Here is a 108937-nt window from a genome sequence, read left to right as displayed (position 1 = left end):
AGACCCATAGGAAGCCGATTGAACTCGAACAACCCCTGGGGCGTGCGGAACGCTGTCTTGGGTCTAGAGGCCTCATCCAGTGGCAATTGCCAGAAGCCGGAGAGCAAATCTAAAGTCGAAAAGAACCGCGCGCCCGAGAGGGCATCCAGGGAATCATCCATGCGAGGCAATGGATATGCATCAGCCACCGAGATCTTGTTCAATCTACGGAAATCGACGCAGAACCGGAGACTCCCGTCCCGTTTTTTGACTAGCACAATGGGGGCACCCCAAGGGCTAGTAGATGGGGAGATGATGTCCGCCGCCAACATTTCGTCGATAGCCGAGCAGACATGATCTTTTTCCGCTGGGCTAAAGCGGTTGGAATTAAGTCGAATAGGAGCCGCGTCGCCCGTGTCTATGTGGTGGTCCAAAAGAGTAGTGCGACCCAGATCAAACTTACTTTGGCTGAACACATCGGTGAACCGCTCGATGAGGTCGCGGAGTTGCCGACGTTCCCCGGAGGACAACGAGGCATTCTCGTCGCACAACGTGGCGATCCATTATGCGTCGGGGTCCCCCGTGCACATCACGCCCGCCACGACCCCTCCATCCGGGGCAGCGCTCTCGGGTGGAGGAGCCGGGGTCGCGTGTGCCAGGACGGCGCCGGCCGGGACTACGACCGGCAAGGGTCCAGAATTGAGGACCTGCAAAAAAAGGTACTGGCCCCCCGACACGGCTGTCAAGGCGCCCACCAACCCCTTCGTCCTTGAAAAGTAGCTTGACAGGGACAGGAGGATACCCGTCTCCGTGGAGCCCATTTCGAGCGGTTTGCGCAACCTAAGGGGTATCAGGATTTGTGACGCCGGTGGTACGGTCACCGGCGCTTTATTCAAGGCCCGTACACCGGCGACCAAGGGAGACAGGACGGTAGGCGATTGTAGGAATTGCAGCCGCCTCCCTGACGGCATTTCCACACAGCCCTGGTCAACGAGAATTCGGATGGGCATCCTAGACAAAAAGTCGGTCCCCAAGAGGCATGGCACTGCCAAGGTCCTGGAGACCAAAACAGGCCCGGCCAACTCAATCTCGTCAACCCGAACCGACGCTACAACGTGGCCCAACATGCCCAAACTGCCGCCGTTCGCGGCGACACAAGCCCCGCGAACCGGCATTTAACAGACCCACGCTGCGGGGTAGCAGCCCTAAAAATGGCCTCAGAAATAATGGTGGCCGATGCCCCCGTATCCACCAGGAGGCGAACGTGCACCCCTTGCACATATCCTGCCACCGCTGAGGAGCCGGCAGCTGCCGCCACCATCCTATGCGCAAGCGCATCCCAGTGGCGGGTCTGTCTGGGCCATTGAGGGGGTGATGATGATGGTGCACCCGACCCTTCGAGGACAACCCCATGACGATGGGCCCTAGCCCCGCTAGATGCATGAGGTGAAGGGAGCGGCTGCGCAGATGATGCGTCGCGACTCGCCTTGGGCCCCGGACCTGATGCCAACGAGTGTCTGGGAGAAGGTGGAGTCCCTTTTCCAAAGGCCCCCGGGGCATTCCGGCAGCCCCGCTCAATGTGGCCCCGCTGACCACAGCGGAAGCAGGCCACAGTGTCCGCCTCCTGCGGACGGGAAGGTCCCGGCCGCCCCCGCTGCTCCGGACGGCGACCACCCGCCCCCCTTCCTCGATGATCGGGCATCGCCAGGGCCGCCAGGGTGTCCACCCCCTGAGAGGTGGCCCCCCCGTCCGGCGCCGAGACCCCCGCAGATGCCGCCATCTGAGGCCGTTGGCGGAGGGAGAGATGCGCCTGAATGTTTTCGGCGACCGCCAAGGATGTGATCTGCCGATCATTGTTGATCGACAGAGCAATTCCTAGCTCCCTTGCCAGGTCAAGCAGCTTCCCCAAGGCCATAGAATCAAGTGCCCTGCCGTACAGGTCAGGGTATGCAGCCTGCGCCAGGGCCAGAAGCGAGCAGCGGAAGGCCAGCGGCAGTTCCCCCTCCTCTCGCCGCCGCAATGAGAACTTCAGCTGCGCGCAGGACGGCGGCTCAAAAACGTTGGCCATTTGGATATGGGCCGCCGGGAGTGTAGCCCGATTGGCCGGATGGATGGACTTGAAGGCCTGCAGAGCCCTTTCGTCCAAGCAGGTCAGAAGCGCTGGCAAGGCCTCCTCCATGGACCAGCCGACCGACATGTATGCCGCGTCGAACCGGTCCTGGAAGGCCGACCAGTCGCCCCCTTGCGCGACAAACGGCGCAACGTCGGGTAACCGGCGCTGCCATTGGCCGCGCGGCGCCGCGAGGTGTGGAAGCCAAGCGGCACCTGCAGGCCACCCGGCGGACGCGACGTGGTGCGGCGGTGGCAGCGTTGCGGCTCCCGCGGGCCACGCCGAAGACGCGGAAAGGTGCGGTGGCTTCGTTGGCTTCGCATCGTACTATCGCCGGTTTGTCCGCGATTTTGAGACAATTGCGAAGCCACTGCACGCCCTTTCCGCCAAAGGCCAAAGGTTTCACTGGGGCGCGGAGGAGGAGGCGGCTTTTGCGGCGCTTCGCACGGCCTTGGCGGATACGCCGCCCTTGGGGTACCCGGATTTTTCGAAACCCTTCCTGCTCGATACCGATGCCAGCGACACGGGAATTGGGGCTGTCCTGGCCCAGGTGGTCGACGGGGTTGAGAGGGTGGTAGCCTATGGCAGTCGCGTTCTGTCCCCGACGGAACAGCGATATTGTGTGACCCGGAGGGAGCTTTTGGCCATAGTTTATTTTGTTCAGTTGTATAGACCATATTTGTATGGTAGGCTGTTTACGGTCCGAACCGACCACGCGGCCCTGCAATATTCGCTGAAGATTAATCAGCCCTCGGGTCAGCTGTCTCGCTGGCTCGAAGTGCTCCAGGATTACCCCTTTGATGTAATCCACAGGAAGGGGACACAGCATGGAAATGCGGACGGTTTATCCCGATTGCCGGCAGGCGGCGGGTGTGCTTGCGCCCTGGGCTCTAGCCGTTGCAAGGCCCCAGGGGACGCCGCGGTCCAGTTGGTCGCATCGGCCGAGGCGGACACCCCTCCAGGTGCGGCGGCGCACGCGGATTTCGGCCTTGGACTTCCCCGGGAGGTATGGTCCAGCTTGCAGATGGAGGATTCCTCTCTGCTGAAGCTACGGCGCCGTGTCGGACATAAGGCCCGGAGCTCAGCTTCATCGGCTGCCCCGGTGATCGCCGTGCATGACGGACTCCTCATGCGTTGGGATGCCCAATTGGAACGCTATTGTGTGGTTGTGCCCACTAGCCTGCGTGGTAAATTAACCCGAGCCATTCACGAGAAGCTTATGCACCTTGGCTACCACAAGACCTTATTGACCCTTAAGCGGGACTATTACTGGCCGGGTGTTGAGGGTGACGTGGCACTGATTTTGAAGGGTTGCCACGACTGCGCACGGAGGAAGGCCCCAGTTGTCCGGGACCGGGCCCCGCTGCAGTCCATCCGGGTTTCTTGCGTTAATGAGCTCGTGGCGCTCGACATTTTGGGGCCATTCCCTGCATCCCAACGGGGTCACAAATACCTCTTGGTGGGTGTTGAGTACCTCACACGTTGGCCCATGGCATGGCCTTTGGTCGATCAGTCGGCCTCTTCTATCACCAAGGCCTTCGTCCAGGGGTACGTGTTTGACAAGGGCACGCCGGAACAATTGTTGACTGACCAGGGGCGGAATTTCTCGTCTAGGTTGCTCAAGGAGGTGTGTGACCTCCTTGGCACCAAGAAAATCCGCACCTCGCCCTACCACCCCCAGTCAGACGGGATGGTAGAGCGCTTGAACCGCACCCTTACGTCCATGCTGTGCCACCAGGTGAACACGTCCCAGTCAGACTGGCGTATCGGTTGGCCCCTCATGCCTCCACGGGATTTTCGCCTTTTTATTTGATGTACGGTAGGGAACCGGAGCCCCCGGTGCACGTCCAGAGGGACGATGGCTCCTCCAAGAAGGAGTCGGCGGTGCCGACCCCTTTGAAGGTCGCGCTTGACCGGCTGCGGAGGCGCGACAGGCCGCTGCCGAGAATTCCGCAAGCCGGCAGGCGGCTAATAAGCGGATGCCCAAACACCAGGCAGCTGGCCTCCCGTGGGTAGCGGGTCAAAAAGTGTGGCTGCATTGTCCCCAGGTCCCCGTTGGCACATCGGCCAAATTGCATCGCCCTTGGCAGGGCCCCGTGGAGGTTGTGGAGGTCCGCCGGCCGCAATGCGTCCGGATTCGGTTCGGTCGCCGGCAGTGGATAGTGCACCCGTCCCGGCTCAAACCTGGGGGATCCACCCCCAATTCCGGAACGGCCGGCTGATGATGTATCCGGCGTGCCTGACCGGCCGGGTCTCGTTGACGGAGGTGACGTCCGACCTGTGTGTGTGCCCCCAGGTCCCTCTCGAGTGAGGCCGACAGAGACCCCCCGGTCACCGGAGGTCACGGCGGTGGGCCTGTTGCCCGCTGACGGGCCACCTGCACGGGTGGCGGACACCGCTCGGGGGAGCGGGCCAGCAGCGCATACCCGCTCGAGGGGGATGCGGCTCCGGTGACGGCCCTGATGGCCGTTCAGCGGGCCCAGCCCCTGGCGCCCGTTCGGCGCTATCCGGCGGATGAGGCCTTCATGCTCTATTTGTTTTGTTTTTTTGTTGTTATGGTTGTTGTTGCTGTTCTGCTTGAGGGGCCGTGCTGCCCTAAGGTTGAGTTTTCTAGCAGCCGGTTTTACCTTCAGGCACACGAACTCGAGATTATTCGGTCTTCGGTCCGGTGTGGGGCCCCGCTTGCAGGGTGATTGCAGCCGGGTCGGCTGTTTTTTTTCACGGGGGGTGGTGATGTAGAGGAGTAGAGGAGAGTGGTGGCGTCGTGTGCGCTGTCCGGTGCAGTGACATCACGGGACGTGGGGTCGCACGCGCTGGGCAGTGCACGTGACGTCACGCCTCAGAGGGTATTTAAGGGAGACCCCGTGACGTAAGCGGGGTCACTGGAGGAACGGGGATAGTAGAAGGGGTGAAGAGGGAACCAGGGATAGTGATACGTGTTAATAAACCCTGGCGGAAGCCCCTAACTCACCTCCGTCTCCTACTCAACACCTGTGTAGTGGTGATACGCGCTGGGTGTATATGTCGTGTGCCAGCGCGTATGTACGGGTGTGTGTGTGGTGACGCGCGCTGACGGGGAGGAGCAGGCGTCAGTGCGCGGGTGGGGGTAGTGCTGCTGATTGGCTGTGTGCCGGTGACGCGCCCAGAGGGAGTGATCGGGTAGCAGCGCGGTGTGATTGGTCGGGGAGTGGAAACACGCGCTGAGCGGAACCGGATCGTAGGGATAGCGCGTGGGGATTGGGTAACTGAGGAGCGGTGCCGACGTTGAGGTCCGCATCCGCTCCGTCTCCCGGGAAGAAGGGGTATATAAGGTGATGCACAGAGGAGCAGGGGCAGAAGTGGAACCATCTAAGAAAGGAAGACGAAGGTGCAGAGATAGAGCCCGGAGAGGAGAGTAATGGAGAGTAATGGAGAGTAGAGGAGAGTAAGGTATAAGTGTGTAGCCAGCGAGAGAGAACGGTCTACACGAGCTGAGTAATGTATAGTGTGTAGCCAGCGAGAGAGAACGGTCTACACGAGCTGAGTAATGTATAGTGTGTAGCCAGCGAGAGAGAACGGTCTACACGAGCTGAGTAATGTATAGTGTGTAGCCAGCGAGAGAGAACGGTCTACACGAGCTGAGTAATGTATAGTGTGTAGCCAGCGAGAGAGAACGGTCTACACGAGCCGAGTATGCATACGGTGTAGCCAGAGAGAGAGGAAGGTCTACACGAGCCGAGTATGCATACGGTGTAGCCAGAGAGAGAGATGCAAAGTCTACACGAGGCGAGTGGAGAGTGTAGCAGAGGCGCAGAGTCTACACGAGGCGAGAGAGGAGTGTAGCCGAGGCGCGGAGTCTACACGAGGCACAGAGAGCCGGCAGCACAGAATCCAGAGTCAAGAGAAGCGCATTGTGAAGAAGAGAGGCCACGCGTTGTATTGTTACAAGTCAAGATTTAATAAAAGAAGTGTGTTCCCGTCAAGGAGTTTCCTGCCGTCATTTTCCAATACTTCACCTGTATAAAAGACACCTGGGAGCCAGAAATCTTTATGATTGAGAGGGGGTCAAATACTTATTTCCCTCATTAAAATGCAAATCAATTTATAACATTTTTGACATGCGTTTTTCTGGATCTTTTAAAATTGTTATTCTGTCTCTCACTGTTCAAATAAACCTACCTTTAAAATTATAGACTGATCATTTTTTTGTCAGTGAGCAAACGTACAAAATCAGCAGGGGATCAAATACTTTTTTCCTTCACTGTATATCGTTTATTGTTAGATTTGATTCACAGTTCCTATGATCACTGTTACATTGTTTTTATGGCTTTATTTTGGTGATTTCGAAAACGTTTTGGATTAGCCATATTTGTTTGTTGTAGTACAGAGTTAGACTGATAAATTTAATCTAAATTGTCTTACGGTTGTTATTGTTTGACTTGCATCCCACTGGGACGCTTAGTAACTTGAAGATTGCACCCGATTCAAGAGCGGAATGGCTCACAGGGCTATAACAAATAAATGAACTGAAATGAACCGAACTGAATTGGCTTGTTGTGTTTACGTGACAACCCTTACTAATTGGCTGTGTCAGGTGGTGGCGGGTTTAACGACACATTTATATTTTTACACGATCTAACCCAACAAACCTCTGTTATCGCTCTGTCGTCTCTGCATCTAACATCAGCAGCCGTACGACAGAAAAACAGCCTTAGTCCGCGCAAAACTATTCAACTGAAACGACGAGTAACATTTGTTTTATTAAATCCTTTATATTAAGTTCACTTGCTTGCTTGCATGCTTACGACCGTGCAAATCTTTCGGTCGTTTTTTAACCCACTTCCCGTGATCCAATCGAGCTGACATTATGCACACAGACTCGTTGTGCCTGACAATTAATTTTCGTGAATTTTCTTTCTCCAAATTTTTACACTTTTAGGATTCTTTTTAATTTTTAATTACCAATTGCTTAATGACCCATAGGTGGCAGCCATCTCAAGCCAGAGGACGAGAAGACTCTAGCCGCCACGCATATAAAGGATTTATAGTGAAAAACTTTGTTTTTACGGGTTATTTTTTTTTACCACTTTAAAAGGCCCCACTGAGCTATGTATCTCTTGTTCAGAAGCGACCTGGCCACCACAAATGATAGCAGCTCAACCAAAGCATCATCATCATCACATGAAATTTACAGTAGCCGCCAAATCACTCTAAAGACGCGTGGTGATGTTGATTCTAAATATGGAGGGAAAAAACGGAGGACCCGAAGGAAAATCCACGCGACCACGGAGAAGAGAGACGCAGACTCCAAATATACAGCACCCCCCACGTGCTACCCCCCCCCCACGACATGCTCAACCACCCCCACGTGCTCCCCCCCCCCCCCACGTGCTCCCCCCCCCCCCCCACGTGCTCCCCCCCCCACGTGCTCCACCCCTCCATGTGCTCCTACCCCCCGTCATCCCGCCCCATGTGCTCGACCCCTTCCACGTGTCCCCTCTCCCCCGTACTCCCCCGCCCCCCGTGCCCCCCCCCCCAGGCGGCACTCCGTGACGTCACTTCCGCCAGACCCCCACGTGTTTTTCTCGGAGCCGAAAACTTCGCGAGGCTCCGCATCGCGAAGTGGTGAGGAGTCAATCAGTCAGTGTCGACCTCGTGTGTGTCAGTGTCCACCTCGTGTGTGTCAGTGTCCACCTCGTGTGTGTCAGTGTCCACCTCGTGTGTGTGAGTGTCCACCTCGTGTGTGTCAGTGTCCACTTCGTGTGTGTCCACCTCATGTGTGTCCACCTCGTGTATGTGTGTCCACCTCGTGTGTGTCCACCTCGTGTGTGTCCACCTCGTGTATGTGTGTCCACCTCGTGTGTGTCATTGTCCACCTCGTGTGTGAGTGTCCACCTCGTGTGTGTGTGTGTGTCCACCTCGTGTGTGTCAGTGTCCACCTCCCGTGTGTCTGTGTCAGTGTCCCTGCATGGCATCTCCGCGAGTGGAGGCGCTGCGGTGGGGGGAGCTGCGTGTCTCTGGCGCCAGCTGCGTCTACAAGGACTGCAAAGTTTGGCCTGGCGGCAGCCGAGCCTGGGACTGGCGGGAGACCGGCACAGACGTCAGTCCCTCATCCTCCTCCTTGCCCCTGCAGCAGTAGCAGCAGTCGCAGCAGTCGCAGTGCTAGTACCAGTCGCAGGAGGAGTAGCAGCAGTAGTAGCAGCATTAGAAGTAGTATCAGTAGTATTATCAGTAGTAGTAGCAGACTAGTAGCAGTAGTAGTAGTAGCAGTCGCAAGAGGAGTAGCTGTCACAGTAGTAGTAGCAGTCGCAAGAGTAGCAGCAGGAGTAGCAGCAGTAGTAGTAACAGGCATAGTAGTAGTAGCAGTCGCAGGAGGAGTAGTAACAGGAGTAGCAGTAGTAGTATCAGTAGCAGCAGTAGTACCAGGAGTAGCAGTAGTATTATCAGTAGTGGTAGCAGGAGTAATAGTAGTAGTAGTAGCAGTAGTGGTAGCAGGAGTAGTAGCAGTAGTAGTAGCAGTCGCAGCAGTAGTACTAGGAGTAGCAGTAGTATTATCAGTAGTGGTATCAGGAGTAATAGCAGTAGTAGTAATAGCAGTAGTGGTAGCATGAGTAGTAGCAGTAGTAGTAGCAGTAGTGGTAGCAGTAGTAGTAGCAGTCGCAGGAGGAGTAGCAGTAGCAGCAGTAGCAGAAGTAGTACCAGGAGTAGCAGTAGCAGGAGTTGCAGTAGTAGTAGCGGAAGTAGTAGAAGTAGTAGTAGTCGCAGGAGTAGTAGTAGTAGCAGCAGTAATAGTAGCAGGCATAGTAGTAGTAGCAGTCGCAGGAGGAGTAGTAGCAGGAGTAGTAGCATTAGCAGGAGTAGTAGTGGTAGTAGCAGTATCAGGAGTAGTAGTAGCAGTAGTAGTAGCAGGAGCAGTAACAGGAGTAGTAGCAAGGGAAGTAGCAGTCGCAGGAGTAGTTGTAGCAAGATTAGTAGCAGGAGTAATAGCAGCAGTTGTAGCAGTAGAAGTAACAGTCGTATCAGTAGTATTAGCGGTAGTAGTAGCAGCAGTAGTTGTAGCATTAATAGTAGGAGAAGTAAGAGCAGCAGTAGTACCAGTAGTATTAGCAGCAGTATTAGTAGCAGCAGTAGTTGTAGCAGTACTAGTAGCAGCAATATTCGTAGCAGCAGTAGTAGCAGTATTATTAGCAGTACTAGTAGCAGAAGCAGTAGTGCCATATTTTCCTGCATATAGCCCGCAGACACAAACACCCCGCAAAAATAGCGTTTTGTGTAAAACTAATTTCAGATAGCCCACACCTCCATATACCCCGCATGCATTCATATCTTTAACGTTGTTAACGCAGCTTAATTCCATATTAATACAAAGTTTACATTTGTAATACATTCCACTATCAATTGTTAACATAAAAATCATAACGTGCACAAAGAAAACAAACTAATTGGAAACGAGTGAACTTAAAACAGTAAATAAGTAGCAAAAGTAAATATCCAATAAATAAGTAAAACAAAACTGGTAGATACGTAAGTAAGCGTACTGTTAGGCTTACCAGCATTCGACCTCATCATTACAGCTACTGGACTGGTAGTTACCCCTGTACAGTTTTAGCACTAGTAGATTGCGCACTGCGCAGACAATAGCGGCACTACGGTAACGCCATTGCCTCCTGGCAACAAAGCCATTGGAAGTTTGAAACAAATCTCATGGTCGCGACTGTATAGTGCTCAGACAATAGCAGTGGCCTAAGGGACTCAGCAATTACCGGTATGATTCCGTGTCTAGTAGACGCTTGTTAAGGCCCTTCCCCATTGTGCAATCCATAGCCTCAGCTGAAACTTTTGCACCCCTCTACAGCCACTGAAAGTGTTACGGTAAACAAAGTGCGCCCACTTCAAACATTGTCGTTTCATTGTACAAACAACTCGAATAATTTAAAACGTGATAACATGCAATTTTAGTGTGGGTGGTTTATCCAGCAGTGCTTTAGTCAAAGGTAAGTGTTATCATGAAAAAAATAAACGAGTTATGACATGTCACACGTGTAGAATATTTTTGGGATAGCCCGCACCTCTATATACCCCGCAGGGTCTTGTTTTGTTTCTAAAAAGTGGTCTACCCCGCGGGTTATATGCGGGAAAATACGGTAGTAGTGGTAGTAGCAGCAGTAGTAGCGGTAGTAGTAGTAATATTAGCAGCAGTCGTAGTCATAGCAGTAGCATTAGTAGTAGCAGAAGTAGTTCTAGCAGCTACCAAGTCTGGGGAATCCATAGACTTGCACATATACCCATAGATTCACACAGAGACCTATAGAGTCACACAGAGACCTATAGAGTCACACAGAGACCTATAGAGTCACACAGAGACCTATAGAGTCACACAGAGCCATAGACTCACACAGAGACCTGTAGACTCACACAGAGACCCATCGACTCGAAAAGTGACGTCCCACCTTGTAAGTAAGTCGATGTCTCCTCTGCAACCAATTGCAGAGGAGACATCCACATCTTAAGCTACTCAGCTGCATGCAATCGAAGGGGCGTCCACTCCCCACTATGCTATATTGCAGCACCGGCCCGGCGTGCAGCCAGCCGACTTGCAGGAGGTGCTGGATGCCGGCATTGAGACCCTTGTGATCGGATGCGGTATGAACCAAGCCCTGCAGGTGAGCGCAACAACAACAAACTCAACAATAATTCCAACAACAGCCATTCACCACTGAGTGACGGTGACGTCACCACGGTGCCTGTGCCAGGCCAGGTGCACATCGAGGCCATGTGAAGTGTCGAAGGCTCTCTGCTTGCAGGAGGTCACGGGACATACCCAGGTGCCATGGGTCGACTGACTGAGATGACTGGCCGATGCACCACCTGTGCCCCCTACTGTGCCAACTTTCTGTGTTTTAGCCACCAGGCGCTCCGGTCGTTGTTGTGAGCATTGTTTCTCTGCCCTTCATTGTTGCTGGAGGGTGACTGCCTCCAACTGCCAAGTAGTAGTGTCCTTCACGAGCATCCTCCTCTATAGAGGCCGATCTTGACACCGCTGGTACCAGTCATCGGTAGGTCCACTCTGTTTTACATCTTCCTGTACCGCATCAGCTCCATCTCTTCTTCAGCCCATGAGCGCAACACACACACATAGACAAATGTGCCCCGGGTAGTCCACCCAGCTTGCTGGGGGCAAGTGCTGTTAGCTGGTAGCAGTGCCTGTGAATGCCGGCACGGCGCATGAGGTGTGTGTGTGGTTAGCACTACGCTGTGCTCTGAACCCGGCAGAGACCCGAGTTATATTCCCGCTCACAGCCAACACCAGTGATTTATGTCTGACCTGGTATTGGGCCCCCCTAGTTCAACCCAGCCTCACATGAGTACTTGGTGCGGTGTGTAAATATGTCGCCACTAGGGAGACAAAGGTGGTTGGGCGGGGTGCCGGCCACCCACCCCGTCATGAATTTCAACAGGATCTACATCTCTGCTTTATTGACCTGGTCAATGCCTATGATACCATTAGTATTCCTAGGCTCTGCGTTGTTCTCCATGCTTTGGGGGTCCCTGACTGCTCATATTCATTGAGGACCTTCAGGATGGTGGGCAGGCCCGGGTAAAACCACGTGGCTGGGATTTGGAGCCATTCCCTGTTCATCTTAGTGTGCGGCAGAGATGTCCTCTGACTCCCACATTATTAAGCATCATCTTTGACCACGTAGTTCGAGAAGCCTTCCATGGCTGTGCTGGAGGAATCTCCATCTGGTAAAGATGGAGATTCCTCCCTATTGATCAATAATGTTATATATGTATGCTAACGATTTGCTTATTGCTGCTTACTCTGAGTAGTTGGAGGTGCTGCTGCTTAACCTGGAGCTTGCCACTAAGAGGTGGGGCCTTCCATCATCCCCACCAAAACTAAGCACCTGCCTGGGTATTTTGTGTTATCAAACACTTCAATCCCGCAACTCCCAATCGGTGATCGGGCAGTTGTGGAGAGAGTGGAGAGGTTTACGTACCTGGGCAGTGTGCTTTTGACCAGCTCCGGTTTGACAGCACAGGTCTTACTCAGAATCAGTCGGGCAGAATTATCGTTTAATAGGCTGCGTAATGCTGTGTGTAAGTTACCTGACCTGTCATTCCACATGAAGCTTCGGGTCTTCTCAGGCATGGGTCATGCCCTCCATTCTCTATGCTTGTGAAACGTGGACCCCCCTAAAGGAACATTTTCGACGATTATAAAGTCAGGCTGGCCTGCCTACGATTTATCCTGGGTTTAACCAGGCCAGATTGTGTGAGGAACTCGCAGATCTTGGAAGTATCTGGAGAAAGTCCCATCGGTGAGTTCCAGTAAGCGACGCTGTGTTGGTTGGGTCATGTAGCCTGCATGCCCAACCACCGCATGCCCAAGCAGCTTTTGTTTGGCTGGATAGATGGGGCTAAATGGGCATGACACGGGCTAGAGAAGAGATTGACTGATGCGGTACGGGAGGTTGTGGAGCTGAGTGGATTTTCCGATGACTGGTACCAGCGGTGTTAAGATCGGTCTTTGTCGAGGAGGCTCGTGAAGGTCGCTATTGGGCAGTTGGAGGCAGTCGTCCTCCAGCAACAACGGAGGGCAGACGAGCGATGCTCACAACAATGAGCGGAGTGCCGGGTGGATAAAACACAAGTTGGCACAGTAGGGGGCACAGGTGGTGGTTCATCTACCAGTCATCTCAGTCAGATAACCCATGGCACCTGGGTCTGTCCTGTGACCTGTCAGAGTGTCTTCCACACTTCACGTGGGCTCAAAGTGCACCTGGCTTGGCACAGGTGCCATGGTGACGTCACCGCCACTCAGTGGCGAACGTCGATGGCTGTTGTTTCTGTTGTAGTTGTTGTTTCTGTTGTAGTTGTAGTCGTAGTAGCAGTTAAGAGTAGTAGTTAGCAGTAGCTGTAGTAGTAGTCGTAGTCAGTAGTATCTGTAGTAGTAGTTGTAGTAGTTAACAAAAGAAGCAGTAGCTGTAGTAGTGGTTAGTAGGAGTCGTTGCCGTAGCTGTAGTAGTCGTAGTGGTTGTAGTAGCTGTTGTACTTTGTAGTAGTAAGTAATAGTAGCTGTACTAGTAGTTAGTAGTAGTTATGAATATTTGTAGCGTGCTCAACTTGGGTTCATGCAGGTGCCGCGCGCCACCCAGGACTTTGTCCATGCCCACGGGGTTTCGCTGCTCATGCTAGTTAAAATAAGTAGTTAGCAGTAGTAGTTATTAGTAGTAGTTAGTAGTAGTAGTAGTCAGGAGTAGTAGTTGTAGCGTGCTCACCGTGGGTCCGTGCAGGTGCCCCGCGCCACCCAGGACTTTGTCCGTGCCCGCGGGGTTACGCTGCTTGTGCTGCCCACGGAGCGAGCCGTGGACGAGTACAACCGCCTCATCGTCGGCGGTGCCACCGCCGCCGCGACGGGGGGGCACGGGAGGGGCTCCCCCCGGGTGGGGGGGGTCTTCCACTCCACCTGCTAGAGCCCCCCCTCGCCCTTCCCCTCTCAACACAGTGCCATGTGTTTTTCAAGCGAGGCTTGGTGGCGCTACGATTTTTACGCTGCATGATCCGCATGTCGCTTGCGTGTGGTTAGCACGTATCTTTCCGGCGTGTAGTTTGGCATGATGTCCGACATTTCGCTCCGCTCGCTGGGGAGCTAATTCAGGTGCAAGGTCATTGGGTGCCTCAGAGGTTGTTCTTCCAGACCCATAGACGCTCTCAGAGACATGTAGACTCATTAAGAGACCCATAGACTCACACAGACCCACAGACTCGCATATAGACCTACGAGTGACTCACAGATATTCCACGTGTCACGGTCACCCTGCATCACCGGAGGCGCAATTTGTGTAAAAAATAATAACATGACTTAAACGTTAATTAATCAGCTCGCAACCCCTCCGTGTCTCCGTGGCGCGTCGCGAAGGGTTCCGCTGCACTGCGACCGCCCATCAACCGGTCAACCCGGGGTCGGTGGACGGCTCTCGTGACGTTCTTCGCCAATTTATAGAGTAAAGATCGAGGTGGCGGTTTCTCACTTGACGGAGGTAACGGCGTTCTCCCGGCCTGCCCTCTGAGTTTTTATCAACCTGGGGCCCGATGCAAAAAAACACTCTAGACCCTGGCACTGTTGACGTCGGTGGCAGGAGTCGGGGCGTCGATGTTCATCGCCACGGCTGCCAAATGAAGACGCCGCAACTCGACTGCATTCGCGCTGTCCATCCTGCGCTGCCGATTGTCCACGCGGCAAAATCTTTAGTTGAACGAGGGGTTTGCTTCCCCCAGACCGGTGTCGAAATAGAGCAGGTAGCACCTCTCCCAAAAAAAGTTGCCCTGAGTCAATCTATATATAAAAATAAAAGTAAAAAATTGTGGCGGGGTTTGTGCGTTTGTGTGTGGATTTGTATGTGGGTTTGTGTGTGGTCGCGCGCCTGGCTCTCCAACGGTGGGGTTTATGTAAAGAAAAAATAGCCAGGTACCACGCCGTAAGCCCCGCGGTGTCCAAGCGCTATTCCTTTTTCACATCCGTCAACTTTTAATTAGTTTAATTAGCGAGTTTGTGAGATTTTGTGCGCTTTTATTTTATTTATTTATAACGCCTGCACGACCGTACCAACTCACGCACCTTTGGTGAAGGGAACGGCCCATGCCAAGTCGTACGCCTTCGGTGGGAGTGAGGGGGACATTTTCTTTTGCGTTAAAAATGCTATAAAAATACACTAAACGCTGACATAAATTCTTCACTGTGTAATGTCCCCCCCACCCCGATGCGTGCAGTTACTCATATATACAGTCGCTAGATGCTATCACTATAGGCCGTACATATTACTGCAGAGCGGCCGGGGAGATCGTGGCTGCAGGGGGGGCAGGGGTAGCAGCCCAGCCCCAGCCTGCCAAGGTGCCACCTCGGCCGGCTGGACAATCTAGGTGAGGCCGGAGGCTCTGCACGGCACTAGGCCTCACCAAGCCACACTGTCAGGTGAGTACTTTGTGCTATACAGTCGATAAATACTGCTATAGAGTCAGCATGTACTACTGTAGTGATAGCAGGTACTACCATAGTATGTACTGCTGTAATCAGAGCAGGTACCACCACAGTCGGTATGCACTGCTGTAATTGGAGCAGGTACCACCACAGTCGGTATGCACTGCTGTAATCATAGGTACCACTACAGTACGCACTGCTGTTAGATTTTTAAGAGTAGTTTTGAAATATTTTTAGGACCCGGGCAACGCCGGGTACTTTCCGCTAGCATAAATATATATAGAGAGACCCCGCAAACTGTCGTCCCCAATCTCAAATCTGAGTACGACATCAGAGGTCACGGAGTGCCTTCGTCTCAAGCGGTCGCTCCGTCCCCACATCGCTGTGACGGGCAGATTCAACCCCATTGCAGTCAGCGTACCAGAGGTGCCACAGCACCAATAACCTCTACAAGATCACTGATTACCTCTACAAGATCACCGATGACCTCTACAAGATCACCGATGACCTCTACAAGATCACCGATGACCTCTACAAGATCACTGATGACCTCTACAACATTACGGATGACTAGCATGCCGCAGCGTTGGTTGGCCTTAATCTCTCAGCCGCCTTCTACACCATCGACCATGAGATACTCATCGGGCGGCTAAGGTTCAGTGTATCGGGTACGGCACTGGGGTGGATTGAGTTGTAGCTACTCAATACGGTCGATCGCAGTTCGTCAAGCCGGGTGATGAATAGTCATCGCCTGTGCCATACCTAGCCGGTGTACCATAATGGTCCATCCTCGGGCCCTTCCTATTTTGAACAAACGTCTCTCTCCGATCGCCGACGTCGTCTCATCACATGACATCACGTTCCACGGACGTGGTGATAACGCACGACTGTACACCACAGTCAAGTCAAAGTTGGTTATGGAGAGCCTCGGTAGCCGCGGTGCACGTGTGTGGTTTGCACGAAACGAGACGCCGCTGAATCCAGGAAAGTAAGGAGGTTTCCGCTGGTCGGCACTCGGGCTTAGGCGAAAACATTAGTGGGAGGATCAGGTGTGGTGCTCACAGACTCCAGGACTCCGTTTCCTCCACATCTAAAGAGCCTCAGCACCATACTCAATCAAAATATATAATTTGATCACCGCATGCAAAATTTCGTCAGGTCCTCAAATGTTTATATCAGGGCTCCACGACACATTCCACCACTATTGAGTCGTGACAGCCAACGCGGTGGCGTGTAGCGTCGTATTGTAGACAAGGCTCTATTATTGCAAATCGCTACTCTACGGGACGTCTGGCAAGCTGCAGCGTGTACAACATTGCCTGGCACGTGTCATGACGGCAGGGGCTGTTTCTTCATTAGGGCGATTGGGCGACGCACCACCAATGTCATTCAACCACAGAGTCACGCTAGCCGTCACCGTCAGCCTCTGGATATAGTCCAATCAGCGTCATGTCACGTTCTGTGGAGTACTGCCTCTTTTTGGGCGATTTCACTACGGCTGAGAATCGCCCCGAGTGGCCCCATAGACTTACATTCAAAGATGTTTTTTTTCGAACGGGGGCGCTGCAATGCATTCTCTATGGCTTCCGGGAGGGCATGCACTAACGTGCTTACGTCATCATACGTGCTAACGTCATCATACGTAAGCACGTTTCATCCAACAATATAATTTATCGCCACTTAGTGGAATCTTTAATAAAATAAACTTGAGTGGTTTGTTTTAATAGTGAGTATATAAACAAACAAGATGTATTGTAAGAGTCACTTTATTTTTCATTAATATTAAAGAAGTGAAGTTGCCTTTACATGCTTAAGCTGTTAATTTATTCATTGCATGGGTGGACCTTATCAATCATCCAGACATTTGCCCCCCCTGAGAGATTTTGCAGGAGCCGCCACTGCATGACGGGGTACTGCTACAACATCTGACCGTGTCCGTCCAGTGCTCAACGAGCTGCATTGGCACCGGTTGCACTCTCTACACACAAAGTGATTGTAACAAACTAACCACAACACGTCGCTAATCTCAAGGAGTGTAAACCATCACACGAAGTCTGGCTTATGGCGAACCGTTGAACAAAGACGGTCACCGCGTTGCCCGGTGCTTCCAGATGTGCCTTTGCGGCCGTCTGGAACGCTCTTCCAATATCAGGAAACCACTGGAGCTATGCACTTTTAAATTTCATGAGAACTGCTTTTTGTATACAGTTTGATGTCCTTCCCCGAGCCTCCGATCAGCACGTTGCGAAGTTTAACATACATAACTGTTTCACGTTGAACCCTACAACCACGAGAGGCCACTATATTCACCAGATGTTTGAAAAAAAAAATGTATTGCATTGTGCGGGTGCTCGAATGAGGTTGGGAGGCGATGATGCAAGGAACGTGTGAACTATTATCCGTGCTCACTTTGATAGTGCTGTTTGTTGCTGGCCGTTTGACGTTTTGGGCCATCTTTAAAGCCTGTGCCCATTAACAGCAGTGCCCCACAGTGGGTGGGTGAATGAGTGGCTAAGGCCCAGCCCACCGTATGCCCAAACCAGCTTCTGTTTGTCCGGATCGAGGGCGATAAATGGGTACGGCATGGGCTGGAGAACAGATGTAGCTGATGGGTGAGTGGGTGAGTGACTGGGTGAGAGGGTGAGTGAGTGACATGGGCTAAAGAAGAGATGGACTGATGGGTGAGTGGGTGAGAGAATGAGTGACACGGGCTGGAGAAGAGATGGAGCTGATGTGGTACAGGAGGATATGGAGCTGAGTGGAATTGCCACTGACTGGTTCGATTGGTTTCAAGATCAGCCTCTGGAGGAGGAGGTTCGTGAAGGACGCTGCTACTGGGCAGGTGGAGGCAGTCGCCCTCCAGCAACAGCGGAGGGCAGAGGAGCGAGGCTCATAACAACGAGCAGAGCACCAGGTGACTAAAATGCAGCAATTTGGCACAGTAGGGGGCACGGGTGGTGGTGCATCCTATTGTTGTGTATCTGGTGTTGTGTATCTGTTGTTGTGTGTTGTGGTGGTGGTGCATCTGTTATTGTGTATTTGGTGGAAATAATTATATTCCGATGAGACAGACAATCAAGAGGAGGAGTTGTGGCAGTGTATGTAAACAATTACATTACTTACCATCCATTCAAATTACTGCTGTATCCGACCCGGGCACTTTTGAATGTATCACACTCATAATTTCTTCTCAAGGTAACAAAAATTTTACTCCTGATGTGTTACTGTAGACCAACAAGTAGCACACATATAAAATGGATCATTGGATAAAATTACATCACCCCTTCCGAAAGGTGAATGATTGATCATACGGTACCAAAATTGGAATTGGATAAACCTACCACATGATGCATTAATTTGACTTTACAAACCAGTGCAATCTATATCAAGTGATTACCGTATTTTCCCGCATATAGCCCGCAGACACATATACCCCTAAAAAATAGCGTTTTGTGTAAAAAAATTCAGATAGCCCGCACCTCCATATACCCCGCATGCATTAATATATTTAACGTCGTTACCGCAGCTTGATTCCATCATATTAATTACATTTGTAATACATTCCACTATCAATTGCTAACATTAAAAGCATAACGTGCACAAAGAAAACAAACTAACCGGAAACGAGTGAACTTAAAACAGTAAATAGGTAAAAAAAACAGTAAATAGGTAAATATCCAATAAATAAGTAACACATAACTGGTACAGGTAGGTTCCACACTGCCCACCAGGGATTATTTGTCTGTCGTGCATAGCCCCTCCCAAACAAGTGCGTCACGTGACCGCGAGCTTTCTGTCGAGCACAAATGCGCTGTCCAACCAAGTTCCTACCTGCCCACTCCGAAGGAACGTGTTAGATACGTAAGTACAGTTTTAGCACTGGTAGATTGCGCACTGCGCAGATAATAGCGGCACTACGGTAGCGCCGTCGCCTCGCCACCAACCCCCTACCTCTCTCTCCCCCCAGCTGCCCCAACCCCCCACCTCTCTCTCCCCCCAGCTCTCCCGTCGCCGGTAAACAGTGCGCGCACTTCAAACATTGTCGTTTAACTGTATAAACAATTCATTTAAAACTTGATAACATGTGCAATTTTAGTGCGAGTGGTTTATTCAGTAGTGCTTTAGTCAAAGGTAAGTGTTGCATAGTGGATAGTCTTACCAAGAAAACATTTAATGAGTTATGACATGTCACACATGTAAAATATTTTTGGGATAGCCCGCAGCTCCATATACCCCGCAGGGTCTTGTTTTGTTTGTAAAAAGTGGTATACCCTGCGGGTTATATGCGGGAGAATACGGTACTTCAACCACTAGACCCACATTCGAGATTTGAAGCTTTCGTGACTGCAAGGATTCATACTCTTAGGTTTTTTCGGTAAAGTCACGTAGGTATAAAATAATAATAAATGAAAATAACTCAATTAAATCACGACGTTTCGGAGGCAACACAAGTCTCCGTCTTCAGGTGGGACCGTCACAGCTAAATTTACTGTATCAAGTGAGGAGAAATCCAAGAGACAAGAGCGTTTAACAGTACTGTTATTTTGGATTTGGCAGCCAACATCGGCCGTAATCCAGATTGAGGTTCTCCAATTGTACCCTCCCTTCTAGCCCCCCCCCCCCACCGTTTCAGTCCCTGACTACCACATTTAAATAAGCCCCTCCCCTTAACTTATATTTAAGATCTTGTCTCTTGGATTTCTCCTCACTTGATACAGTAAATTTAGCTGTGACGGTCCCATCTGAAGACGGAGACTTGTGTTGCCTCCGAAACGTCGTGATTTAATTGATGTATTTTCATTTGAACTCAACTTTTAAACCATTGCGAAGCCCTTGCACGTGTTGACGGCGAAGAACCAGAGGTTTTATTGGGGACCCCTGGAGGAGGAGGCATTTTAGCAGCTGCGCTCGCGTCTGACAGACGCACCACCATTGGCCTTTCTGTATTTCGGCCTCCCCTCTATCCTGGACACGGACGCCAGCGATGTAGGCATCAGCAGCGTCTTGTCACACATCCAGCAGGGTCGGGAGGTGGTTATCACCTACGGCAGTCGCGTGCTGTCATCAGCGGAGCAGCGGTACTGCATCACACATAGGGAGCTCTTGAAGGTCGTCCACTTCATGCAGCAATTTCGACCCTACCTGTATGGTCGCAAATTTACGGTCCGCACTGACCACGCGGCCTTGCAGTATTCGCTCCACATCGACTAGTCTTCGGGCCAGCTGGCCAGGTGAATAGAGCGCCTGCAAGAGTACATGTACCAGGTGGTGCATCGCAAGGGGACAAGACACGCCAACACGGACGCATTGTCAAGGCTGGCGCCCCAGGGCCCTTGTGTGCATGCACCACAGGCGCGGCACGCTGCAAGGAGGCAATGCCGGAGGGAACGGTCATCGCTCCCGTACACACGGCAGAGGGCGCACAGGATGAGGTCCAGCTGACCGACCACGACTACAGTAGGAGGAGGCCCCACTGCGAGCGCTACACGCCTCAGCGGAGGTAGGGGGGGGAAGGAGTATGTCATATGGGAGGACCCCCTCATGCGATTGGACTCGCAGGACGCCAGCGATGCCTGGTGGTCCCGGAGTCGCTGCATCGACAATTGGTCATGGACGTGTAGTGAGTCCAACTGAGTCGCAGACGTTGTCTTGGGAGCAACACGTTTTCTTAAACTCTTAGCACAACATACTCCAGGCTATTAACACAACACACTCTCGGGTGGTGACCACCCAACTAACCACGCTACGGCGGAACTAGACACGGTTCCACTATCCCGTTCCGGACCACAAGCTGGGTCCCGGTCCGCGTGGCTGGAGGCTTCTTGAAGCTTGATGTGGACCTCCTGCCTCTCCAACAATAAGAACCCCAAGCCCCTCACAGGGCCCCCTTCATATCGGGCCGGGCTGGGGCTGGCTCCACCTCTCGCCCCGCCCACCTTCTCCAGCTCTCTCGCCCATGCCCGAAGGCTCTCAAGAGTTCTTCTCGGACCATGTGACCACCCATTGGCTCCCTCCACCGGTGGCCCCCCTCCAGTATCATCCGGTCACGTGTCCCCAGGTCAGCCAGAGTATCATGCCCCCAACGTAACCCCAGCTGGCTGACACTCTCTCCGCACTGCACGCTGTGCCTGGCCACCGCGCTTAACCAGCGCTCACCAAAGCCCCCACTAGGGCTGGTACTACACCCCGTGTCCGGGGTGTACACACAACAAAATACATCCCGCCGTGGCCTCGCAAGCCTGGCACCACACAGTGACATTCCCAGTCACTACAGATGTGCACTGCCGTCAGCTGATACACCTGGCTGGGCGGAAGACACTATCCACATTATGGGGTCAGTACTTCTCGCCAGGCATGACTGCTGATGTGCACCGATGGGTCGCAACCTGCGTCGAATGCGCGTGGCGTAAGCCACCACCCCGGGTAACCTGGGTGCCCCTGAGCCTATTACAGTGACCAGGGTCAACGAATTGGTCATGTTGGACATCCTGGGACCACTGCCGGTCATGCCACGGGGAAATAAATACTTGTTGGTTGGAGTCGAGTATTGCACAAAGTGGCCGATGGCGTGGGCCCTCCCGGACCAAACGGCACAACCCATTGCCGATGCCTTCGTGCAGGGGTATATTTTTGATAAGGGGGCTGTTGTGTATATGCCCCCTTTTTATTTTTTTAAATATTTTTTATTTTTTTAAGAATTATTCTGCCAACATATATAATATCGTTTTTTTAATAGACACGCGGCAACGTGGGAATGAACACGCCCCCACACTTCCACATATGCGCATACCTCATATCAAAAGACTAGAGGGCATGAAAGAGGGCAATAAAGGTAATAAAAACTCCCCTAATTTCACACAAGAGGAACAAGGGAGGGGGGAATTGCAGGCGGGGGGGGGTCAGGAGGACATCCTTTCGTTAAAAAAAACCCTTTGATAAATACAAAACCAGGCCACGAAATATATAATTATATTCTTAACAAAGGAAACAACATTGACGATAAAAAGCACAGACGGGTTTTTAACCATGTTAGATAAACAAGTTACCAACTTAGCCATGAAGAGTAAGCAAACAGTATCTATCCTTACTCCAATTGGAAACCAGACTACAGTCTGCACCAGAGTCGCGATTCATCAATTGTTAATTAAATACGGACATTATTTACCTTAAATAATTTCTACGCGGCCGGGCCGAAGCATCAAAGAATAATTATGGCTTGGGTCGCTCCAAAACAAAATTCCTAGCCGGGATATCAGATTAAATAATCACAAGAAGTCAAATAATAAGTACGGAATTAAAGTAGAAGAGGAGCTAAGGGCGGAGAAGTCTCCCATAATTAACCGAACGCAACACGGCCGTCTTTGTTTTCCCGAAGAGGATCTCCACACCCACACACCAGGGGCCAGGAGATTGCCCCAATAAAGGTTGGAACACATGCCTCCGAAGATAAATAAATAAGCGCATGCGCCGGGTGCTTCCACCGTGGAAACAACCGTCTTTGTCTCCCCGCAACACGGACAGCAAAAATTGCACACGCGAGCAAATAACATTTCCATGGGAGATCGGGTCACGATGAAACATCGTGAACACGGTTTCGGCATAACTTGGGCATAATGGAAATAAGTCGCATTTCAACTTCCAAACCAAAACAACTTAAGCTGTGTGAGACAAAAGATATGATCCCCGAGCAAGGGGGGGAATAATTAAGCTCGCTTAACGCGTAGGTTTTCGCGACAAATATTATTCAGTAACAAAAACATGGATTCGAATATTTTTTTTTATATATAACTCGATGCGAACGCGAATCATCGGTCTGGTTAATGGATAACTTAGGTGGCGCCGTCACGAGGCCCCCCCCCCACCCCTTCTTCCAGAACGACACACAGCTGTGTCTTCAAAGCTAATAAACACACGGACAAACACGCACGCGAAACACACGGACGGACACGCACACGACACACACACGGACGCAGATGGTTCACCCCCACAGGAATGTTTTATGACACAGCCTTTTGGACAACTCGGGAAACTGAGTGGAATTTCCCAATATAAGCCAAGGAAAAATCCATCCAAAGCAGATCGTCAGGGGCTCTGGACCCCATCTCGTCACGGGGCGTCGGCCCCATCTCATCTCAACGCCGACAACGAAGAAGTTTTCGTCATCCAGAATGACGAGGTTTGCGGGGTAGCGACGTGCAGCTACAAGCCGAGGTCTGCACCACCTGAGAAGAATCGCTACCCTGAGTCGCCAAGCTGCGAGTGAAGCCAACAAAGACGCCAACGTCCACCCTGCCACGAACGAAGCATCGCTCCTCGTCAGAGTGACGACCAGCGAACCACCCGCAGGAAAGGCGGAGATCGCCAAGCGAGCAAAGCAGAGAGCGCGAAGCAGTGGAGAAAGCCTGGTCAAACGGCTGTGAGGAGGAGGACAGCGCTGTCGAATGCGCCGCGTGTTTAAAACACACACCGACCAACGGCCAGTGAGAATAGACTATACGTCCAGAGCGACGGCGAGCATCGTGCCGACTCAACAATCGTCCAGCAGTGGAGAAGCCGGGGGCTGCCACCAAGAGAGAGCAAGAGCTATCGAATGCGCAGTGTGTTTGATGCACACCAACACCCAGTGAGCACCACAAGACGTCCCGCAGCGAGGACGGGATCATCGCGCAACACGACGGCGAGCGTCGTGCAAAATCAATCGAGCAGTGGAGAAAGAGAGTCAAAACCTTCAGAACGAGCGCCGCCAAGCGCCGCCGCTCACCTCGCAGCGGAGAAAGTCTCGGCTGCAACTCGCACGGACAGAGGAATCTCCTAATCGGTCGTATCGCTCCCCACACACAGACTCAAGGAAGCACACAGGAATCTATCTTGTCAAACCGGTTTCTTTGTCCTAGAGTTTCGCCGAAGAATTAATTAAAACAGAGCTAGATTCGCCCTCACACCACTACACACGCCCTCACCCACCATTATATCAAACATTCCGTTAAAAGGATTTTATACTTGCCGATGAATCTATTGACATATACCTTCGCCTCTGGGATACAATAAGTGCTTTTATTACCGCAAAATGAAGTGTGTCATGCTTGTTTTCAAACTCGGCCAGTCGCCGATTGTGATCGATACAAAAACGAACTAATGAGATGCCTGGTGGAAAGGTAGAGGTTACGATTGTTAGAAGTGTTTTAGTCATCCATTTTCGTTAATTGCATAATCTTGCCCATGAATTATTGACGCATGTTTGACCTGCATGATAGAATGTCACATGCTTGTTAGAATAAAATTGTTATCACAGAAGCATATCGAGTGTTCCTTCCAAGTCCATGCAAAACTATCTTATTCTTGATAACTGTATCCTGTGATGAGATATGAAAATGGAGACCTAAAATATCATAACACACACTAGGATAATCGGTAAACGTTTAATCGATGATAATCGTGTTATCCTGATTGATATAACACTGGATAAACGAAGCTAAGCTTAAATATCACAACTGCACACATTAACATAATCGCAAGCATCCGCATAAATTACTACGATTATCTCTGTGATTATCATAATGTATGCATATAGTTACACGCATTATCATAATTTATGCATATTAATACACACATTAACATAATAAATGCGATTTGCGCATTTTTCGGAAAATTATTAATTTTTATTATTTTTATCAAAATTTCACAATCCAACATATACAACAGGGCACTGGAGCGGTTGCTCACAGATCAAGGCAGGAATTTCTCCAAGTGGCTACTAAAGGACGTCTGGTCTAGCCTGGGCACTAAAAAGGTCTGAACATCTCCATATCATCCCCAGACCGATGGGATGGTGGAGCGGCTTAACCGCACCATAGGTCGTTGAAGCACTCCAACCTCAGTGCGTCCAGGTCCAACTAGGCAAGCGACGATGGTTTGTGCACCTCACCCGCCTTAAGCCAAACAACTCTCCACCTCCATCACCACCATCGTCATCGCCATCGTCACCGCCATCATCACCGCCATCATGATCACCCCTACCCAGGCCAAGGTCGCCGGCCACCACTCGCCGACCTGCAGGGGGTTCAGTGCCCTGTTGTTCCCTTGTCACCTACAGCGCCCCATGTGAGGCCCCGATGGAGAGGTGGCACGACCAGGGGTCGCAGGGGCTGGAGAGATGGCAGCACTGGACAAGGCGACACCGAACCAGGGAATGCAACGAGAGGGCCTCCGACAGAGGGAGCTGCCGCGGTTAAAGGGGGCAGAGAAGGCTGGGGACGAGTGTGGACTGGGGGAAGAATAAAAGACGAACCCCCTGCAACCTTGTGTCGGCTCTCCTTTACACTTGTGTAGTGACATCTCTGGATGTCACTGTGTGAAGCCGGCCTGGGAGAGGCACGGCGTGCAATGTATTGACTTTGCGGACACCACTGAATGTGGATGCAGTACCGGCCCTAGTAGGGCTCAGGGAGCACTGACTGGCAGTGATGGAGGGCATCACGCTCTGCATTGCAGTGCCAGCCCCTACAGGAAAGGGTGCGAGAGTGCCGGCCATGGAACGGGGTTGCAAGGGGCCATGGCACTCTGGTTGACCCCAGAGGACACGTGACCGGAGGTGTCTACCATGGGACCCCAAAAGTGGGGCTGGGGTGATCACGTGTCCAGGTGGAGATCCTCCTCGAGGATTCCAGAAGGGGGTCGTAGCCAGGGGCAGAGCGAGCCCCGCAACAGGGATATAAGCGGGTCCCCCAGTGGAACCGGCATTGTTATCCAAAAGAAACTTTCATCGGCGTTCTACATTCTGCAAAAGTCTACAACACGTGGACCTGGACCCAAGCTGAGGTCCGGTCCGTTGTGGCCAGTGACAGTGTAATTAGTGCAGTTAGCCTGGTGGTCCACCACCATAGCTTGTTATATGGCTAAGGGGCAGTTACCCCTTTGTGTTGGTAATAATACATGTGTAGTGGGTTCACAGGCGACAGAGACGGTGTAGTCGAGGCACACTATTTATTTTAACTTTACACTTGGCACAGGGCAACGTATACAACACTTGAAGGGGTAACGGCCCCTTCACCCGTACTGGACTGGGATACACCCCTATGCTATCTGCCTAACTGGTCTGCTCCCAGGTCCTCCGCTAAGGGTGCTAGGGGAGGCTATCTGACCCAGCCCTGGTCAAGGCACAGGTCACGACACCCAACCAGACAGACCCGGCTCTTAGAAGAACATCGGCTCTGAGGCTCTGGGGCCACGCCACTGGCTTGCCCTGCTCGGTCCTGAGAAGGACGGCGAGTCAGAGGAGTTCCAGGGCCTATCTGCCCGGTCTTTAGTCTTCACTGGTTCTTCACTCGTTAGTTTTCCAACACTGAACCACGAGCCCTCTCGCTCCCCGCCTTTTATACCAATTTGCCACCGAGGGGTGGGGCTGTGTGGGATCCCAGCATCCCCCCTCAGCCCCCCAGGGTGGTAACTGTTTGCGGACGTGGATGTGGACACCCCTGTGTGCTTGTCCGTTTCCCTCCCGTAACACCCCTACACATGTGTTGCCTCCAAGAATACGTCTGAATCTCTGTTTGAGCCCACTACACTAGTATCAGGTAAATCTTTTCACGGAGTCAAACAGAATCTCCAACACAATAAAACAATGTATTCACCATCAACTGTCACCACTAAAATTGCTCCTAAATCCTTTAAAAAACGAAGATCATGGTCGTTTCCTCAAACAAAAATCCGGTTTCATTTTCTTCACCTATTACTGATATCAGAAACACCATAATTGAACAGAATGCTTCCAATACTTGGGTTTACTAATATATTAAAAACGTACATTCCAACCCCATATTGATTACATCTTAAAGAACATAAAATAAAACTTTAGATTTTTATACCGAAACTAAAACTTTGCATTCCCCATTCTATTACACCTGCAAATTATTGAAGCTATCTTTCTACTACTGTTTGACTACGGTTATGCTGCTTACAGATAAGCTCCTAATGAATTACGAAACAGACCTCTACTTGTGACCTCTACTTAAAATCCAATCTCTCATCACTTGAAGGCATCTACATTGGGCACTGTTCATCCATAAAGTGCTTATTGTCAAATCTGCGCTATACTTAGCTGATTCATTAACCCCATTATCAAATCTAAGAAACCTAAGGCGTGTCCAGGTGGAGATCCTCCTCCTCCTATCCCAAGAACAAGAATTGGAATAGGTGACACAAAGCCTTTGCCATTGCAGCACCAACGTTTTGGAAAAACTTTGTTTCCTTCCCTTAACATTATAAATGTTCCTTAAAAAATATTTTGAAGCAGAAGATTAGTGCTGGCCACACCGAAGGATCGTAACCTTATCGTGGTGGTGAGGTTTGTGAGTTCCAATGACATTCAGAGCTACGTCGCCTGGCGTCTTGTACTCCTGGTAGGCTCTCCTGTTGGCAAACAGGTCTGGGGAGAGGTTCCAGACAAATAACGGTCCAAACAAAAACACCTTATGAATTGTTCTTAAATATAAAGAGACCCCCTGGAGCCAGGCCTGGGGGTGGTGTTCGCCGGTAAGCACCTGGTGGCCGGGTGACCCACGTAACCCGGTCGAGCCCAGCCCGAAATGGCTATGTAGCGCCGTCCTGTTGGCCCACCATCCTTTGGGTGAATGGTGAGGGGCGGGTGCAATGCCAGTATGACAGGGGGAGGGATGGTCTCGGACGGACTGGACCTGGGCAATGGACACTAGCTATTGGGACGTGGAATGTCACGTCACTGGGCGGGGAAGGAGCCGGAGCTGGTGGAAAGGTATCGACTAGATATCGTGGGCCTCACCTACACACACAGCATTGGCACTGGTACCAACCTTCTCTATTGGGAGTGGTCTCTCTCCTATTCCAGAATAACCCTGACAAGGTGTGGGGATACTCATAAGCACCTGGCTTGGCGCTGTTCAGTTGGAGTTTGTGCCAGTGGATGAGAGGGTTGCCTCAATGAGACATCGGGTCTTCACCAAACAGCAGTTCAGAGTATTTGGCCTTCTTGGGGACGGGTGCGGTTCTCGAAAGATTGCTGCCTACCGACTCCATAGTTTTACTGGGCGACTTCAATGCTCACGTGGGAAATGATGGAGATACATGGAGATGCGTGATTGGGAGGAATGCCCCCCCCCCCGTTCTGAACCCGAATGATGAGATATTATTGGAATTATGCGCGAGTCTTGGAATGTCAATAACAAACACCATGTTCGAACACAAGGATGCTCATAAGTGTACTTGGTACCAGAGAACCTTGGGCCAAAGGTCAATAATTGACTTGATAGTTGTATCATCGGACCCAAGGCCGCATGTTCTGGACACTCAGGTGAAGAGAGGGGAAGAGCTGTCAACTGATCACCACCTGGTGGTCAGTTGGATCTGACGATTGGGGCACAGACAGGATAGATCTGTTAGTGTGTGTCGTTGTTGTGTATTTGTTGTTGTGTGTCGTGTGTCGTTGTTGTGTATGTGTTGGTGTGTTGTTGTTGTGTATGTGTTGGTGTGTGTCGTTGTTGTGTATTTGTTGTTGTGTTGTGTATGTGTTGGTGTATGTTGTTGTTGTTGTGTATATGTTGGTGTGTGTTGTTGTTGTGTATCTGTTGGTGTGTTGTTGTGATTGATTAATTTTATTTTATACCTATGTGACTTTACCGAAAGAACCAAAGAGTATGTGTTGTTGTTGTGTATCTGTTGGTATGTGTTGTTGCTGTGTATGTGTTGGTGTGTGTTGTTGTGTATGTGTTGTGTTGTTGTGTATCTGTTGGTGTTGTGTATGTGTTGTTGTTCACGGCCAATTGGTGACGATTATTTGAACCAGTCCTGGGCCTCCCCTAGGTCGACTCAGCTTCAAATGAGTACCTGGTGCGGTGTGTAGTAAACATCGCAACTAGGGAGACAAAGGCGGCCGGGCGTGGTGCTGGCCACCCACACCCTCGTGTGCCGTGCCGACCTTCATAGGGGCTCGCTACACAGGGGATCTTTGTCTTTGTGTATGTGTATGTATATGTGTGTACCAGTGTAGATGTAGTAGGTTCAAGAGAGACTTGGACGACGTAGTCGGAGGCACACTTATTTATTAACCGTTCCACTCTATACAGGCCAAGGTATACAACACTTGAAGGGGTATCGGCCCCTTCACCCGTCTAACAGGGAGATCCCACGATCTCTATCTCGGCTAGCCTACTCCCAGGTCCTCCACTACAGAGCTAGGGGAGGCTAGCTGATCCCGCTCTGGTCAAGCTGGGATCACAGCACCCTGACACACCAGACCGGCTCTTACAAGAGCATCGGCTCTGGGCTCTCGGGCCCACGCCACTGGCTTGCCCTGGTCGGTCCTTAGAAGGACAGCGATCCAGGGGAGTCCCAGGGCCTCTCTAGCCGGTCTTCTTGCTTCACTGGTTAAAGCTAACACTCAACCCCGAGCCCACCGGCTCAACGCCTTATATAGCAACTCCCCCCCCGAGGGGTGGGGCCGTGGGGGATCACAGCGCCGTTTCAGCCCCCCCGGCTAAACGATGCGGACGTGGATGTAAGCATCCTTCCGCATGCGGGCATAACCACCCCTGGTGTGTTTGTTCGCCCTCCCGTAACACCTCTACATCACCCCCCCTTGTACAGCCCGCAGCCGTCCCGGCTGCAACAAAATTCACAATAAAGATGCATCTCCCCCCCTTTACCCGTGTGTGCCTCGCGTAAAAACAACAACAACAAGAACAACAACCGAGAGAGAGAAAAATATCCCGACGCACCCCCCCAATAAATACCCCATCCCGTAAAAAAAACAACATATGTACAATTTCAAGGACCCCTCACCCCCGCGATCCCAGCAAAGGCTGCACGAGCGGCCGACCTCACAAAAGCCTGCGCGTTTTAGCGCGCGTTCTTGCAGCGGGACCGTCACAATGGGCAGCCCCGGGTGCGAGAGTGTCTGGCTTTGCCGACGAACGACCCCCGACCCCCCCCTGGGAGGGGTTGACGGTCGCGAGCACGTCAATCCTGGTGCACCTGGAGGCGGAACAGTCGGTGACAAGTCAGGCGAATGCAGCGAAGTCGGACTCCGGGAGTCGGTGGACCCCTCACATGTTTGGCCATGTGTGAGTGTAGTAGGAACATGGGGCGCAACGAACGGTTTCAACCGCGAGGGGTGCACGAACCACCGACGCTTCCCCCACCGGATGCGTACACATTGTGGCCGCAAGACCTGCACCACTTCCACAGGCCCCCGCCATGGCCGCAACAGCTTGGAGGAGGTCGCCAGCGGAACTTGGGGACAGTGCAACCACGCCTTGTCACCCGGTTTCCACTGGAGTACATGTACCCGGCTTAGCCTGAGCCTTTAATTCGCCCTCTGGCGGAGGTCTGAATTTTGGATGGCCGCCTCCCGTGCCTCTGTCAATTTAGAGATGTTGAATTTGACATGGTCGACCAATTTGGATTTCGCATGCGGCGCCGAGATCCGCAGCTGAGTCGCGACAGGCGGGTTAGCCTCGCGACCGTACATTAGGAAGAAGGTCGAAAATCCGGTCGCCGCATGAGGAGCCATTCTGTAGGCCACCAAAACGCCCGGAATGTGAAGGTCCCAGTCGGTCTGGGATTCAGACACCTGTTGGAACAGCATGGACGTGATAGTCCGATGCAGACACTCCACCATCCCGTCAGTTTGAGGATGATATGGGGAGGTACGGATTTTGTTCATACCCAGGAGCTCGCACACTTCGTAGAGAAGTTTACCCAAGAAATTTTTCCCCTAGTCGGTCAGCAGCCGCTCCGGAGTACCTTTGTCGAGGACGTAGCCCTGGACAAAGGCCTCCACGATGGCTGCTGCTGACTGGTTGGCGAGGGGCCAGGCCATAGGCCATCACGTAAAATATTCCACCCTGGTCAATAGGTATTTATTTCCCCTAGGTGTAGCGGGGAATGGGCCCAAAATATCAAGTGCGACGAGTTTGTTAACCCGGGAAACCTTGATAGACTGCAATGGTGGGTTGGACCCCCTTGCTGGTGGCTTCCATTGCGCGCACTGAGTACAAGACCCTACAAGATCATCCACGTCCCTTGCCATGCCCGGCCAAGAAAAATCCAGCTGGAGCATGGCAAGGGTTTTGTGAGTCCCCAGGTGTAGGAGTCGCTCGTGAGCAGCCCACACCACTCTAACCCTCAGTGTGGAAGGCACCACCAGCCGGTGTCGGCGGGACCTCCCATCCCAATGCATCAGGAGACCCTGGACCAACCACCACGAGTCGACATTTTGCACCCCCCGATGCGACGGCGCAACGCGAGGAGGGAGGTGTCCTCCATTTGGAGGCGCCCCCACTCCGCAACAGATAATCCCAACAAAGAATCCCTCCCTTCTTGCTCAATAAGACCCACAATTAAAGGTGCATCAGCGGCGGCCCCAAGGACCGAATCCGAGATTACATTCGGAGGTCTGCAACGCCCCGAACCCAGGAGGCAAGCGCACTCGGAGGTGGGCGGCAAACGCGACAGAGCATCTGCGTATGTGTGGCGAACGCCCTTACGATATGTAGTCTCAAAGTCGAAGTCTTGGAGAATCTCCAACCATCGGGACAATTGTCCCGATGGCTGTTGAACCCGCAAGGCGTACTGCAGCGCCGCATGAGCTGTGCGGACGGTGAAATGGCGACCGTACAGATATGGGCGATATTGCTGAACAAAGTAAACGATTGCCAACAGTTCCCGACGGGTAACACAGTACCTCTGTTCCGCCAGAGACAAAACCCGACTGCCATATGCTACTACATGCTCTACACCCCCAACAACCTGGGAAAGCATGCCCCCAATTCCCGTGTTGCTTGCGTCCGTATCGAGCAAGAAGGGTTTAGAAAAGTCGGGATAACTTAATGGCAGGGCCACCACTAGGGCGTCCCGAAGGGAGCGAAAAGCAGCCTCCTCCTGTCCCCAGTGAAACTTGACCCCTTTTGATGTCAAGGCATGTAAGGGTTTAGCGATCGTCGCGAAATCGGCAACAAACCGTCGGTAATACGACACGAAACCAATTAAACTCCTGACCTCCCCCACCGAGGTGGGAGTCGGCCAGGAGCTGACACACTGCGTTTTGGCGGGATCTGTGGCAATACCTGACCGTCCGACAATGTGGCCAAAATACCGCACCGGTTCGCGGAGCAAATTACATTTCTGCGGCTTGAATTTCAAATTAGCAGCCTGCATTTTGAGGAAAACAGCCCGCAACCTCTGGAAGTGTCCGTCGAATGTTTTACTAAAGACGATGATATTGTCTAAGTAAATCAAACACGAATCCCATTGCAACCCAGCCAGGACCAATTCCATTAATTGCTGGAAAGTTGCCGGTGCTGAGTGGAGCCCCATCGGCAAGCGGTTAAATTGGAATAGGCCGTGCGGCATACGGAAAGCTGTTTTAGGTTTAGATTCATCATCCAGAGGGAGCTGCCAGAACCCTGACAGTAAATCCAATGTGGAGAAGAACCGCGCCCCCGCCAGGGCGTCAAGCGATTCATCCATCCGAGGGAGCGGATATGCATCGGCTACGGAGATCTTGTTTAGCCAACGAAAATCAACACAAAACCACAAGGAGCCATCGTGTTTTTTCACTAACACGATGGGTGCACCCCAAGGGCTGGTAGAAGGGGATATTATATCCGCAGCTAGCATGTCGTCTACAGCCGATTTGACATGATCCTTTTCGGCGGGACGCAACAAAAAAGGATTTTGGCAGATTGGTGCGCTGCCACCCGTGTCAATATGGTGTCTCAGCAGTTTAGTACAGCCAATATCATATTTGTGTCGACTAAAACCGTCGGAAAACTCGCGCAGAAGGGTTCGTAGCTTCTCACGCTGTGAGTCGGACAGGTCCGTTGATCCCGCGCAAAACGCATCCAGCCATCCCTCATCACGGTCCGAATGCGGTTGCGACGATGGAGTGGTGCTCACATTTCCAATGACCGGTTCCTCACAGGGTACCAGCATTGCGTACGCAAGCACGGTCCCTTGAGGAACCACAGCTGTTCGCAACCCAACATTGAGGACCGCGATGAAGGGTTCCCCGTCCCCTTTCACAATGGTCTGGGTCGCTATTAAATCAGGTCCGTTGACTCCGGCCCTAGACGGTCCCAACAGAACACCCCGATCCCCAATCCCCTTAGCGAATGGTCGCCGCAGCTTAAGAGGCATGAGCATCTGAGCCCCCGGCGGTACGCGTACCGTCCTTGTAACGAGCGCTTGTACCGTCGCAAATGCCGTACGGACAGTAGCGGGGGAAGACAAGAACATCATACGTCGGCTCGATGGGAGTTCGATGCAACCCTGGTCGATCAAGATTCGAATTGGCATTTTGGCCAAGAAATTCGTCCCCAACAGGCACAGAACTGCCAGTGAGGAGGAGACCAATACCGGCCCAGATAATTTGATGTCCCCAATACAAATTTGCGCGCGGATCTGACCGATAATGCCCAGCGAGCCCCCGTTGGCAGCATAGCATGGAACATCAATGGGGAGCAAAGGACGGCTTTGAACGGGAAGAATGTTATAAATTAAATCGGACACAATGGTCGCCGATGCCCCCGTATCAACTAAGACCCGCACCTCAACCCCATCAATATGCCCCACAACGACCGACGACCCCGCCGACACGGCAACAACGCGGTGCGCCAACTCAGACCACGGGTCCGGTTGGAACGCCCTCCCCATCGCGGCACATTTAGACGCAACAACAGGCGATTTCTGAACCCTGTTCGTTGCAGTGCATGAGTGTGTCACAGGTGTGTGAATAGGCCAAACATGTGGGGTGCCACGACTTGCCGGAGTTTGCTGCGAAGCCTTGGGTAGAGACGCGTCGTCCGGCCGAGGCGTCGCACCGCGCTGTCGAGGAGCCCGGCATCCCGAAGCCACATGGCCCCGGAGCCAACAGTTGTAGCACCGCGTGAGCGCCCCAGACGGCTTGGGCTGATCTTGGTGGCTCGGCCCGTCCCGAGCTGGCCGGCCCCCGGATCTCCACTCCGTCGGGCGACCCACAGCGCAGACCTCTTCCGATGGGAGGCTGGTTGCAGCCATGGCATGCCTGGCCGCCGCCTTGCTGGCCTTGCGACGCTGGGATAGCAAGTTTGCGTGGATGTGCCATGCGGCCCGCAGGGAACACATCTCTTTGTCGTCTTGCGCCAAGATTACGATGTCCAAATCGTCCGCCAACAGCATAGCGTCCACCCCTTCCTCGTCCATCCGCGGGAAAGCCGTCTTCGCCAGGGCCAGGAGAGCTGTGCGGTATGCCAGGGGCGATTCCTTGGCGCCCCGCTGACGATCGTAAAACAGCTGTCTGCAGTCAGAAGGTGGTCCGTAGACTGCAGACAGGAGTCGAAGCGCCGCATGCAGCATGGTGCACGCCGATCTCGGCGCCGTAGTAAGAGTGGCGAAGGCGTCACTGTCCAGCATCGCCGGCAGCGCGCGTAGCGCCTCGTCGTCCGTCCATCGCGACATTTCTTGGTGGGTGAGAAAGCGTCTTTGGAAGGCTCCCCAGTCGCCATCTTCCGCCACAAACTCTTTGAGGACCGGCAATCGCTGCTGGAACGTGGCCTCCGTAGCCGTAGATCGCCAACCGTTGTTCCCGCCAATCAGTACAGTATCGGCGGGAATGGCGGACGCCATTGGCGGTCGCACCGCTGGTGACGTGCTGGCCGCTGATTGGTGTTTGCCGTCGCCGGCCACTGGTGATGACGTGGCGGCTTCTGGTCGGCGACTGTCGGTCACATGATGTAGCCCGGCCCCGCCCTCAGCACCCACTGTAGTGATGGCGGCAAATCCAACCTCCAGCCCCGTTGAAATGGCGGGAACTGGCTTTGCGAGTCGTCCGACGTCACCCCGTGCTGCTCCTCCAACCCCCAGGCGAGTGATTTCCTCCAACGTGGCGGCTGCCGCGTAGAGTAGCTCCGCCAGGCGGGAGTGGGCCACCCGCAGTCCGTCAGCCGACGGTCCCCACCCGTCCGGCCGCTGCGGTGTGGGTGGACTCGGCCCCGGTTGCTCGGATTCGCCCTCGGCGATTTCAGGCTCTGAGTCGGCCGAGGTGTCCTCCTCCCCAGGTTCCTTGGTACGAGCCGTCCATCTTGTGTCCATCTTTAGAAGACCACTTCTGACTCCAGTTGTAGTAGGTTGAAGAGAGACTTGGACGACGTAGTCGGAGGCACACTTATTTATTAACCGTTCCACTCTATACAGGTATACAACACTCGAAGGGGTATCGGCCCCTTCACCTGTCTAACAGGGAGATCCCACGATCTCTATCTCGGCTAGCCTACTCCCAGGTCCTCCACTACAGAGCTAGGGGAGGCTAGCTGATCCCGCACTGGTCAAGCTGGGATCACAGCACCCTGAGTCACCAGACCGGCTCTTACAAGAGCATCGGCTCTGGGCTCTCGGGCCCACGCCACTGGCTTGCCCTGGTCGGTCCTTGGAAGGACAGCGATCCAGGGGAGTCCCAGGGCCTATCTAGCCGGTCTTCTTGCTTCACTGGTTAAAGCTAACACTCGTCCCCGAGCCCACCAGCTCAATGCCTTATATAGCAACTCACCCCCGAGGGGTGGGGCCGTGGGGGATCACAGCGCTGTTTCAGCTTCCCATGCTAAACGATGCGGACGTGGATGTAAGTACCCTTCCGCGTGCGGGCATAACCACCCCTGGTGTGTTTGTTCGCCCTCCTGTAACACCTCTACATAGATATAATGGGAGGCTGATCGATGCCCGGGTGCGATCAAGGGATGGCTCCCTATTGGTCAACCACGTTATGTATGCCGATGATTTGGTAATAGCTGCTCATTCAAAGGAGGAGTTGGAGATGCTGCTGCTGAGACTGGAGCGTGCCACTAAGAGGTGGGGCCTTACCATCAGCCCCACCAAAACTAAGCACCTGCCTGGGTATTTTGTACCATCGGACACTCCACCCCCACAACTCCCAATCGGTGATGGGGCAGTAGTGGAGAGAGTGGAGAGTTTCCCATACCTGGGCAGTGTGCTTATGACCGGCTCCAGTTTAACAGCAGAGGTCTCACTCCGAATCAGTCGAGCGGCAATATCTTTTTATCGGTTGCGTAACGCTGTGTGGAAGCTACCTGGTCTGTCTCTCCGCACGAAGCTTCAAGTCTTCTCGGCCACGGTCATTCCCTCCCTTCTCTACACTTGCGAAACGTGGACACCCCTAATGGAACATCTTCGCCGGTTGGAAACATTTAGGCTGGCCTGCCTACGATCCATCCTGGGTTTAACCAGGTTGTATTGTGTGAGGAGCTCACAAATCCTTGAAAGATCTGGACAAAGTCCCATCAGTGAGCTCCTCCAGCAGGCAAGTCTGCGTTGGCTGGGTCATGTAGCCCGCATGCCCAGCCACCGCATGCCTAAACAGCTTTTGTTCGGACGGATCGAGGGGGCAAAACGGGCGCGGCACGGGATAGAGACGAGATGGAGTGATGTGGTGCAGGAGGATGTGGAGCTGAGTGGACTTGCCGATGACTGGTACCAGCGGTGTCAAGATCGAGCTCTGTGGAGGAGGATCGTGAAGGACGCTACTGGGCAGTTGGAGGCAGTCGCCCTCCAACAACGGAGGGCGGAGGAGCGACGCTCACAACAACGAGCGGAGCGCCGGGTAGCTAAAGCACAGCAAGTTGGCACAGTAGGGGGCACAGGTGGTGCATCAGCCAGTCATCTCGGTCATCTCAGTCAGTCGACCCGTGGCACCTGGGTCTGCCCCGTGACCTCCTGCGAGCGGGTGTTCGACACTTCACGTGGCAGCCTCAAAGCGCACTTAGCCTGGTACAAGCGTCGTGGTGACGTCACCGCCAGTGGCGAATGGCGGTTGTTGTTGATGTGCGGGTCACGTGCTCGCGCTCTATTTCTGGCTCGACCCCGTGACGTCACGACCCGGAAGCGGTGGCCGCACGGCACTGACGTGTCCCTAGCGCTGCCTCATTCACTCGCCTCGTCTCCCTCCTTCTTCACTCATTCACTCGCCTCGTCTCCCTCCTTCACTCATTCACTCACTCGCCTCGTCACTCATTCACTCGCCGTCTCCCTCCTTCACCCGCCGTCTCCCTCCTTCACCCATTCACTCGCTCGCCTCCTTCACCCATTCACTCGCCGTCTCCCTCCTTCACTCATTCACTCGCTCGCCTCCTTCACCCATTTACTCGCCGTCTCCCTCCTTCACTCATTCACTCGCTCGCCTCCACCCATTCACTCGCCGTCTCCCTCCTTCACTCATTCACTCGCTCGCCTCCTTCACCCATTCACTCGCCCTCTGCTCCTCGTCACCCTCTGGACTGGCCGCGTCCGCGCGACGCGGCCCCAGCCATGGAGTCGTTCTTAGCCCCCAACCACCTGGGTGTGGACGACTGGGGTAACCACACACACACAGGGTAACCACACACACACAGGGTAACCACACACACACGGATAACCACACACACACACGGGTAACCACACACACACGGGTAACCACACACACGGGTAACCACACACAGGGTAACCACACACAGGGGTAACCACACCCACACGGGTAACCACACACACGGGTAACCACACACACGGGTAACCACACACAAGGGTAACCACACACACGGGTAACCACACACACACGGGTAACCACACACAGGGTAACCACACACACACAGGGTAACCACACACAGGTTAACCACACACAGGGGTAACCACACACACAGGGGTAACCACACACACAGGGTAAACACACACAGGGTAACCACACACACGGGTAACCACACACACAGGGTAACCACACACACGGGTATCCCCACACACGGGTATCCCCACACAGGGTAGCCACACACACAGGGCAACCACACACACAGGGTAACCACACACACCCACAGGGGTAACCACACACCCACAGGGGTAACCACACACCCACAGGGTAACCACACACACACAGGGTAACCACACACACAGGGGTAACCACACACAGGGGTAACCACACACACACACAGGGTAACCACACACGGGTAACCACACACACACGGGTAACCCCACACACAGGCGTAACCCCACACACACACAGGGTAACCACACACACAGGGTAACCACACACACAGGGTAACCACACACAGGGGTAACCACACACACGGGTAACTACACACACACAGGGGTAACCACACACACAGGGTAGCCACACACACAGGGGTAACCACACACACAGGGTAACCACACACACAGGGGTAACCACACACACACAGGGGTAACCACACACAGAGTAGCCACACACACACAGGGTAGCCACACACACACATGGTAACCACACACACCCACAGGGGTAACCACACACACAGGGTAACTACACACACAAGGTAACCACACACCCCACAGGGGTAACCACACACACAGAGTAACCACACACACACAGGGTAACCACACACCCCACACCCCACAGGGGTAACCACAAACAGGGTAACTACACACACACAGGGTAACCACACACCCCACAGGGGTAACCACACACACACAGGGTAACCACACACGGGTAACCACACACACAGGGTAGCCACACACCCCACAGGGGTAACCACACACAGGGTAACCACACACCCCACAGGGGTAACCACACACACAGGGTAACTACACACACAGGGTAACCACACACCCCACAGGGGTTACCACACACACAGGATAACCACACACAGGGTAACCACACATACAGGGGTAACCACACACCCCACGGGGTAACCACTCACCCCACAGGGGTAACCACACACAAACACAGGGGTAACCACACACAAACACAGGGGTAACCACAAACACAGGGGTAACCACAGACACAAGGTAACCACACACACAGGGGTAACTACTGTACAGTGTTACCTGAGATGAGCTGTTCGGGGTAGTGGTGGCTGTGATGGTTGTGGTAGTGGTAGTAGTGGTGATGGTTGTGGTAGTGGTGGTGGCTGTGATGGTTGCGGTAGTGACGTTAGGGGGGATGGTTGTGGTAGTGGTGATGGTTGTGGTAGTGGTGATGGTTGTGGTAGTGGTGGTTGTGGTAGTGGTGGTGGCTGTGATGGTTCTGGTAGTGGCGTTAGGGGGGAAGGTTGTGGTAGTGGTGGTAGTGGTGATGGTTGTGGTGATGGTTGTGGTAGTGGCGTTAGGGGGTGATTGTTGTGGTAGTGGCGTTAGGGGTGATTGTTGTGGTAGTGGTGGTGTAGTGTGGGGAGCGGTAGTGTAGCGATGAGCACTGTACTACGAACCTGGCGACCCGGGTTCGATTCCCGCTCACGGCCAACACCAGTAATAGTGATTATCTGAACCGGCCCTGGGCCTCCCCTAGGTAGACTCAGCCTCAAATGAGTACTTGGTGCGATGTGTAAACATCGCCGCTGGGGAGACAAAGGCGGTCGGGAGTGGGAGTGGTGTTGGCCACCCACCCCCTCGTGTGCCGTGTCGGCCTTCATAGGTGCTCGCTAACAGCACTTGCCCCAACAATCTGTAAATATTACACGGGAGATCTTTGTCTTTGTTGTAGCGGTGGTGGTGGTGCTGTGTTGTCCGTGGGGTCACGTGCTACACCCCGACATCCCCTCGTCCCCCCCTCTCCCCCATGTGACCACTACAGCTGCCTCCACATAAAACTTCCTCTGGGGATTCCGAGACCCCGGTGATTTGCTTCTCGAGCTTGACGGTGGTGATGGGCCTCAGGACAGACACGTGGCCTGGCTGTCGATTCACACAGAGACCCAGATACTAACACAGACACGCATAGACCCACACAGAGACCCATAGACTCACGCAGAGACCCATAGACTCACACGGAGACCCATAGACTCACGCAGAGACCCAGATACCCACACAGACACGCATAGACCTACACAGAGACCCATAGACTCACGCAGAGACCCAGATACCCACACAGACACGCATAGACCTACACAGAGACCCATAAACTCACACGGAGACCCAGATACTCACACAGAGACCCAGATACCCACACAGACACGCATAGACCTACACAGAGACCCATAGACTCACGCAGAGACCCAGAGACTCACGAAGACCAATAGACTCATGCAGAGACCAATAGACTCGCACAGAGATCCATAGAATCACACAGAGACCCATAGACTCAAGCAGAGACCCATAGACTCACACAGAGACCCATAGACTCACACAGAGACCCATAGACTCACACAGAGACCCATAGACTCACACAGAGACCCATAGACTCAAGCAGAGACCCTAGCATCACACAGAGACCCATAGACTCACACAGATGTGGTGCCAGGATTTCACTGAGTGAGTGTCCAGATGGGGAGCGGTGGCGCAGCTGTTAGCATGCTGCTCTACGAACCAAGCTACCCAAGTTCCATTCCCGCTCACAGCCACCAACACCAGTAACGATTATCTGAACCGATCCTGGGCCTCCCGTAGGTTGACTCAGCCTCAAATGAGAATCTGGTGCAATGTATAAACAGGAAACTACTGCGGGTGGCCACGTGGAATGTTTGAATGCTCGCTCACAGGATGAGAGGCTGCCACTCCGCTGTGAGGAGCTGGAGCGGTACCATCTGAACCTCTGTCACTGCCACTTGGTGATAGGTGGTTGCTGCTGTTGTGTGTGTGTGCACGTAAACAGCACTGCCCCAACAGTCTGTGTTAAAGGCTACCCGGGTGCATCTGTGTCTCTCTATGTAGAGATGGGGAACTTCGATCTGGAGGAGGAGATGGATCTCAACGAACTCAACGACATTTTCCGCGCGCTCAAGAGGGACATGGAGGTGCGTGGACCTCGATCGCTCGCTCATGCACTCGATCGCTCACTCGTTCGCTCATTCGCTCGCACGCAGGGGCGCGACTCTGGCGGGGGTGGGTGTGTTTGCCCCATAGGTATGTCTCGTCGGCCACAAGGGGGGTGTGGAGCCCCCCATATGAAGCAGATATAATAGACAAGTAACAACCAATGTGAAGACAAAAATAAATTCCAACATTTTTGATTTAAAGCTTTCGTGACTGCAGGGATTCATATTCTTGGTTCTTTCGGTAAAGTAACGTAGAAGGGATGATTGCTTGTGTTGCAGTCGAAACGTCGTGAGAATTGTATTGTTTTATATTTTTATTATTTTATTATTTGCCTTCTACGTGACTTTACCGAAAGAACCAAGAATATAAATTCCAACAGTTATCTGTAAACGCATTGAAAAATGAGAACACGGTGTGAAAATGCAGCAGCCGCTACTGCCGCTGCTGCCGCCACCACTGCTTGTTCCTGAACAGCAGCACCAGGATGTTGTTGCCGGCTGACGTGCGCATGACAGCAAGACGCAGGACTTCGTGTATTATTATGAATACCGTCGTCCGCGGTCAGAGCCATCTCCCTCTGAACTCCAATACACGGCGCAACTGAACTAAAATCTGAGTAGTTAGAGCCTGCGTATATCACTGTGCATGCGGAGTTAAACATCCCTCCGCCGTAACCACTTCAGTCACAGTGAGTTGGGAGAAAGGAGGGCGGCCCACAGTCGCATCTTGCATAGCCCCCCTTCCGCTTCTCGCACAGAAAAAGGTCCCCCAGGTAGGCCGTTGGGGCAAGGGCTGTGAGCGAGTAGCAGCAGCGCCTACGAAGGCCGGCACTGTGGCGCACACGAGGGGCGTGGTGCGGCCAGGACTGCTCCCAGCCTCCTTTGTATCCCCATTAGCGATTCTCACCACACCAATTTATAACTTGAGGATGAGTCAACCTCGGTGTCGGTAGACGTGAGCGAAAATTTTACTTTGGGTCGCCGGGTTTAGTGGCGCGGCGCGCTAACTGCTGCGCCGCCGCTCCCCATAGACACAACACAAAGACGAAGATTTCCCCCCCACTTTGTAGCCTTAATAGACCGTAGGGGCAAGTGCTGTTAGCAAGGCCGTAGCCATGGAGTCAACATTGGGGGGGACCAAATCTTCCAGGGTGTCTGGCGGTCCCAACCCAGAAAAATATCTAAATTTGAAAACGAAATTTCCTGCCTAAAATATTTAAAAATTCACTAACACATGGGAAGGACTTTTCATTTTTTTTTATAATAATGTATAATAGTGTATTGTATTACATTGCTCTGTTTTTACAGAGATTAGGGATTAATAAAGTACAACCATAACCACAATCATATTAAAACGAAGACAAGTCCAGATATTGTGGCCAAGGTTTAGCAAATTGTTGTTTTTATTTACATAGCATAGCAATTATTTTTCTAGTAATATATTGGGGGGGGGGACATTTTGAGCATATTTGAATATTGGGGAGGATGTGTCCCCCCCAATATATATTATAATTACGGCCTTGGCTGTTAGCAAGTAGCAGCAGTGCCTTTCAAGGCTGGAACGGCACATGACGGGGTGGGTGGCCAGCACCACTCCCGACCGCCTTTTGTCTCCTGATACTCATTTCAGGCTGAGTCCACCTAGGGGAGGACCAGGGCCGTTTGCGTTTGTTCAGATAATTATCGCTATCATCGGTGTTGACACGAAGGACAATGAGACACCAACATTCACGCACCTCGGGGCTTGTGTGTCACGGGCCGTCCCGTGGTGTCACGTGTCGTCCCCTCGCGCCCCCCCTCGGCAACCCCCCCACACACCGACCTCACCACCCCCCCCCACACCCCCCCCCCCCCCGCCAGCTGGAGGAGGACGTGGAGCTGGACATGGAGGCGCTGGCTGCTGCTGCTGTCGACGTAGCGGAACCGTGGAGCGACATCTACAAGCAGATCTTCACTGGTGGGGGCACGCGGGGGGCGGGGGGGAGAGGGAGGTGCCTCTTGTAGCAGGGTGGGGGGTGACGCGGTGGGAGGGAGAGTGATGGGGGGGGGGGGTGACGCGGGGTGGGGGGGGTGACGCGGGATGGGGGGGTGATGTGGTGGGGGGATGACGCGGGGTGGAGGCATGCGAGAGTGGAGGGGGGATGCTCCAGAGGGGATCCCAAGGCCTGACTCTAGGGGAGTCTCTTGTAGGGGAGTCTCTTGTAGGGGAGCCTCTTGTAGGGGAGCCTCTTGTAGGGGAGTCTCTTGTAGGGGAGCCTCTTGTAGGGGAGCCTCTTGTAGGGGAGCCTCTTGTAGGGGAGTCTCTTGTAGGGGAGCCTCTTGTAGGGGAGCCTCTTGTAGGGGAGTCTCTTGTAGGGGAGCCTCTTGTAGGGGAGCCTCTTGTAGGGGAGCCTCTTGTAGGGGAGTCTCTTGTAGGGGAGCCTCTTGTAGGGGAGTCTCTTGTAGGGGAGCCTCTTGTAGGGGAGCCTCTTGTAGGGGAGCCTCTTGTAGGGGAGCCTCTTGTAGGGGAGCCTCTTGTAGGGGAGCCTCTTGTAGGGGAGCCTCTTGTAGGGGAGCCTCTTGTAGGGGAGCCTCTTGTCGGGGAGTCTCTTGTAGGGGAGCTGTTGTATCCTAACCCTTCTTCCAAACTTGATATTTTTATATATTATCATCATTGATATATAATGAATGAAAACACACCAAAGCGCAGTAAACTGCAAAACACCAGGTGTTGTAGTAATGAACGGGAGGAGGGCTAAGATGGCAGAATTGCAACCTTGCTTCAGGGATAGATAAGGCCTGATAAACGGACACCTGTCACCCGTGCAGGCGGCAGAGACAGTGGGAAAGTCAGCCAGACATAGCTAAGGCAAAAAGCCCAACCATCTATGACCTCAGCACATGGGCGAATAATGGAACAGTGTCGACTCGAATGCAATGAAAGGAAGCAGAGGCGCCTTTGTCTGGATCACGGCCACAGAAGGCCGGGGGGGGTCATCACTGATTGTGTGTTAGGGATTTCGAGCTAATTGGAACACGTGCACACAGAGAGGAGAAACACGCCTTGTTCTCTGCAGCTGAAAAAGCCAAGATAAACTCAGCTCAAGGTTGTGTATACAGGAGAGGGGGCTGATTAACAACCACTGCACGTCTGAACGTGAGGGGGCCTTGTCCTGAAATTAATCACACTCCCAGAGCAGAAGGTTGGATGACCACAGTGAGGCGAAAATAAGGGTGTTGCTCTCTCTCTCTCAAGGCTGCAGGCTCAGCTGAACAGCGAGGCTGCGGGGGGGGGGGGGTTACCAAAAGTTCGTGTTTGCCTAGTTAAGTCGAAAAGCTCAATTATTCTGTATTGCTATTAAAATAACGTTAAAGTCGGAGTTTAACAACAGGGTAGGCTAAAGTTATTGATACAACTCGACCCGAAGCATAACGGGATAAATCACCACCAGGTCGAATAAATACATAATAAAAGAGCGATGTTAAATCCAGGGTCGGAGAGAAAGGGAGATCCCGGCCGTCTTTGTATACCCGCAGCGCGGGATGGGAGTGTGTATGTGCTCGGGGAGGCACCGCCACTTGAGTCAAGCACCACGATGGGAAACGACACACCTTAGGCTACATACAGAATCATAACTGGGAAATGGTAAGGGACAAATGTTAATTTAAAACTTTTAACCATGTCTTTGTGTGCTGTGAGGATCGGAGGGAGTGTGCCCCTCCCTCCAGGTCGTGCAACACGGACAGAGGTGCCTATGAGACGATTTGTACGTCTGTGTTTTGGTTCATGAAGAAGGCCAAACAAGGGATAAATCGCACCCAGACAGAGAGACGACCTCGAGGCAATTTGTAACACCTGATTGTTTGCTCGTGGATTTTATGGAGGGAATATGACCACGGGATATATCGTGGGTGATGCACACAAGGACACACGGACGTACGGACACACACATGAACACACCTACACACGGACAGATCCTGACACAGTAAATCAAAAGAAAACCCCGCCTTGTGGGCAGGACCCAAAGGGATTTTTCGGCATAAAAGAAAGGACTCTGAGCATTGGAAACCAGTTGGACCAGAGGAGTCAACTCATCACGAGTGCGACCAACGGGTCGACTCATGAGCGAGCTCGACCGGAAGGGTCGGCTCGACTCATCAGCCGAGTTGGACCAGAGGAGTCAACTCATCACGAGTGCGACCAACGGGTCGACTCATGAGCGAGCTCGACCGGAAGGGTCGGCTCGACTCATCAGCCGAGTTCGACCAGGAGTCAACTCATCACGAGGGCGACCAACGGGTCGACTCATGAGCGAGCTCGACCGGAAGGGTCGGCTCGACTCATCAGCCGAGTTCGACCAAGAGGGTCGAACTCACCAGCCGAGCTGCGACTAACGGGTCGGCTCGACTCTTCAGCTTCTGGGACTCAGCCGAGTTCAGCTGGCTCTCGGGGCTCGACTCAAGCAGCTCCCCGTCTCCTCTGCAGGCGGGCAAGACCCGCTTGACAGCTCAACCTGCCGCGTCAGAGGCCCCTGCTGGCAGCCAGGGTCGCGGTCTGGTGACGAGAGGACGACGGTGCGCTGCGAGCGAGCTGCGGGCGCCACCTACCGACCGGGTTCCGAACTACGACAGCGTATCAACAGGCATCCAACCAATTCCCCACGGCGACAGAGGAGCGACTAATACGTATGACGCGCACCGCCCCCTCACCACACGACCACCAGGCGTTTGTTTGACATAAAGAACCGACTCCGAACACTGACTATTGAAGACAACTCTTACCACTCAAACCCACTCGAACCCATAAGCCATCCGTGGCTGTGAAGAAAAACTCGAGACCGAGTGATGGCCATCCGTCATTTGTAAGAGTATTATCTTTAATATTTAGTGGACTGTACTCTTAATCGCATAAATTCCCAACAGATCCATCAATACGAATTGATTCTTGGCACCTCCTTCCGCCGAGCCACTCTGTTGTCAGATAACCTGCGATGTATCTGTTGAGATTGGTGCCTTTAAGAATAATAACTGTTTTGATTGTGTTTTATCGCCGTATAATCTTTCAAGTATCTTTCATTCATTAACGTTAAGGTTTTCTTAGCATAGTATTTGCATGTTTTAACGACTCTCTCCCACTAACAACCATCGCGTTACGCGGGATCCATGTGCCGTTGTCAAGTGAAATCAGACAATCATTGATGATACTGTATTGATGCCGTGTTGACGTTCCGGGATTGAGAGTTCGCATACTATATCATAGTCGAAGTTGAATTAGTAATAAATTGATTAATACAGAAGTGGTTGTGTGATTCTTTCCTGAAGTCTATGCATAAGATCTGCTTCTGCGTTGAGATCTGAACTTGGTGACCTTAATAAACACACTAACACATACTCAGTAAATGTTAAAGCGATAACGGGGCGAACCGGGGACCTAAATAAGCGAGAATGAGACGAACCTAGACAACGAGGCCGAGTTAATCTAAGTTAATCTTGTATACTTACACCACACCTGCATAACTGCATACGATTAATTGCCTTATTCCGATCGATAACCCACCCTCGTCACCGAGGCGGGGTCTGGTTATCATAACGACTTGCATTATCATAATTACACCCACTCGCATAATTACTACAATTACCTCTCGAATTGGCATAATTAAATGTGCGTAATTACATGGATTAAAGTATTTCCGGATAATTACACCTTTGGCCAAATTTCGATTGATTATTATTATTTTCACTGAATATTCATAACCCACATATACAACATAATAATTTCACCCACGCACGCATACAACACATCAAAATTTTCACACCCCACATATACAACATAATGGGGGCTCTTGTCCGGGATTTCTCGCAGACAGTTTGTGCATGAATTCAGGAACGAATCACTGTTGTGTTAATCAAAGTGGTGTGAACTAACGTTGCCTTGTGATTGTAAACGGGCGTAAAACAAAACAAAACGCGCTCTGAAGGGAAATACCAGAGTAGCAGAGTATAACAAAGACAGCTGGGCTGAAATTATTTGCTCGAGTTGAACTGACGCATCCTGTGATACAATTGTTTATAAGTGCTCTGAAGGGGAATTCTAGAGTAACTCCTGCCACTTGAGATGATAGGATTAAGAATAATTTTTGAATTGGTGACGGGGTACGGGGAGCTCGTATTAAAACGTACCGACCAATCTGTTACAAAGCAGTACAGTCAGAGAGACATATGGGGAGGGAGCTGTATCGATAACACGAACACACCTCGGAGGAAACTAATTGACTGGATAAAATGTAACAGAGGCGAACACGATGCAAAAGCTGCAGAGAAGGCAGGACAGGACTCATACCTCCTCACACAGGCATACAGACAGGGATGGTGGAATAAAGGGAAATTTGGAAAGGAAACGGGAGATAAATCGTCTCTAATAAACGAGGAAAAATGTCCTCACACCATCGTAAGGGAGGAGAAATCAGGGCTCGCGACACCAGCGGAACTCACAGACGTGGATCCACAGAATAAATATGGAAGTAACGTTAAATCACACTCATTCGAGAGAAGGGATGGAGAGATACATATGCAGACAGGGACATGTGAGATTGACGGCTTCACAGATAGAGGGAAGCAAAATGTTAAAGTAAAGTCGACAGGACGTGCTCCGCTAAGGGCAGAGGCAAAACTGAAGGGAAATGGCAACACGAGCGACACGGCACTGGGCACGCACACAGAAAATGCACACTGCTTAATCACGCCCCACGCAGAACAGTTAAAAGTGACAGATTGCCTGATGATAACTTGTTTGATGATGACGCTGACGGCGACCAACTTTCGGAATACTTTTTCAACAGTAAAACCCTTAAATTGATGGACAAGGCTCTAGTCAGAATTCCCGATTTTGACCCCCACAATAAGTCCATGGATATCCACACACATCGCGACAGTGGAAGAGGAGGCAATGATTAGAGGGTTGATGAGACGGGATGAAAAAGCGAGTTTGTTGAAACGAAGCTTAAATAAAGATTCTATTACATGGGTAAAGTCACTACCACACAAGGTTGGAAATGATTTTAAACAACTGAGCCTGGCAGTGATTCGGAAGTTTGGAGAATATTCGACACTCACTGAGGGGTTTTATGCTGTAAAATCGATGACCCAGGGCATGGACCAAGATCCACGTGACTACCTCGTGCAATTTAAAAGAGCGTATTACGCAGGCGATGTGAATCAATACCACGAAGGAGATAAAATGTTCAAAATTATGTTTTTTGAATCCTTGAGCCCAGAGATTACAGAAAGGGTGAGAATGGTTGTGAATCCAGAAACCGCATCCTTACGCCGCATAGAGAGCAAGGCGTACATGGCATGGTTATACAGAGCTAAGAATCATAATTCGGATCCAGAACACAGGGAGAGGGATAAAGAACCCAGCCTCTCAGAGAGGAATAAAAATCACCGAGCAGTCCCACAATGCAGGGCGGAGCAAACAAACACGCACACATGGCAAAATAACCCAGAGAGAGGTTGGCACGAGAATGAGAGCGGCATAAAGCCGGACATTCAGAGGAATCGTAGGGGGGGGAGGTTCAGAACAGAACCATATCAACACCATCCAGCGGGAAGGGGTTACACAGACCGCGGAGGTATGGATGCGAACATTCAGAGTAATCGCGGGATGGGAGGTCAAACACAATCGATCCAATTCCGACCAATTCCTCCACCGGCTATACCAGGAGGGAATAGAGGAATAACACAGAATGCGGTCCAAAGACTTGATGAACTACCCATAGTGAGCGCGAGCGAGCGGCCAACACGCGCCCCACCCGCCGAGGTATTAAACCCTGAGCTCAAAGGGGAATACAGGCAGAGTACAAGTGACAGGGCGGGCAGAAACGTGGACAGTACTCCCGTAAGTGACGCGCGGATCGAATACAAGGACCGGGTTGCATTGAAGCGGGATCGGACAGTACAAAAACCGACAGCAGGGACACGCCCTGAGGAGCGCAGGCATGAGCCTTTGAATGGAAAATATCCAAGGGAAACCAAAATTTATGTGGATCGGAGTGCTAAAATGGAGACGAATGTCCATGACGTATCGGGAATGGTGTTGAAATCCAACACACTCGTAAAAGCAAAGAGGGCAACATTACGAGGGACAGAATTAAATCGACACACTGACTCGGCAAATGTGCATGTAATCGCAGAGAGAGCGAATGCCAGTGAGGACGGAGTACAGAAGTTGGTTGTGTGCGCGAATTCTGATTATGTGCAGCACAATTTTACACCCCACACTCCCACGACGCGAGAGAGTGAGAGGGGAAATTACAAAAACGAACCGGAAAACCGTGATCGAATGATCAAAGTGATAAGTGGTAAACCAGACACTTGGAACTTGGTAAAAAGATTGCCAGGATGTAACAGGAGGGAATTAACGCAAAAATGCGTTCGAAACCGCTACCTAGCGTTTCCCAGGATTTAACAAAAACAAGAAAATTAATATCCATCGGAGTTATGAGGGATGAGAACCATGTAACTGGTGATACCGATGTTAACGTTGTGTTTTATTTTTTTTTGCTTATTTCAAAAGTAACCATGTTACGATTGTGATACATAGGCGCGCGTCGTAAGAAATAACCGCCGAGAGTGAGGGCGGCTTATAGATTCATAACACAAGAAAAGGGGCATTTACGTGGTTTGAAAATTCGCCAGTGGCCAAATCGACCCCTGATAATTTTCAAACGGCCGGATTGTTGTGTCTATTTTTTTTAATTAAGAACAATTCAAAAAAAATATAATAATTTTTTTAAATTTATATATATACCTTTTTTTAATTAATTAATGAAAACAACTCACTTCTCCTCACAAGAACACCAGGAATCCATGAAACATGGAGGGCGGTTAAAGTGTTGAGAGTTCGGTCACAAAGAGGTCATGGACATCCAAATGGACAAAAGATGTATGGACTAGCCTCCCAAGACATCTAGAGATACAGATAAGGGCAGAATAAATAACGGTTGAAACTTCGCGTTTTCTTAACGTTTTCCGTACCGAAAAGTAGAAACTTAACAAAGATAATTAACCAACAAACAATACTTTTTTATTATTATATGTTTCCTACCTATACGACCTTCCAAAAAAAAAATAAAAATAAAAACTAAAGGGTACGAATTCCAGAAAGCTTAAGTGGAAACATAATAACGCTTAACCTTAGGACATAAAAAAAATTAACTCAGAATAAAACACCAATCTCTGGGGAACTAAACTAATGGGCATATCACACTACGATAATATGTAACATGTTTTCCAGGAAATGGCAGCCCTCCTGCTCACGCTCCTGCTAACGTACCTTGCCAAGCTAGAAGGGAGCCAAGGCCTGATGATGCCACCCAAGAATAACCGTAGAAACTATATTTTTAACGATATCTCCTATAACACGTAGTCAATAGAATAATTTCTCCCTCCCTTATCGTGTTACCTTCCTTTAGAATTTTTTTTTTCCTCCTCTCTCTTGTCACATATAACCATGTTAAGTTGTGACACGTACGCGCGCGTTGTAAGGAAATAGCAGCAAAACTTGAGGACAATCGATGGTTCATGATGGAAGAAGGGTATACATTTTTTTAAAAATAACCCGTGGCCATTTGACCACTGGCCATTTTTAAAAGGGCGGAATGTTGTATCCTAACCCTTCTTCCAAACTTGATATTTTTATATATTATCATCATTGATATATAATGAATGAAAACACACCAAAGCGCAGTAAACTGCAAAACACCAGGTGTTGTAGTAATGAACGGGAGGAGGGCTAAGATGGCAGAATTGCAACCTTGCTTCAGGGATAGATAAGGCCTGATAAACGGACACCTGTCACCCGTGCAGGCGGCAGAGACAGTGGGAAAGTCAGCCAGACATAGCTAAGGCAAAAAGCCCAACCATCTATGACCTCAGCACATGGGCGAATAATGGAACAGTGTCGACTCGAATGCAATGAAAGGAAGCAGAGGCGCCTTTGTCTGGATCACGGCCACAGAAGGCCGGGGGGGTCATCACTGATTGTGTGTTAGGGATTTCGAGCTAATTGGAACACGTGTACACAGAGAGGAGAAACACGCCTTGTTCTCTGCAGCTGAAAAAGCCAAGATAAACTCAGCTCAAGGTTGTGTATACAGGAGAGGGGGCTGATTAACAACCACTGCACGTCTGAACGTGAGGGGGCCTTGTCCTGAAATTAATCACACTCCCAGAGCAGAAGGTTGGATGACCACAGTGAGGCGAAAATAAGGGTGTTGCTCTCTCTCTCTCAAGGCTGCAGGCTCAGCTGAACAGCGAGGCTGCGGGGGGGGGGTTACCAAAAGTTTGTGTTTGCCTAGTTAAGTCGAAAAGCTCAATTATTCTGTATTGCTATTAAAATAACGTTAAAGTCGGAGTTTAACAACAGGGTAGGCTAAAGTTATTGATACAACTCGACCCGAAGCATAACGGGATAAATCACCACCAGGTCGAATAAATACATAATAAAAGAGCGATGTTAAATCCAGGGTCGGAGAGAAAGGGAGATCCCGGCCGTCTTTGTATCCCCGCAGCGCGGGATGGGAGTGTGTATGTGCTCGGGGAGGCACCGCCACTTGAGTCAAGCACCACGATGGGAAACGACACACCTTAGGCTACATACAGAATCATAACTGGGAAATGGTAAGGGACAAATGTTAATTTAAAACTTTTAACCATGTCTTTGTGTGCTGTGAGGATCGGAGGGAGTGTGCCCCTCCCTCCAGGTCGTGCAACACGGACAGAGGTGCCTATGAGACGATTTGTACGTCTGTGTTTTGGTTCATGAAGAAGGCCAAACAAGGGATAAATCGCACCCAGACAGAGAGACGACCTCGAGGCAATTTGTAACACCTGATTGTTTGCTCGTGGATTTTATGGAGGGAATATGACCACGGGATATATCGTGGGTGATGCACACAAGGACACACGGACGTACGGACACACACATGAACACACCTACACACGGACAGATCCTGACACAGTAAATCAAAAGAAAACCCCGCCTTGTGGGCAGGACCCAAAGGGATTTTTCGGCATAAAAGAAAGGACTCTGAGCATTGGAAACCAGTTGGACCAGAGGAGTCAACTCATCACGAGTGCGACCAACGGGTCGACTCATGAGCGAGCTCGACCGGAAGGGTCGGCTCGACTCATCAGCCGAGTTGGACCAGAGGAGTCAACTCATCACGAGTGCGACCAACGGGTCGACTCATGAGCGAGCTCGACCGGAAGGGTCGGCTCGACTCATCAGCCGAGTTCGACCAGGAGTCAACTCATCACGAGGGCGACCAACGGGTCGACTCATGAGCGAGCTCGACCGGAAGGGTCGGCTCGACTCATCAGCCGAGTTCGACCAAGAGGGTCGAACTCACCAGCCGAGCTGCGACTAACGGGTCGGCTCGACTCTTCAGCTTCTGGGACTCAGCCGAGTTCAGCTGGCTCTCGGGGCTCGACTCAAGCAGCTCCCCGTCTCCTCTGCAGGCGGGCAAGACCCGCTTGACAGCTCAACCTGCCGCGTCAGAGGCCCCTGCTGGCAGCCAGGGTCGCGGTCTGGTGACGAGAGGACGACGGTGCGCTGCGAGCGAGCTGCGGGCGCCACCTACCGACCGGGTTCCGAACTACGACAGCGTATCAACAGGCATCCAACCAATTCCCCACGGCGACAGAGGAGCGACTAATACGTATGACGCGCACCGCCCCCTCACCACACGACCACCAGGCGTTTGTTTGACATAAAGAACCGACTCCGAACACTGACTATTGAAGACAACTCTTACCACTCAAACCCACTCGAACCCATAAGCCATCCGTGGCTGTGAAGAAAAACTCGAGACCGAGTGATGGCCATCCGTCATTTGTAAGAGTATTATCTTTAATATTTAGTGGACTGTACTCTTAATCGCATAAATTCCCAACAGATCCATCAATACGAATTGATTCTTGGCACCTCCTTCCGCCGAGCCACTCTGTTGTCAGATAACCTGCGATGTATCTGTTGAGATTGGTGCCTTTAAGAATAATAACTGTTTTGATTGTGTTTTATCGCCGTATAATCTTTCAAGTATCTTTCATTCATTAACGTTAAGGTTTTCTTAGCATAGTATTTGCATGTTTTAACGACTCTCTCCCACTAACAACCATCGCGTTACGCGGGATCCATGTGCCGTTGTCAAGTGAAATCAGACAATCATTGATGATACTGTATTGATGCCGTGTTGACGTTCCGGGATTGAGAGTTCGCATACTATATCATAGTCGAAGTTGAATTAGTAATAAATTGATTAATACAGAAGTGGTTGTGTGATTCTTTCCTGAAGTCTATGCATAAGATCTGCTTCTGCGTTGAGATCTGAACTTGGTGACCTTAATAAACACACTAACACATACTCAGTAAATGTTAAAGCGATAACGGGGCGAACCGGGGACCTAAATAAGCGAGAATGAGACGAACCTAGACAACGAGGCCGAGTTAATCTAAGTTAATCTTGTATACTTACACCACACCTGCATAACTGCATACGATTAATTGCCTTATTCCGATCGATAACCCACCCTCGTCACCGAGGCGGGGTCTGGTTATCATAACGACTTGCATTATCATAATTACACCCACTCGCATAATTACTACAATTACCTCTCGAATTGGCATAATTAAATGTGCGTAATTACATGGATTAAAGTATTTCCGGATAATTACACCTTTGGCCAAATTTCGATTGATTATTATTATTTTCACTGAATATTCATAACCCACATATACAACATAATAATTTCACCCACGCACGCATACAACACATCAAAATTTTCACACCCCACATATACAACAGAGCCTCTTGTAGGGGAGCCTCTTGTAGGGGAGCCTCTTGTAGGGGAGCCTCTTGTAGGGGAGCCTCTTGTAGGGGAGCCTCTTGTAGGGGAGCCTCTTGTAGGGGAGCCTCTTGTCGGGGAGTCTCTTGTAGGGGAGCCTCTTGTAGGGGAGCCTCTTGTAGGAGAGTCTCTTGTAAGGGGGCCTCTTGTAAGGGAGCCTCTTGTAGGGGAGTCTCTTGTAGGGGGGCCTCTTGTAGGGGAGCCTCTTGTAGAGGAGCCTCTTCTGCCTGCCAGTAGTTGCAGGAGCTGTGAGCGAGCAGTTGCAGGGGCTGCGCCTTTACCGCTCACAGACACGGAGGTGAAGGAGGAGAAGGAGGAACCGGTGGCATCCTCGCCGGACTCGCGCTGCCTGGGCTCCCCGGCCTCCATTGGCCCTCTGGGGCCCGAGGTGAGAGCTTGCACAAAGACAAACGTCCCCCGTGTAGTCTCAACAAATCGTCGGGGAAAGCGCTGTTAGCGAGTAGCAGCGCCTATGAAGGCCGGAAACTGTGGCACACAAGGGGGTGGGTTGTCAGCACCACGCCCGGCTGCCTTTGTCTCCCCACTGGCGACGTTTACACATCGCACCAGGTACTAATCTGAGGCTGAGTCGACCTAGGGGAGGCCCAGGACCGGTCCAGATAATCGTCACCGGTTTTGGCCGTGACCAGGAATCGAACTCGAACCCGAGTCGCCGGGTTCATAGCGAAGCGCGCTAATCGCTGCACCACCGCTCCCCACTCACACACACACTCAACGCACACACACGCACCCCCGCTCACACGCACACACGCACTCACACACACTCACACACGCACTCACACACACAGGCGCACACACACGTGCGTGCTTCACCGTTCCGTGGCTGTATGTACATACGATATGTTGAACTTCTTTCGCACCGGAGCCAACCGCCTGATGACGATTGCTTGCAGTGCGATCGAAATGTCGTGATCTATTATTTTTTCTACCTTCGTGACTTTACGGAAAGAACCAAAGAGTATGGATTCCTGCAGTCACGAACGCTTCAAATCAAGATTGAGGGACAACAAACTAAACACAACAACAACAAGCAGCAGCAGCGGTTCTAAATAAACGAGTTTGTCAATCTAAATGATGTAAAAGTGCAGCATAGCTCCAGTGGCTTCCTAATATCAGAATGCAAGATCATTCCAGACGGCCGCAGAAGCAGAGCATCTGGAAGTGCGCGATGTGGTGGCCGTCTTTGTTTAATGGCTAGCCAGAAGGAGTGTATGGTGTATTGTATATTGTATAGTGTAGTGTATAGCAGTGTAAAGCGTAGTTTATAGCAGTGTATAGCATAGTGTATAGCATAGAGGATAGTGTAATGTATAGTCGTGTATAATGTAGTGTATAGTAGCATATAGTGTAGTTATAGTAGCGTAGTGTATAGTAGTGTAGTGTATAGTAGTGTAGAGTATTGTGTAGTGATAGTAGCATAGTTATAGTAGCGTAGTGTAGTGTATAGTAGTATATAGTGTAGTGTATAGTAGTGTATATAGCACGTGAACGCGCCGCGCGGTGCTGTGACCGTCAGGACGTGAAGGGGGAGAGCGGTCCGCCCACCCCGCCCACCTTGCCGGGTGACGTGCCGTGTCCGTCCCCGCTCCCCACCGTTGCCGGCAGCTCGGCAACCGCCGCAATCGCCGCACTCCGGCCAGAGGAGCCGCGTGGTTCGGCCGCGCGCACCGGTGGTGAGCGGCACGGCACTGCACCACACGGACACTACGAGTTGTGTGGTGTGGTTGTGTGGTATAGAAGTGGTGTGGTTGTGTGGTATAGAAGTGGTGTGGTTGTGTGGTATAGAAGTTTGTGGTGTGGCTGTGTGGTATAGAAGTGGTGTGGTTGTGTGGTATATAAATGTGTGGTTGTGTGGTATAGAAGTGGTGTGGTAGTGTGGTATAGAAGTGGTGTTGTGTGTGGTATAGAAGTGGTGTGGTTGAGTGGTATAGAAGTGGTGTGGTTGTGTGGTATAGAAGTGTGTGGTTGTGTGGCATAGAAGTGGTGTGGTTTGGTATAGAAGTGTGTGGTGTGGTTGTGTGGTATAGAAGTGGTGTGGTTGTGTGGTATAGAAGTGGTGTGGTTGTGTGGTATAGAAGTGGTGTGGTTGTGTGGTATAGAAGTGGTGTGATTGTGTGGTATAGAAGTGTGTGGTGTGGTATAGAAGTGGTGTGGTTGTGTGGTATAGAAGTGTGTGGTGTGGTTGTGTGGTATAGAAGTGGTGTGGTTGTGTGGTACAGAAGTGGTGTGGTTGTGTGGTACAAAAGTGGTGTGGTTGTGTGGTACAAAAGTGGTGTGGTTGTGTGGTACAAAAGTGGTGTGGTTGTGTGGTATAGAAGTGGTGTGGTTGTGTGGTATAGAAGTGTGTGGTGTGGTTGTGTGGTATAGAAGTGTGTGGTTGTGTGGTATAGAAGTGTGTGGTTGTGTGGTATAGAAGTGGTGTGGTTGTGTGGTATAGAAGTGGTGTGGTTGTGTGGTATAGAAGTGTGTGGTTGTGTGGTATAGAAGTGTGTGGTTGTGTGGTATAGAAGTGTGTGGTTGTGTGATATAGAAGTGTGTGGTTGTGTGGTACAGAAGTGGTGTGGTTGTGTGGTACAGAAGTGGTGTGGTTGTGTGGTACAGAAGTGGTGTGGTTGTGTGGTACAGAAATGTGTGAGTGTGTGGTTGTGTGGTATAGAAGTGGTGTGGTTGTGTGGTATAGAAGTTTGTGGTTGTGTGGTATAGAAGTGGTGTGGTTGTGTGGTATAGAAGTGTGTGAGTGTGTGGTTGTGTGGTATAGAAGTTTGTGGTTGTGTTGTATACCAGCGGAGTGGTTGTCCGCCGTACCCTCCACCAGGCCCCCTGCTTCTCCCACGGTGCCCGGGGCTGTCTGGCGCTGGCCCGGCTGGCCCGGCTGGCACCGTGCCACCTCTGCCCGTGCTGCTCACGCCGGTTCCCCTCCTCACTCCGGCGACAGCCGGCCCACGCTGCACCGCCACCCACAGCATCGCCGCTACTGCGATGGGACCAGCAGGTGACTCCTGCAGCCACAAAGAGACTCACTCAAACATCCATAGACTCACACAGAGACCCATAGACTCACACAGAGACCCATAGACTCATCACACAGAGCGTGTGTGCGCGCGTGTGTTTGTGCGTGTGTGCGCGCGTGTGCGCGCGGGCGCGTGTGCGTGCGCGTGCATGTGTGTGCGTGCGTGTGTGTGTGCGCGTGCGTGTGTGTGCGTGCGTGCGTGTGTGTGTGCGTGCGTGTGCGTGTGTGTGCGTGCGTGCGTGTGTGTGCGCGCGTGCGTGTATGTGCGCGTGTGTGTGTGCGTGCGTGTGCGTGTCACAGCCCGCACCGTGGTGTTGCGGTGCCCCAGCCAGCTGCTGGCTCCTGCTGGCTCCAGCGTGGTGGCCGTGCCGCTCCCAATCACCACCAGGAACGTCGTGGTGCCGGCATCAGCATCGGCAGCCAAGCCCATAGTGCCAGCACCGGCGGCTTCTATACCCTCCGCCCCCGCTGGCGCTGACGTACGTTACCCCCTCTCGCCACGGTGGCCGTGTACACAAAGTGTTTAAATGCGATCGCACCTTAAGTCTGTGGGTCTCTGTGTGATGAGTCTATAGGTCTCTATGGCTCTCTGAGGGAGTTTATGGGTCTCTGTGTAAGTCTGTGTCTCTGTATCAGTAATTTCTGTGTGTGTATGGGTCTCTATGAATAGTGCATGAGTCTATGAGTGAGTAAACCCATTCACCCACGGGACCCGTAACTCGGACAGGCAGTATGAGAGAGGTGACTGACCGTGTGGGACCGGTGACCCCCGACTAGTGACTCCTGACCAGTGACCCCTGACCGGTGACTCGTGACCCCTCACCCCCCCCCCCCCCCCCCCCCCGTGGCCAGGAGCGAGTGTGGAGGCGGCAGCAGCGCATGATGAAGAACCGGGAGTCTGCGTGCCAGTCGCGAGCGCGCAAGCGGCAGCAGCTGCAGCAGCTGCAGGGGCAGCTGCAGGCAGCGCTGGTGGAGAACGCGGCGCTGAGGCGCGAGAACGTGGCGCTGCGGAACCAGCTTGCTCAGCTGCTGGCGCTCGCACAGGTACACGCACAGACACAACAACCGCCATTCGCCACTGGCGGTGACGTCACCACGACGCTTGTGCCAGGCTATGTGCACCTTGAGGCCACGTGAAGTGTCGAACGCCCGCTCGCAGGAGGTCACGGGGCAGACCCAGCAGGTGCCACAGGTCGACTGACTGAAATGACTGAGTTGACTGGCTGATGCACCACCTGTGCCCCCTACTGTACCAACTTGCTGTGCTTTAGCCACCCGGCGCTCCGCTCGTTGTTGTGAGCGTCGCTCCTCCGCCCTCTGTTGTTGTTGGAGGGCGACTGCCTCCAACTGCCCAGTAGCGTCCTTCACGAGCCTCCTCCATAGAGGCCGATCTTGACACCGCTGGTACCAGTCATCGGCAAGTCCACTCAGCTCCACATCCTCCTGTACCACGTCACTGCATCTCTTCTCTAGCCCGTGCCGCGCCCGTTTAGCCCCCTCGATCCGGCCGAACAAAAGCTGTTTAGGCATGCGATAATTATGCATGCGGGCTACATGGCCCAGCCAACGCAGCCTTGCCTGTGTGTGCATGTGTGTGCACACACAGGTGTGTGCACACACAGGTACACGCACACACAGGTACATGCACACACAGGTACACGCACACACAGGTACACGCACACATGCACAGACACACAGGTACACACGCGCACATACAGATGCATGCACGCGCACACGCACACATGCACACACACACAGGTACACACACACACACACAAATGCAAAGCTCCCACGTAGAGCCTGTAGCAAACTGTTGGGGTAAGTACTGTTGGCGAGCAGCACCTATGAAGGCCGGGACAGCACACAAGGGGGTGGGTGGCCTGCACCACACCCGGCCGCCTTTGTCTCCCCAGTGGCGATGCTTATACATCGCGCCATCTACTCATTTGAGGCTGAGTCGACCTAGGGGAGGCCCAGGACCGGTTCAGATAGTAGTCACCGGTGTTGGGCGGGAATCAAACCCGGGTTGCACACACAGCTACCCACACACCACGAGGGATCTTCGTCTGGTGTGTGTCTGAGTATCGGTAGACCCATACATGTGTAGTAAGTTCAATGAGACGTGGACGACGTAGTCGGAGGCACACTTATTTATTATAACGTTTCACTCAGCACAGGCCAATGTATACAACACTCAAAGGGGTAACGGCCCCTTCATCCATCTAACAGGGAGACCCCACTATCTCTATCCCGGCTAGCCTACTCCCAGGTCCTCCACTCGAGAGCTAGGGGAGGCTAGCTGATCCAGCTCTGGCCAAGCTAGGATCACGGCACCCTTAGTCACCAGACCGGCTCTTACAAGAGCATCGGCTCTGGGCTCTCGGGGCCACGCCACTGGCTTGCCCTGGTCGGTCCTTAGAAGGACAGCGATCCAGGGGAGTCCCAGGGCCTATCTAGCCGGTCTTCACTTTTCACTGGTTTAAGCTGAACACTGAACCCCGAGCCCACCGGCTCACCGCCTCATAGAGCAACTCCCCCCCGAGGGGTGGGGCCGTGGGGGATCACAGCGCCGTTTCAGCCCCCCAGGGCTAACCGATGCGTACGTGGATGTAAGCATCCTTCCGCGTGCGGGCATAACCACCCCTGGTGTGTTTGTTCGCCCTCCCGTAACACCCCTACACATGAAATGAAACTTAATTTTACCAAGTAAGAAGGCCCCACTAAGCTCCGTAGCTTTTTTTACAGAAGCATCTTGGCTATCACAAACGATAGCTCAACCAAGTGACTGATCATCATGATCATAACGTGGAAATTTATAGCAGGGATCAAACAATCTTAACGGGTGGTGACGTTGATTTTAAATGTGGAGGGAAAAACCGGAGGACCCAGAGAAAAATCCACGCGACCACAGGGAGAGAGACGCATACTCCAAATATACAGCAGCAGGCATCGTCAGGGTCGGGATCGAACCCACGAACTCCTGTAGGCCAGGCGAGGGAGTTCACATCTCCTAGCCACCACGGGTGTGTAAGCTAACACGGGGGACCTTTAACTGGTGTGTGTGTGTGGGTATCGGTACACCCATACACACTTGCCCCACGAGTGTGTGAGGCTACACGGGGGATCTTTGTCTGGTGTGTGTGTGGCTGTGGCAGGGTGGAGGGGGTGGTGCTGCCCGCACCACGAAGGCTGTCTGTGCCATGGCGCTGCTGGCGTTCATCGTCCTGGGATACGGCCCCCTCGGGTGAGTGGTGGTGGTTGGTGATGGTGGTTGTGGTGGTGATGCTAGTGGGTGATGGTGGTGATAGGGGTAGTAATGGTGGTAGTAATGGTGGTGGTGATGAGACCGGCAAAAACAACCCCCTAGCTCCTCGTGGTGCCAGACCCTGTGGTGGGCAGTGCCATGGGGGGAGAGCTAATTTAATTTGCACTTTCCTCTCATGGCGTTTGTAACCACCGCAGCGGCCAAATGGGGCTTTGGATGCATGCGAGGGGCTGGTAACCCCTCCAACTTCAATTAATTACCACTAAAACACGACTGAAAATTGTGATTAATAAGTTTGTGCCAGAGGCCCTGGGGGGACAGGTGTCTATGACGTCTCTTGGCCAAACCCCATTTGGCGCACCCAGGAGACTGAATCCTTACCCTCGGGGCTCCTCCAGAAACAACAAAAAACTACTACGTGTGGCTACGTGGAAAGTTGGAATACTCACTGCGGAGGATAGGCTGCCACTCCTCTGTCAGGAACTGGACCGGAACCACCTGGATCTCTGTGGTATTCAGGAGGTCCGGTGGACCGGCTCTGGCTCCTGCCACCATGAGGGGTGGACAGTCCTCTTCTCGGGGCAGGAGATTGCCAAACAATGGGGAGTGCTCTTCTTCTGAACAAAAGAATGAAGGTGAAATGGGAACATGGCTGTGAGGTGTGGGAAGCTGTAAGCCCCAGGCTACTTCGGGCTCGCCTTCTCATCAACCAGAGGCGAGGAGTGGTGGTCGTGGTTACTTATGCCCCCACTGAAGACGAACATCCGTGGAGGGATGCAGGCAAGGCCGATGAGTCAGATGCCTTCTATGACCTCCTGTCACAGGTGCTAGCTAAAGTGGCCCCTCGGAATAGAGTCATCCTGTTGGGTGACTTCAATGCCCACGAGTTGGTCATGATGCTGGCACCTGGTCTGGAGTGATTGGAAAGGAATGGGCCAGATCAGCTCAATAACAACGGCAGGAGGCTGCTAGATTTTTGTGCAGCCCATGGGCTTGTAATTACCAACACGCTGTTCCGGCATCGGCGCATCCCCACAAACATCATGGATGCATGCCGGGTCCAAGCAAGAACATCTGCTGGATTACATAGTGATGGAACAGCGGATGGGGGCCCATGTCCTTGACACCAGAACCTACCGTGGAGCTGATCTGCCCACTGACCATCGACTTGTCATCCGTAAGATGTGCCTGCCATTCTTCCACTCCGGTGGTGGGTGTACACCCAGGACCTCATTCAAACCCTTAGTGGCAAGGTCTCGGCTAGCTGATGAAAGTTGCAAGCAAGAATTTAATCATCGCTTGCGGCTATGGTTTGCATCGTCCCCCACTCCTGATGTCGAGGGGAAATGGGCTAGGTTTAGGACTGTGGCTCATGCAGACCTCAGAGACCCTGGCTGACAGAGGAGGTGTTCAGGGTGGCTGAGAAAAACCAAAAGGCCCACTCTCATCGGCTACAGCATCCCAAGTCGGAGAATGAGGAGGCTTACCGCAGCCTTTTAGGGAATTCCAACAAGACCTACATCTCTGCTTTATTGAGCTGGTCAAGGCATATGATGCCATCAGTAGGCCTGGGCTCTGGGTTCTTCATGCTTTCGGAGTCCCTGACCCGCTGCTCACGATCATTAGGGACCTTCATGATGGTGAGCGGGCCGTAGTAAAACTACGTGGCTGGGAGTCGGAGCCATTCCCTGTTCACTTTGGGGTTGCGACAGGGATGTCCTCTGGCTCCCACATTATTTAACATCTATTTCGACCACGTAGTTCGTGACGCCTTCAATAGCTGTACCGGAGGAATTTCCATCTGGTACAGATACAATGGATGCCCGGGTGCAGTCAAGAGATGGCTCCCTATTGCTCAACCATGTTATGTATGCCGATGATCTCGTAATTGCTGCTCACTGCTGAAGCTGGAGCTTGCCACTATGAGGTGGGGCCTTATCATCAGCCCCACCAAAACTAAGCACCTGCCTGCGTATTTTGTACCATACTCCACCCCCAGAACTCCCAATTGGTGAGAGGGCAGTTGTGGAGAGAGTGGAGAGTTTCCCATACCTGGGCAGTGTGCTCATGACCAGCTCCGGTAGAACAGCAGAGGTCTCACTCCGAATTAGTCGAGCAGCATTATCTTTTCATCGGTTGCGTAACGCTGTGTGGAAGCGACCTGGTCTGTTGCTCCGCACGAAGCTTCAGGTCTTCTCGGCCACAGTCATTCCCTCCCTTCTCTACGCTTGCAAAACATGACCCCCCTAATGGAGCATCTTCGCCAATGACTGCTACCAGCAGTGTCAAGATCGGCCTCTGTGGAGGAGGCTCGTGAAGGACGCTACTGGGCAGTTGGAGGCAGTCGCCCTCCAATAACAACGGAGGGGGAGTAGCGACGCTCATAACAACGAGCAGAGCACCGGGTGGGTAAAGCACAGCAAGTTGGCACAGTAGAGGGCACAGGTGGTGCATCAGTCAGTCATCTCAGTCAGTCGACCCGTGGCATCTGGGTCTGCCCCGTGACCTCCTGCCAGCATGCGTTCGACACTTCACGTGGCCTCAACGTCCACATAGCCTGGCACAAGCGTCGTGGTGACGTCACCGCCACTTAGTGGTGAATGCACTGCGCTACGAACCTGGCGACCCGGGTTCGATTTCCGCTCACAGCCAACACCAGTGGCGATTAACTGAACCGTTCTTGTTCCTCCCCTAGGTAGACTCGGCCTCAAATGAGTACCTGGTGTGGTGTGTAAACACTGCCACTGGGGAGACAAAGGTGGCCGGGCGTGGTGCTGGCCACCCACCCCCTCGCGTGCCACAGTGCTGGCTTTCATAGGTGCTCGCTCACAGCACTTGCCCCAACAGTCTGTTAAGGCTATATAGGGGATATTTGTCTTTGGTGATGGTGGTCATGGTTAACGATATTGACAATGATGAGGTTGACAATGATGATGTCGATGTTGACGATGTTCATGTTGACGATGTTCATGTTGACGTCGACGATGATGACGATGTCGATGTTGATGTTGACGATGTCGATATTGAAAATGTTCATGTTAACGATGTTTACAATGATAATGTCGATGTTTACGGTGGTGACGATGTTGACGATGACAATGTTGACGATAGTGACGATGACGATGTTGACGATGTCGATGATGATGATGTTTACAGTGGTGACGATGTTGACGATGAAGATTTCCATGGCGATGATGACGATGTTGACGATGTTGACGATGATGATGTCGATGTTGGCGATGTTCATTTTGACGATATCGACGATGTTGATGATGACGACGATTTTGACGATGATGACGACGATGTTGACGACGATGATGACGACGATGTTGACGACGATGACGATGACGACGTTGTTGATGTAGTTGTTGCTGCTGTTGCAGGCTGGGCCCGCTGGGGGAGGCCCCCCACTCCCCTGCCCCCCACCCCCGCCTGCTGCCCCCCCTGCCCGGGCGGAAGCTGCTGGGGTACGAGGAGCGGGCACAGCCACCCCCCTCGACCCCCCCCACGGAGGCGCAGCGCCCACACAGCCGGTGAGGGGTCACGCGGAGGGGTCAACAGCAAGCTCACAGCTCCCTTCATGCCAACTCGCCCACCCACTCACTCACCCACTCATTCACCCACTCACCCCTCACTCACCCACCCACTCATTCACCCACCCACTCACTCGCCTACCCACTCACTCACCCACCCACTCACCCACTCACCCACCCACCCACTCACCCACCCACTCACCCATCCACCCACTCACACACCCACCCACTCACCCACCCACTCACCCACCCACCCACCCACTCACCCACCCACCCACTCACCCACCCATCCACTCGCCCACCCACTCACTCACCCACTCATTCACCCACTCACCCCTCACTCACCCACCCACTCATTCACCCACCCACTCACTCGCCTACCCACTCACTCACCCACCCACTCACCCACTCACCCACCCACCCACTCACCCACCCACTCACCCATCCACCCACTCACACACCCACCCACTCACCCACCCACTCACCCACCCACCCACCCACTCACCCATCCACTCATCCACCCACCGACCTTCACTCTTTACTTACTGTGTGTGTCTCTGTGTGAGTCTCTGGGTCTCTGTGTTAGTCTATCGGTATCTGTGTGAGTCTATGGGTTTCTGTGTGAGGCTCTAGGTCTTTGTGAGTCTATGGATATCTTTGTGAACCTGCAAGTCTATGTGAGAGTCTGTGAGTTTGTGAGTCTCTGTGTGAGTCTGTGAGTCTCAATGGCTTGCGGATTCCTTTATCCAGCATGTTAGCGCTGCCCTGCGCTACGAACCCAGAAGAGACCCGAGTTTGATTCCCACTCACGGCCAACAATGCCAGTGACAGCAATGATCTGAACCAGTCCTGAGCCTCCGCTAGGCTGAGCCCTGTCCTTCAAATGAGTACCTGGTGCAATGTGTCGTAAATATCAGCACTGGGGAGACAAAGACGGCCGGGCGTGGTGCTGGCCACCCTCGTGTGCCACAGTGCCGGCCTTCGTAGGTGCTTACTAACAGCACTTGCCCCTACAGTCTGTGTGAGGCTACCCGGGGGATCTTTGTCTTTGTTGTAGTGCGCGCTGGGCTGACTCGGAACTGGTCCTGAGGAGGGACGACCAAGTTGTGATCCTACCCCAGTCCTGCATCCAGCTCAACAGCAGCGAGATCCTGCGGTAGCTCGCTCACCACTCGCTCACCACCCGCTCACCACTCACTCACCACTCACTCACCACCCACCAACCGCTCACTCACCACTCGATCACCACTCTCTCACCACTCACTCACCACACACTCACCACTCGCTCACCACTCACTCACCACCCACCAACCGCTCACTCACCACTCGATCACCACTCTCTCACCACTCACTCACCACACACGCACCACTCGCTCACCACCCACCAACCGCTCACCACACACTCACCACTCGCTCACCACTTGCTCACCACTCGCTCACCACTCGCTCACCACTCACTCACCACTCGCTCACCACTCACTCACTACTCGCTCACCACTCACCACTTGCTCACCACCCACCAACCGCTCACCACTCGCTCACCACTCGCTCACCACTCGCTCACCACTCGCTCACCACTCTCTCACCACGCGCCCACCACTCACCACACACTGACCACTCGCTCACCACTCACTCATCACTCACCACTCACTCACCACTCGCTCACCACCCACCAACCGCTCACCACTCACTCACCACTCGCTCACCACGCGCCCACCGCTCACCACTCGCTCACCACGCACCCACCGCTCGCCACACACTCACCACTCGCTCACCACTCGCTCACCACGCGCCCACCGCTCACCACTCACTCCCCACTCGCTCACCACGTGCCCACCGCTCACCACGCTCACCACTCACTCACCACTCGCTCACCACCCACCAACCGCTCACCACTCACCACTCGCTCACCACACGCCCACCGCTCACCACTCGGTCACCACGCGCCCACCGCTCGCCACACACCACTCGCTCACCACTCGCTCACCACGTGCCCACCGCTCACCACGCTCACCACTCGCTCACCACTCGCTCACCACTCGCTCACCACTCACTCACCACTCGCTCACCACTCGCTCACCACCCACCAACCGCTCACCACTCACTCACCACTCGCTCACCACACGCCCACCGCTCACCACTCGGTCACCACGCGCCCACCGCTCGCCACACACCACTCGCTCACCACTCGCTCACCACGTGCCCACCGCTCACCACGCTCACCACTCGCTCACCACTCGCTCACCACCCACTCACCACTCACCACACACTCACCACTCGCTCACCACCCACCAACCGCTCACCACTCATTCACCACACACTCACCACTCACTCACCACTCGCTCACCACTCGCTCACCACTCGCTCACCACTCACTCACCACTTGCTCACCACTCACTCACTACTCGCTTACCACTCACTCATCACTCACCACTCACTCACCACTCGCTCACCACCCACCAACCGCTCACCATTCACTCACCACTCGCTCACAACACGCTCACCACGTGCCCACCGCTCACCACTCGCTCACCACGTGCCCACCGCTCGCCACACACTCACCACTCGCTCAGCACTCGCTCATCACGCGCCCACCGCTCACCACTCACTCACCACTCGCTCACCACCCACCAACCGCTCACCACTCACTCACCACTCGCTCACCACTCGCTAACCACACACCCACCGCTCACCACTCGCTCACCACTCGCTCACCACGTGCCCACCGCTCATCACACACTCACCACTCGCTCACCACACGTTCACCACTCGCCCACCGCTCACCACTCGCTCACCACTCGCTCACCATGCGTCCACCGCTCACCACTCGCTCACCACTCGCTCACCACTCGCTCACCACTCGCTCACCACTCGCTCACCACTCGCTCACCACTCGCTCACCACTCACTCACCACTCGCTCGTGTGCGTATTTACGTGTGTGTGTGCGCGTATTGACGTATGTGTGTGCGTATTTACATGTTTGCGTATTTACGTGTGTGTGTGTGTGCATGCGTATTTACGTGTGTGTGCATGTATGTGTGCTCGTATGCGTGTGCGCGCGCATCTGCGTGTGAGTGTGTGTGCGCGCGCGTGTGTGTGCGTGCGTGTGCGCGCGCGTGTGTGTGCGTGCGTGCGTGCGCGCACGCGCGCGCGCATGTGCACGTGTGTGTACGTGTGTGTGTGTTATGGGGAGCGGTAGCGTAGTGGCGAGCACGCGCTGCACTACGAACCCGGCAACCCGGGTACGGTTCCCGCTCACGGCCAACACCGGTTACAGCGATTATCCGAACCAGTCCTCGGCCTCCCCGAGGTCGACTCGGCCTCAAATGAGTACCTGGTACGTTGTGTAGTAAACATCGCCACTGGGGAGACAAAGGCGGCCGGGCGTGGTGCTGGCCACCCACCCCCTTCGTGTGCTGTGCCGGCCTTCATAGATGCTGCTCTATAATAGCACTTGCCCCTACAGTCTGGAAGGCTACATGAGGGATCTTTATATTTTTTGCATGTGTCTGTCAGGCTGTCTGGGGAGCTGCATGGATGGATTCTGCGGCACGAGCGGCAGCGCAATCGCACCGTGCTCACTCCAGCGGCACGCTCAACCCCCCCGGTGATCACTCACAGGGATCACTCACTGACTCTCACAACAACAACAACAACCGCCATTCGCCACTAAGTGGCGGTGACGCCACCACGATGCTTGTGCCAGGCCATGTGCATCTTGAGGCCATGTGCATCTTGAGGCCACGTGAAGTGTCGAACGCCCGCTGGCAGGAGGTCACGGGGCAGACCCAGGTGCCACGGATCGACTGACTGAGATGACTGAGATGACTGGCTGATGCACCACCTGTGCCCCCTACTGTACCAACTTGCTGTGCTTTAGCCACCCGGCGCTCTGCTCGTTGTTGTGAGCGTCGCTCCTCCGCCCTTCGTTGTCAGAATCAGAATATGTATTATTCTGGAGGAAGCCGATGAGCTATACAGCTCTTTTTCAAACAGGGCGACTGCCTCCAACTGCCCAGTAGTGTCCTTCACGAGCCTCCTCCATTGAGGCCGATCTTAACACCGCTGGTACCAGTCATCGGCAAGTCCACTCAGCTCTACGTCCTCCTGTACCACATCACTCCATCTCTTTTCTAGTCCGTGCTGCAGCCGTTTAGCCCCCTCGATCCGTCCGAACAAAAGCTGTTGAGGCATGCGCTGGCTGGGCATGCGGGCTACATGACCCAGCCAACGCAGCCTTGCCTGCCGGAGGAGCTCACCGATGGGACTTTGCCCAGATCTTTCAAGGATTTGTGAGCTCCTCACACAATCCAGCCTGGTTAAACCCAGGATGGATCGTAGGCAGGCCAGCCTAAATGTTTCCAACCGGCGAAGATGCTCCATTAGAGGGGTCCACATTTCGCAAGCGTAGAGAAGGGAGGGAATGACCGTGGCCGAGAAGACCTGAAGCTTCGTGCGGAGCGACAGACCAGGTAGCTTCCACACAGCGTTACGCAACCGATGAAAAGATATTGCCGCTCGACTGATTCGGAGTGAGACCTCTGCTGTTAAACTGGAGCCGGTCATAAGCACACTGCCCAGGTATGGGAAACTCTCCACTCTCTCCACTACTGCCCCATCACCGATTGGGAGTTGTGGGGGTGAAGTGTCCGATGGTACAAAATACCCAGGCAGGTGCTTAGTTTTGGTGGGGCTGATGGTAAGGCCCCACCTCTTAGTGGCATGCTCCAGTCTCAGCGGCAGCATCTCCAACTCTTCTTCTGAATGAGCAGCTATTACCAAATCATCGGCATGCATAACGTGGTTGACCAATAGGGAGCCATCCCTTGATCGCACCCGGGCGTCGATCAGCCTCCCATTATATCTGTACCAAATGGAAATTCCCCCGGTACAGCTATTGAAGGCTTCACGAACTACGAGGTCAAAATAGATGTTAAATAATGTGGGAGCCAGAGGACATCCCTGTCGCACCCCAAGGTGTACAGGGAAAGGCTCTGACTCCCGGCCACGTAGTTTTACCCGGGCCCGCTCACCATCATGAAGGTCCTTAATGATCGTTAGCAGAGGGTCAGGGACTCCGAAAGCACGAAGAACAACCCAGAGCCCAGGCCTACTGATGGTATTATAGGCATTGACCAGGTCAATAAAGCAGAGATGTAAGTCTTGTTGGAATTCCCTACACCTCTGCTGTAGCAGATGGACAGAAAATATGGCATCTGTGCAGTACCGCCCTTTCCTGAAACCGCATTGGGGCTCCGCAAGCCTCTCCTCAGCGTGCCTAGCAAGGCAATGTTGAATAATCCTTGCCAGGACCTTTCCCGGCACACTGAGGAGTGAGATGCCCCTGTAGTTATTAAAGTCTGTGCGGTCCCGCTTCTTAAAGAGGGGGACCACCAGGGTATCCTTCCAATCCTGCGGAACCCGTTCAGTGGTCGTGACTGTTGTTATGATGTCATATAGGGCAGTCTGTGCACAAACGCCACCCTCCCTCAGCATTTCGCCTGGGAGATCATCTCTGCCCGGTGCCTTTCCTGGTCTCAGACTCTGGATCGCCTTCAGTACTTCCTCAACAGATGGCACCTCAGCCAGCCACTCACAGGGGGTGACCTCTTCCAATATTTGAGGCACCACAGCCTCAGCAGGGTTATCCCCACTTTGTGCCATGATGTTTTCCTGGCTGAGGAATTTCCCCTCCCCCAGGACCTCACAGAAATGCTCAGCAAATCTGCAAACCTGTTCCTGGGGGTCGGAGATTGGATCACCGTTTTTTCCCCTAATGATGGTAATAGGTGTGGCGCTGCAGGTTACTTTTTTGATGGAGTTAAATAATGATTGGTGATCGCTGGCCACTGAGGCAGACTCTATCTCCTCAGCAACCCGCGACCACCACCCATCCTTGCAGCGCCTCACGGCTCTCCGAACCTCCGAGCGAAGGCTGCGGTAAACCTCCTCATTCTCTGACGTGGGATGCTGTAGCCGATGAGAGTGGGCCTGTCGCTTTTTCTCAACTAACCTGAACACCTCCTCTGTCAGCCAGGCTTTCTGGGGAGGTCTGGACCGCGTACCCGAAGCAGCCATTGCAGCTACATGAGTCACAGTCCTAAACCTCGCCCATTTACCCTCGACATCAGTAGGAGTAGGGGACGATGCCAACCCCAGCTGCAAGCGATGATGAAATTCTCGCTTGCAACTTTCATCAGCTAACTGAGACCAGGCCACTTTTGGTTGGAATGGGGTCCTGGGTGTACACCCACCACCGGAGTGGAAGAATGGCAGGCGCATCTTACAGATATCTCGTCGATGGTCAGAGGGCAGATCAGCTCCACGGTAGGTCCTGGTGTCAAGGACATGGGCTCGCATCTGCTGTTCCATCACTATGTAGTCCAACAGATGTTCTTGCTTGGACCCGGCATGTATCCATGATGTGGTGTGGATGCGCTGATGCCGGAAGAGCGTGTTGGTAATTACAGGCCCATGGGCTGCACAAAAATCTAGCAGCCTCCTACAGTTGTTATTGAGCTGATCTGGCCCATGCCTTCCAATCACTCCAGACCAGGTGCCAGCATCATGACCAACTCGGGCATTGAAGTCACCCAACAAGATGACTCTGTCTCGAGTGGCCACTTTAGCCAGCACCTGTGACAGGAGGTCATAGAAGGCATCTGACTCATCGGCTTTGCCTGCATCCCTCCATGGATGTTCGTCTTCGGTGGGGGCATAAGTAACCACGACCACCACTCCTCGCCTCCGGTTGATGGGAAGGCGAGCCCAAAGTATCCTGGGGATTACAGCTTCCCACACCTCACCGCCACGCTCCCTCGCCCCCTTCATTCTTTTGTTCCGAAGAAGAGCCACACCCTGTTGTTTGGCAGTCTCCTGCCCCGAGTGGAGGACTGTCCACCCCTCATGGTGGTAGGAACCAGAACCGGTCCACCGGACCTCCTGAATGCCACAGAGATCCAGGCGGTACCGGTCCAGCTCCCGACAAAGGAGTGGCAGCCTCTCCTCTGCAGTGAGCGTTCGAACATTCCACGTGGCCATCCGTAGTGGTTTTTCGTTGTTTCTGGAGGAGCCCCGAGGGTGAATATTCAATCTCCTGGCTCCGCCAATTGGGTTTTGGCCAGGAGACCTCATAGAAGCCTGTCCCCCCGGGGCCTCCGGCACAAGCTTATTTGTTACAAATTTATGTTTAATTCGTAGTTTAGTGGTAATGAATTGAGGGTGGAGGGGTTACCAGCCCCTCGCACCCGTCCAGAGCCCCCGTTTAGCCACTATGGTGGTCGCAGACGCCATAAGGGGAGAGGCCAATGGGCATTGGCCCCCCCCCCACAGCGCTGTCCATGACTCACTCACACGCACTCACTCACACGCACTCACACGCACTCACACGCACTCACTCACACGCACTCACTCACACGCACTCACTCACACGCACTGACTCACATGCACTCACTCACACACACTCACACTCACTCACACGCACTGACTCAAACGCAACTCACACACACTCTCACTCACAAACTCACTCACTCACTCGCACTCACTCACACGCACTCACTCACACGCACTCACTCACACGCACTCACTCACTCACACGCACTCACTCACACGCACTCACTTGCACTCACTCGCACACACGTACTCACTCACTCACTCTCAGTCACACGCACTCACGCACACACTCGCACGCACTCACTCACATGCACTCACTCGCACGCACTCACTTGCACGCACTCACACGCACTCACTCACACGCACTCACTCACACGCACTCACTCACACGCGCTGACTTACACGCACTCACTCTCACTCACTCACACGCTCACACACACACTCACACACACTCACACACTCACACACACAATCACTCTCACTCACTCACGCGCACTCTGACAGGGGGGTCACTCGTTGTGTGTGCGCGCCACTGTCCGTGTCCCCGCAGAGGAGGTCTCAGCGCCGCTCCCCCCCACTCATCCCCCCCACGGCCCCCACCGACAACAGCGCAGAGAGGTACCCCTGCATACATACGACATACTATCTACATACTACTTGCATACATACTACATACTACCTACATACTACCTACATACTACTTACATATGTAATGGGTTCCGGAGACACTTGTAGAGGTAACTTCTTTATTACGATACAACACTCCAAAAGTCCTGATACTCTGTTACAGCCTAGGGACACAGCCTAGGGACACAGCCTAGGGACACGGCCAGCGGCCTAGGGACACAGCCTTCTCCTAGCGTGCCTGACACTGGCTACGCTATGGGGTCCTCCGGCTACAATTACCCTAGGGGAGGCTACCTGACCCGACCCAGCCAAGGTGCGGGTCTAGACTCTGGCTTCCTCGGAACTCGCCCTTACAAGGACGTAGAGCCGGGAGTCCCACCACTGGCCCGCACAGCGTCCCGGCCCTTACAAGGACAAGCGGGGTGAGGGGGTCCAGGGTCCTCAGCTGGCTTGTCTTGGGTCTTGAGCTGCGACTGGCCCCCAATCGGCTGGGGAGCAGCCCTTTTATCCCTCTTGCCCATCGAGGGGTGGGGTTGCGTGGGATCCAGATCCCCCGCAGCCCCCCGCTGGTGGCCCCAAGGGGCTCAGCTGTCTGGGTTGTCTGGGATCCTGAGGCCCGGCGCTGAGGGCTTAGCTGCCTAGGATCCTAGAGCCCCCAGCAGCCCCCCCCCCTCTTGGGCTGGCACAGTGGCCCCTCCCCTAGGGGTCCGAGGTACCTGCAGATGGGCCCTATCCACCACTGCCGGTAAGTGTGGCCCATCTACGGCACTACACATACATACTACATACATACTACTTAAATACTACCTACATACTACATACTACTTACATACTACATACTACCTACATACCTACTTACTCTCCTTACCAATATACCAGCCTACCCCCTACCAGCCTACCTCTACCCTGTTACCCCTCTACCCCTCTACCAACCTCCTCCCACACTCCCTACCAACCGAGAGCAGTGAGGACATGTTACCTCCCTCGCCTGGTATGCAGAAGGTTTTGGGATCGATCCCGACCCTGACGATGCCTGCTGCTGCTGTTGTATATTTGGAGTGTGCGTGTCTCTGTCATCATCACGGTGGCTAGGAGATGTTAACTACCTCGCCTGGTCTCCAGGAGGGCGTGGGTTCAATCCCGACCCTGACGATGCCTACTGCTGCTGCTGTATCTTTGGAGTCTGCGTCTCTCTCTCATCATCACGGTGGCTAGGAGATGTTAACTACCTCGCCTGGTCTACAGGAGGTCGTGGGTTCGAACCCCGACCCTGACGATGCCTGCTGCTGCTGGCTGTATCTTTGGAGTCTGCGTCTCTCTCTCATCATCACGGTGGCTCGGAGATGTTAACTATCTCGCCTAGTCTGCAGGAGGTCGTGGGTTCGAACCCCAACCCTGACGATGCCTGCTGCTGGCTGTATCTTTGGAGTCTGCGTCTCTCTCTCATCATCACGGTGGCTAGGAGATGTTAACTACCTCGCCTGGTCTGCAGGAGGTTGTGGGTTCGATCCCGGCCCCGACGATGCCTGCTGATGTATATTTGGAGTCTGCGTCTCTCTCTCCCTGTGGTCGCATGGATTTTTCTCCAGGTCCTTCGGTTTTAGAGTATTTGGTTGCTGCTATAAATGTCCACATGATGACAAGCCACTTGGTTGAGCTCATCTCCCTTCCGATATTAGGAAGCCACTGGAGCTGTGCACTTTTAAATAATCAACGAGATCGAAAACTCATTTCTTTAGAACTGCTTTTTTGTTTAGTTTGTTATCCTTCCCCTGCACCTCCAGTTAGCACAGTTGGCTACTTACGGTGCGAAAGAAGTTCAACATGGAGAAAAACACATGCAGACTCACATACTCACTGACCCACCCTCCGATGAGCACGGTTGGCTACACATGGTGCGAAAGTTCAACCAATATTACCAATAACTGCCATTCGCCACTAAGTGGCGGTGACGTCACCAATGCGCCTGTGCCGGGCCAGGTGCACTTTGAGGTCACGTGAAGTGTCGAAGGTTCTCTGGAATGAGCTCATGGAACAGACCCTGCAGGTGCCATGGGTTGACTGACTGAGATGACTGGTAGATGCACACCAGCTGTACCCCCTACTGTGGCAGCTTGCTGCTTTTTATCTGCCCAGCGCTCCGCTCGTTGTGAGCGTCGCTCTTCTGCCCTCCGCTGTTGCTGGAGGCTGACTTTCTCCAACTGCCCAGTAGCCGCGTCATGAGCCTCCTCCTGCAGAAGTTCAACACAAAGACAAAGATCCCCCATACAGCCTTACAGACTGTTGGGCAAGTGCTGTTAGCGAGTAGCACCTATGAAGGCCGGCACGGCACACCGAGGGGGTGGGTGGCCACCTTTGTCTCCCTAGTGGCGATGTTTGCACATCACACCAGGTACTTATTTGAGACCGAGTAGACCAAGGAGAGGCCCAGGACCAGTTCAAATGATCATCACTGGTGTTGGTCGTGAGTGGGAATCGAACTCGGGTCTCTGCCGCTACACCACCACTCCCCCCACACACACACATTCACGCACACTAACACGTACACACAGTCACACACACACTAACACTTACGTACATTCACACACACACACTAATACGTACACACATTCACACACACACTAACACGTACACACACACAAATACATCATTTGTGATAGCTCAGTGGAGGGAGGGCCCTTGCACACAGAGGCCACCAGCGTGGCCTTGGTATCTCGTGGCTTGCCCAGGGCGCTGTCCAGCCAGCTGCAGGTGCCGGGCGAGTGGCGCTGGCGCCAATCCTGGGACTTCCTGGAGCTGATTGGACGCCGGGACGACACCTTCTACGTGGTCTCCTTCCGACGGGTGAACCTCCCGACCAGCGGCACGGGGACCACGCTGATGCTGCTGTGGCTACAGTCACACTAGACGTTCGGTTGTACGGTCGTGCTTCTTTACTGGTGGACAGTGATACAGTCACTCCATCCTACTGGCGTACAGTCGTACAGTCATGTCGTTCGACTGGCGTACAGTCGTACAGTCACGATAGCACAGTCGCATTGTCGTACACTCACCCATCCATACAGTGTCATTGTGTTTCTTTACATCACGTTCTATTGCATTGTTGTCGTGTTGCAATGTTGTGTTATTGTGTTGTCGTCTTGCAGTTGTTGTGTTGTGCTTGTTGTGTTGTTGTCGTGTTGTAATGTTGTATTGTGCTTGTGTTGTTGTCGAGTTGTTGTGTTGTGCTCACAATCGTGTTGTTGTTGTCATGTTGTGTCCAGGACCACCTGCTTCTCCCGGCCCGCGCTCACAACCACACACGGAGGCCACGCATGTCGCTCCTCATGCCCGCCATGGCCCAGCACAACGGTGATGCTCGCACGGTCACACGCACGATCACATGCACGGTCACACAACAACAACCATCATGAAGGTCCCTAATGATCGTGAGCAGAGGGTCAGGGACTCCGAAAGCACGAAGAACAACCCAGAGCCCAGGCCTACTGATGGTATCATAGGCCTTGACCAGGTCAATAAAGCTGAGATGTAGGTCTTGTTGGAATTTCCTACACCTCTGCTGTAGCAGACTGACAGAAAATATGGCATCTGTGCAGGACCGCTCTTTCCTGAAACCGCATTGGGGCTCCGCAAGCCTTTCCTCAACGTGCGTAGCAAGGCGATGTTGAATAATCCTTGCCAGGACCTTTCCCGGCACACTGAGGAGTGAGATGCCCCTGTAGTTGTTACAGTCTGTGCGGTCCCCCTTCTTAAATAGGGGGACCACTAGGGCATCTTTCCAATCCTGCGGAACCCGTCCAGTGGTCCAGACTTTTGTTATTATGTCATGTAGGGCAGTCTGTGCACAAACGCCACCCTCCCTCAGCATTTCACTTGGGAGATCATCTCTGCCCGGTGCCTTTCCTGGTCTCAGATTCCGGATCGCCTTCAGTACTTCCTCAACAGATGGCACCTCAGCCAGCCACTCACAGGGGGTGACTTCTTCCTCCAATATTTGAGGAACCGCAGCCTCAGCAGGGTCGTCCCCACTTTGTTCCACGTTGTTTTCCTGGCTGAGGGATTTCCCCTCCGCCAGGACCTCACAGAAATGCTCAGCAAATCTGAAAACCTGTTTCTGGAGTAGTTCAATCTTAATTTTAGAACTTTCGTGACTGCAGGAATTATTATTTGGTTCTTTCGGTTAAGTCACGTCTAAAGATAAAATAATAAATTAAATTAAATAATAGAATACGACGTTTCGATTGCAACACAAGCAATCATCATCAGGTATAATGAAATAGTGACATAATATCTAACCATAAAACTATAGACAGACATATTAGCAGACAGATATCACCAAGATACATACATAGCGAGAGCAACACAGGTAACAGAGAGGGGTGATCGTCTCTGTGGGGTGGCCTTAAATAGACAGAGGGGGGGCAGAGGCAGAGAGAGGGAGGGGGGTTAGAGAAAAAGTTAGCATATCAATGAGTGGTCAACAAAACGTGGTGCTGCAAGTACGATGACACGGCAAGCAAGCCTGAAAATCAGGAGAAAGACACACTAAAATTAAATAACCTAGTATAACCTAGTAAAAAATTTCGATATTTTACTAGGTTATTTAATTTTAGTGTGTCTTTCTCCTGATTTTCAGGCTTGCTTGCCGTGTCATCGTACTTGCAGCACCACGTTTTGTTGACCACTCATTGATATGCTAATTTTTTCTCTAACCCCCCTCCCTCTCTCTGCCTCCGCCCCCCCTCTGTCTATTTAAGGCCACCCCACAGAGACGATCACCCCTCTCTGTTACCTGTGTTGCTCTCGCTATGTATGTATCTTAGTGATATCTGTCTGCTAATATGTCTGTCTATAGTTTTCTGGTTAGATATTATGTCGCTATTTCATTATACCTGATGATGATTGCTTGTGTTGCAATCGAAACGTCGTATTCTATTATTTAATTTATTATTTTATCTTTAGACGTGACTTAACCGAAAGAACCAAATAATAACTGTTTCTGGAGGTCGGAGATTGGATCACGGTTTTTTCCCCTAATGATGGAAATAGGTGTGGCGCTGCAGGTTACTTTTTTGATGGAGTTAAATAGTGATTTGTGATCGCGAGCCACTGAGGCAGACTCCATCTCCTCAGCAACCCGCGAACACCACCCATCCTTGCAGCGCCTCATGGCTCTCCGAACCTCCGAGCGAAGTCTGCGGTAAGCCTCCTCATTCTCTGACGTGGGATGCTGTAGACGATTAGAGTGGGCCTGTCGCTTTTTCTCAACCATCCTGAACACTTCCTCTGTCAGCCAGGGTCTCTGGGGAGGTCTGGACCGCGTACCCAAAGCAGCCATTGCAGCTGCATGAGTTACAGTCCTAAACCTCGCCCATTTACCCTCGACATCAGGAGGAGTTGGGGGATGCCAACCCCAGCTGCAAGCGATGATGAAATTCTCAATTGCAACTTTCATCAGCTAACTGAGACCAGAACACCTTAGGTTGGAATGGGGTCCTGGGTGTACACCCACCACCGGAGTGGAAGAATGGCAGGCGCATCTTACAGATATCTCGTCGATGGTCAGAGGGCAGATCAGCTCCACGGTAGGTCCTGGTGTCAAGGACATGGGCTCGCATCCGCTGGTCCGTCACTATGTAGTCCAGCAGATGTTCTTGCTTGGACCCAGCATGCATCCATGATGTTGTGTGGATGCGCCGATGCCGGAACAGCATGTTGGTAATTACAAGCCAATGGGCTGCACAAATATCTAGCAGCCTCCTACCGTTGTTATTGTTTAAAGTCACGGCAATTAAGAAACATTTCCCGAAGGCAAAAGTATACGTCAATTAATTCATTGGCAAGATTATGCAATTAACGAAAACGAATGCCTAAAATACTTCTAAACGACCGTATCCATGTAACTCAATGGGCAGTAATGCTTTTTATGATCAGTTTATATTTAACGCACCACCTTGGAATGGCAACCCTTCTTGAAACACAAAGATAACTTTTTGGAACAATCTTATTAGTCCCGATATGCGTGTTATGTGCGTGTGTCTTCTTTGATCAATTCTTTGCGTAAAGCAGACGCCGAGGTTGGGCATTCCTTGTACCAAAAATGTAGTTTGTTCCCTGCAGAGCAGTGAGCGTGTGAGGGTGGGCGTGTCATACAAACGGCTTCGTTCGTCCCTGTCTCGCTTGGGGCGTCGTCTGCAGCTGTTTGTTCGCTGCTGGATGACGAGTCGGCATGACGCTCGCCGTCGTGGTGCGCGATGATTCCGTCGTCAGATAGCGTGCGCAGCTCGTCTGCTGGTCACCGCTCCTCACTCTTGCCTTGGTTCCCAGCTGGTGCTTGTCGGTGTGTGTGGGTCGAACCCACGGCACTCTCGCTGGCGCGGACACTCTTGCTCATGGGCGGCTGGTCAGGCTCTTTCCACTGCTCCGTGCTCTCTCCTTGATCGTGCAGCTGCCAGCTTCACATGGACACCTGCCCTTACTTCAGGGCTGCGCTGGCTCAGGCTCTTTCTCCTGCTGGATGAGCTGAGTCGGCACGACGCTTGTAGCTTGTCCGCTGCCAGCTGACTTTGCTCAGTGGTGCTCAGTGGCGCTGCTGCGTGCTGGCTTAGTCGATGCTTGGTGCTTTCCGCTCTTTCTCGAGGTTGATTGCTTGACGTTGCTTGTCAGATCAACTCGAGCTGCAGCTGCCCGTGGGAGCTGGCACTCAGTGTAGAATAACTTTGAGCGATACTTCTTCTGTCAGCGCTGAACTCGTACTCGTTGACCCATCGCTACTCGGCAAGCCTCGCCATCCTTGTCTGTCGCTTGCAGTGCTAAACTCTTTGCGTTGACTTCGTAGACTCGTGGCTTCTGCTGTTGCAGCTCGTTGACGATGTGCCAGTCACGGGGGCAGGTTCCCGGAGCCTGCCAATCGCAGCTGCTCGTGGGAGCTGGCACTCGCTCTCAAAATTTGTGAATTGTATTCGCACACCTCTTAAACAACTGTGAAAGCTTAGTACAATACAACTTGTCGCAATCCTTGACTTTGCAAGCGACTCAAAACATCAGGATAAATGTAGAATTAAACTTTCAGCGATACTCTGTCGGTCCATGCCGAACTCGGCACCGAGCATCACCTCGCCCCTCTTCTCTGTGAGACACCACACCCAATGCTAATATCGAGGCCAAGCCCCACAGCCTGCTCCTTTGCAAGACTCCCCGCAGCCTGCTACTTTACAAGACTCTATGTTGCTTGTCGTAGAACTGGTTGCATGATCTGCGTCGTTGGTTATATCCGAAATTCTCTCCCCTCTCTGCGCGTCTCTTGCGAGAGAGGAAAAAAAACAGATGCCCTCTATCACTGTCCTCTCTCCGTGGCCACGCCTGATTGCCCCCCCCTCATCCCTTCATTGACCCCGGGCAGGCTGTTTTCCGTCGAAGTTTATGCTTGTTTGCATCCCCCCCCCCTTCATAGTGTTTGTTATCTTGAGGCCAGACACCCTTCTTACGTATTTGTACCATGTGTTTGTGTCAAATTGTTGTTAGACAAAAGTGGCCGGGGAGGATTTGATTCCATGGAATACATATTATCTGGTCTTGTGTGTGTTGAACCTATTTCTTGTATCTCTTATGAGTTACCCCTGGTCTAATATCTCGTGGTTATTATTGGGTTCATGTTTAACCAAGATTCGTAATGCCCCTCGTTACCACCATTATTCCGAGGGTTTTGCCAAGCTTTGTTATATGTCTTTGTCGCCAGGGATCGGTGTTTTATTTTGGAGTTATATTTGATATCCCGAGGCTGGAGATATAACCAAGCCCTCACTTTCTTGACTGCCAGAATTCACATGGATAGAAAGATACAATACAAAATAATATATGAATTTAATAAGGGTGAAATAAAATAAGTAATAATAAAGCCACTAATATAGACTGCAGTCTATAACGTCGATTTGTTCTTTTTGCTGAGTTTCAAACTTTTACCGTTAACGAAAACCCGAGTTGTAACGTCCGTTTGTCTCTACTATGTGCGTGTTTTTTTATGGCTCTGTTTGTGTGGCGAGGTCATGGCATGCGGTCCTTTGACAATCTGGAGATTTTGCAGATAGTCGTTAGCCTTCCTTTGCCCCGGAGTTTATTATTTAATGGCCTTTTACGACCTCCTGATGCTTGGTGCGGCTTGTGAGGGGTAGCAGAGTGTTGGTTTCATTTATTTAATATAACAAAAAATATTGGCCGAATTATTCTTAATATGAAATAATGGAAAAAGGCCTATATATACAACATGATGACGACGAAGGCGGTTGTTGTTGTTGTGACGTAGACTCGGTGGTCCAGGAGGATGTGGGAGAGTCGATGATGCAGATCGACTGCGAGGTGACCAACACGCGGCTGCTCCACGCGAAGACGCGGACCACACCCTCCTCCTCACCACCCTCCTCAGCATCCTCCTCACCACCACCCTCCTCACCGCCACCCTCGTCGTCATCGTCGTCGCTGCACACGGCACGCGGACGAGGATGAGCCAATCGGAGACGAGCGGGGTCCGACACACACAGCCAATCATATTCGAGACATGCAGCCAATCGGAGACAAGACACGCAGCCAATCAGATACAAGACATGCAGCCAATCAGATACAAGACATGCAGCCAATCATTTTCCAGACATGCAGCCAATCGGAGACAATACACGCAACCAATCAGATTTGAGACATGCAGCCAATCAGAGATAGTGGTGCTCCGTGAGGCGACTGCAGGGGGTCTGTTGACCCCTGGTGCTCCGCGCGGCTACTGCAGGGCGAGTCCACGGAAAAGAAAAATGAGAACATCCTCACCAAGGAAACGTACAAACATTTCCTTGGAAAATCATGCGGCAAATCACCCGACCATGGATCACACACAGCAGCCATCGTCGCACCCGTTCCCCCGCCTTCCCCCTTCCCCTCTCCTTCCTACGCGCTGTAGACTCATACCCTGGTCTCCGGAGCTCCCTCAACCTGTGTGACACAACAATGAAGTTGAAGCTTGAGATTATCATACTCTTAGTTCATTCGGTAAAGTCACGTAGGTAAAAATGAAATTAAAATTAATAAAAATAAAACAATAAATATCACGACGTTTCGGAGGCAACACAAGCTTCCGTCTTCAGGTGAAACCGTCACAGCAAAATATATTTACCTTATATAGTGGTTAAGGGGGGAGGAGCCAGGAAGGGCAGCGGGGGAGGAGGAGTCGGGAAGGGCAGCGGGGGAGGAGGAGTCACAACTCCTCCTCCCCCGCTGCCCTTCCTGGCTCCTCCCCCCTTAACCACTATATAAGGTAAATATATTTTGCTGTGACGGTTTCACCTGAAGACGGAAGCTTGTGTTGCCTCCGAAACGTCGTGATTTTTATTGTTTTATTTTTATTAGTTTTAATTTCATTTTTACCTACGTGACTTTACCGAAAGAACTAAGAGTATGAATCCTTGCAGTCACGAAAGCTTCAAATCTAGAACTTGAGATTATCCACATCTGCCAAATGTGAAATAGAGACTCATATATTTACGAACGAGTTGGGTTCCAGAGGTCTGTTTGTAAGTCGATTTGTTTGTGAGTCCAACTTTAATCATGTCTATTCCAAACATGGTGTACGACATGTACACTAAACACGGGGAATGGCTTTAATAGTTGTATAATCTCCTGTAGATGCCACTGGTTCTTCATGTTCTGCAGATGTAGATACCACTGGTTCTTCATGTTCTATAGATATAGATACCAATGGTTCGTCATGTTCTGCAGATGTAGATACCACTGGTTATTCATGTACTGCAGATGTAGATACCACTGGTTCTTCATGTTCTGCAGATGTAGAAACCAATGGTTCTTCATGTTTTGCAGATGTAGATACCACTGGTTCTTCATGTTCTGTAGATATAGATACCAATGGTTCGTCATGTTCTGCAGATGTAGATACCACTGGTTATTCATGTTCTGCAGATGTAGATACCACTGGTTCTTCATGTTCTGCAGATGTAGAAACCAATGGTTCTTCATGTTTTGCAGATGTAGATACCACTGGTTCTTTAAGTTCTGCAGATGTAAATGCCACCACCACCATTTATTGCGCGGTGGTGGAACTTACGACTCTCGGTCCGAACGGGCAACTGGACATATGGACAGGTTTGTTCGTATCTCTGAAAGTTCGTAAGTAGCGGAGTCTCTTGTACATTTTTTTACGATATTACAATTTACGATCACATCATTGGGACAGCCTGACAGATGCCTCCCTACTGGCTGCGAATTCTCGCTCTCAAATCCTCAGGGAAACAGAGTTGCCTCTGTGCCGCACAGAAGCAGCTGCCACTGGGGGTGCCCCCTAGGCTAAAAAATAAACACCCAGTACAGTCAGTTCTGCTATTGCGCGTTGCTTCCTTCAAGTGAATTGGATGATACAACGCGATGAATGTATTCAGGGAAAGCATTTTTTTTATATAACGCGGATGCCAATTGAATACGTAATACGATCGAGTGAATGGAACTACGTCGCAGTGCGAGTAAGAATAAAGCGGTGGTATGTACGGCTGCTGCCTCGGCATAGCATCGTCATCGCAAGAGGATGCTGCTGGATGCAGCTTATGGACGCTACCTGCCACCACACGCCTCGGTCTTTGTTCGGGCCCTGCGTTACACCATCGTCTCCCGCGTTATCGTGGACTCTGCTTTACCCGCCTATATCGATTATTATTATTAATTATAACGCGGTGTTCTTCAGGAACGCAACTACCTGAGTGTGGAGAGGTAGTGTCGTGGTTAGCGCTACCCTGTTCTACAAACCCGGCGACCCGAGTTCGATTTCCGCTCACGGCCAACACCAGTGACGATTATCTGAACTGATCCTGGGCCTCCCCTAGGTCGACTCAGCCTCAAATGAGTACCTGGTGTGGTGTGTAAACATCGCTACTGGGGAGACAAAGGTGGTCCGGCGTGGTGCTGGCCACCTACCCCCTTGTGTATCAGAGTACCGGCCTTCATAGGTGCTACTCGCTAACAGCACTTGCCCAACAGTCTGTAAGGCTGTATGGGGGATCTTTGTCGTTGCAAATCTTCTGTTTTGTACTCTCCGTCATGGAGATCCTTTTTTCCCACGCCACAACCGAGCCGTAGCCAAGCCGGCCACCCAGCATGGCCAGGGGGGCAGGGGGGCGCTAGCCGTAGTTTTTCCACTGCGGAGGCCAGTCGATGTCGTGACTCGGTGCGCCGAGTCGTTAGCCCAGCCACCCCTCCCCCCCCTTCCTGACCCTGCTTTGCCCCCAGCCAAACTCGGACTTCTTCTAAGGGTGGTAGCAGCTACAGTAGCAGCGGCGTAATTGTCGCGGTTCAGTTCTGGCATGGCTCGGATGCACCAGTGGGCAAACCAACACTTGTACCGTGCTGGCCCTGCACTGGCTCGGGTGTGACCAAGGGGAAAACCACCATCTGTACTGTGCTGGTGTAATGTAGTAACTCGGCGGGAGACGACTTCACGGGGAGCACACTCTTTTATTTTACCAAACTCGTTCACAGGTGACTAACACCCACTTAGTATCTCGGGTGACAAACACCCACTTAGCTACCCTGGCGACTAACGCCCTCTTAGCTACCCTGGCGACTAACGCCCACTGAGCTATTCGGGTGACTAACACCCTCTTAGCTACCCTGGCGACTAACGCCCTCTTAGCTACCCTGGCGACTAACGCCCACTGAGCTATTCTGGCGACTAACGCCCACTGAGCTATTCGGGTGACAACCACCCTCTTAGCTACCCTGGCGACTAACGCCCTCTTAGCTACCCTGGCGACTAACGCCCACTGAGCTATTCTGGCGACTAACGCCCACTGAGCTAATCGGGTGACAAACACCCACTTAGCTACCCTGGCGACTAACGCCCTCTTAGCTACCCTGGCGACTAACGCCCACTGAGCTATTCTGGCGACTAACGCCCACTGAGCTATTCGGGTGACAAACACCCTCTTAGCTACCCTGGCGACTAACGTCCTCTTAGCTACCCTGGCGACTAACGCCCACTGAGCTATTCTGGCGACTAACGCCCACTGAGCTATTCGGGTGACAAACACCCACTTAGCTACCCTGGCGACTAACGCCCTCTTAGCTACCCTGGCGACTAACGCCCACTGAGCTATTCGGGACACTCCCTGCCCGGGGTGTCCGTCTTGACTGTGGGTCCCCAGCCCGACCCACGTGGGCGTCGGACCCCGGGTCCCACAGTCTCGCCTCCGAGCCACACAGGGCCCCGGTCCCCACAAGGACGGCGGGACTAGGGGTCTCGGGGCACCTGGTCTTCAGCTCCGTCTTCTGGTCTTCAACTGGGTAACTCTCCCCGAGTGCTCTCGCGCGTCCCCCTTTATACCCCACCTGCGGACGTCGCTGCGAGCACCCATCCTATTCGACCAATCACTGGGCGCTGGCTACGATCCTGTTTTCCCACATCTCAGCGTGCCTCAGCACCCACGCCGCGCCGCCCCGTCATCTGTCACTCCCGGCGCGCGCGTCCACACCACGCCTACAACGCGTGCCCAACCCCGCACCCCGCGCCGCCCCGTGATCCATCACTGTCACAGTCGGCGCACGTCAACACCACCACTACACTGGCACCACTCTGGCTCAGGTGTGCCATTGGAAAAGGGGCACGTGAGATGCATCCGCGCGGTTGTGTTTGTACGAGGCGGGGGGGGGGAGGTCTGGACCGATTCCCTGGCGCTGTGCTCATCACGGTTGTTGGTATTTAACAAGTGAGCAAGCTTGTCATTATTTATGCCGGTCGGGTGGCCCCTTGCCGCGGCGACCTGACTCTGCGACCGGGAGAGGGGCGCGCCCATCGCCGGGCTCTATGCCGCAAAGACACGGCTCTCTCTCATGATGCTCGAGAAATAAAACCGCATGCGTGGACGCTCGGACACCCTCGTTTGTCGCTCGTGGAAATATTCAGCCCACACCGTCGCCATGTTCAGTAAAGGTGTATTCATTAGATGACCCACGGGTAACGTCCCCGGTCATACGGCCAGGTAACTCACCGCGGCTGCAGCCCTCCACAACAAGAACTCCCCTCGCCTTGCTCTCTCCCCCTTTTAATAATAACTAGCTTTTACACCTTGCGTTGCTCTGGCCAATTTTTTTTCTAAAATATTAAAAATCTAAAATGTCCCCCTCACTCCCACCGAAGGCGTGTGACTTTGCATGGGCCGTCCCCCATCAAAGGCATGTGACTTGGTCTGGCCGTGCACGCGTAATAAATAAATAAAAAGACAGTGCAAAAAAATTGCACTAAATCACTAATTTAACTTATTACATGTTTAAGGATGTGAAAAAGGAATAGCGCTTGCTCACGGGCGGGGCTTACGGCATGGTACCTGGCTATTTTTATTTAACATAAACCCCACCGTTGGAGACCCAAATCCTTTGCAAGCGCGCGAACACACAAAGCCACAAACCGACAAACATTTTTTTACTTTTATACATATAGATAGAAGATTAACATTGATCTGTAAGGCGCCTTGTAAGAATAAGGATAAAGGAAAGGTGAAGAGAGACAGAGAAGCTAAATAGAATAAACGGACTTCAGGAGACATAGTTTTAAGATAAGACTTAAATATATCCACATTTGTCGGATTAACGAATTTCCAGCAGCAGGGAATTCCACGGCCATGGCACAGATGCAGGAAGTTGCCGCGCACCCCAGGAACGCGACCGAGATCGAGATTTGCGCAGTAGGGTGGAGTCTGCAGATCTCAACGACCTTGAGGGGGTGTACGGATGAATTAACTCATGAATATATGGTGATGCCAGCCCATGCAAAGCTTTAAAAACTAGTAGAAGGCCATACTCTTTGGTTATTTCGGTAAAGTCACATAGGTATAAAATAAATTAAATCACGACGTTTCGATTGCAACAAGCAATCATCAGGTAAGAAAATGATTGCTTGTTTTGCAATAGAAACGTAATTTATTTTATTTTATACCTATGTGACTTTACCGAAAGAACCAAAGAGTATGATCCCTGCAGTTAACTTCAAATCTAGATAGTAGCAGGCTCTTAAACTCCACTACTGGTTTCAAGAAGGGGAAGAAATTTGGTCATGTAATGGGGTTTGGGCGAGCACGTTCTTTACCAGTTAACCATTTCCCAGAGCTTTGTGTCCCTGAAGATGACTCGCTGACCAAGCGTGTCCGAGTCTTAATACAGAACTCAGGGCTTTGTGTCCCTGAAGATGAAGTTGGGGGGGGCTCTTCTTACCCCCCCCCAACTCAGCGTCTATATAAGCTCCCAGCTTGACAGGTTCTCATTCTTTACCTGAAGACGGCTGCTTGCGTTGTGGCCGAAACGTCGTGAGAATTGTTTTATTATGTTTTATTTTTATTATTTTATTACTTCCCTTCTACGTGACATTACTGAAAAAAACCAGGAAGATGACTCGCTTACTAAGCGTGTCCGAGTCTTAATACAGAACTCATATCTGCCCAGGGGCTTTTGTCTCAGGTGCCTGCCGAGAGTCTCCCCCCGACACTTGCAGCGCTTGCCGAGCGCCGGCCCAGCGACGCAGAGCGGCCAGCGCAAACTCCAGACAGCAGCGGGCATCGGTGTCGGGGTTGAACCCACGACCTCTTGCATACCAGAGAAGGGAATGAACACAGTGGTGTGACTGTACAACAACACAGCGGTGATGTGCTGCTGCTGAAGCTGCTGAAGCAGCACATCACCGTTTGTTCGCGACGTCACAACACAATCACATTCACTGTGCCGGGTGGAGAAGAGGTGCACGACACAACGTTGTGCTCGGGCGGCGATCCAAACCCCAAAAATTTCCACGGAGAAGAACGACTGCGAGTCGGGAGTAGAGCGAGGGTGGTGTTATACCGGAGACGAGAGGGAGGCCACAGAGACCAATAAGTAGCACACCTATTACTAAACTATTGTAAGGGTGTCAGGGGAAGGATTCCCACTAATAGGAGGGTTAGTGGGAGGGGTAATCGAGGAGATATAAGGGGAGAATGGGCAGGAAGAAGGGGCCTTTGGCGGGAACGAGATTGGGACGGCTGGGGTCAGGTGTGGATGGGAGAAAATGATTAAAAGACGAACCCCCTGCAATCTTGTGTCGGCTCTCCTTTACATCTGGTGGCAGCGGTGGGATTTACAATGGCTACGAAGAAGAATCCCCGCGGAAAAGAGCCAAGGGAAGAGGAAGCATGGGCCGGGGATCCTTCCCATCCTGGGCAACAAGGGGGCCTTCTACCAGAATCAGCAGCAAGGGGCCCGGATCGCCTGGAGGACCCTATGGAGGACCGCATGGCCCGCGTGGAGAGGGCACTCCAGGAGCTACTGCAGAGGCTCCCTATGGGGGGCCCGCCGGCACCGGGACCCCCACGCGTACCACGGGAGGAGAGGTCACGGGACCCGGAGGCCGACCAGCCAGCCGGGCAGGAGCCGCAACCAACCTCGTCACGCTAGCCTCCGTCGCTCCCGCCAAAACCCCCAGGGCTAAACACCCAACACGGAGAGCAGGTGGCAGGATGGGTGCGTCGACTGGGGCCCGTCGACAAGTTCGTGGCCGAGGGAGGAGATTGGGAGGCGTTTGTCTGCCGATTGGAGGCTGCCTTCCACGCTCTCGAGTGGTCAGATGAAGAGGCATTATGAGCGTTTAATCTGTTCTGGACGACGATGCGCTCTCCTCTTACACCTCCCTTCCCTCGCACAGCAAGACCACGCTACAGGCGGCCTACGAGGCTTTGGGGGAGATCTGCCCAGCTGAAGGAGCCTTTAAACGATTCCAGGACCGCCAGCGAGGGGCTAGAGAATCCCCTTTAGCCTACAGGGGTGCACTGCTCGTGTTGGCGAGGAGGGCTTTCCCTCGCCTGACTTAAAAAGTGCTCGAGGACCTCGTGGTCGAGCACCTCATCGCCTACGCTTGCCGCGCTGGCGTTGTAATGCCCGTGGTGACGCCGGGGGAACACACCTCGCTGTGGGCTGAACAGGTCATGGGCCGGGCGCCACCCGTGGGCCAGGTGGCGGGCGTGGCGGGGGGGAACAGCTGAGCCGTTGCCGTGGCGCTACTGGGTCCAGCGACACCAACCGCCGAACCTGCACCATCGCCGCAGGCTGCCTGTGGGGCAGCTGGGAACGGACTCCCGACATCCGAGCCAAAGCCATCACTGCGGGAGGTGTACGCGGCGATCTGGGAGCTGGCGGGAGCAGAGAGACCAGGGGCGCGACCAGCCGCCGCGTCACTGGAAGCCGCCTCTACAACACCGCGCCGAGCCACCCCGACGGAACGCCCTGTGGGTCTGCCACCGTTGTGGTCGAGAGGGGCATGTGGCGAGGGGGTGCCGCACGGAGCCGGAGGCTGCCAACCCCACCTGGAACCCGCCGGGGCCGAACACTGACAGGATCCAGGCGAGTGACGCCTCTTGGTCGGGCCGACCAGGACAGTGGGGCCCCGGGCCCCACTGTCCTGGTCAGAAGGGGATCGCGCCGGGGCCGGGGACCGCGCCGGGGCTGGGGATCGCGTCGCGGACTGCGATCGCGTCGCGGACTGCGATCGCGTCACGACCGGAAGCAAACGGACGTGACGTCGTGGCCCGAAGTGACGATGCAGCCGGAAGTGGTGTCGTGGACCGCGCCGGGAATCACATCGGGGCCAGGAACCGCGCCGGGAATCGCACCGGGGCCGGGAACCGCGCCGGGGATCATGCCGAGGCCGGAAGTGACGTCGCGGCCAGACGTGCCGTCGCGGGCGGGCGTGGTTTCGCGGGTGGACGTGACGTCGCAACCGGAAGTGACGTCACTAGTTACCTGCGACGCCGGCGAGTTGCCAGGGGCAACGGCCCCTGGGCTGAGGCAGCACACACAATTGCCGTTGCGCCCTGGAGCAGTTCCACGCCCCGCCTCACCATCGCTTTGCGCCGGAGCGAGACAGGACCAGGGGGACCACACCATGAAGGGGGCCCACGCCCCCGTGACAAAGGAAGGGGAGAAGGGATGGGCTCACGGGAAGGCCCACCCCCCAATCCCCACCACCCACTACAATGGGGGGGCCCCTCCACACCACAAGGGGGGCCCATCCTACGTCACCAAGGGGGGGGCAATTTGCACCACATAGAGAGCCCAGCCCGCACCCCAGGGGGAAGCCCACACTATGTAACAAGGGCGCATTCACCGTGCTGCGACACACTCCAAAGGGGGGGGGGCCCATCCTACGTCACCAAAGGGGGGCAATTTGCACCACATGGGGAGCCCAGCCCACACCCTAGGGGGGAGCCCACACCATGTAACAAGGGCGCATTCACCCGGCTGCGACGCACTCCAAAGGGGGGAACCCCATCTTCGGTCCATTCACATCCATCCCCCATCATTTCACCATGCACCGCAGGATAACTAGACGCCGCCTGGTCAGTGGCCGGACTCAGCCACACAATGGAGGAAGCTGGCAAGGCGGGCGGTAGCGACCATGTCAGGAACCTCGGTCCTGGTTGGTGAAATCGCGGGAGTGTCAGCACGTATCTTGGTTGACATGGGGACATCAGCCACGATCATCTCGAGCACCATGCACGAGATGCTGCCAGATAAAAACTGACCTTTATCCCCCATCAAGACGACATTCATTGCAGAAAATGGAGGCAGCATGGGCTTCCTGGGCCAGGTTGAAGCCCCGATACAGATTGGGCAGCTTTCGGTAGCAGGACCCATCCTTGTCTCCGCAATGTTGCCCGTACAATGCCTGTTGGGGACGGACTTTCTGAGTCGGATGCCAATGAAAATCGATCTGGCCAATGGGCGGGTGGAAGTCCAGGGAACGCATCTCCATTTCCTGAAGGCGGAGGGGGCCGGCCGGGGTGTACCCTACGTGCAGGCTCTGGTCAGTAAGTCTGTCTCCATTTCCCCGGCAGCCCAGATGCTGATTCCGCTGCGATATCGGTCCTCCCTCGTGACAGCCCGGCCGGACTCACCCATGCTGGTGTCTCCGGCATCAGCTGCCACGGATCGCCATGCACTGGTGGGAGCCGAAACTATTGTCCAGAGGAACCAGCATCTGTTCATTCAGGTGCTGAACACCTCCAATAGGCAGCATCAGCCAGTCCGAGGACAGAGGGGACGAATCGTGGATGGACCAGCTGGCGGGGCCTGAGCCGGGATTGCCGCCCGACCAGAAACACCAGCTGCACTCGTTATTGCATGAGTTCTCGGACGTGTTCAGCCGGGGACCGTTCGACCTAGGACACACAAATCTGTCGCAGCACCACATCAACACGGGTGACGCCGCACCCCTGCGCCAAAAAATATATAGAATGAGCCCGATGGAAAAAGGGCACATTCAACAAGCGGTGCAGGAGATGCTGCGGGCCGACATAATTTCTCCGTCCTCGAGTCTCTGGGGGGCACCGGTGGTCCTATTCAAGAAGTCAGACGGGTCATTGAGATTCTGTGTGGACTTCCTACACCTCAATGCCGTCATGCTGGCCGACGCATATCCCCTACCACATATCGACGACTCATTGGATGCACTGGTGGGAGCAACATTTTTCAGTACGCTGGATTTATTGTCCGGGTTCTGGCAGGTTCCACTAGACGCGGACTCCCGGCCTAAAACAGCGTCCCGGACACCACAGAGCCTGTTCGAGTTCAACTGCCTGCCTATGGGCCTCCAGACTGCGCCGGCGACGTTCCAACGCTTAATGGAGTTGGCCTTAGCAGGCATCCAATGGGAAACGTGCTTCATCTACCTGGATGACATCATTGTCTTCAGCCGATAATTCGAGGAACACATTGACCGATTACGTCAGGTATTCCTGCGGTTCCGGAACGCAAACTTGAAGCTCAAGCCGTCGAAGTGCCACCTTATGCAGTCGTCGGTACGCTACTTGGGCCACGTCATCAGTGAGTCTGGAGTGGCTACAGACCCAGAAAAGATGGCCTGCGTGAGGGCCTGGGCTGTTCCCACAATGGTTCCAGAGGTACGCCAGTTTGTGGGTTTCGTTTCTTACTACCGCCGATTTGTACCCAACTTCGCAACCATTGCCAAGCCCTTGCACGTGTTGACGGCGAAGAACCAGAGGTTTTATTGGGGCCCTCTGGAGGAAGAGGCATTCCAGCAGCTGCGCTCGCGTCTGACAGATGCACCACCATTGACCTTTCCGGATTTTGGCCTCCCATTTATCCTGGACACGGACGCCAGGGATGTGAGCATCGGCAGTGTCTTGTCGCAAGTCCAGCAGGGTCGGGAGGTGGTTATCGCCTACGGTAGTCGCGTGCTTTCATCATCGGAGCAGCGCTACTGCGTCACACGTAGGGAACTCCTGACAGTCGTTCACTTCGTGCAGCAATTTCGACCCTACCTGTATGGTCGCAAATTTACGGTCCGCACTGACCACGCGGCCTTGCAGTATTCGCTCCGCATCGACCAGCCTTAGGGCCAGCTGGCCAGGTGGATAGAGCACCTGCAGGAGTACAGGTACCAAGTGGTGCATCGCAAAAGGACCAGACACGCCAACGCAGACGCATTGTCCCGACTGGCACCCCAGGGCCCTTGTGCATGCACCACAGGCGGGGCACACTGCAAGGAGGTGAGGCCGGAGGGGACGGTCATCACTCCCGTATGCACGGCGGAGGGCACACAGGGTGAGGTCCAGCTGACCAATCACAACCTGGGGCTGACCTTGGACGATTGGAGACGTCTACAGCTGGAGGACGCCCCACTGCGAACGCTACGTGCCTCAGCAGAGGCAGGGGGGAGGAGTACATCGTATGGGAGGAGCTCCTCATGCGATGGGACCTGGCAGGGCGCCGGCGATGCCTGGTAGTTCCGGAGTCACTGCGTCAACAATTGCTGCACCTGGCAGGGCGGAAGACACTGTACACATTACAGGGTCGGTACTTTTGGCCAGGCATGACCGCTGACGTGCACCGATGGGTCGCTACCTGCGTCGAATGTGCGCGGCGAAAGCCGCCACCCCGGGTAAGCCGGGCGCCCCTACAGCCCATTATGGTGACCAGGGTCAACGAATTGGTTGCGCTGGGACCACTGCCGGTAACGTCACGGGGAAATAAATACCTGTTGGTCGGGGTCGAGTACTGCACGAGGTGGCACAGACCATCACCGATGCCTTCGTGGGAAGCTATGTTCTTGATAAGGGGGCACCGGAGCGGTTGCTCACGGATCAGGGCAGGAATTTCTCCTCACGGCTATTGAAGGACGTCTGCTCTATCCTGGGCACTAAAAAGGTCCGAACATCTCCATATCATCCCCAGACCGATAGGATGGTGGAGCGGCTTAACCGCACCATAGCGGCCATGCTGTCCCAAGTGGTGGACGAAAACCACTCCGACTGGGACCTCCACATTCCATCGGTCTTAGCGGCGTATAGGGTGGCCCCGCACGCGGCAACGGGGTTCTCGCCATTTTTCCTGATGTACGGACGGGATCCCGTTCCACCTATTGAGGTGCAGCTGACGGACATTCCCGCAAGAGCTGACGCATGGCCAAAGGCACTAAAGACCTCCATCATTTATTTGAGAGAGGCCCGCCAAGCAGCCGAGGCCGCATCGGCCACGAGCCAAGAGAGTAATGTACGGATACGGGAGAGGACAGTGACAGCCAAGCCCTTTAAAGTCGGGGACCAGGCATGGCTGCACTGAACTCAGGTGCCGGTTGGCCTCTCACCAAAGCTGCACCGACCCTGGAAAGGGCCGGTCGAGGTCATTAAAGCACTCTGACCGCAGTGCGTCTAGGTCCAACTGGGTAAGCGACGATGGTTTGTACACCCCACCTACCTTAAGCCATACATCTCTCCACCACCATCTCCACCATCATCACCGCCAACATCATCATCATCATCATCATCCCTACCCGGGCCAAGGTCGCCGACCACCACGCGCCGACCGGCAGGGGGTTCGGTGCCCTGTGTACCCTTGTCACCGACAGCGCCCCATGTGAGGCCTGATGGGGCGGCGGCACTACCGGGGGCCGCGGGGGCCGGAGAGACAGCGGCACCAGGCAAGGCGACACCGGCGCCACCGAACCAGAGACCGCGACGAGAGGGCCTTCGAAGGAGGGGGTCGCCACGGTCATCTGCTGCCTGTGGATGTCCGGGCTGTTACGGGACGCTGGCTGGAGACCCAGGCAGGCCACGCTATTGATTTTGTTGTGTTATATTGCATTGTATGGTTATGGGGGGGTTAAGGGCTGTTGTCACTGTCAGTGGGGGGAGGCATAGGGAGACTTAAATGGTCCATGAGGGAGGCAGAACCGAGGACGTTTTTTTTTTCTCCGGGGGGGGGGGGGGGGGGTGGGGGTGATGTAGGGGTGTCGGGAGTAGAGCGAGGGTGGTGTTATACCGGAGACGAGAGGGAGGCCACAGAGACCAATAAGTAGCACACCTATTACTAAACTATTGTAGGGGTGTCAGGGGAAGGATTCCCACCAATAGGAGGGTTAGTGGGAGGGGTAATCGAGGAGATATAAGGGGAGAACGGGCGGGAAGAAGGGGCCTTTGGCAGGAATGAGATTGGGACGGCTGGGGACAGGTGTGGATGGGAGAAAAGGATTAAAAGACGAACCCCTTGCAATCTTGTGTCGGCTCTCCTTTACACTATTTTGTACTCGCCCGATCATTGTGCTGCCGGACAGTGGTTGACTGTCCTGGTCGACGCCGTCGGTGCAATGCGGACAGGGTCGTGTCTGGGACGGGTCGTGCGGCAGCCTGGTCGTGAGGGAGAGAGAGAGAGGGGGCCCGAGTGGTGGCATGAGCTGTTACAACTCTGTGGGTTCTCATGAAATTGTCTTTTCCGAGACCAAGGTGCTCTGCAAACCTACTAGCTACCATCAAAGGTTTGTACACGAAGCCATACAAATATACAAACACAGACATAATTTCAACCGTGATGAGGGTTACAAACTGAGTAATCATTGGAAAGATGTGATTAACCATGCAAAAAAGATGTAACTACACTTATTTGGACCATCTTATTTGACAGACAACTATTACAGGTCATTGATAGACAGCCAGTTTGTTGTTTTACCAGTTTTAGTTTTTTACTTGCTTTTCTTTTTTCACACTTTTGTCATGTTTGCCATGTGTTAGTTACAAACCGCACCTCTCCATAACAAAGGCTCAGTCCTATGTTATGCAGTCTACTCTTGGTCTTAAGCCTCACCTTACCATATTAATAAAAGAGTGTGCCATTCCTGGCCCTTCCCCCCTCAACCATTATATATACAGGTATTTCTTGTGATCTCTCATTTACTTGATACAGCTGTCGTGGCTGTGACAGTTCCACCTGAAGACGGAGGCTTGTGTTGCTTCCGAAACGTCGTGAATTTTTAATTTGTCTTATTTTACTTTTATTAATTAAATTTTTTTACCTACATGACTTTACCGAAAAAAACCTAAGTATTATAAGCCAGGTGATCACGAGAAGCGCACAGGAAGATGGGAAATCGGTTCTGATGTTTGCTGTTGCCATTCTTAACCGTGAGATTGACTCGAACTCGGCTCGCCAGGTCCGGAACGTGGTGCGCTATCCGCTATGTGAGCGCCAATGCCTCATCAGTTTTTTCTGTTGCAGTTGTTGCCCCTGCTGCTCGCACCCGTCGCCCTCATCATCGTCCTCCCCGTCGTCGTTGTTGCCCGCGCAGCGACCTGGCATCCCGTCTGGCGGCCGCCTGCAGCGGACATCCCCATACTTCCAGACCCTCACCGTGGCCGACTTGCAGTGCCAGCGCCCCGAGCCGGCCTCCCTGAGCTCGCGGGAGGATCTCGACCACTGGTAAAATGGTCACGGCCGGCCCAAGTTCGAGTGCGCGTCCTCCCTTCTTACAGTTGGCCCAACTCGGAATTGGAGCTGGAGCAAACATCCCCAAGTCAGCAGCCTCTCACAACCGGTGTGACAGTTCAGAACTGGTTTCTACTGCATTGCACATAATACCTGCTTGACGACTCAATGTGCGATCACGGCCACGATGCACCACTCCGCTACTCCTTACGCAATCAACTGGCTCGATCACCTCTATCCAATCAGAGCGGTCTACATCGGCCGCTTGTACTGCCATCCACGCGCCCACCACTCGCTCTGCCTGTCGATTACCTTCAACCCAATGGCTTTGAATACACCACACAATCTCATTGGCTCTGGGAGAGTAAGCAGGCCTGGGCTTAGTGCTTAGATGGGAGACTCCCTGGGAATACTGGGTGTTGTGGGCTTAGGCTACAAGATGACTAGTCGAAGGCGTGCATCAATGGATTCTTGATTCCATCTATCCGTATCATTGAGGTGCATCCTTGTCATATGCATGGCGTTCTACTTGGTACCGTTTCCTCCCACACGCACCACTCCATTCAATTGGCCAAACATTCCAATGTAGCGGGAGGCTCCTGATAATGTCTTAAGAATCAGTAAGGCTATCCTGGGTAAACAGAAGGCAGCTTTCACATTTTGTTATTATCAGTCACCCTTTAACCCTTGTAGAGACACACCAACCTGCAACATGTTCAGAACTCATCCAGCTGACCGTTCATCAACCCACCCTGGCCACCTGCTTCCCATCAGCTGTTCCCTCACTTGGCCATTCATCCGAATGGAGGCAAGGGTTGGTCACTGGGGAGACAGAGTGAGCCGGGCCTAGTTCTGGCCACCCACTCCGTGCTGGCCACTTCACCCCCTCATGTGCCGTCCTGGCCTTAGCAGATGTTCGCTCGCAACATTTGCCCCGGCGGTCTCTTGAGGCGATGGGAGGGATCTCTGTCCTCTTGAGTTGGTGACCAAGCAATTGTTTGAGTGACACGGCTCTCTGCCCACATGTCGCCACTACAAGGCGCGGGTCGCATGGTCCAGGACTCGGGCGAGCTCAGCCTCACGGTCGCGCACGAGGAGCCAGAATGAAACCCCAATGAGGAAGTGGAACGTTGCGGCGACGTCCTCTTTGGTAACAAATGCCCTCCACCTCCACTTCACTCCCATCACTTCTCAGTTTCCTCATTCCGAGTGTGGCAATATCTGACAACCCCTGTGTTTTCACTGTCCCCAATTAGACTGTCAAGAAACTCTCGGCATCCTCTTGAGCGAGTGGAAGCAGCCCATGAGATGTGGTCTTGGTCGTGAAGTCTGTTGCGCTGACGCTACCGACGGCAGTATCGCGCTTTTATTCTGCCCTCGGCTTCTTGTGGTGTTCACAAGGGGCCGGCATTCCACCCCACTCCCTCCCAAGCAACTCAACTACTCTCATTGCGAGGCCACTATTCGATTCCTGATCAGATAATTTGTATGGTCTTGTTATCATTCGTATTGTTTCTCAATTATTCTCCGTTTAACGATGAAATGTAATAACTTATTACGTTTTGTGTGCTCTGTTAGCCGCGGTCTCGCGTGGTAGGGGTGGCTCGCAAACCAACCTGCCACACCGGTGTCACATTGACCATCACCACCATGGGCCTAAATATCAAATATATTGAACGATTGGAAATAATAACTTCTCACGCATGCAACTCGGCGCTTTTATCAGGTGCGTATGGCGTGGCGTGATTAAAAATCGTGCAGTTAGGGTCAAAGCTAGTTTTGTTTTGTTTATTAAAGTCGGGGCCCAAGTGCATGTCGAGTCCGGGCTCTGCTCGGTTCGGGGTACTGCTGGTGCCACCACGCTTGTGACGCCGGCACTGGTGTCTCTCCGCAGCTTGAGCGAGCGCTTCGAGGAGGAGATGGCAGTGCGAGCCGAAGCTCTAGTCAACTCCGGCAGGCGGCTGGTACAGAGCTGGAGAAGAGCCATCTCGCCGACGGGCTACTCCACCCATGCTTGCACGGATGGCCAGATGACGTCGCGGCAACCGAACGGCCAAACCACCAACCCGACGGATGACCCCCACCCGACCGCCAGCCCACGGGTACCCCCACCGAGTAAATGACCCAACACGCATCATCCTGACACACTGACCAAATAACTTACAGACCGATAACTCGCCACCCCATCCTATGACCCAATAAAATACTTTCGCAACAATATATATGAACCCGACACCCGACTTGCCCACCCTCTGACTCTATAAGACACCGAGGCCAATACAATACACCGACTTGGTGAAACTCTGACCCATCAATCGACCCATTTGACTTCGAGCCTATCCACCAGATCACTGATCCAATAAACACTCTAACCTGGTAACTTACTGCCAAAATACTGATCCACCAAATGACCCTATAACCTTGCCAGCTAGGCTCAGACTCACGACCAGCTGATCTAATAATCCAAAAACCCACTGTCCCACCAGGCTATCCCCGCTATGAAAGAGGGACCGGTATTATAAATTGCGTCTGGCAACGCAAAACTAGTTTAGCACCAATGGATTTGACTAAAACCACTCGTGCACAAGACCAGTTGAAAAATTATCCTGACATTTTTATAAATTAATACACACCGTGAGGAGGGTAGTTCCTTAAACAGCATGCTCAAAGTGGTCGAGTGACACGGACGTATGTTCTCCTGTACGTGCATTACACGTAGTTATGTTCTCCTGTAAACGAGGGCTACTCCTAGGAAAATGTGCACAATGCACGCTGCGCTGCCACGGTTTCATCTTTACAATGAACTGCGCTTTCCATGTCACAGCGATCTGCAGGTTCTGCGCTTGTTTAGCTTGAGGCTGTAGTCATCGCCGGGATGCCGCGAGGGAGTCTGCTGAGTGAGCTCCTGCGCCCCGTTATCAATCGAAGGCTCGCGTTGCGGAGCCACGTGTCGCCAGGCTCGATCGGAACACGACGGTGGCTGGGAGGGCTCGGCGGGTTGTTTAAAGTTCTTGGGAGACGCCACAATGGGGGGATCAACGTAGGCTCGGAATGAACTTAGCAAAATTATATCACTTGAGAGAGAAGGCTGCAGTTGTCTCGTTACCAGCTTTTGTTGAACACTTGGGTGTCATGTGGTGCATTTTATAATTCTCGTGACAGACTGCAAAGGCTGAAGTGGAATTTCTCACACATCCGACAGGACACAATATACGCACAGACACACGTAAACTTTACCCCCTGTATTTCCAATATTCCTATAACCGTGCTCGATTCAAGACACTTATTATCTCTTTATCGGTGACACAATTAATAGTCATGTTTTTTGCTGTCTGTTTTGTGTGTGTGGGTCTTTGGGTCTGTCTGATGAACAAAAATAAAATTAGTTCCTTGAGTGTTAGCCCCTCCATATATGTAGGCTTTGTTCGGGCATTCCAGTTTCCTGCCACACACGACGACCAATTCAGCTCCTGCCCTCAGGACCCTCTTGGAAATGCAGCTTGAGACCACCAATCACTGCACCGCCACTCCCCAAATGCAGGATATTGCAGCATGCGTCAAAAATAAAATCCATTCCAGTCATTCTCAGCACAACAACGGATGAAGGGCCCCTCCCGTACGTCGCGTTAACAATGGGAGTCATTTGATCATATTTCACCACGCTGGTGAGTGCGAGTGAAAAATTATTCCCGGTGTAAGCGATCCGGAGCGTTCCGGCTGAAAGTAAACATTGAGCGTCGCGATGGAGAGAAAGAGCAGTCTAATCACGAGAGAAGAAGGCGCGATGAAGGGACCACTCCTACCCCTTGTAGCAAGCCACCCTCCCTTATCACGCCTCTTGATACTTCTCCACTGTCTATCAATGCTCACAACACGCTCGATTTTTTTCCCTGTTTTTTTTTATTCTCGTCGATTCTTTTGCATGAAAGCCCCCGTTTCAGCGAGGCCGGTGCTCTCCTCCATCCCGTAGGCATTCAGACGTGACTCTCCTCCTCTCGTGCAACGTCTGACCTCCATCCCCCTCCCTGCGCTCCTCTCCTACAATGCTCCGTCTCCTCACAAGTGGCCAAGTTCTCCATTCGGTGGCCACACTTCCCCTACAAGGTGACCCTGGCAGCGCGGACCTGGGAAGCTGCGATCCTCCGTGAACGCACCAGCGCTTTCCTTCAGCATCTTCCTCGGGAGGCTTGCTGGGGTCCGGAACTCCGAGAAGGTGGGAGGGGGGTTCCAGGCGGCGTGGGCCGGGTCTTCACGAACCGGCTACCCTTATGCCGCCCCCTGCTGGCGTGGGGTGGCGACGCCTGTTCATCACCCAAATTCGGAGGCCTCATTCCCCGCCGTTCTGGCCTTAGTGACGGAATATGGAGGTGCTTTGGGATACAAATTAAATGTAACTAAATCGGACTTGATGCCCCAAATAAGTTCTCAAGAAATTAGTTTTCAATCTAGATGATTTAAAAGTGTATAGCTCCAGTGGCTTCCTAATATCGGAAGCGCATCTGAAAGCGTGTGATGTGCTGAGGCCAGAGCACAAATAATCATCCCCATGCAACATGGCCACCATGATGCAGTCCCCCATGCAACATGGCTACCATTAAGTCCCCCATACAACACTGCCAACATGAAGTCCCCCATTCAACTTGGCCACCTGGATATCACTCATGCATCATGGCCGCTATGAAATCTTCAATGCATCATGGCCACTGTGACATCCACCATGCAACATGGCCATCGTGATGTTCCACCATTCACCACGGCCCTCTGTGACATCCCTCATTCCTGTTCTTACCTTGCGGTGATTTAATGCAAATGGAGGCGGTGCCCTCTGAGGACAGCGCCCTCCACGTGGTACAAAATTCGCCCTTATTCCTCGCCTCTCCAGATTGGCTCATCTACACACACACAAAGACAAAGGTCCACCACATAGGCTTTAGCAAGATGTGGGGGATAGTGCAAGCGGCGAGCACTGAGCCAGGATCTCTGAGATCCTGGGCTCCACATTCAGGAGGGTCCTGCTGAGATGTCAGTTCTCAGCGTTCGGATATTTGGCCAATGTCAGATGTCACACTTGGATTAACAATGAGACACGTGTGCATTTAAAGGAAACACGCAGATTAATGGCATCCTTCAAACTGTTAAGAGAAGTAGGGCTGGGCCAGGACATGCCACGGCCACGAGGAACAACGATGGTTGAGGGTCTAGAACAATAACGGAGGTGCAGCCAAGTATCGGAACACGTCTGAGAGGACGGCTGCTAGAAAGATGGAGTGACAAAATCGGTGCTTGGTGGATTATTCCATCGCAGGATTGTGAGGGGGAGCAGGGTCTCAAGGGAGGAGGCCTTCATCCAGTAGTGGATAGATAAAAGTACAGTAGATTATTAAAACGTAGAAAGGCAGGTACACAGAGAGGATCTTGGGGAGATACTCTGATAGATGCACACACACTCAGGCAGCCAAGCGGATGCACACTTAGGTGTATGGATAGGTGACAGGTAGCCACACGCGGAGTGGAGAGCACACGTCCATTAATACTTCACCACACGAGTCGAAGAGCCACACGTACCTCCATGGTGGCCAATTGCAGAGCAGGGTGCACACAACTAACAGCGTCTCTCACGCAGTCCAGGTCTCTGCGTGCAAAGCAGGAGACGAAGCCGAGGATCACATAGAGTCGAGGGGGTGTGACGGCACCCACATCTCAACACGAGTCAAGTCACAATGCGGACTCACACCATGAACCCACATCATCAACACAGACTCACATCGTCACCAATCACTCACAACACGAAACACAAAAACAACAACCGACATTCGCCACTTAGTAGCGATGATGTCACCACGGCGCCTGTGCCAGGCCAGGTGCACTTTCCAGTCCCTCCAGAAAAACGCGATTATGCGATCGCAAGATTTCACGCAAAATCAGCCAAAGTCCGCATATTTATGTGGGGGACGCGTTTTTTCAAATACGCCGCACTTTCGCCGCATAAATTGCAGATTTCCGCGCGCAAAATATGCGGGCTTGCATGATTTCATAATCCCCGCATTTTCGTTGCAAAAAGTCACATATATCTTAGCAGAAAGTTGAAAAATGTTGCGTTTACTTCACACAAGCGCAGCCATTTCCCCTGTTGCCATGGGAACGTTATGAAGTGACGTCACTCATTACGCGACATCATTGAAAAGCTGCAAACCCCGCGATGCCAATGAAACCATGATGAAGCCCGCAAATCTTTCTCATTTGCCAACAAACATAAGCGCAAAAGACCGCGCAAAGCAGTTCCCCAGTGTGTTACATGACAGTGGGGGCAAATTATTTTGCATAGCTACCTCTGTAAAATAGGAAGCGCACATTTTATTTTTTAATATTTTATTTATTCATTTTTACAGAAGTTGTAGCATATTCATTTTGTAAAGCTACAGAACTTGTTCGACTCAATGTTTTGTAAGTTTGAGCCATCTGTTTGTTAAGGTCTGAAATAAAACAAGATGAGAACTTAAATATTCCCAGCACTTTCTGTGATGTAGTATGCTTGCTTATCATAGGAAGTAATAAGAAATTACTCTTTACATTAAAGTAGTAGCCTAGTGAATAGGGTGTTTGGGGGAATCACTTTTTTTTCTTTTTTTCATCAAACCGCAGTTTTTGCAAGTTCCCGCAATTTTTGCAAGTTCCCGCAATTTTTGCAAGTTCCCGCAATTTAATCGCATAAAATTGCATAAATATCCCGCATATTCCATCGCATTTTTTAAGAAAACGTGCCGCATAATCAACGATTTTTGCCCGCAACAATCACCAAAAAACTCCGCGTTTTTCTGGAGGGACTGACTTTCAGGCCACACGAAGTGTCGAAGGCTCGCTGACAAGACGTCACGGGACAGACCCAGGTTCCAAAGGTTGGCTGAGATGATTGGTAGATACACCAGCTGTATGCCCAACTGTGCCAACTTGCCGAATTTTATCCGCCACTCGTTGTGAGCGTCACTCCTCTGCCCTCAGTTGTTGTTGGAGGCAGTCTGCCTCCAACTGTCTAGTAGCCTCCTTCACGAGCTTCCTCGTGAAGGATGCTATTTACACCGCTGGTACCAGTCTTTCACAAGTCCACTCACCTCAACATCCTCCCATACAGCATCAGTCCATATTTTCGACAGCCCATGTCGTGGCCGTTTAGCCCCATTTATGCGGCCAAAAAGAAACTGCTTGGGTATGCGGGCTACAAGACCCAGCAAACGCAGCCTTGCCTGCCGGAGGAGCTTAATGGTGGGAATGTGTCCAGATCCTTCAAGGATTTGTGAGCTCCTCACACAATCCAGCTAGGTTAAACCCAGGATGGCTGGTTGGAACCACCACCGACACCACCACCAACACCACTAACACCATCAACATCACCACCAACAACACCAGTACCACCACCAACAAGAATATCACCATCATCAACACCGTCACCAGCACCACCAACAACACCAACAGCACCACCACCAACACCACCATCAACACCAACAACACCACCATCAACACCACCACCATCAACACCACCAACAACACCACCACGAACAACAAAGATAAATATCCCCCTTATAGCTGAAATAAACTGTTGGGGCAAGTTCTGTTAGCCAGCATCACCTATGAAGGCCGGAAAAGCACACGAGGGCGTGGGAGGCCAACACCACGCCTTTGTCTCCGAGTGGCGATATTTACACACCACACCAGGTACTCATTTGAGGCTGAATCGACCTAGGGGAGACCCAGGACCGGTTCATATAATCGTCACTGGTGTTGACAGCGCGTTAACCACTCCACACACACACAGACTCACACACGGATACAAACACACACGGACTCACACAAACACAGACTCACACCACACACACAGACTCACCCCACCGAATCACCCACCCACAGCTAGGATCCACTCCTCACCTTCGCGAGAATTTCTCCCCGCCTCTCTACCGGACAAACTGCCAGGGGGAAGCGCGTGACTCGAGACGAGGGTGCGGTACCAGGTGACCACGCCCACCAAGACGTCGATCCCTGAGCCCCTCACCCGAGCCCCCCCCCATGCCCACCCCTTGGCCCCACCTCTTCACCCCGCTCGGCCCGCCCCCTCTTCCCCTCTGAGGACGGGGCGAGTGGAGGCAGCGCTGTGCATTGTGGGTGGCGGGCGGCTGATTTGGATTCCCGCTCGCGGCCACCGTCGCTGCTGAAGCGGCGGCTCGCTGGCTGGTCCTCCTCTACATCGACTCAGCCCGAAGAAGGTGAGAACCTTGCACGGTGTGGACACATCAGCAGTGGCGGTGGTGGAGAGGGGAGGCAGAGGAGGCACCTGGCTCACAGCCGTTACGTTCTGGGCGCCAGCTGAGTTCACGGCGCTGCTCCAAGCAGAGCGCGGCCCGGCTGATGATGAGGAGAGGCACTGCCAGATTGTGGCTGATGGGATGAGTTAAATTTAGTTTTTTTGTATCTGGAGGGACGGATTTGTTGTCGTGGCAGAAATGGCCTCCACTAGAGGCCGCGATGTGGAGTATTTGGTCTACCCTTCCACGCTGGTCCAGACCCGTTGGAGCGAGGTGGGTGTACCCACAACTTTACCCCTCCACACGCGGGGGGCGTCAGCTCACTGCACTTGCAATGCAGAGATGCAGGTTCGAGTACATTTCACACTCAGCCATTCGCCCACCCACTCACTCACCCACAGAGGGATAAAGACCCTTTATGCAGTGGTTGTGTAGTATCTGCGTCAATGTTTTTGTTGTTTAGTTATGGTTGTTGTGGTTGCGGTTATAATCTTGGCTTTAGTTTTGGTTGTATAGGTGGTTGTAGTGTTGGTTGTAATTGTGGTGGCTCTGGTTGTGGTGCCTTTGGTGGTTTTGGTTGTGGTTATAATTGTGGTTGAGTAGGTTGTGGTTATATGTGCGGTTGTGGTGTTTGTGGTTATAACTTGATTTGAAGCTTTGGTGACTGCAGGAATTACTCTCTGGTTCTTTCTGTAAAGTCACGCAGAAAGAAAATAAATTAAATAATAGAGTACGACGTTGCGATTTCAACACAAGCAACCGTCATCAGGTAGAACTAAATTTGAGAGAGACAAAACACAGACACTGAGACACACAGACAGACACACAAGCAGAGAGAGACAACACAGAGAGGGGGGGGGGCAGAGAGAGAGGTGGGTCTGCTGAAGCAGCTGCTGGAGCAGAGAAATTAGCATGTCAATGAATCCACCCCGAAGTGATCGAGGGAAAGAAGATCGAATGGCCCTATGAGAGCCTGGTAAATTTTAGAAAGAGAAATAGTTTGAGAAAACAATGTAGCAAATCTTTTGGAAATGTAATTTAATGCAACATAGAGTCGGCTAACACACAGTTAACGTATAGCCTGGTTGATTACGATCTCCAAAGATTGCTATAATTGGAAGTTAAGTGTGAAATTTGACGAACAGAAACACACAGAGAGATGTGTGGAAATCCACCCAGAAGCGGCCGGGGGAGAGAAAGAGCAAAGGGACCTATGAGAGACTGGTACATTTTAGAGAGATAAATAGGCCATTTTCTCTGTCTCTCTCTCTGTGTGTCTCTGTGTTGCATTACATTACGTTTTCAAAAGATTTGCTAAATTTTGTTTTCTCAAACTATTTCTCTAAAATTTGCCAGGCTCTAATAGGGCCATTCGATCTTCTTTCCCTCGGTCGCTTCGGGGTGGATTCATTGACATTTGTGGTTATATTTGTTGTTGTTATAATTGTAATGGTAATAGTTGTGGTGTAGGTTGTTATGATGGCTTTTATGGTGTTTATGGTAGTTGTATGTATTTTGAACTTCTATCGCACTGTACCCAGCCAACCGTGCTAATTTGAGGTGTGGTTATAGTTGTTATTTTATGGTTGTTTTGGTTATTGTTGTGGTGGTGATTGTAGTTTGGGCAGGTGCTGGGATGAAGGATGCGTTTCATGTCCCCTGCCCATGCGGCTCCAACAGCGATGGCTCCAGCCAGCACTTCCACCCCTGTGCCACATGGGTCACATGACCTCGCCTCCCAGCATACCTTGCAGTCGTCATTGATTCTGGGGCATTTTTACCTGAAGCATCTCTATCGAAGCTCTCATTTTCTCCACACACTCTCCTCCTACCTCTCCTCTCTCTCCCTTTGTCTCCCTCCACTCTCTCCCTGTGTCTCCACCACCCCCCCTCCTCTTTCTGGGTGGTCCAGATTCAGGGGTCAGGAGTTTACTGGCTGCACTCCGACCTTTGCCCTTGGCTGTCACATAACAGTCAACCCATAGAATCAGGATCTGTACCGTGACCTCCTCCTCCTGCACCAAGCTTGGAACAGCAGTCAACTTGTGGCACCCGGATCTGTGCCATGACCTCGACCTACACCTAGCCTGGCACAGCAGTTAACCCATGGCACCTGGGTCTGTCCCGTGACCTCCTCCTCCTGCATTTAGCCTGGTACAGCAGTCAACCCATGGCACCTGGGTTGTTGTAATGACATCACTGCCACATCGTGGCGAATGGCGGCCATTGTCGTGAGTTTGTGGGCTTGTGTGTGACTAGCATTTAGTGTGTGTTGGATGGTACGGGTGTGTTTATATGGGCGAATGTGTGTGGGTGTGTGAGTATCGTGTTGAGTATGTGAGTGATGGTATGTGACAATGTGAATGTGATGGTGAGTGTATCGTGGTGAGTGCAAGCAATACTGACTTTTTCTCCCTTCCTCCCTTTACCCACTCTTCCCCCCTCTCCCTCTCTCCCTCACTCTCCCCACTCCCTCTACCTCCCTCTCCTTTCTCCCGTAACTACCTCGCCTGTTATACAGAAGGTGGTGGGTTCGATCCCTACCCTCACACCTGCTGTATATTTTGAGTTTGCGTGTATCTCTCTCTACCTGTGGTGGCGTTCAGAGTTTTTGGTTTCTATAAATGTCGATGTGATGATAAGCCACTTGGTTGATTTGATTGAGTGATTGAGTGATTGATTGCGTGGGTGGGTGAGTGGGTGGGTGAGTGAGTGGGTGGGTGATTGGGTGGGTGGGTGAGTGGGTGGGTGGGTGAGTGGGTGAGTGAGTGAGTGAGTGGGTGGGTGAGGTGAGTGAGTGAGTGGGTGGGTGGGTGAGTGGGTGGGTGGTGGGTAAGTGGGTGAGTGATTGATTGAGTGGGTGGGTGGGTGGGTGAGTGAGTGAGTGGGTGGGTGAGTGGGTGGGTGGGTGGGTGGGTGGGTGAGTGGGTGGGTGAGTCGGTGGGTGAGTCGGTGGGTTGGTGGGTGAGTGAGTGGGTGAGTGAGTGGGTAGGTAAGTGGGTGGGAGGGTGAGTGGGTGGGTGGGTGAGTGGGTGGGTGGGTGAGTGGGTGGGTGGGTGAGTGGGTGGGTGGGTGAGTGACTGGGTGAGTGGGTGAGTGAGTGGGTAGGTAAGTGGGTGGGTGAGTGGGTGGGTGGGTGAGTGACTGGGTGGGTGGGTGGGTGAGTGAGTGGGTGGGTGGGTGAGTGGGTGGGTGGGTGAGTGACTGGGTGGGTGAGTGAGTGGGTGAGTGGGTGGGTGAGTGAGTGAGTGGGTGGGTGGCTGAGTGGGTGGGTGAGTGGGTGGGTGGGTGCGTGGGTGGGTGAGAGAGTGGGTGGGTGGGTGGGTGCGTGGGTGGGTGGGTGCGTGGGTGGGTGCGTGGGTGGGTGGCTGGGTGGGTGGGTGAGTGGGTGAGTGGGTGGGTGGGTGGGTGAGTGGGTGAGTGGGTGGGTGGGTGAGTGAGTGGGTGGGTGGGTGGTTGAGTGGGTGGGTGAGTGGGTGAGTGGGTGGGTGAGTGGGTGAGTGGGTGAGTAAGTGAGTGGGTGAGTAAGTGAGTGGGTGAGTAAGTAAGTGGGTGAGTAAGTGAGTGGGTGAGTAAGTGAGTGGGTGAGTAAGTGAGTGGGTGAGTAAGTGAGTGGGTGAGTACGTGAGTGGGTGGGTGAGTGAGTGGGTGGGTGAGTGGGTGGGTGGGTGGTTGGGTGGGTGAGTGGGTGGGTGGGTGAGTGGGTGAGATTTATTAAGTGGGTGAGTGAGTGGGTGAGTGAGTAAGTGAGTGAGTGGGTGGGTGAGTGGTTGAGTGGGTGGGTGAGTGAGTGAGTGGGTGAGTGAGTGGGTGGGTGGGTGAGTGAGTGAGTGGGTGAGTGGGTGGGTGAGTGGGTGGGTGAGTGAGTGGGTGAGTGGGTAGGTGGGTGAGTGAGTGGGTGGGTGAGTGGGTGGGTGGGTGTTTGGGTGGGTGAGTGGGTGGGTGGGTGAGTGGGTGAGATTTATTGAGTGGGTGAGTGAGTGGGTGAGTGAGTAAGTGAGTGAGTTAGTGGGTGGGTGAGTGGTTGAGTGGGTGGGTGAGTGAGTGGGTGAGTGGGTGAGTGGGTGAGTGGGTGGGTGAGTAAGTGAGTGGATGGGTGAGTGGGTGAGTGAGTGAGTGAGTGAGTAAGTGGGTGAGTGAGTGGGTGAGTGAGTGGGTGAGTGAGTGGCTGAGTGAGTGGGTGAGTGAGTGAGTGGGTGAGTGAGTGAGTGAGTGGGTGGGTGGGTTGGTGAGTGGGTGAGTGAGTGGGTGAGTGATTGATTGAGTGAGTGAGTGGGTGAGTGAGTGGGTGGGTGAGTGGGTGGGTGAGTGGGTGAGTGGGTGGGTGAGTGAGTGAGTGGGTGGGTGAGTGGGTGAGTGAGTGAGTGGGTGAGTGAATGAGTGGGTGAGTGGGTGGGTGAGTGGGTGGGTGAGTGGGTGGGTGAGTGAGTGGGTGAGTGGGTGATTGAGTGGGTGAGTGAGTGGGTGAGTGGGGTGAGTGGGTGGCTGGGTGGGTGAGTGAGTGGGTGAGTGGCTGGGTGAGTGGGTGGGTGAGTGAGTGGGTGGGTGGGTGAGTGGGTGGGTGGGTGGGTGAGTGGGTGGGTGAGTGGGTGGGTGGGTGAGTGAGTGAGTGAGTGGGTTAGTGAGTGAGTGGGTTAGTGAGTGATTGATTGAGTGGGTGAGTGGGTGAGTGAGTGGGTGCGTGGGTGGGTGAGTGGGTGGGTGGGTGAGTGGGTGGGTGAGTGAGTGAGTAAGTGGGTGAGTGAGTGAGTGAGTGAGTGGGTGAGTGGGTGGGTGCGTGGGTGCGTGGGTGGGTGAGTGGATGGGTGGGTGAGTGGGTGGGTGGGTGGGTGAGTGAGTGGGTGGGTGGGTGGGTGAGTGAGTGGGTGGTTGGGTGGGTGAGTGAGTGGGTGGTTGGTTGGGTGGGTGAGTGAGTGGGTGAGTGAGTGGGTGAGTGGGTGGGTGGGTGAGTGGGTGGGTGGGTGAGTGGGTGGGTGGGTGAGTGGGTGAGTGAGTGGATGTGAGTGAGTGGGTGAGTGGGTGAGTGGGTGAGTGAATGGGTGGGTGGGTGAGTGGGTGGGTGAGTGAGTGGGCAGGTGGGTGGGTGAGTGGGTGAGTGATTGATTGAGTGAGTGAGTGTGGGTGAGAGTGAGTGAGTGGGTGGATGAGTGGGTGAGTGGGTGGGTGAGTGAGTAAGTGGGTGGGTGAGTGGGTGGGTGAGTGAGTGGGTGGGTGAGAAGGTGGGTGGGTGAGTGGGTGGGTGGGTGAGTGGGTGGGTGGGTGGTTGAGTGAGTGATTGGTTGGGTGGGTGAGTGGGTGGGTGAGTGGGTGAGTGAGTGGGTGGGTGAGTGAGTGAGTGGGTGGGTGGGTGAGTGAGTGAGTGGGTGAGTCGGTGAGTGAGTGAGTGGGTGAGTGGGTGGGTGGGTGGGTGAGTGAGTGGGGTGGTTGGGTGGGTGAGTGAGTGGGTGGTTGGGTGGGTGAGTGAGTGGGTGAGTGAGTGGTGGTGAGTGGGTGGGTGGGTGAGTGGGTGGGTGGGGTGAGTGGGTGAGTGGGTGGATGTGAGTAAGTGGGTGAGTGAGTGGGTGGGTGGGTGAGTGGGTGGGTGAGTGAGTGGGCAGGTGGGTGGGTGAGTGGGTGAGTGATTGATTGAGTGAGTGAGTGAGTGTGGGTGAGAGTGAGTGAGTGGGTGGATGGGTGGGTGAGTGAGTGAGTAAGTGGGTGGGTGAGTGGGTGAGTGAGTGGGTGGGTGAGTGAGTGGGTGGGTGAGAAGGTGGGTGGGTGAGTGGGTGAGTGGGTGAGTGAGTGAGTGGGTGAGTGGGTGAGTGAGTGAGTGGGTGAGTGGTGTGAGTGAGTGAGTGGGTGAGTGGGTGAGTGAGTGGGTGAGTGGGTGAGTGAGTGAGTGAGTGGGTGAGTGGGTGAGTGAGTGGGTGAGTGGGTGAGTGAGTGAGTGGGTGAGTGGGTGAGTGAGTGGGTGAGTGAGTGGGTGGGTGAAGTGAGTGAGTGAGTGGGTGAGTCGGTGAGTGAGTGAGTGGGTGAGTGGGTGAGTGAGTGGGTGAGTGAGTGGGTGGGTGAGTGAGTGGGTGGGTGAGTGGGTGAGTGAGTGGGTGGGGTGAGTGATTGATTGAGTGGGTGAGTGGGTGGGTGAGTGGGTGAGTGAGTGGGTGGGTGAGTGGGTGAGTGATTGATTGAGTGGGTGAGTGAGTGGGTGAGTGGGTGAGTGAGTGAGTGAGTGGGGTGAGTGGGTGAGTGGGTGAGTGGGTGGGTGAGTGGGGTGAGTGGGTGGGTGAGTGTGTGGGTGGGTGAGTGGGTGGGTGGGTGGGTGAGTGTGTGGG

The 108937-nt window shown here is 52.9% G+C and overlaps 2 protein-coding genes across 6 annotated transcripts; both read left to right on the top strand.

The window, feature by feature from the left end:
* The first annotated feature begins 7622 nt into the window (after window positions 1-7622).
* AAMDC (adipogenesis associated Mth938 domain containing) lies at window positions 7623-25336 on the top strand. 3 transcript variants are annotated; one of them, XM_078882732.1, is made up of 4 exons: window positions 7623-7693; window positions 8028-8168; window positions 10636-10731; window positions 25144-25336. In XM_078882732.1, exons 2-4 carry the CDS (start codon window positions 8037-8039, stop codon window positions 25153-25155), a joined length of 240 nt encoding a protein of 79 aa, XP_078738858.1. In that variant the 5' UTR covers window positions 7623-7693; window positions 8028-8036; the 3' UTR covers window positions 25156-25336. The 3 variants fall into 3 exon arrangements, with proteins under 3 accessions (XP_078738858.1, XP_078738856.1, XP_078738857.1); XM_078882730.1 differs by lacking the exon at window positions 25144-25336 and adding an exon at window positions 13366-14380; XM_078882731.1 differs by lacking the exon at window positions 25144-25336 and adding an exon at window positions 13366-14380 and having other exon boundaries at window positions 7633-7693; window positions 8001-8168.
* An 11604-nt stretch (window positions 25337-36940) lies between these two features.
* Window positions 36941-94229, top strand: LOC144952352 (cyclic AMP-dependent transcription factor ATF-6 beta-like). 3 transcript variants are annotated; one of them, XM_078882728.1, is made up of 17 exons: window positions 36941-37422; window positions 40716-40798; window positions 42680-42776; window positions 53995-54092; window positions 55242-55398; window positions 56541-56717; window positions 57036-57214; window positions 57588-57779; window positions 59891-59979; window positions 63384-63533; window positions 64591-64689; window positions 67051-67141; window positions 71477-71544; window positions 74283-74397; window positions 74817-74904; window positions 79856-80075; window positions 94126-94229. In XM_078882728.1, exons 1-16 carry the CDS (start codon window positions 37377-37379, stop codon window positions 80053-80055), a joined length of 1929 nt encoding a protein of 642 aa, XP_078738854.1. In that variant the 5' UTR covers window positions 36941-37376; the 3' UTR covers window positions 80056-80075; window positions 94126-94229. The 3 variants fall into 3 exon arrangements, with proteins under 3 accessions (XP_078738854.1, XP_078738853.1, XP_078738855.1); XM_078882727.1 differs by lacking the exon at window positions 94126-94229 and having other exon boundaries at window positions 79856-80684; XM_078882729.1 differs by lacking the exon at window positions 94126-94229 and having other exon boundaries at window positions 36941-37441; window positions 79856-80684.
* Window positions 94230-108937: the final 14708 nt, after the last annotated feature.

The sequence above is a fragment of the Lampetra fluviatilis genome, chromosome 67, assembly GCF_964198595.1.
Source record: "Lampetra fluviatilis chromosome 67, kcLamFluv1.1, whole genome shotgun sequence".
Classification (NCBI taxonomy): domain Eukaryota; kingdom Metazoa; phylum Chordata; class Hyperoartia; order Petromyzontiformes; family Petromyzontidae; genus Lampetra; species Lampetra fluviatilis.
This window is presented reverse-complemented; position numbering and strand designations above follow the sequence as displayed.

Coding starts and splice junctions, on each gene's coding strand:
- LOC144952352 (XM_078882728.1), top strand. CDS start 37,377: ATGGAGTCGTTCTTAGCCCCCAACCACCTGGGTGTGGACGACTGGG. Junction 57,780..59,890: donor AGCTGCTGGCGCTCGCACAG/GTACACGCACAG, acceptor TGGCTGTGGCAG/GGTGGAGGGGGTGGTGCTGC. Junction 74,905..79,855: donor CGCCATGGCCCAGCACAACG/GTGATGCTCGCA, acceptor GTTGTGACGTAG/ACTCGGTGGTCCAGGAGGAT.
- AAMDC (XM_078882730.1), top strand. CDS start 8,037: ATGGCATCTCCGCGAGTGGAGGCGCTGCGGTGGGGGGAGCTGCGTGTC. Junction 8,169..10,635: donor GGCGGGAGACCGGCACAGAC/GTCAGTCCCTCA, acceptor GCTATATTGCAG/CACCGGCCCGGCGTGCAGCC. Junction 10,732..13,365: donor GTATGAACCAAGCCCTGCAG/GTGAGCGCAACA, acceptor GGGTCCGTGCAG/GTGCCCCGCGCCACCCAGGA.